Genomic DNA, 144,179 nt, shown 5'->3' with positions numbered 1-144,179 from the left:
TATCCCATAGGATTAGGCAGAGACTATGGATTTCTATTTTACACGATTCTGGCATACTTTTCTCGTTTTCTCCACTTTCATCAATCTTTTGATACACACCCGCTGGTTCAGGATATTTTTGACCTGGCCTTTACTAAGAATGTTATTGCTGTCTGTGTAAGTCTTACGTATTGCTGGTAGTGATGTGGTTTTCGTAAAGTATGCGTATTGATTTTATCATCGATTGCGTTGTCTAATACACGATTTATTGAATCAAAACATATATAAGTAGATGCAACTTCTCCCTACTCCCAAATGTTTACTGCAAATAGAATAATCTCAGGATGTAACCAATCATCGTCAATAATGGTGTAGTTGATCTACTTGCGAACTTGCGGCTTCTTTATCGTGTTAGCGATGATTATGTTCAATAATGTTCGTGTGAGAATGTTTGTATGCATTCTATAGTTCGCATGATAGGCAGGGTTATGAGGAAATTGATGCTTATTTTTATAGCAGTTAGAATTAAAATAATATTAAAATGTTTCATAGATTAATGCGAGTAAAGAAGCCGTTTATCTAATGCAAATGACTGCTGCTTTTGAACAGCTTTAGTGCTACACGAAGTAGTACAATTCTGACGACGAATTTAAATAATTATATTTATAATTCTAATAATTATGTAAAATAATAAGCTAAAAATCGTTTTGAGTAAATACTGAATGAATATTTCTAACCTCGCAAGTCATTTCAATATCACTATTATAATTAAAAAATGATTTCTAATATATCACCGCCTCTCTGCGTAATTACAATGTCCGTTTTCATTGAAATAAACTTGGACCCCACACATGACTTTGTTAATTATCATCATCAATTTGAAAAACTTCATCATTCGTAGAAAAAGAATTAGTCATTAACTTCACACACATCTTAAACAGTAGTGAAGAATTAGCAAATAGTTCCATTTGCAGTCCACTGAGTATAATAATAATATAATGCTACCCATGTGAATGTCTTGATGAACTGGAACTTTATGATTTAGATTATGTTATTTAGTCTTCGAATAATAATTTTAATTTATACTACTAGACATAAATGTTTTTTTCATTCCTATGTCACAATTTACATTTCACGAGCTAATAAAAATACCTCAGCTAAAAAGTAACTTAAATGCATTTTCAAAGGACTTATATTTTCGTTTATGACGTCACATACATTTATTGTCGAAGTCTAGACAGATAAAAACATTCCAAATCCAATTTAAATGTTTTATATTTTTTAAATATATCACTCTGGCGTACAGATTGCGCTGTGGATTTCTAACTTTTATCAAGTGGATAAGTACAGTTGGACGCTTATACCGGAAAAGACATTTACGCCTTTTTTATTTATAGTCTCCGAAAATTTAGGCAGATACTGAATATTTTGTTTTCCATCCCCCATATAGATCACAATCAAATTTGGAAAAAAAAATCCAAATGTATAAGGAATTCGGAATAGACAGCTTCTAAAACTGCGTGCTATGGGCGACACCGCAAGCACCAGCTAGTTCAACATACTTTACAACCATCTCCAATAACTTTAGACAACTAATCGAAAGTCTTTTACAATCTACTCCCATTTGACCTGACCAATCGATTCCTGAGTCCTGCGACTGTGGTTACATAAGCTTAGTAAATAACGATCCTTCCTCAGTTAGCAAACATCGTCTAGCCGTATTATTCTTCACGGGGCCGATGTCAATGGATTCGATAGGAGGCATGGCGTCTAGAGTAAACAGCTAGATATTACATCCATTGTAATACTTGGTAGCGGGTTTCTATTTGAAGTATACGTTGTTCACTACTTTAGTGTTGAACTTTAGTGTTGTTTGGATTCGAATGATGTTTATTTGTTTTAACGACCTGAAGTGAATTTAGTGGCTTTATGAAGAGGTTTTATAATTTTTCCGGTCAAATTCAATGGTTCTCACGCATTAGGTCGTTGATTAAATGTGATTTTACGGTGAGTTTTTTTAGTAAACATTATAATTTTAGTATTTATTATAAAACGTCACCTACCCATGTTTTTAAAAGATAATCAATATTTGAAATACGGTTGAAAAATATTGAAATTTATTTACCAAAGAATAATATTCAATAAAAAGATCCCCTGGAAAATCAAAGTTTTTATGTTAATGCTGGGGGATATCGAATTAATCATCCTTGCAATTTCCCTTCTGTAATACTTCACGAGATAGTAATTATATTTTTTTAAAGTCACTAAGTGGTTAGCAAAGTGCAGTCTAGATAGTGTTGACTGATAAGAGATGATGATGATGAAGACTGATGATTATACCTTTTCCCTGGCCAGCCGGGCACAATTATGCCGGCCAGTTTGGATCAGGCTATGCACAGATCAATCTTGGAGCGCGACACACTTACATGGGCCACAATGGTGATCACTATTTGAGCGGATAAAAATATCCCAATCATCAGCAAATAGCAACAGTAACTCTAACGTATTAAACATTTCATAAATTCATAATTATTTAAAGACCCGAATGTATAGTGATAAATTGTTACAAAGTTATTTAATCTGTGAGTACCTGTAATGATTCTAATATTCAGTTTTAATATATCGGTATTTGTTTCACATTCAAACGAATTACCCTTTAGAATATGAGCCATCAATTTCTAGCCTTCGCAGAAATTACAGAATACCATAGCTAAATTACTTGAAAATCAATAAACTTTACATATTTTCTGAGATACAGTCAAGATTATAACCATTAAGCTATTATAACCATTAATTTGGTTATAATATTCCCAAATTGGTACAAATCCTTACCATAAAGTTACAAGTTCATAAAACTATGACTAACATATAAAATCTGTTACAAGAAAGTGAAAGAAAATAGCTGTTAGTTACAAAGTTAAATTAATTATCGTTTTTTCATTTAATTCAACCGGGCAGCGGTCAGCGCAATAATTAAACATTACTGCCGATGTCAGATTTCATTTGACGCGCGGTTTCTTCTCTCTGTTTTATATTAATTAATGCCAACAATGACACGATCCGATTTTAATAAATGTGAATGCAATTAACTGTAAGCTGTTGGATGATTTATTGGCTTTGTAAGCCTGTTTCATACGAACCGTACAGGTGTTGCGAAATACGAGCTACGTAACAATTCGCCAACTTATTAAAAAAACTATTCAACATAACTTATTCCATTTCGTACTAGATTTGGCGTTAGGAACATTCAGTGTGTTAAATTGAACTGCAATCCATTCAAACTGACTTTAGTGTGGTCAATATTGACAGCTTGTGGTTGTGTACTTTGTAGCGCTCATGATATAAGAACTGGAGTCTAAGTGTAAACTTGCATTTGAATAAAACATTTTAGTCAAATAAGTAAAATTATTTGTTGTTCAAGTGAATAAATAGGTTATAACAGTCACGTTTTTGTTGCCATTGTAATTCAGATTTTGAACAAATACTTTATATGGACGTTCTAGTCTAGGTATAGAATATACGTCAATGACTTATTCTGACTATATACTATGTGTTTATAGTTATCCGCCCGGATATCGACATTAAACAAGGTATAAAACCCATCATAGTGACCCACGTAAGTTTTGCGTTCCGGGATCAGTCTGTGTTATCAGGTTTCAAACAGCATATTTGTATCGACTGGCTAGGAATAAACATATAAGTCAATACTATCTGAACTCCACTCCACTTACCATTAGAAGCTGTTTGGTCACTTTATCGTGCTTCTATAAAGATGTAGGGGATGCTTCACGTGTAATTTATTATTAAAATATGTCACTAGTGGAATTCAATTTTAATTCGATCAGCCACGTAGACATCTTTCGTTTTGTATTTGATCGTGATCACAGGTGGTTATATTATATTTTAGTAATTTAGAACTTCCTTACCATCTCTCTGGCTTTGGACAGGTTAATATTCGTCTGTTGTGAATTATCAAAATATATTTTAAAATATTTGATCAAGCGCCATTCTGGTTTGAAGGTTACATGCTATTTACACAAGCCAAAACAGGGTGAATGCGAGATGTCAGATAGCGTGTTTTTTTTTATAAATGATTTAAAAAGTAAAATATTTTAATAATTTATGTTCTATCAACATCACGCCGTTTATGCATCGGAAACCACTTGAGCGTAACATGAAAATAGTGACACAAAATATAACCAATTTGCAAAGTAGGTTTCCTCGTAATAAATGCAAGTTTCAGTTTATACCGCGACCTAGTTTGCGAACTGTTTGTTTAACCATGTACCGCGCCGAAGCCTACAAGATCTGTAAGCGATTTGTAGCTGCAAACCAGTATCGAAGCATTGTTGATTAATTTTTAAATGTTGGACGGAATTCAATTATTCAGGAGCTCGAGTTTAGAATATTGGCGCTGGATGACAATAAGTAATGCAATTTACGGTACACTCTTTGATCTCTTAAAGTATAAAAAAGTCGCCCAGGGCTTTGGGTAACAAATTAAAGAATCGGTGCAGACTCATTAGAAATTATTTAACATTTTTAGTACCCAGATATTGAAATAAAACATTAATTAATAAGTACTTAATTTATGAGTAATATATTAATATATGACTGCCGTAGTGGCCAAGTTGTATCACAATACGACTGCAGTGTCGATGTCTTAGATTTGGATATCCGAGTTGCAAAAATGATATAAGGTTTTTGTACTTAGTCTCAGCCTGGAGACTGGAATTTATGCCCGATATGCGATATCCCCCCCCCCCCCCCCACATAGGACGGAATAAACACGACTGAAAAACGAATGTAGATGAATCAGTTACGCCTCTGCCTAACCTTTAGCCTAGCCTTTCAATATATAAACCACCTTTATATGTACATAGTTAATTTATATGTTTATAGTATTAAAATCTCCATGTATTTGCAATTTTAGTTATCGAATAGTTTATTTTTTTCCGTAAGTACTGGTTTACGATATCAGTTCACGACGTCGGGTCACGAAATTCTATTTTCGTCCCATCAGAGTGCATCTTGCGTGCTTTCTGTTGTCTATATCTAGTCTAAACTGCGTTTTCGGCATGTTTATATAATCTCAATGTATTTGAAGGCTATAAATAGTTTTATAAGATTGGTTATGGCACGAAATATAAACCACCATTGGAGAATTGTCATTGTCTTTATTGCCACATATAAGTATATGCTTTTGTATTATAAACGACAAGATCAGCTTGAAAAGACTGTCTTGGTTCGATATTTAATATATTATATAAGTCTTATAATGTCTAAACTGTGTTGCCTGGTCACGGATATAGATAAAATGATATCTCTACCTAAAAAATAATACAAAGAATATGAATACCTAAATTCCGATATTAATTAAAACTAATTACGTATAATTTTGATAAATAAACGTTATTATTATTTATAAATTAATTAATCAGGCTAAGAATTCTTAGAATTTTTCTAAAGCATTTTGACTTTGTTACAATACTTCTTATTGCAGTGTGTTTATATCTAATCGCTCGGTGTTTCCTACGAGCGCATCTGTGACAGTTTCGTATTCTTGTTGCAGTTTTTCACACAAAAAGTAGTTTGATAAGTCAAGTAATCTTACCCTGGCGATATTACTTGATACTATTTTTTTTATTTTTTGTCTATAGTGTTTGAATTATTTATTAAATGTCTTAAAATTAGTATTTTATACTGGATGCAAACTCACGAACCGATAGATAAGACAGCCTTTTAATAAAAATAAACAAATGGGGAATTCCCACACTGAAAATTCAAGACGATAAAAAATATCTTTTTATTATTATTTTTAACTAGCGTTTGCTTGGGTTTTGCGCGCGTTAAAGAGTTTTTCCGGGATAAAAATTCGTCTTTATATTTTTTCGATATGAAATAGAGACTATATTTTAAGTTAGACTTCCAGTAATATACAATACAATTCCGTGGAGTGGTCCTTGCGTGTTGCGTGTACAAACATACCAACCAAACATCTAAATAATTTAATAAAACTGTTGTTTTAGATTTTGTTGCTCTAACAAAGACCCCATATTAGTTTATCTTCAATATCTATAATGTAGACATCGGCTTGTTATAATTTCATTATATGCAAAGATATACTTGCCATAATAATTTATTTGAAAAGCTTTAAAAATGGAATGGCGAAGAAAAGGTAATAATTTAATATAATTCCCTTACTTGTATACTATAATATTTATAGTTATAATGTGGCCCTGTCTTAGTACGGAACCCAATTTTATTTCCTAAACAATGTTTTAATAAATTGGTATAAATGACATATAAAAAAGATTTATTTCCAGGTTAGTGAAATCAACCTTTATACCTAGGGTGGCAAGTGCGAAGTGTCAAACTTAACCTACTTTGTCGTATTAAGGACAGTAATGTATTAGTGTCAGGGTAGTGAGTGCCTTGATTGTTCATATAATTACTATCAAAGTACGTATACGTGATGGTAAAAATCAAAAGAATATTCTCGAATAAAATATGCGATTTATTTTTTTCCTTACTTGTTTACCTTTTAGTTCCAATTTTGTATAATTCCAAAGAACTCTAAACGACCGACTATATCTCTTGCACTGTAATAACTGGCAAAAATATTCATATCGTAACAAAACTTTAAAATAAAACTATTTTGCAGATTTTGTTGTGGTTTTTATATTATAATTTTCTCTTAACAAACAAAACTTGCACACTGGTTGATAGTAGAAAAAATCGCTTGACGTCATATCTAGTTGATTTGACGTATATTTACGTTCTTCGATATAACCACGTACATGCAGATAGAATGACCGGCTCATTTAATTCTATTAGTTGTTGCATAAGAGCTGTTGAACGTGTATCTTTATGGCCCACTTCTGCTTATAAACAACGCACGTATTTTATGTCTCTGTTCTTTCCGTTTACCATATTAGGTAAACAGTTTGTAGAAGGTATTTACAGGCTTGAATACAGATTATAGTACATTATACCGCTTGTGTTCAGCAGTGGTGAATAGTCCATATGACCCAATTCCTGCCGGCTTACTTTTCATTATCATTTGAGTCGGGAAGCGTCCAATGCTGGACATATACTTCCCCCATTGAGCGTGATAGGGACTGGTTTCGGTCCCTTTTCATAATTTATGTAACATCTAATTATCTTTAGAACGATTTCCAATCCGCATTTATGCATGTAATTAGTACCTATAAGTTGTGTCGAGTTCCCTTTTGTAAAGTTTTATCCTTCGCCACTGGTGTTCAGGTATATTTTCAGATAGATAGATTAACAACCAGTCTGATTTGTTAATACAAGACAATTTGTCAGAATTGTAGTCTGAAATGGCCACTGGATTAGTTCTTAAGCAATTCTAAAGATAAGTTTATCTAGCGCTTCAAATATTCTTCTATACTTACAACTAAGTGCAAGATTTATTGTGACATACGTTTATTACTCATTGTTTCACGTAACTTGAATTGCTATCAACATTTCAAAAAAGTGACATGTTAATTTGAGTTAAATTTCTATGGTTACTTACTGCTTATGTCCATGAGCATGATTTATAGAGACAAAGGACAATGCCCAAAACCAGGCTATCTTTGCGTCAGTCATGCGTCTTAACCAAATATCCACGAAAAATAATCATTTTAATTATTACTTCATTTGTATTTATTTCAGTCGTAAGCGAATGGGGGTTTAAAAGATATGAAAAAAGTTGTTTAATTGTTGCAAATGAAACACCGGATAATTTACTGCCGATAAGGCGAAATGATACCAATTTATAACAAATTCCCATTTTAAATGTAATAAAAAAGCAAATAAGTACGATAAATGTGCTTGTACTTGAATCTGTAATATATATGTATATTATTTTATAACAATATATTTATTCATCTCAAATATATTGTTACAAAATAATACATTTTACTTAATAATTATGACCAAACTCCAAATAGCTGGTAAAAAGAGAAAATATTTATCGTTCCAAAAACAAACAAATGGCGACTTGTACTTGTATTGACAGAAATACTAAAGTCAGCTAAAACATATCTGGACTTTATTTTTTAATTATAAAAATATGGGTACAGATTATTATTACACTGGCAACTGAAATTAGTGACATTTTGACACTTCTGATTTGTTTGAATGTTAAATCATTATATATTATATTTTAATATTTTATCTTACTCAAAATCGGAGTGTTTTTTTTATGTATTTTAATGTTGAGTCGAGAAATCCTCTGTTAAAAAACAACGTGTATAGTGTGTGTTTCGAACTTTGAGACGGAAGGCTTTTAGTTAGCAACGCAATGTCGTCTAGAGCCTGGACCCAGGACAGCTTATCGAGACGACATAACCCGGCGGTGTATTGACTGCACCTTTGCGGTGCCAAAGCAATAAGTATATTTCTTGGACGAGCTGTCCGGTTTGTAAGTTATGTAGATTATTATTAACATACCCACAATGTGGGAAAAATCTTGCCAAAGTTAAAGAAAACAGTTTAACAATAATAATAATAGAAACATGTTTACTCAACTTCTACATTATATTTTAGGTTTCCAAGGCTGAAATGAGTTTGTGCTGCCTGCTGGAGATCAGCTAATAGAGAGGTTCACAGACAACAACATGACATGACCTGGCCAACGCTGCAAGAAGTCATTCACTCACTTCAGGAGTATATATAAACCTGCTGCAGCTATATCAAATTCTTTTTTTTTATTTTTGGGATGCCAAGAATATATACCTCTATTAAAAATGTGCATCTATATAAAAATATACATCGGATATCGTATTTCTCGTTTTATTGTTCTTTGTCGATGATTATTAACTATTAGCCTAATCAGGCTGTGAAGTGAGTTGCCTGGGATCGGAATCCTCTAAAGACGGTTGGCGTCAAGCATACAGCCGGTCATAAAAGTTAAGCTGAATCTATTCTACAAGTATTGACGATTGGAGTGAGATAATGGTGGGTGGGAAAAAAAGATTACGTAATCCATGTAATAGAATAAGTCGTTATTCAGAAAAATATATACACAAAAGGTTAGGTAACATATCCTCCGTGGAAAAACTAATATTCCGTCATACTGTCTTAGAAGTTTTATTGAAGTTTCGTCTTATCAGATATGTTAGTACCTATCAGTTTCTTATGAGGGCAATTAAAGCTAGGTGAAAAGAACATCCAATAATTGCTTATTGCAATAACAATACTGCCATATTGAACTTACTTAGGCACGTAAGTACTTTCTACCGTACATTATTGCAGTCCATACTTAACCTCAAAATAACCGCGTTATAAAAATCTGATTACTCCGAACTCCCATCGAATATCCAATTGTTTTAAATTTTTATAAAAACTAGGATATATTCCCTATAGTTTAGTGAAGGTTTTGTACAGACGCAAGCGTAGCCCAACTTTCATACAAAAATGGGCATTCTCCTTTAGAGTACAATTGGTGGTAGAGCTTATTTAGTGTTCACATGCCGTCATATTATTTTTAAGATTGTTTAGATACATTGCGAAGTATGAAAAAGTGTAAACTATATAGCAATATTAACCACATTAAATTATAAAAGACTCATATCTATTTATTTTGTAAAAAGTGACGTTCATTGACATATCAAAAGGTTGACACTAATATTTTCACTACTTATCATCAATGATTTTAGATACACAACGAACACATACACCCAGAAAATCGCAATAATTTCACTATCTATTATTTATCCAGAAATCCTAATAATCAGGCATTATTAACCGAACACCAGTTTATGATTACGAATTCTGTTTTCCACTAATGGATTGTGATTAGTGAGCTCACGAATGACGAACAATCAGCCCGTAGCCTTGCGATCAATTAGTCTACATGACGTTATGTCATCTAAGGCCGACTAACGGCATCATTAACCGACCTATCGATTTATGTTCGAGCACGGAATATACCATTGTTTGTACTGCCACTTCCACGGTGTAAGGACGTTTCGCAGAAAGTCCCCCGCCATTTTGAAATTCGTCAATATTTATCCAAGTTCATGCGTTTAATTATTGGTTATATGTATATAAGTTACTAAGTGGGTTTGGGTCTGAGTTATTGGATTTAATGTGGATTGATACCTAATGGATATAATATCATAGTAGCCATTTTATTCAAACCTTGTCTATTTCCATCGAAAAACAGTAGAATGCAAGCATTCTTACAATTTAGTTTGGATGAAATTGTAGCCACCGCAATTATCAGATATTATTTGACAACTTAAAATTACTAACCTTCCACAATCAGTCATAATACTACCACTAAATCAATAAGAGTGAAATTACTTTACACCCCATTTATATATTCACACTTACTCGCCTCATAATAAGGTTTAGAAACAAACTTAATTAAATCGGCTGGACATTTTTAGGTCACGCATTCATTCTAGCTGTGTAAATAAAAAGATAGTAGCTGGCAAGGTTACATTCACTTGCATTTGAAGCATTGCAAGTGTGTTGCGTGCTCTATAAATCTCGAATTACTCTTTTCACTGGTCCCCGCGTAGATCGATGTTGCGTCTAGGCATGAAGCCACATGTTGCAAAAAATGTCTGACGACCTACTTAGCTCTCGGTATAACAAGTCCTTGATTAAACTTCCAATCGGGGTGCACGTTGCTTTAAATTGTGGAGTTTTATTTACGGACTTTATTACTGCAATTTAGGGTCAACGCCACACTATTGAAAAATAATGAAACATGTGCGACATAAGTTTGGAGAAAGATGAGGGCACGTGGATGACGAAAGTTAATTACAATTACAGCATTTGCCACTTTTTTGCTTAAATAAAATAAAACACGCGACTTATAATAACTCCCTTTGTTTACGTGAATATTAGACAATGAAATTAATTTTATTTTATCGCGAATTTTTATATAATCGTGTTTTTGGACGTTTTGAAGTGTTCTTTGACCATGAAGGCTGCAAAGTCTTCAAAACATCGGGAGAAAAATATAATATAAAGAAATCACAATAAAATCTAAAAAATAGTTTTAATTCAATATACGTTTTATCTTTTGTTAATATTCGCGAAGACTAAGTAATAAAGATTTACGGAATCTATTTGCAAAAACCAATACTCAGCTAAATATGCTCAAATCTAGCAATCTTGCTTTTGGCAAGCTAGACTCTAGTTATCTAATAGTGACTTATCTAGACGGTTGTACTATTGTGCCCGGGTCAATTCTATTTACTGTTTTGAGTTTTCTGAAAAGGTTTCTTCAAATAGTTTCGCTTGCGGCTCGGCCCACGTGTGGCTTCCCGAAATAGCCATGGAACCTGTATGTTTACGGATATGGTTATTCCTGGCAAAATCCGTGAATTGTGGTCTATATGTACGCCAAATTTATCCAAATCTACACTTTTAAAGACACAAAGTAGTGACTGTGAGTTGTTTGCGGCTCCGTATATGTGAAGATTTAGATAAAAATGGAAAGATTATAGTATATAAGTAGGTTAACAAAAGTAATATTTCGAATCGCCTTTACACCTTTGTGTACTTCCCAACATTGAATTTTTCACACAAAAATAAAATAAAAGACATTCACTTAACTTCACAAAAAAAAACAATGTTTCAATTAAACTTAACGTGTATCGGCAATTTGATATATTGACTTTGTTCACCTACTTATGTGTCTGCCTACATTTTTCACACTGAAAGACTTTTTACAGAACTATATAGAGTATTTTATATCTAGAAACATCAGCTATGTACAGCCGTACTATTAGAAGTGTCAGCAATTGTAAATACAGATACAATTGTAACCAAGATGCATTTCTACAACCGCTAACGCTAAGGGAACGCAGAAAAAATGCATGGGAATAATATCTCGTCGATAAGTCCTTTGCTAGGATATGTCAGCCTCATACATAACGTTAGCATATACGATTGAAGGTAGGCGTCTCGGCTACGGCACTAGTTTTGTTTAATCAGTGATACAAAAACAACAATAGGTACTCTACTTTCGACAAATCTGACCTAGCTTTTACAAAGGAAGGGATATGGGTACTAATATATGATAACGTATATTTAATAGGAAACTATATCATTTTTGTATTTGCGTATCCGTTTATCGTTAAACGATTTATAGACGAGCGTACGAATATTAAAATATAATTTCTACGAGACTTGTTAGTTTCAACGAACTGCCCTCAATCACCGGTGTTGAATATTTTCTTATAATATTTATTGTGTTTTTACGTTCAATAAAGCCTATTATAATGAGGTGACTACGGCACCTCATTAAAAATATGATCAGTGTTTACACTTATTAACTGTGACTTTTTGTTTACATCAAATAATATTGAAGTTGTAGACAAAACAGTGAATAGGTCATTCATTAATGAATCAAAAGCCACAGTGAAGCTTGAATCCTTAATAACTGTATTATTTAAAACCAATGTAATTTAGCCTTTATTCTTGTAGAAAAGTAGTATCTTATGTTCATTATCTTATACGAAATATCGATTCTTTAAATCACTGGACCTTTCAGTTATAATTTATCCCAAATACTACATTTTCAAAAATAAATCGCCTCAAAATCACTACAAGAAACTATCCCAAGAAAATACGTAATATATCAGACATGCGCAATTGGTTAGTAGTTTGATGCGGAAAAACATAGATCGGGTTCACCGGCATCCCACGGGAGGGACGCGTCCGGCTCTCAACTAGTACATGATTTACGCATATTATAAACACTCACCTAATTTCAGTGAAAGCTTGCCCATTTGAGTCTCCTTTTCACACTTTAATGGTAACACGAAATGTACGCGTCTCTCAAGCGTAGCGCGTCAGTGGCGAATGGCGAAATTTTCCAAAAGGCAACCCGACACAATATATAAGTGCATACTAATAATATGCATAAATGCAGTCTGCAAATCGTTTGATGATAATAAGATTTTGCTTTAATTAAAAAAAAAGGAAGCCGGCGGGAATCGGACCTTTCGCCAGTGGCGCGTATATATTTCTGTATACCGGTATAGTGTGACGCGGCACTTGCACTATTATGTTGCTGAAACTTAAATTACATATCAGACGTATTTAGGTTTACATTTTGATGAGTGGTATGTATACGATCATGCTTACATACTGTGTGGGATGGCATGCAATAATCATCCTGTTTCTATTCTTTTGCACCACGTGACAGAGCAGCGAATCGTACTCTATATTAGTAACAAATTTCAATGAAATACGTGTATTTTCAAATTGAAAAGAAATACATTTTAGATTCTAAATTTAAGGGTTGAGGCTAGAAACACTGTTTTGATACTTTAACTAATGCTTCTCTTAACTATGGAGCTAATTTAGTAACATTTAAAAAGCTGTCATTACAAAAATTCCGTCCTCATTTTGAAACATGCATTTTATTCAGTTCAATTCAAATGTAAACAGAGCGGCAGATGGTCGGCATGCCCGGATCGGCGGGCAATTATCGAACCATATCCGGGATTACACTTCCGTTGGAACATGAAGTTAGCATGGCCGCTTCTATTTGCATAAATTGCTATTTCAATTAAAGTTAGATCCGCATGTGCCTGATGCATACCATGTGGAGCTTCACACCTTAAACAATATATAATAATAACGTTAATGTGTATTCCGAGACATAGCAACGCAGGGTGACAAATGCAGTGTCGTGCAGTGCTTGCTGTCAGTCTGAGGGTGACGAGCGAGCTTCGCAGTGTTTTGTATTAAATTTCTGGTTATTGTTGCTATTATGGAAAGTAGGGCTTATTCTCAAACGAGTGAATTGCTCGTCATATACTTATAAATAACTCTTTAGTTGTCATCGGTATATCTTACATTGACAACGATGCATTGACAAACTCATTAAACATGTTGATATTATAGGTATAAAGTATTTTTTTTTTACTAATACTATAAATGTCGATAAGTTTGGATGTTTCGATTTTTGTTAAAAATAAACGCAAAAGGCGCTGAATGGATTTGGATGAAATATGGCACATGTACCATGTCCTGGCTTAATATAGATTAAGTTTTATGTTCATAATTTGCTAACGTAAAAAATATTAGAATTGTTTAAATTGATTTTAAATAGCGCTGGCGTCATTCAGATGGTGCGTTGGATGGCTACAGTGATATAGAGACTTTTATATCGCGAAAGTCTTTCCACGCAGGCGAAACCGCGAGTAAAACCTAGTATTTTTATTATTTGTTTATGATAGATACAGTAATTTCATTATTACGTCAGTTCACGGCGGTCACTGCTCTACGCTCCAGGTCCGTATCGCAGAAGACCAAATAAGAATAAACAATACATATATTTTCATTAGGCGATCAAATTCGGTTCACATCTTTATTATTATTGGTAAAAAATATATATAAACTTCTTAAATATACTTATATGCAATGTGTGTGTGTTATTAAATAACATTATATTATTGTCTAATGTTAAATAATGAATAACCAGTATAGGTAGTTTAACAAGGGTATCATTCATTTCACAGCAAAAATAGAACATGTTGCGATCATAATTCAATTTACTATACAAATGACAAAAAGCTGCACGCGTGGCGTGCACTGACAACATCTTAATTGCTTCTAAGTAATTCACAGCGGACAATGCTTTGACACGCTAATTATCTATGCATTTGTATGGTCAGTTATACGGGTTCGTGCTGACTCGTTTTCCTATTGTTTATGTTCGTGGTAACCATCAGATTAAGTTTGTCGTTTCGTCTTTTAGTTGCAAAAGACTTCATAGACAGTATCGTTATTTGACTTGTTCGAAATTGTTAAAAGCACAAGATTTGTATTTATATCATGTTTCACATTCTTCGTTGTAGTATTTCCAATTATACAATTCAAGTATTTTTTATGAAAGAGCATATTTTTAAAAACTGAAGTCTAAGATGCCGCAGATATTATCGATGTTTATGACCGGATAAATCATACGTATAAAGCGCCATGAAACAGGAATTTGTAAAGATATTACACCACCACTATGTTTTGAAATCTTAGATCTAAAACTCCAAAATATAAATAATCTTAAAAAACAACCAATGCAAAGATATCAAACTTCCTAAATAAAAAATCGAAATTCGAATCGTCTCATCTCTATTCGGTTACGACGATGTTCATCACAGCGGATCTGGAATGTAACACAATTCCGGAATTGGCAGCGCAGGTATCGGGTTAAGGAGCTCGATAGGTTCCCTACCGGTGTCGAAGCAAAATAGATCGCGGCGAGAGCTGATTGGATAAAAAACGATAGCCTTTTATAAAATTATATTTCTCGGATTTTTCAAGTGGACGGTACGAGATATTGGCTTTCGTTTTAACCGCGGTTTTATAATGTATACGTGGACAGAGAACGAATTGCTATATATCTGTAAAATGAATACTGTGAAGTATGAGAGGGATAGAGCGACTCTACGGCTTCTAGTAGTCTTTTTCTAAAATTCTGATTAGTTCACGTTATAGGCATATAAATGCAAATAAGTTCTAAATTATTTGAATATCTGATAACATGATGTCTCCGTCGCACAATCGCTTTTTTAGGATTTTGTTTGATTTCTAATAGGCCGGCATAATCGTATCGACTGGCGAGGGATAATCATCTCTTGTCAGTCGACGTTCTATCCGGACCCCACACCGCTTACCATCACAGGTGTAAAACATTTGAATTTAGCACAGGAAACTAAACCTTAAGTTTTTAAACTGCCAGTTCTGCGCAAACGAAAGTTCTTTCCACGCTGCAGGTACGCGGCAGTAACGACTATAGAATCGCGTTGTTCATAGAATGCGTGTGTCGTGCCAGTGAATTTTTCAACATGCCCTTATATCCTTTGTAAAAGCTAAAACAAAACGTTAAGGTTTGTTCACACTGAGAACAATAATTGGACGCAGTTTAACAAAAAGGATGCAGTCTACTAGCTGTGCAAACCTGAGTTATAAACAAAAGATTAACTTCTATATTATTTGTATATTTCCCATTCAGCGGTTGCCTATGCGAATTCTTGTTTTTTTTTTTTTAAATACCGACCGTACTTTCGCATTGTTAGCGTCAATAATAGTAACAAATTCCGAAGCACTTTGTAGGACACCGTTTGTTCAACGGTTCATTAAAACGGGAATACAACAATGCTTATACAATATTTGCCGAGAGAACTATGCATTGCGGTATGACTGCCTCAGTGGCGTAGTTGTATTGGATACACGGTACTAGAACGACTATCGCGCTGAGGTCCCGAGTTTGAATCCCGAGTCGAGCTAAAAATTGTGACTGGGTTTTTCTGTCTTAAAAATCACTTAGTTACAGATAGGAGTCATTTTATGTGTACCCCTCTTCCTGGAAGTAAGCAAAGCAGATAGTTATGCGCCCGATCTTTCTTCGGTCATGTTGGGTTCCGTCTCACTGGACTATGAGAATTAAGGAACAGAAAGTGCACCTGTGTATTGCGCACACACTTGTGTATAATGCGTATCTGGCTGATCTCTGTCGATATTGGCCGCCGTGGCCAAAATTTGGCTAGGAAGGATTTATTATTTCACATTGCGATGTTCCTTACCCAGTTGAAACGGGTTGTCGCTCAATCGATTATATCACAATATAAATTCGTTGGCTATTTGTATCACATCGTTAGTTGCCAAGTGGATAGATCGTTAACCCTTTAATGTATGCGTAAAATAATCCGCTGGCTACCATTCAAAAATTGTGTATGAACTCGCAATGAACTGAAGCCGAGGGTTAATAGTATAATAAATGGTATTTTAGGAGAATAGTGAAGGAACGATTATTGTTAACCCTTAAGTTTGGGCCAAAAGGAGGAGTGTTATATTTTTCGCCTCTATAATGTTTACTAAATTTTGCTCGCAACTCCGCTCGCGTGATAAAAAGTAGTCTATTTTCGAGATAGAAAGTAGTCTATCCCTCCTTATGGCTTAAGTTTACTGTACACTAAATTTCAATGAAATCTTCAATTGTTTGGTCATAGAAGCGTAATAGATAGACGGACAGAGTTATTTTCGCATTTATAGTATATAATGAGTCTTAAGGACTAAAAGTCCCGCTATATATTTTCTGAGATCTAAGAGCAGCCAATGTCCTTCCTAGGATCTCAAACTATCTCCATATAGAATTTCATAGAAATCCGTTCGTTACTTTTTGAGTTCATAACGTTCAGATAGACGCGGCGGGGAGTGTCGGTCTTGTAAAACTGCATTAATTCCTATATTTTCTCATGTTATAAATCTCTGTATTTATTTTCTCTGTGTTTACATTAGAATATATTTTTGTGCATCGATTTTCCCCTTAGCTCTACGACTAAATATTCAAACAAAATTAATCGCACCACATAATGTTTTAACTGGTCTGTAATGTCCGTTTATTTTCATTCAACATTTCTGGTAATCTGGCATCCAATTGAAATAAATGAAACGCTTGAACAATATTTACATTGAAACTGCCAATTGTGTTTATGAACCATCCAGAACTTTATAAATCGATCTATCTACATGCACCGTATTGACAAATTAAACTGACGACTGATGAAAAGTATGGTAGAGCTGGATGGATGGTTTTGTGAAATTTCATTCTCTTTAGATCGACATGTCGAGTTTAAAAACAAAAAAAGCAAAGAAATCACGCCTTTATCGTTGAAGGGGTAAGCAGAGATGCAAATAAGGCACTCTGGGCTGATGCTGGGTAGATAAATCTAATATCACTTTACTGTACCTGCGATTCGAACCCTGGACCTCAAAGCATTGTCGTACTACGCAATACAATTACACCACTAAAGCAGTCTGCAATCAGTGGATATGCGGCAATTGAACTGAATAGTATTATCACCATAGCTTTCTATTTCTTAAGGCAATTTTTTCAATAGTCAGATAAAGTTTATCCACCAAATGAATTATAACCTGACTAAATATAAAAGTTAGACAAATTGACAACTTTATACATAAAATGGTCAATTTTGATTCGTATGTGTAGTACTTTAGGAATAAATTTTATTTCATAATTTATAAATTAGCCCTTAATCAAACGTTTCAATGAATAAGGATGCCAGATAGTCACCTAATTTCGTAAGATATGAAGAAACAAGAACAATAATACAGATACAAATACACTGTATATATAGGTTATTTTATTCATGAAAAGTCCTGGGAAAATTCAGTACATTTGTTCATTATCGCCCATTGGAGGCATACTTTACAAGAGTGTTATACAAACATGATAATAGTGGCATAATCATTAATATTGCCGGTAGCGTAATGAGGTGTACTTTATCACAACCTGATCCAAATATTCACGTAAACATTAATGTTTAACAAGAGTTAGTAATACATTGACGCGTGCATTTTGTTGTATACTACGAGTTTTAATTTATAGTCAGCTATTGCAATTCAGTTGTGTATATTATTGAGTTTGCGTATGTCCGAAAAGTATTTAGAATGGTATATTTAAATGATCATTCAAGAATGGCTGAAGAAATGCTACTGACCAAAACACACCAGTGAGTTTTATTGTTTTCTAATTATTGAGGTTACCTCCACACAAACAGTTCTAAGTTTTTATAGAGCGGACAATTGTCATTGGGAAGATTGTCATCCAAACATTTTGCACTCATGCAATGGTTACTCAATTTATCGTGGAATAACAAAACACCAATTTAAATACACAATATTATTCCCATATCGTGATTTCCACGTATTTAATGCGCATATAAGTATATTTCCTGTAAATATGTTATCCGACTAAGGATGTCGTGACATCTTGTCACACGGACATTTCAAATAAGACAGCGACTTATTACTAATGTGTAATAACTTTCAGAGCTCATATTTGGTCCTGATGTTCGGTCTATATCATCATCATCATCATCAGCCTATATCTTTGTCCACTGCTGGACATACGCCTCCTCCAATATACGCCATTTTACCCTGTCTTCGGCCTGTCGCATCCAGTTCTTACCAGCGACCTTTCGCAGATCGTCACTCCACCTAGCTGGAAGGCGTCCTACACTACGTTTCCCGAGCCGTGGTCTCCACTCAAGAACTCGTTTACCCCATCGGTTATCGGTTCTTCGACAGATATGCCCTGCCCACTGCCACTTCAGTTTGCTAATCCTTTCGGTCTATATCTATACTGTTAAATGTCTGCCTCCTCATAACGGTGGTAAAGGTGAAAAATGGAAACTCTTTACTTCACTGTTTTGTTTACGATTTATATACAGTAGCTAAGAGTAACTATTTGACAAATATGAAAAAGTTCACCAATGATAACATTGTTAGTATATTGTGCGCCCAGTTACACTTGATGTGTACTATAATATGGTCGCCAGTGTGAAGTGGTCTATAGATGGAACCATTCGCTCTTTTTCGCAAGACATAAGCGTAAATTATGACTTCACAGTAGGTATAATCAAATTATCTTTACAACGTCATAAAAGTGCTGTAATTGTTTATTAGGGATCAATTGACGCCAACCACCAGCTCCTACGTCACATGAGGACGTCAGTATCAATCAATTAATACTGTGGGTTATTGCGATGCATTATCACGTGTTGCGAACGTGCCACTTGTTGCCACTCCAACTTGAGCGGTTATCTTTTTTAAATTAATAACAATGACATAATTGGACGTACTTTGTAAAGGTCAATTGTGTTTGGTTGACGCAAAGTTTTGGCAGCCTGGCAAATAAAATATAGTCCATTTATTAATAGTATTAAATTATGAGCAAATAAATATGTAATAAATAAATTATTAACAAAAATATGGAGATAATAAAGTTAAGAAATACTTTAAAAATAATTGGCATATCTGTTTTGAGCATTATAATTAGTAATAATGTATCTTGTGTAATTCCATGTTAACGGTAAAATTGATAGTCAACCATGCATACTAAATATAATTTTCAATTTCAATAAAAGATTCTAATCGCTTTTTTTATCTATCAAAAAAAATTATCAATCAGAATCTTTGTTTTTGGACATACTTACATTTAATGAGCTATTTACTCAGTTCAATCTCGGAATCGGATTGAAGATTGAGATTGGAATCGTTTATTGAAAACGGCTGTTAGTCGTACAAAGTAATTGTTTGGAAAATAAAATACTTGTTTATATTTGCCAACATGAACTAGGCTATTGTATTAAGGCCTAACCCCCCTCAGTAGTAGAGGATACCCATGCCCAGTAGTAAGGCAATATAAAATACAGTGCTAATATTTTTATTACTATAATACACACATCAAACTGACTTAGTGCTATCTACATTAAACTACTTTGTCGTAGGTACCAACAAAGAGTATCTTTCGTCCAACAAAAAAAAATACTTAAGTGTTTTGTGCCAGTGCGGCTTCGAACTTGCATCCATACTCTTCTGAGCATACTCTCCACGTATACTCAACTCCTGTCACACAAGGGTAACTATATCATATAAAATTGTCACGGAGTCGCTCGCACTAGAAGTCATGTGTAGGACGTAGTACCTTCTGTCAATGGTCCCACGCAAATGTATTTTTAGCGCATTGTTTCTATGAAGTCAGCGTAACCGTGGAATCAGTTACTTTATACGTTGAGTTGTCTAGTAATTTTCTATGCACATTATCTCTATTACTTATTATATTTACATCGTAGGTTTGCATAATAACAAACTAATCACCACTTTCAATAAACGATACCAAACTCTTTTTTCGATCTATCTCAAAAATGGACAAATTAGAACAAATATTTTTTTGACACGCACAAATGGGTTATTTTGATTGGTTTAGTCTTGGAATCGGATTGAAGATTGAAATTAAGATAGTTTATTGTAAATGGCTGTAAAAATGTCTGAATTTATTTTAACCAACATGCTGTCACTGTCAACTTTTAATGGATGACAGTTTCGATACAATGTTTTAAATAGGTTTAGCGCTAAACCATTAACTATTTATCGTTAACGTACTGAGAAAGTCGTGCAAGGAAACTAGGCTAGACTGCCATAACATACAAATCCAGGAACTATTTTTTTTTATCTAATATACAATTTAGCCCACTCATATGCATTTGAATACAGAACAGAAATACATATACGTTACAAAATGCTCTCAATAAATGATGACTTAAAGTTCAATTATATTTAGTTAACACGCTGGTTGGTATTTTATAAATTAAATAAGTTCAAAAAATAAAAATATCCTACATTTTTCGTGCAAATTTTGTGGTTGCGTTTGCAGCTCGTCCCTATTTTCCTATTAATAAATGGATGCCCTGCATGTTTTATAAGTGATAATCACATCCTTAGGGAGTGTTTACTAGGAAAAATATTCGTCCTTGTTATACCATGACATAAACAATTTAGAAGGCCTTTGTATCGATTTGTTAATTGTTGGAAGGGTTAAACGATAACCCGCTAGTTTTGTTAGTTAATTCTGTAACAGAAACCATTGGCTATTTCATATCTAAAAGAAAACGTTTTGAAGTTCTCATAATTTAAATCATTTAGTGCCTGTTAATAAACAACAAAACTGTTTTACGTAAAAAAAAATATATCCCGACCAGTAAAATAAAAAAACCACGCCTTGTTATGGTAAAATATGAAACTAATTTCTTGTCTTGCTGAAGGTTATATTGGTAAAAGAAAATAACTTAACGTTAAATTTTAAACAAATAATCAACAGTATTTTCCCGGTCAAGCTATAAATATGCTATTTGTTACAGGCGGTATCTAACGCGCGAAAGACTTCTTGATATAAAAGTCCGACATTTTTGACATAATGTTAGCAGAGGTAAAGACGAATATGTGGTTTCATTCAGAAACGCAATGCAAAAATGTCCTATATATAGATATTAATGTTATAAAGATTGCTTTGTGAATACAATAAAATACAGTAGGTTTTATGTCTAATTAGTTTTACTAATCAAAAAAGCTTTACTCTTTGAGTTCATATTGCAGTCGTATTTCCCAGTTTACTAATATGGATTATGCATTTCCGATAAGTGAAATTGCTTTTAAAAGATAAGACTAAAAGGTTTCATTTTTCAAAATTAATATGATGTAAGACAATATCTGATACAAATGTGCATTTATCTCTGCTAAGAACTTTTTTACTTTAATGTATAAAAAACTTTAAATCCTTTTAATGCTATAAATCTTATAATAATTGCAATCATTGCTAATATATATTCTTTAGTTTGTATAGATTTTAATGACAAGTAAACAAATATACAGGTGAATTGATAAGACTAAAAGTTGGCACACAGATAAATCAAGTGACACACACAGTCACGCCTTTTCTCAAGGGATAAGCAGAGGTGCAACTAGTGCACTAACTTTTCGCCGTTTATATTCAGTACTATGATGAGATAGAGGGGAGCCTATTTAGAATTTGTTCCCATATATGGAACAAATTCCATAATCCTGGTTAATACTGAACAGAAAATCAATATCACTTTGCCCAACCCGGGATTCAAACCAGAGACCACAGAGCGGTAGACGTACCGCGCACGCCACACCTACGCCACCTTAAATCAAATTCTGGAATAGCATGAAATAGACTTGTATCTACCCGGAAAAGTGTACAGCGATTTATTTAAAAAAAAATCGCACAGCCGAAGTTCAGATGCGTGTCCAAATAAATAATTTATTTTATAATAAAATTCCAAAAGAATCTTGGTAATAAAAACGAATAAAATTATATTATGTTAGTATTTATAGCAACAACTAGGTATTTATAGACTACTTAATTGTACCTATATGTGGTCCTACCCAATTCTGTAAAAGGCAGCCATGACATTCCGCAATCATTTTAGAATACAGTTAGATCTACCATGAAGCTTGGATAAGATCGATTTACCAGTCATATAAACTCATTCATGTATAACTCGATCTGCCGACCCGTTGCAGCGCGGCATATATCTATTGTGTTAAAGTGGGCTTTGTATTGAAATCGATCCCATAGTCTGGCAAACTGTTTCTATAACACTACTGCATGTAGTTTGGTTACAGTAGAGTTTAATAATGAATATTATGTGACAAAACGTTAAACGAAATGGTTCTAATATTTTATTAGTCTACTTGATTTTGGTTTAGAATATTTAATATTTTTATTACGCTTCATGTATGTTGCGATAGCCTAGTTGGATGTAGAACGGACTGCCGAGACGAATGTCGCAGGTTCAAATATAAAAGCCACATACATACTCTTTTCTAAAATTATGTGTGTATTTTTTGTAAATTATTGCATGTTTTAATAATAAAGAAAAACATCGTGTGGAAATCTGGATAACTGAGAAGGTCTCTATAAGAATTTTGAGGGCGTTTGAAGTCTACAAATCTGCACTAGGTCAGCGTGATGGACTAAGGCCTAATCCCTCTAAGTAGTAGAGGAGACACGTACACAGCCGTGGGACAGTATATAATAGACGGCTGATATTATTATATTATGTTACATGTAGCCGAATAAATGCATACCAGGAACTCTTACTTAATAATAAATGCTTATAGTTTTCCTATCTATTGTCCTATCAGCATTTAAGTAATATTAGTATGATTGAGAAATCAACCTAATAAGTAGTGGGGGAACAATCAAAACGTTCCAATTCATCATCTGTTCTTTACACCTGACACAGAGCATTTAACTGTACCCTTATCTCGTAATATTTAATGCTCAAAGTAGCCTTCCGTCATGCGATTGCGTGTGCGTACACTTCCCTTATTCAATAAAAATGAGGAAATTTTTGTATAAACGTTGTAAGTTTTTAAAAATTTACCGATTTTGTTTGGGTTGGATTGAATGGAGGACCTGAATTTGATGTTTGAGCGATGGTATATGGTTATGCCTTTTTTATAATATTACGGAACTATGTATTTTTATACGTTTAACGTTACCAGATTGATTGTACTGTACGAAATTTTTAGTGGTACTTAACATCATGAGATGAAGGACGCAAAAGAGCATTCCTCGGGTATTTTTTTGAATAGCCTATATTCTTCCTTAATCTTTAAGCATATTTTGTATCAAATTTCATCAAATCCTTTAATTAGCTTCGCGCAAAAAACAGACAGATATAAATAATATTTTATATTTTATTTACTATAATTTGCAGGATGTCATTTCCCTAACAGAAAGTAAACAAATATCGTCTTGGTATTACGCAATTTTAACATTTATCTGCAACAACCCGGTCCAACATGAACGGAACGACATTAACACGTAATTATGAACGTTTTATTAGCTCGTCGCGTCAGTAAACCGCCATTACTCGAACTATTAAAGTACTACCGCACCGTATTCTAAACAATGTTGACGAAAGTAGTAGTTACATAACGTAAGCTTAAATTATCGCTGAATAATAACTTAAAAAAAACTTTTAGTGCAACTGTGAGCACTCTGTATGTTTGCAATCTTACTTCTTACAAATATTACAAATGCGAAAGTTTATGAAAGCGTTTCGATCTTAGAAATAAACTTAGAAACAACTAAAGGGATTTCGATAAACTTTAGCACACGGGTAGACTTTATCCTGGATTAACACATAGCCAACTTTTCCCCGTAATATTTATACATGGGAAATGATGGAATTTTAAATCTGAATTTTTAAATGATTTTTTTAAAAGAATTTTATGCGGGCGAAGCCATGAGTAACGCTAAGTATTACATAATATATTGAGATTTCTTTAGCTTAAAGTGCGTCACATAATGCAATAGGAGGCATATTTATTGATACATCGAACGTGAATCCTACTTCCGGGTAATCCAGTTGATTTTAAATAAAAATTACTCAGAAACGTGGTGAGTGGCATTTGTTCTCAATTTAAGTATTAAAATACCATTTCCCATTGATTACATTTTTTTTCGAATATGACATCTAACAACGAGCGAACTGATGTTACAAAAATGTAATACCTAATTACAATATAATCAATACGACGTAGTAATGATCACATAAAAATAGTCAAAGTAGATTTTAATTTCTGCAAAAATTAATATACAAATAGCATCCCGACGTCACTTAATGGCAATCGAATGACGCTTGTGGTCTTGACGCACTGTGTCTCAAGGCTATTTAATCAATGTATGTAATTGCTCTGTAGTCTGATAACTGATGAGGCACGGTACTCATGATCCAGATTATTTGAAAATGCGTTGCAGAACTAACACAGAAAGACTGGCAGTTTTTTATTGATACGAGTCTTCGTCAATCTCGCTGACCCCAGGAAAACAAACGTAACGTATTTCTTTAGTAAGGCAGGTATCATTCTAAACGTAACTTCTTGCGTTAATCGATGATATATATTTTGTTAACCTTGTTAAACAGTGTAGTATGGTAATTTCTTTGCCATAGGGAAAAACATCACATAGATTTTTGGTTAGTCACCTTTTCTGATCCGGTTGGATCTCCCATCATCTATTTCTTAAACTAAACTTTTTTATTTTCATTTCATTTTTTATACGAGTTACTTATCTACAATCCTCCTGCTTATTTCGAGAAATGTGCTTAGTTTCTGGTCCAAATTCCACATTGCACGTAAACCCATTTGTCATGCATATGAACTGAATCTCTCCATACCTCTCCATAAAATTACAAAATAACACCGTGTGTAATATTTATACGGGCCAATTAAAATGCGTGCGGGGCGGGCGGATCGTATTTTAAGGGTTTCAGAGCGCCGCTCCCGACCGGAGGCTTTTAAAAATTTAACTCACAACATAATGTCTATTATGACGGACGTTTTTCAAAAATAATGATTTATATAAGCTCTCTAGATACTACATCTACTTACAGATAAAATCATGAGATCCGTTAATACATTAGGCAATTAGGAAATTTAGGATATTGTTATTAATTTATTAAAATTTGCAAAGGAACTGTATATTATAATAATTAACCTACTTAACTAAAAATTGTCAAGTTGCAGTATAGAAAACTAATTATATAAAATGGACAGTTGGACATTTATGGGCCAAAAAAGGATATTTCCGCAACAATATACCGATTAACTACTCATTATATTAGTAATTTACACCAATAGATTTGAATTACTAAAAAATAAGAATGTAAATGAATAGAATGTCGTACACATTATAAACGTGTGGTCAGAATTTTTGTTCGTATGTAAATGACACAGTTATGCGTATAACTTTTCCTAAATCCTGCACAAAATTATGACCACAACACGTAGTGAAAAACGTATTATGTACATTACGTTTGAGATTGACATTCATGAATGAATACTGAATGTGCGTAAGACAATTATTTAATGCATGATAATAACTTAAAAAAAAACAAGTTGTATGACTAACGAGCGCTAGATAACCAAAATTACGAATCAATGTTATTTAAGTCATAAATTTACTTTTTAGGGATAATTTTATGACATTGTATTTTTGTTTCTTTTGTGTTAAATATGCGTTCAGTAACGGCAACAGATAAGTCCATTTTTATTTCTGGTAATTAAAAACAAGTGTCGTATATTATATACCAGTGGCGAAGGGCAGAATTTTGCGAAAGGGAAGCCGATACAAAATGTAGGGACTAATATTCATTATTATAATTCGAGTTTAGACCGTGTTATATGCTATAAATATTAATTATTTATTAGCTAATAATATTATTGATTTTAATAGTTTGCTTACATAATATAAAGGGAAGCCGGTAGGAATCCGCTTATATGGACCCTTCGCCACTTTTATATACTCACACTTTCAAATGATATAGATAAACCTTTTTACTCATCAATATTCTTTAAAGCGATAGTAAAAACGTCTATTACCGTGTAATTAACTACCATATTTATTAAATAAACGATTGTTACTATCTAAAAAAGCTAAAGAATATTTTTGTTGTCAAGACGGCGGACTAGTAATACATAACGTTTTACAGCAAATAAACCAATGGCATAATAATGTTCCTTAAATTGTTGTAAATAAATACACGATAAAACTAAGTCAACATGTACATAGCGGTGCTGATTACTATCTATATTTTATTGCATGAAAAAATACGTGAAGCCGCTACGCTGTAGATGGTAGAATGTAGCAGTGCTACGCGAGAATGTAGCACAGCTACGAATAAACAATACGCTCGTAGCGTGAATCTCAAACAGTGGATTATTTAATAACAAGCGTAAATTTTGGTATATTTTAATTTTAAATAATGTTATAAATATGTTCAGAATTGTTAGCTAGATACTATGATTCAATTTACGTATTACCTATATAGTTAAAAAGGATCCGCATTGTCAGATATTTGAGTATAATTAGATATATAATATTTATCAGCAAGATTAAAATCTGCTATTTTATTATATGATAATGTGATTTCATAATAGGACTGTATATTAAAGGATTTTTTGTGCCATCAACGCTACATAGAATTTTTTGTGCCATCAACGCTATTCTAAAGCTACAATATATATTTGAATATTCTCTGTTCGTAGCACAAAAACTATGAAACAGATCGTTTTTGCACACAGCATAGTCCCAGTAATTATTACGCCATTTTTACCGCGTGAACGTCTATTATAGTGAGCTACGCCGTAGTACCGTAGAGCTGCTACGAATTTTTAATGATCGATCTATTTTCCATTCTCTGCATTCACACCGTACAAATCGGAGTTTATTTTAGAACAAGGAGTAAAAATATCGTGATTTAATTATTTATATTGAATATAAACAATATGTATAACAGGAATACCGGTAAACAGTTTCATAGCATTTTTATGAAAGACCTGCTCGGCCCGGCGAATGTTAACAAGCCATAGAATGCCAAGATTGAGTTAATTTCCGATGTCGATTTACTACCTACTATTAACTAAACATTCCACTTCTGAGTAGCGTTCCATTTCCAAATTAGATTTAAATTGACGGACAGTTATTATTAGTTAATTGTCAAGTGTCAGTCCATAGTACTTCTACAAAAATATAGTGACAATTCCTTGAACAGAGTCATAGATGACGAGACAGGCGCGTGACGTCACTCGAGCGGCACTCTGCGGCTGCGGCTATCGATCGGAAAAACTCATGCTGTCCTTTTCGCACGCTCTGTTTGATCAGTGGACGTCCCTTTCGCACCCATAGGCTGGTTCCCTCACTGAAAGCTGCGTTCCGAAATACGCTACTAATATTTATTTTAACGCAGCCGCCCGGACCCGAGCACGTGGCGAGCTCTGAGAACACGCCGATTAGGCTTTTCGATTTTTTACACAGATATCAAAGGAGTCCAAGGCAAGCCCTAATGTAACTTGTCCTCAGTTAAATTGATGATTATACTATGTAAGATTATAAATGGCGGTATAGGTGTTAGCGGATAATATTAGGTTCTTTACCTTCGAATTATGAAACTGGCCTATACAAAATCTTTGACCGATTGTGAATTCCAACTTTAAATTCCTTCTAAAATAGACTTTGATAAGTAGGTGCTTTGTCTACATAATTATTATAAAATATACTAAAATTGAAAATGTTTTTATAAAAAGTAATAAGTTTGAATTAAACGTTTCGAAAATTTTAAATGGTTATGCAAAATACCTACGTTTTTCATCCCACAGAAATTTTCATCAAAATGTCAACTATTACGCCAACCTTTGACCTTACATATACCGATTCTTCTTTCACTTTTAAACTATGGTAAAACCATTATCATGTTACCTTTAATAAGCCTACGAGAATGTGTCTCCTTTTAAAAATGATAAAATACTATCATTAATTAAAATGATATATTTTGTAAGAGTTGATAAGTTAGGCACAATAATAAAACATAAAACTTAAGGCAACGACAGAAGATACAAACAAGACGATTTCACTTGCCTAGTAAGGTCTAACAGTTATAGTGTAATGTAATTTTTAAATATCCGCTTCATCTATTACCTCAAATCCCGATCTAATTATAATTAGCTATACAAATCCTATTGCTATATCTATTTACCGGTTAGAAAGAGAGAGATACAAAATAAACTATAACCCCATGCGGAAAACCAATGGCAACGAAATGAAAGTGAAGGCTATATGTGCGTGAGAGATGCATTTACAATCCGAGGGCGTACTACGGACCAGTGCAATACGTCAGAATTCCAGGAAGCGGTCAAGTGCAAGTGAACTTTGTAAATAGTGACGCACCGGGCAGTGACGTCATATGTCATTAATATTTATAAACATTTTTGACATTGGTCTTTGTAGTTGTATTGCAGTTTGCTTGTCATTTTAAGGGCTCGGGTTTGATTCTCGGGGCGGGTAATGTGGTATTGGGATTTTTTAAAATAATATAAACAATAATATCAGCCCTGTATTATATACTGTCCCACTGCGGTACACGAGTCTCCTGTACTACTGGGAGGGTTTAGGTTTTGATCCACCATCCTAACCTGTACAGGTTGGCAGATTTTACATGCTTTCGAAATTTATATAGAGAATTTCTCAGATATATTTTCGTTTCCTCGCGTAGGTTATGATCCTGCAGACATTCGTCTCGGCAGTCCGTTCTACTGCCAACTAGGCTATCGCCGCTTCTTGTCGGGTATGTATTGGCTCGAAATATGTGCCTAATATGTCAATAGGTTCGCCCTTATCATCATGGGACGGAATACACGAGGCGAAAAGTGGCAATTATGTAATATTTATTTTTATTACACAAATGGCCCCCATGAGAGACTGAACAAAATATATGTAAAAAATTAACTCAACTTATAATTCTAATGGAATTAGACTAATGGAAAACACATTTCAAGAATGATACAGGTTACTGTTTCAAGTCTGATATCATAGTAGGGACTTTCATGCTATGCGTCAGATTTCCAGGAAGCGGTGGCGCGTCGGGTCGGTAAAGGGCACGCTGTAAACTGCGGCTCAATAGCACTGACGTCATACTTCACAATGTTGATAAACAATAAACAAAATAAATATTTATTGTTTAATGATTTCTCATGTTTACGCGAATGTTAGATGTTGAAATAAAAATAGTTGCACGGTCACGGACCTGATCATAACGGCTGCAAAATCTTTGAGACGTCGGGAGTTAGTGATAATATAAATAAACGCAAGAACATCCGTAAATAGTTTTTCTTCAATATTTATAATGTTCAATATTTTAGATTTTTTACTCGTAATTAATGTTCAATATTACCTGGAAATTATTAATATCCGAAATCATACAAATAGTGCGATGTCTTTTATTGATAACTATTAAATTTAATGAATAGATGTAATGTTTAGTATCCAACTATTTTCGTCAAGACTGCCTGCAAACGTGCATTAAAATTGGCTTGGTATTTAGAAAATAAGCCTGACCAAATGAAAGCTGATTAATGAAATTGACGCGTATTTCGGTATCGATAGGGTATAAAATACTACAAGATTATAGAAATATTTCAGTTTTAAATTCCTACCAAATGGTAAAAACTTTGTATTTATACAAACGATATACGAATATATATAACATTCAAGAATACCTTACATCATTCCAAAAAACCCTTTATTTTCAATCGAATAAAAAACATTTCACTGACAACCCTAATTATAGGTAGTACACGGGTCAATAGGCCATATGATAAACAAATATGAAGTGAAAGCGAACGTACTCGTTAACGAGATGTGTTTTCAATTTAGCAGCGTAATTACGAGCTCGTGTACTGCGCGACAGAATTCCAGGAAATGTTACGGTCAACTACGTACAATGCATTTTTTTTATCCATGACGTATAACAGTTGACGTCGTATATTTTTTTATTATGTTGTTGTATACACAAATAGAGCGTAGCCATAGGGTTTTTTTTGAAAATTGTTAAAGTCAAATATTTGCAAAAAATTATCATGATTTTTATACCTGTCTCTTACAGTTTGTTTATCTAGACTAGTCTTCGAAGTGATTGCACTAACTTTGCCGAGGCTATTATTGACAATAGACATTACAGAGAGTAATTAAAAATGCATTTTATACCTGAAAAACTTTTACGTTAACGAAGTCACGACTCACCAGCGGTAGCTACTGGAATACCAATATATTTTACAATAACTATGCACATTACACCGACGATCAACAGGACTTTAGAAAAATAATCTTAGGCCTGATTAGTTTTAAACCTACCAGATGACTTATACAACATTAATTAATATAGATTTTTTAACCCTTCATTTTTAGGCACCGGTAAAAGTGGACATACGGAGCGACATAGTCGTGAAATAACGACCAAGGTCCTTAAGTAAAGATTTAAAAAAAAACCCTTCATTTTTGCCGTTACATATATAACTGATATGTTTACGAAACTATTCTTTACATAAGTAAAGAACATAAAAACTCGACACGTTCTCGACTCGTATAAAAGTAGTAAACACTACATTGATACTACATATTTAGCCTATAAAAACAGTTTAATTGCACCATCTGATAAAGTATCTTTGTAATGAAATACAACACTTATTTAGTAGATACAATGTTGTTATAAAGGCTTCTATTGAAAAAGTATATTGTTTTTGTACAAGTCACTCTGATTAACAGTGTAAGAGCGGCTTTAAATTAGCCGCGCGAATGCATAGCGGTAGCGGGCTGCGGTCGCGCGGCAAAGTAAAACCATACAAAAAAGACACGCGCGAATGCCACGCTGCAGACGCGCGGCTAATTTGACATTCTGAGAGTTTATATTTTTGTAAATATTTCATCGTTGTAAATATATTTAAAGTGCTAAATTGATTGAACATCTTTTCGTGTTATTCATTCAATTGCACCCATTCCTGGTCGTTTAACTATGGTGTTAATGATTAAATATGGAATTTCCGTTCATTTCTATGGCTATTTGAATCGAGGTATAATTAAATAAATAGGACAAGTATATTGTGCTGTTGTATGCGGATCACTGCATTTCCACTAGTACGTTTAATACTATAACAATTTGTAAGACTAACAGGTTCACTGCATTAACAGCTCAGTTCGCTTCTCGCGCCGGTTTCGCTGTCATATCTCTGGCGGTCATTTTTAGCGGGAAATTGGCCCATATCCGATCGCGGACGATACCTCGACGCCATTCGCTTCTGTCCATCAAATTTTGTGTTCGTAAAGTAAGTGAGAGACTGATTGTCGTTTTTGTGACTGTTTTTCGTAAATGAAGTTGAGTTAGAGATTTGTTTTTGTGTGTCTTTAACTGCAGTCTCCGTAGTATAGCAAGATATAAATACAAGAAAATGAGTTACTGGCCGTTATCCACGCACGAAAACAACATGTTTACTTGATTCATGAAACCCACCTTATATATGTAATATATGTTTCGAAATAGTTTCGAATCCACTGACGTGTTTGGTTTCTGTATTTCTTGATAACTCAAACGAGATCATATTGATAATCATCAATATCGAAAATGTAAAACTAATATTCCACTACCGTTACGAGGTTGCATTGCAGTTGTTATTTGCCGCGTGTTTACAACTGCTGGCGTGTTGTTAGGCAATAACTCGACAATGCTTGCGTCCATTCACTAATGGCAACTTAACGTAAACCTAACGATACTGGTACACGTTTATAAAACGCGCTGGCTTCGGTTACATGATTTGCTGTATTTTCAGAAAAAACGTGATATATTTGAACTTTTTTTTTTGATAGTTTTTAATTTTAATTTGCTTAATATAAGGACTTTGCTTGTTAAACAAATGAGATATATCCACTATCCACCTAAGGCAACATTGAATAATTTTAAGATTGAATTGATAAATTAACTTAAAATATTTACTGTATCTATACATACGTACTAAATTTTGGTATCATACTCAATGTTAAAAACTGAATCATTTATTGAAATCACCATGACCGATGCACGCAAACAACGCCAACAGTTTCTCGTTTACATCGCGAGCGTACTTATCTGAAAAAAGCCGATGGTCCGTAAAAAGCGCTGGCTCGACGTCGAGTGTACGAGTCTTACAACATAAAACAGGTCACAGTTGAATCGGTTAGCGAAATGGACTAAGAGCCGGAATGGCGCCGTGCGCGGATTGTTTTTGGTGCGACGTGTGTGAATTTTGTTTATTGCATATATAATATAATGACATCAGCCTTGTAACAATACATATAGTATACAAGTACTGTCCCATTGCTGAGCACGGGCCTCCTACTATTGAGATGGATTAGAACTTAGTTCACCATGCTGACCTAGTGCGGATTGATAAACTTCACACACCCTCTAAATTCCTATAGAGAACTTAGCAGGTATATAGATTTCCTCACGATGTTTTCCTTTACCGTTAAAGCAAACAATAATTTACATTGCAAATGTTTTGTTAATATTATGATTATATTATTTGTATCATTATATGTATATATACATCAAATTATTTTTGGGAGGATTATATAGCGTAAAGAGCTTCTAATTTTTCCTGACAATGACGATTGAATGTACGAGTATTTAATAGTGACAAACGGGCTTTTGTGTTTAGTGATATTTACTGAGTTGAGACTATATTTAACTTGTAATTGGGGTTTAACAATATATGCCCAATGTATATCTTCATAAGTCATGTTATTCCTTACAGTACAAAACAGGTCACAGTTAAATCGGTTAAGGAAATGGACTAACAGCCACTTTTAACGCAAAAACATTCTATTTAAAGTTCATTGACATTTCATATTAAAAATAAAATAAAATTTCCACTAACTTCCACAATTAATTCCGCCCAACAGGACCCCGTGCATTAAGCATTAACATATTAATATCGTTCCACAAACAATATCGACTGGTGTATAAAAAGATAGCCCCAGCTTTCACCTCTGTCTATTAATACGGGCCAGGCCCAGCTGAGCATGGTAACTCGGTTACTCACAGCCAACTGCGCGGGGGCCACAAATCCATCACACTGCGACTCCGTTCAATTGCGGTAAATATCGTGAACTATCGGATTAGCCGCTTTGTTCAACGCCGGCTCGAATTTATCGAAAACGGTATTCGAATTTTGAAAATGAGAGTAGGTTTTATTGCTTTCGATGGTATGCTGATGATGGCGACGGTCGCTTTAAAACTAATATGGAAGGAGCACGTCCAAATCACTATAGAGAATAACTCGTTTAGAAGTTGACGATTCAATTTGTAGTGTAAAAACCGCGTTAAAATTTTCCAAATATTTTAATTTTATTATCTAATCGCGTAAACCTAAGAAATTATTAGACTCAATTAATATAATTATAATAATTTATTAACAGTACCTTTGATGACTTTTTACCATCACAGTTACATAGATAAGTGCCGTATCGCTAAACAGATACGTTCAAAATATCTTGATTTCCACTTACGCTATCGGCGTCGAAAGGGGGCGATTAGTATTCGTAGGTCACTAAAGTGCACTCAAAACAGTTTCATTGGAAGGCGGACCTTAGTAAGCTTCAAACGAGTTGAATGTAAAATTGATTAGGAAGAGTTTGTAACAAAATTAGTTACACGTCGTTGGGTGTTGTAACAAGGATGTTGTTCAGCGAAAATATTTATTAAAAAATTTATCCATCAATGCGCATAATATTTTTTATTACCTAGTAAAGTTTAACTTCGTAAGTTATAGCGAAGTAATCAGTAAATATTTTGAAATATTACGTTTATTTTATTCCCTATTTTAATAAATAAAGAATAAAATATACGTTATGCTTATGCATAACTTTTATGTGCTCTAATTCATTAGGATATCTTTCCAATGACCCCTGTTTAAATTTCAGGTGTGATAATTATATTTTTAGTTTTTTATTCACAAAACATGTGTACTGGACTAGCAATAATGTATTCGCCTATAATTCATTTTGTACATTATTCTATACGTAACAGAAATCAATACGAAAATGTATATCTGCTGTGAAATCAGTATCAAAATTGGGTGAAAAATAAAACAATTATTCATATTGTTGTGTGCGAAAGTACAAGCGTAGTGAGGTTGTGGTGCTAACTCTTTCTCACGCACGTAGCTTTATGACCGGTGACAGTTGGTGACGTCACAGTTTGGTATTACTGTTATTTGACAGCTACCCCTAGACTGATTTCAAACTTTTATAAGTTATGTATTATTGCGTGGATTTAAACAAAAATCTTTTTTCGTTTTTTTTTGAATGGCAATTATTTTTGATAAATGTATTTTAAAAAAGTACCCTTTCAAGTTACCAAGTCCAACTACCCTATCGTATTTCATACAACGTCAAGCTTGTTATCATATTATAATTACTCAAATAAACTTTGCTTTAATTATAATAAACTAAAAACCCAAAAAACATCTAATTAACACGTCCATAGTTTTAAAAGCGAAGTAAATCTGCAGTTAGTTGTAGATTGCATATGGCGCTGCAGTGACCCAAATTATGATTCCACGTTTGGTGCGCTTGAAAAGAGTTATAAGTGGCGAGAGCTAAATTCATTAAATCACACATGTTTCTATGTAAAAAATGGCTGACATTTTTCATTAAAATATATTAAAGTAATCTGTCGCTTGCGTACATCTATGAAAGTCACGATCATGACTAATGATATAGTAATTGTCTCAAAATACTGTGGATACCTAGAATTAAGGTGGCTTTGGATAACAATCATTTACCAATTATTGAGTAAGATGACAGGATTGCACTTTGTAAATTATTACTTTTCATGTATAAGTAGTTAAAAAGCATATAAAAAAGTCAAAATATTTTTGATATTCCACATATTATATCTGAACAAGGATCCAGGCAGTACTTCTGACGTCAATATAAAACATTAAACAAAATCACATGCAGTCTCTGTAAAGAAAAACATGAATAAAACTAAGTAATCCGCAAGAAAGCTCCGCATACTATTTTTAGATGAATCACACACTAATTCCATGAAAAAAACGCCATAAAAGTATGAGTCAGAATGCGGGTGTTCAACCATTGTCTCGGGATCGTCCGCGGTGACCTCCAAACGGTTATAACTCCATGGATGTCTGTTCTGTGTAGTGGTGGCGCCGCTCTGTCGCCTCCGTGCTATCTCCCGTCGGAAGGACCCGAAGGACACGGTCCTGGCGCCAATCCAACTACAGAACTATTGCGTAATAACATACGTTCATTAACAACTTTGGAGGAACGTCGAAACAAAAATAGAACAATTTTATATATAACATAGCCGTTATATCAACTCAAAAATCGAAGTTTACGATTCAGTTGCGCGTTTTGGCTCGATAAAGCATTGTAGTCCGATTCAAAACATCCAGTCGGATCAGTATGCGTCACAATTTGTTTGCCAATTTCTTGGATAGCGGCATTAACTAAGTTTCTGCATGAAGATCGAGCCACAGATATAAAGCGGAGACGGAATGAGGATCAGTTAACTGTGACATCGATTGGTGAGTGGACGGTTTAAACTGTTTACATTTATTCGTATTTATTACATCTAAGTTTCATTCATTGATACATTGTTTTGCTTGTACGATTGCAATAACATAAATCCCAACCGTTAGAAACAAACACATCCCACACAACGAACAGTTGCATAAACGAGCCATTACTACATGCTAGGCGAGCGCACTGCGTTGGCTTAGTGCGTTCAGCCAAAACAAAGATTATTTAACTTTATAGTCACATTCAGTTGCCCTATATAGGTGCGCGGCGCCAGCGAGCCGACTCGGCGGGCGCCGTCGCGTCTGCCCAGCTTCTTCCAAAAGTCCCAGATAACCGGGCGCCTTGGAACGCACCCAGAGCACATTTTTTTGCTTATTGATGTAGGCATCGAGGTCAATTCAGCTGTTATGTTAATGGGACATCGGCTGGGAAACCCTATGCTGTACGTATTTTTATAATTTGTCAGTGTCGGGACGTGATAGGTCATTTTTTGTGCTTCACTGTGAATTGGGGCGCGTATGTTTGTTATACTCGGATATGTAAGATTTTGGTTTATTTAGCGGTAATGAGTTTGATACTCGTTGTTATTCTGATTTGTAATTACTATTTAAATTGTATTTTTTTATCGCTGTTAATTTTAATTCTTTTTCTTGGTGGTATACGTTTTTCCCAAAATAATTTAATATTTTGACATATGGTCTTTGGACCAATTAATACCTATCGAAACTATAAATACAAATTTATTGTATTTCCTGGGTAATATTAATACTTATTTGATGCAAGCAAATCTATATATTCTTCAAGCTACGTCTATCTAACAACAAAGTTCAGTGAGCAATCTCGATATAGTACAGTTCATTGAACTTGGCGTGAAATTTACCTAAAAGATTGATTGCTGCCACGTGGAATAGCGATACGTTTATGGACTAGCGACAGCGTGTCTACCACGCGTGACATTTAGACAGAAACAATAAAATCTTCTTCACACTTCATAGCAATATGCTTCTGATTTTAGTCGAATTTTTCTTGTCGAGATCGGCATAACTTCTATTCTCCCTGATGCTAAGGTATTAAGAACAAGTATTCAGAACTTAAATTGGTCAGGCAATTAGTAATCACTAATTGTAATAATAATTTATTACATTTAGGCTTGTTTATCTCAAACGAAAATGCAGGATACAAGTAGTATACGGAATAATCGTATAGTTTGCTAACAGGGTATTTTGCTGTATTGAGTAACAAATTGAAATCTCAGGCAATTCACATCTATTTTTCGACCTTTATTAGATCATAAGATCTATCAATTTATGGTTAATAACGTTGCCATTAGACACATACAAGTTGACTAATTCAAATATTGTACTTAGTGAATATCAGACTACCCATGGTATAATATTTAACTAGCATTTGGTCGCCGGTCGGCTCGCGTTAAATAAGTTTATCCGGGATAAAATGGAGTCTATATATTAAGTTAGAACTTTAGTAATACATCGGTAAAACTGTATTTAATTCAATAGATTTTCCTGACACATATTTTGTATATTTCATATATACAAAACAAAAAGACTTAAAAAATGTTGTTTTGGTTTCTGTTACTTTTATAACCAATATCAGCAAGTCTTCAATATCTATAATGTATATATATCGTCATGTTAAAATTTTATCATATATAGATTTGTCCCAATTACTTCTATACATGAAATCAGGACATTAGCTCCTAACATTTACTTTCTCTCGCAAAGATTAATTGATTTGACACACTTGGCCATCAACGGGTCGAAAACTAGTTTCGCAAAAATGGATACCGGCCAAATATGGTGGATTGTATCCTTAAATAAATGGAACTTGGCTGTACCGTGGCCGCATTGTATTTCATAACAATATTTTATATTTAACATCATTAAACGTTTGGCACGATAGCTCGAAACGTAAACAGTATACATCATATTGTTAGTATTAACGTCTTCTTTGAGCATATTAGCTATTTATTAGTGCAGTATTACTTCGAGTTATCGGCCTGACGTATTAGCTAATACAAATGTCTGATTAAGTACTTTGTTTAACAAGCGCTTTGATATTTTAGTTTAAACGGACATTATCGACGAATTGTAGACGTAAATGTAATTAATTATTTGGTTAAAAATAAATAATTACGAATACAATATGAAATTGCCAGAAATAATATATCTAATGCCAATAATATTGACGTGAAATTATACGCTAAATCACGAAAGTAATTCCTATTAATATTAACTAATACCGACATCGTATTCATACAACATTTATCCACACAACAACCATAGGCCAACACGTCCGTGTCCTAAATACGTTAAATATGTGAATAATAGTCAACGTTAATGTGGAACAATAGGAAAGTATTTGAAATCGTTAATACGACACGTCTTATGTAACAAACATTTGAAGTCAGTTTATTGAGCGATGTATTAGACGAAACAAATTCGAATCGCGGGTACACGAACAAGTTGACAAGTGACAGTTCAAATAGTAATCTGGGTGATTAAATAATTAACAACAAATAAATACTGTGAGTAAACAACGATACGCTCATGTCAGTGCAATGACCATTGTTTCGATAGTAACTGTGTGTTGTGTTCGTGTATGCAGAGATTGTTGTGAGTTATGATTCAATTTAATATAAATAAGATCCTTTATTGCTTATTAAATATTTTTTATATGTAATAAAGGCATTATTTAGAACATAAGCGCTTTTAATTTATTGTTTAATGATTATTTTTAATTACTTTTAGTTCAAAGATTTAAATCATATTTATTTATTACACGTCCTTAATATTATTTGTAACTTAAATAAAAAGTCATCCACAAACAGAATAAATAGTCATACGTTATATCTGTTCAATAGGATTATATTTAATGTACAGGTATATTGACAACCATTTATTGTTATTTGTAGTCAATAATGAAGCGTAAAATTAAAAGCATTATATTATTTATTAAAAAAAAATACTTTTGATGATAATTTATTTATTATAGCATAATATTGGTGTTATAGCTCAGTGGGATATTTATCACTACACATGGTTATTATAGAATATCGCGCATTAAATAGAAAAACTTTTACTTACAATTTTGAAAACTGTAATGCTACAATATTCATTTATAAATATTATTTCAGAACGTAACTTACACCATGTAAGACATTGAACAAACAATAAATTACGAAAATAAACACAATTAGGAAAGAAGTAAACAACTAAGTATCACGTTATATGTATCTTAGTATATTGTAGAATTAATATTCAAGCTATTGACATAACAAAAACTTCTAGAAACCTTGTTGAGTTTCAATAATTTTTACCTCAGTTTCTCTCAAGTACAGCCTAAATTAACAATGTAGGAGTTATGTTGTAAAGAAGACAATGAGTGGAGTGTCCGAGCTAATGAGCAAGGCGAAGGGGAATGTCCTTACCGGACCTCTTGAGAGCCTCCCTACGCCCTCTAAGCCCTCGCGATTCAACAGAATGACTTTAAAAATGATTACTCGTAGTATTTCAGGTTTAGTTAGAATAATTTAAAGATTTAATTCCGACTATAGGAGTGTTGTTTTGTTTAAGTTGACATGGTGATAATAATTGTTCGTTGTTTTAGTGATCAATATTTCGTGAACCATTTAAACTTTATTTATCTAGTTTTTAATTTTCTCGTACGTTTATGACTCTAACAAATCTAAATCACGTCATTGCAAAGTGTCAAGTGTCATTCCGAAAAAAATACAGATACATTGAGAATCTCCTCCTTTTTTGAAGTCGGTTAAAAGTACGATATCAGGGATTCGCGACTTGTAACAACCATTGCATAATGTTTGATTGTTAAGAGATATTATACTGAAAGTTAGTACAGTTACCTCGATAAATCACATTGCATGTGCATGTAGCGGTGTACATGGCTCGTAAGTCCTTGTCGACGCGGCCACTCCGCAGTTTGCGTTTACGCATTAATCGTGACTGCGTTGCTGGAAACTCATTATCTTCCTTGTTATACGTTACGTTGTTTTCTTCTTAACTTCAAATAATAAGAACATATTAAAGTATACGAACTAGTTTCTTTCAAGTTCTTTAAACACTTTCGTACTGGACTGTGTTTAACACACAAATCATTAACGTATTTGCCGTAAGCTAAGTACCAGCGGATAATATCATTTGAAAGTATACAGGATCCTTCTAGGTATTCTTATCAGCTCATAATTTCCTTAATATGTTGATAAAATGACTCATCTACAAGGTTTGACAAATTTTAACACCAGTCTTGCTTGACATACTAAACTTGATAATGAGTAAATTACCTTAGCGTACCTTACATGTATTATTACCTATAGTCCCTAACATTTTATGATAACTCTTAGATAGTTATTTTAACTGGGGATGTTTTGACAAAGGTATCAACCTTTAGCTATTACGGAATTTAAATTTATGTTTCGTACATTCGGTGAAAAAAAATCTATAAATTGATTGATGCGACCGAATACCAAATTGAATCGATGCGGCGACGCAAAATTCGTTGTCTTCGAGTCTACAAACATACAAAAAGTAAATCAACAACTCCCTATTTTGGCCGTGACTGACGTCATTGTCCTGCGATGCATTCATGCAAAACTAAAACAGCAGTGCGTCAACTCAACTATGTTAATGCTAATTGCTGCTAATTTTTCACCTAACATCTAGTTATCTTTAAAAACATTTTTAACATTACTAATTTACTAATAATGACAATATAACGTTTAAAAACCTACCGGCTATTTTAGATATAACCGGTCATCTGACCCATATGTATAAGTTCATCCGTAGGTTACATTAATTTTGTGAGCCAAAAGTGTATTGATATGACCCATTTTAAATCTGTGCTGTCTAAAATTACGTAATATTGATTATTAATGTAGTTTATTTAACCAAGCCTGTAAGAGCTGGAGTGGTGTGCCCTGTGTAGGATTAAAATTTTAGGTTATAAACAGCCAGTTTCATGTACAGCTAATTTCCAAGCTACAGGAATTGCTATAAGACAAATAATATAATCTAGACAATCTTAGGTGACAGTTAATTTGACTGTTACTATCAGTGACGAAACTGCTCTCAAATTGGAATTATTTACTAGAGAAACACTGATGTGTTAATGTCTTTACTGATAAAGTTTAACTGTAATTATTTTTAATAGAAACTAGACGCGTAAACGCGTTACGCATATAATGCATGAATTCAAACGTTATTGATTAGCAAACTTATGTAATTTAATTAAGCTTCGGTTTTCATCGTGCATTTCATTTTGCTTATTTCAAGTTTTGACCCAAATTATAAAAATACTATTTACATTTATATTTTACTTCCGTGTCGACGAGTCCGTCGAATAAAACATCACTATTTTGAAATCCCAATAGACAATGATAAAATGTGTATAAACTGTATATGTACCTATATGTTATGAATAATGTAACAGAGACGTACTCTGGTAAACTGATACCCCCTTATTCACAGACGTTTTTTATCTAAAGACGGAGCATTGGTGTGATGACAAGTCTGTTTCTCAGTGCTGAGGGCATGGCAGCCTTCGCAGTGCCTAGACATAGGGCCGTTGTGTTTGGCTAATATTGAGATACAACTTTAATCTAGTTGGCTGTCAGATAAACAAAGCTGAGAAAAAAACTTGTTATCACAGCAATGCTCCGACCGTAGATAAATAACGTCTAGTAATAAGGGGGTATACTTTAATACTCCGATATACTTAAATTAATAAACAAATCTTGCATTATTTCGAACAGTTCTCGAATATTCTTATCTTTCCTAATATAATGCAAGTGGATATAGTTTGTTTAGTTAATTATCATATTGCTTGTTTACGTTTAAGGGTGAAGTAAATATGAACAGTCTTTGGAAATCTTAACGTATGGTATAGAATAAAATTGTTAAATAATGGTTCCTTTTTTAAATAATCCATCCGATCGTTGTCCGATCAATTTATCTGATTGGGGCCGAAACCTGAATATCCTTTTAAAGGTAATTGAATTGTACCACTAGGGATACTTGATTAATAACTCAATATAGTCACAAAATACAGAAATCACCATCTTGACATAATATTACAGTATTTTTATGCAGTTATGTATGATTCTTGTACTTTATTTATTTATTTCATAGCTTTATTGAACACCAAAAACAAAAACACTCTGTTTATGACTAAAAATTTATTAATTGTAGTTTAGAAATATCTACTCAGCAGCGGTGCGAGGTGCTGGGCAGAGGTATAACTGTGTCGACTGCCGAGGGGTAATCATCGCTCGTCAGTCGATATTCCATTGGACCTTACCCCACTTACCATCAGGTACAGTCGGGTCACTTTGACTGCACTTTGATCGTAAAAAACGGTGCAAATGGCACTTTCCACCGCGAGTGTTCCGTCCCGTGATGTAATTAAGGGCGAGCCTTGCCAAATCGAGCACGGATTCCAGTGTTTAGTTATATTAACGTCTTTTTGTCAACGTTACCAACTAAATAATCAAAGACCCCCTCGGATAATACCCTGATTACGTTCCCGGTTCGTACCAACCGAAATGTCTGTATTAATTAATCTAATGCACTCGTTTCGTAGTTCCCCTTCTCGCAAGCGGCACACAGGCCGAGGCACTGACCTACATTTGCATTTCTATTAAATTTAATTTATAGACATGTTACAGAACAAAGCTTGTAAATCAACTATAGGTTTAGAACGTTTGGATTGATTTTCACCTGTTTTATTATTTATATGGTTAGTTGGTTATTGGTTTGAACACGTTTTTATAGTATGTGTTGGTTGAGAAATTACGTGATGGGATTTTTTTCGTACGAAAATAATTGTTGCATATTTATGTCGATGTGTCTAATTATTTTCTTCCCATGGACTTCAGTGCGATTGGGACTAAGTTTAGACTGTCATGTAGTTGTTATGTTTTGTTTTAATCTTCAACATTTTAAACAAATTTGTTTCTGATGCATCGAGAATGTTGCCTCAAGAACTTGTCGAACGCACGAGCATTACTCAAGTTTAATAAACTCAGTTGCTACATTTACCCTAGAAAACACTTCCTGTATAAAAAGTCGACAACTCGATGGCACGCTTAAGTTTAAAATTTCCTTCAAACTTACAAAATTGCGTGTTCGCGTATTGTTATACTGAAAACATTGTTGTTAAAATTTTGTGGCACGCATTAATCTAATATAAATGGTTGAATTCAATTATGGGTAATAAACATATTTAATTACGCACATAGTTTGAGTGCCTGTTTATTTTTATTTATATTATCATGTTTGCACATCGGACTTACAGGTAATATATATAGTTTCGGTCTTAAAACTCGGAACATGTTTTAAGTAATTAGTTCGAACGTAGAGTTTACGTTCGCCAAAATCTGTGTGGTTTACGTTGACAGAACTTTGTCATTGAATATTAACTTACGACTTAGTGGTACCTCCATAGCTCCGCAGCACGTCTATTTAAATTGTAACCGTGTTAAAATGTTGATATGTCTCATTTCAGGTTGGCGGCAGCGCAGGAGGCGGCGGGCGCGCAGGCTCGCGCGGCGCCAGCTGATACCATGGGCGGCGCGCACCAGCCCGCTACTCCAGGGCCCAGCTCACTCTTTATATTATCCAACGAAAATCCTATTCGGAGGTCAGTATTTACAACAAATTTCAACGTATTTATTTTTTTCTTGCTTTGATTTAATCTGTGAGTGTAAATAAGTATACTTGAGACCAACATAATTCTAACAATTGTCTAGGGACGAAAAGCCACATATTTTTCCACATATATTTTGTACTATATTGACTTAAACATCTACAAATTTTTTCGTGTCAGTACAAAAAACTGAGGGGCGATAGAGTAGTCGGGTGTGGTATGGACTGCCGAGACGAATGTCCGCAGGTAGAAATCCCAACGGCTCACACCTGAGACTTCTCTTAAATTATGCTTGTATTCTTTGCGAGTTATCGCATGCTTTAACGATGAAGGAAAACATCTAAAGGAAAACCGCATACCTAAAAAAGTTCTCTATAGGAATTTTGAGGGTGCATGAAATCTACTGACCTAATTCGACTAAGGTTTAATCCGTCTCAGTGGCAAATGAGGCCCGTGCCCAGCAGTGGGAGATTATATGAAGGGCTGATATATTATTATAAAAAATATTTAGACATCCAATACACGTGGAGTATACAATGTGTAGTGCATCCTTAGAGATTAGTGTTCCGTCGCGAAGTCATTTACAGGCGCGGCCCCCATTACCTTCGCTTGTAAATATTAAACGAACGACTTGTTTGCTCCCTTATGCATTTTGCAAACACGAGACGTGTGCTATAGTTTTACATAATATATCCCTATGGATTAAGACATAAGGTATGTTAAGATTATGGTGTATAGAAAGTATATACGTAATATAGATAATTTTGTGCACTTTAGTATTATGATACAATGAACTCATTTAAAATACCTACATATTCATAATAAAATATAAAAAATATAAGCCGATATTATAAATTCGCGATATCATTAAACGCTAATAACTGAATATAATACATATAATATAAAATAAACCAATAAGCACATACAGCACTAACTGTGTATGTACATATATCGGCGAATACATTTACTTGAAAAAAGCCCGAAATGATACAGTGAAAAGAATACTATTTTATTGTTTTATAACTAAAGGGTATAAATAAAAGTGATTTAAGATTATTTAGTAAATGGAATATGAAATGTTAAATGATTGAAAGAGCGGGGCCTGTTAACACAGGTATTGCCATACTTAAAAAGAGTGCTCTAATAGTTACAAACTGTTTACGTAGGTTAAGAAAATGCAAATAAAGGATATTTTATTTTATTTTTAATTGATATTAATTATCACATACAAAATCATAATCAATTTCGATAAAATTTATGATCGAAGACTTTATAAGTAGTAACTATATTATTTTCACGTAACAATAAATCCATAATAGGTCATTATTATGTACACTAAACACGTTAGGCAACAACTTAGGAGAGTAGTGCAAGAGTAGCATGCCATTTTCGACTAGAAACCTTTTAAGTTGTAAACTTTTTGCACATTTAAAGTTTCGGAAATAAACAACGTGTTTGCAGTAAAATCGCTAGAAGCTATGTATGTGAAAAAAAATGATGTGTATAGAGAATGATTTCTTATGATTACGCAAATGTAAGACATCGATATTAAAACTAGTTTTGGAATTTTAACGCGGTTTTTATATTATTATTTTCTCCCGATGTTCCGTGGACTTTGCAGCTTTCATTGCCATGGGATGTCAGGAGAAAAATATAAAAAAAGGTGAAAAAAAACGAAAATCATTGTTATTTCAATATATTATGTCTATATGTTTAATATATCTATTTCACGTGCTTTGTTTATAACTGATCGTTAGTATAAAAAAATCGTGTTTAATTTCTATTATTCTAAGAATTATATCACGAAAATCTCAATGTTTGAATGTTTGATACAACTAAATGCAGAAACTTCTAAACGAAAGTAAATGAAATTTTGCCAGCAGATAATATGTCATTGCCACCAACACTTCAAGTAATGACCACGACCGCTCTGTCAAAAGTGACACCCACAAAGAGAAGAAGAAAGGTCATGCCTACACATATAGACTACTTAATACGTATGGAACCCAAGCAACGCCTTTATAATAAGCCTGTCTCGTGTAATAGGCACGAAGTGTCTCATATAGTAAAAGCATAATTTGCCTTCAACTAAACGCGTTACGCTCCGATCGTCAGTTCGGAACTACAACGTGTTACCTTTTAATCGAAAGGTAACGCGATCATGGCGTGCATTATGACGGCAAATGAGAATTAGAATGCTGAGCCTGTCTTTAGATGAGCATCGTAACAAGCTGGAAATTACTTTCTGTCCATCTCCAATCTATACGTGTTTATTTTTGTGTTGATAGCTTGTTTATGTTGAAATGTACCTACGTCATACAGATTTTTATAAGAATTTCTATCTTTTCGATATTACAATGACAGCTATACCTAGTCTTGCCATAAATATTGTAATAAAGAAAAAAGAAAATTGTTAACTGCAAATAACATTTATTACTTTTACAGTGTGTCAGTTTAATACATAAATATAAAACAATTAAAAATATAAAAAGCTTATTCGAAGTGGTCTCCATTGGCTGCAATACAGTCCTTTAAACGATGAGGCCAGTTATCAATAGAAGCACGCACTCTTTCCATGGGAAAATTCTTCACTGCCAATCGTATAGATTGTTTTAGGGACTCCAAATTATCATGGCGTTTAGAGCAAGCTGTACTCTCTAAAACTGACCACAAATCATAATCCAGCGGATTAAGATCGGGACTAGACGACGGCCAGTCTTCAGCTCTGATGAAGTCCGAAACGTTCGATTCCAACCAAGACTGCGTGGACCGAGCTTTATGACCCGGCGCCGAGTCTTGCTGGAAGGACCATACTTGGTTATTGAACATGGTGATGTTAAGGGGCTTAACTACCTTCTCAAGAATGGTATCTTGATACACTTGTGCCGATGTTTTGATACCTTTTTCACAAAAATATGGCTCAGTCACTCCTTCATAGCTAACACCCCACCAAACCATCACTGAAGTCGGATAATGTCCACGTTGCACTCTGTCGACTAATTGGGAAGCTTCCTTAGAGCTTTGAGCATAAATACGGTCATTTTGTTTGTTAAAATGTTGCTCAATTGTAAAAATTTTCTCATCCGTAAACAAAATTTTTCTGTGACCTCCCTTTGCGTACCGCTTCAGTAGTTGTTTCGATTTTACCACCCTATTCTTCTTTAAATTATCAGTTAAGAAATGGCCAGTGCGTCTCTTATAGGCTGCAAGTCCTAAGTCATCTTTTAAAATACGCGACATGGTTCTAGGTGCTATCTTCATTTCCCGAGATAAAATCTTTTGCTTTCGGACAGGATTTCTTCGAATTCTTTCCCTTACTGCTTTGACCACCTTTTTCGTACGAACACTACGTGGACGGCCAGATCTTTTTCTGTCACAAACAGAGGAGGTCTCATTGTACCTATTAATAGCCCGGTACACAAACATTTTACTAATACCAAGTGTATGGAGAGTTTTAAAAATTGCATTTGGCTCCATACCTACTTTGTGTAATGCTATCACAGCGATTCGGTTCTCTTTATCACCCCACACCATTTTAATATCGCAAAATATTTTACAATGTATTGGCGCCAAAATGAGAAAACACAATGAACAATCGTATAAAAATGACAGATTCGAAATTCAAATGTAATATTTTTTTATAATTAAGTGTAACAGTATTTATGGCCAGACTAAGTATACTGCGTTATTGAATAATTCATTTATATTTTATAGGGATCTCTATAAGATTCTAAATTCAAAAAGTTGACTGTCGATAGAATGAGTTGGAAGAACAATATTTCTGTTGAAATAAACACACAAATAAACTCAAATTACAACGACGTATGTACTCTATTTGATTAATAAATAAATTGGTTTAATTTTATTTTCAATTAATTCAATTAAGCTTTCAATAACAATTCGTTTGGTTCTTGTGTAGTAATCATAAGGAAAATGTTCCCCATTTTATCTTGTGTAAACAGAAAAACCAAAATGCATTAAAAACAATTGAAAAATCATAATATCGCATGTATTTTCAGGTATACAAAGTTCATCATCGAGTGGCCGCCCTTTGAGTACGCGGTGCTGCTTACCATCATCGCCAACTGCGTGGTGCTGGCGCTGGAGGAGCATCTGCCCAACGGCGATAAGACCATCTTAGCACAAAATTTGGTAAGATATAACTTTGCATCATAAAATGAAATAACTATTTCCAAAACCACCATTAGAACATACATACATACATACATACCATCACGCATTTTATCCCCGAAGGGGTATGCAGAGGCGCAACTAGGGCACCCACTTTTCGCCAAGTATGTTCCGTCCCATGATGTGATAGGGGGCGAGCCTATCGCCATATCGGGCACAAATTCCAGACTCCGGGCTCATACTGAGCAGAAAAACCCAAATATCACTTTGCCCGACCCGGGATTCGAACCCAGGACCTCAGAGCGCTATTGTACCTGACGTGCAATACAACTACGCCACCGAGGCAGTCTCAACCATTAGAACATAATTGCAGTTAATATGTTAACAACTATTAATCAAACAAAATATGTAATGGTAGAAACAAATACTACCAATGTGAAAATTTGGAAAGACGTTTGTTACAATAAGGGCCTGATTAACAATTTTTGAGTAAACACTTCTCGTCACATAGATTGTCGACTAAATAAACGGTAATAAAATTAGTGCTATGTAAAATAGCTGTTTAATGCGATAAATGACCAATAAAATTAACCTCAAGATTGTAAAACAGGCCCCTAATGTAATAAATGAATATATAAATTAGGTGGCTAAGTGCACAGCAATTGTTTAATTTGGTAGGCACCGCTATATGGCAGAAGCTGCAAGCTAAGACTAGTAAAATATTACAATAAGAAAATGCTTACTTGCAATAGGTTCTCCGGAAAATTTTGCGCAACGAAAAACAAATAATTGCATAATTTTTATATTTCATGATTATATTACATTTAAGGTGAATTTTTCAGTCATCAGATAAAGGTTATCCCAATATAGGTATTATTATCAGATTAAAGGTCAATCGACCAATATTGAATAGAACAACCTTAATCTAACCCTTGAAGAAATAATTTATATAATATAATACCAGCCCTATAATATACTGCTCACTGGTGAACACAGGTCTACTCTATTACTGAAAGAGTCTTAGTCCACCACGCTGGCCTAGTGCGGATTGGCAGACTTCACACACCCTTAAAATTCTTATAAAGAATTCTCGCAACTCTCACAACCTTTTTCTTTACCGTTAACGCGAGTGATAATTGACAATCAATACACAAGAAACTTCGAAAAGAAATGTGCGACTTGGCTTTTGAGCCTGTGGACATTCGTCTCGCTAGTCCGTTCCATTCCCAACTAGGCTATCATAGAAAGTATTTTATCAAATTAATAATACCTATTAATTAACCTGTAATTTCTGTTTGTTACAGGAAAACACCGAGGTGTACTTTTTAGGAATATTTTGCGTAGAAGCCTCATTAAAAATATTAGCATTAGGTTTTGTTTTACACAGGGGATCATACCTTAGGAACGTTTGGAACATAATGGATTTTTTCGTTGTAATAACTGGGTAAGTGGTTTTTATTATGTTTGTATGTATTGTGATGTGTAGAAGTATATTTTTCATTAAATTTGAATGGTTGTGCGAAGAATATGTGTACATTTTGTACCAAACAAAACATAGTTGTCATACGTATAGTCAAATGCTATAAGAAGTTGGTAGCACTATATAATATGGCGCTATCTTCGCATAAACATTCAAATGTAACATGTTACAAAATTGCAATATTGGGTTATTGGTCTACAACCTGTGTAGGTACTATAGAAAGCAGCAATTACTGAAATTGTCAAAATCATACACCATGGCGCCTACCTGGTAATCAAAATTAGGTATTTACTATTTATATACAATTTATCTCAAAATTATTAAACAAAATACATTGTGAAAAGGCACATATTAACTAAAAGTGCACTTTTGGCTGTAAATTGGGTTCTAAAACATTTGACATAAGTCTTGAATCAATTGGTCGAGAGTAATCAAAAAGTTAGGTGTTCGTAGGTGTAAAGGCTTAATTCAATACAGTATTGAATAAGAAATAACAAAAACTAGGTCGATGACGATATTCGCCGAATACAACGTGGACGTTGACCTGCGGATGCTGCGCTCGTTCAGAGTGCTCCGACCGCTCAAGCTCGTCTCGCGGATACCAAGTAATTCACAGTAATTGGCGAAACAGTTCACATAATACCTACCTTATTTGTAATAGAACGTTCTCGCTAGATGTTTTGGATTTTTGAATTTCGAACTTTTTGAATGTAGATAAAATAACACTAGCTATGGCAAATAGATTTTTTAAACTCATTAGTAAAGGAAATTGTAGAATTGTATTCTCGATATTTTTAATGACACGTTTCGTAATACAGTTTAGAATATGTGTGATTTAATTATTATTGAAGACGTTAAACGTAATTTTGATTAAGGCTACGTGTTGCATAATAGTTATTGCTATGATATTACGTTTTTGTGTATTGTGTAGGTACTTCCCAAATAAAAGCTAATACGTAAGAACTTAGTTAAAGAAGTGACTGTAGGTGTGACTAAATGATGGTGTATTTAGATTAAAATGCGCAAAGTTTAACATGATGATAATTAGATACACGATATTTAGAATGTAGCACTTTCATATCTCCATAATAATGAGACCTGTGCTTTAACAAAATTTTCTGTAGCACTTAAAACGAGTGCAGTATGTTTATAATCATGTTGGCCGAGAAGTGAATGAAGCACAGGTGTCAGTAGATGTTTTATTACTAAGCTAGTTGCTAGTTCAAGCTATAGTATTGAGTGATATGTGTTTGGCAGTATCATCACGCTGCTGCCATCACGCATCGCGCCCGCCGTCGACTTCAGGACCTTGCGTGCCATTAGGGTGCTGAGGCCCCTTAAATTAGTATCGGGCGTTCCTAGTGAGTTTTAGAACATTTATAGTGTAGTTACTGATAGTGTCATTAGTTACTGCTGTTGCATTTATCTTTACTTCTACTAGTGTTGGAGTAAATATTCCGACTTATTTACTCTTGCCGGCTATACTCTTGGTGCTTTTAGCCGATCACTTATAGAGCTACTATAAATGATTGTAAATGAATGTGACAGCATTAGCGTCTTCATGTTTCTGCACGAATGATTTTGTATTTCATTTTATAATCACTGTGTCAAGTTAATCTCATGTTTCTTGTTAGCATTATTTTCAGTCTTACATCAACTTTACTTCGTACAGTTACCTCCCAAATAATACAGTAGGTATTATATACTTATATTTTCCAACATACATTCTTACGAATTATTTTGTCATAATTTTAAAATATTGGTTCTATTGGCTATCAGCATTGGTCAGTTTTAAAGTTTATTTCAAAACGCTTATCATAAATTTAATTCAGTTCCAAAATTCATGTTTTTCCAAACTTTTTCATTCAAATCAAACATTTTATTTTTCATGCATTCCCTTTACTTGTAAACTTTATCTTATGTATTTTCAATAATATCATATCTAGATACTAAATATTTTTATTATTTATTGTAAATTGGGCAACTAAAGCCCCAACATATAACACAAAAATTAAATAAATTAACTTTTAAAATATAACTTAAGAATGAGTAAATTGCAGTTTATATGTTTATAATTAAAATATATCAAAAAATTATCTGTTGTTATTTAATTTAAGAATTATAATAAACAGTAGATACTTGATACATCTTTTCGGGTAAAAATCGTAATTGGTAAATAATTAAAATTTGCAAAATCAACTGTCAAAGTTTATAAGTAAAGGGATAAAACACATTATCGGCTCTCAATTGACAAATTAAATTTGTGCATAGGTCTACAAGTTGTGTTGAAGTCCATCATCAAGGCGATGGCGCCGTTGCTGCAGATTGGCCTGTTGGTGCTTTTCGCGATAGTTATCTTCGCCATCATCGGCCTCGAGTTCTACTCGGGGGCGCTGCATAAGACTTGTTATAATTTAGAAGATATTAGTAAGTCTTTTTTTTTATTATTTGTGTGTGGGACAGATTTGCCTGTTAATGAATTATTAAGGATTAGTAAATTGTATCCCAAAAAAATAAAACAAGGACTAATAGATAAAAACTGTCATATTCTATGGCTGTAACTTTTGCATAACATGATGACGTAGAGCCTAGGCACTACTACATAGAAAGTTAAAAATGTATACGAATCTAGATTTATATTTACGACATTATTCTTCTATACACATTTAAACACCAACACCATTGCCAGTTTGTCTTTTAATAAGTGGATAAATTATCAATTGAATTTATCGATTTAGAAACATTTGACAGTATTTAGCAGGTGTTTTTGAATTGCCATATTATAACTATTTTTTCTTCACCAGGTGAAATAGTATATGAAGGCGAGAATGCGCCGCCGTGTAACGCCGACAATGAGTCAGTGGCTCCGTACGGGGCGAACGTGTGCAAGTACGAGATCAGCACATGTTTAGAGAAGTGGGAGGGGCCGAACAGGGGGATCACGTCGTTTGACAACATCGGCTTCGCTATGCTCACCGTCTTCCAGTGCATCACCATGGAGGGGTGGACGGCCATCCTCTATTGGGTATTTAAATTTGACATTTTGCTGGCTGGTTGAAATTCTTTTTTTAAAAACCTGCTGTTCTTTTTTGATATCGAATTTAAACATTTAGAAATTATGTTCCACGTTTGAAATAAGGTTATAAAGTCATACTAACTTCTCAAACGATTCTCCACTAACCTCCCCTTTTTCCATAAATGAATTGTACTAAAATAATATCAGAACCTTTTGAACTCTGATTAATTTTTGATATCCCATAATGTAGGTTCTGGTCTAGTCTGGTTGATCTGCTTTTAATAATTATTCATATCAATGATCAAAGGTCTTTATACGTAATGAAGGATTACACAACATAGTTTCAATGTTCAGTGCTTAAATTATTTAACATTTATTTAACGAACTCACATTTGCAAAGTGTGAATGACTTATTTAAAAGAAATTGTAGTTAAATACATTTGTAAAGATATAAACGACGGCTACTACCCATCTTTTATTCTCGCAAGTAATTCAACTGGTTTTTTTCTTTTAAAGCCTTTCATAGAACGCTAAAATGCTATTCATCTTTTTCTTTCAGACGAATGACGCGCTAGGCAGTGCGTTCAACTGGATTTACTTTGTGCCTCTCATAGTATTGGGTTCATTCTTTATGCTCAACTTAGTTCTCGGTGTCCTTAGCGGGTAAGTTTTCGCAAATTCAATGTACTCATATTATACCAATTTCACCATATACTTACTGTTCGTAATTTGAACAATAAAAGGCCATTTCTCATCGTTTTCTTTTTTTAAAATGTCTTGTTTTTTCTTTTCGTTTTTAATTGTTTATTGCTATCTCTCTTATTTTTAATTTATTTTGAACCATATCATGCATGCAGTGAGTTCTCTAACGAAAGAGGTCGAGTCGAGCGTCGCGCTCAGTTCGTTAAAGAAAGAGCTCGACAGCTGTTCAATCAAGATTTTACTGCCTACCTCAACTGGATAACAGAAGCAGGTCAATAAATGTTCTAATCGTCAGAAATGTAAATGCTAAGGTGTATCGCTAGGTGTAGATTATCAAATCTTCTGTATCTGTAAAGAAGATTATTGGGTATTAGTAGATTACTCTACGTATCTTCATTCTACTTCCATTATATTGAATCATGTGCGTTAACATTCTATATATCATTCATTTTCAGAATATTCAATCACATTTCATTCAGAAAGTAGATGTGCTAGATGGATTATCATTTTCATGCTATTTTTACAGTGAGTTCGCTAAAGAAAGAGAGAAAGTAGAAAATAGACAAGAATTTCTTAAGATAAGGCGACAGCAGCAACTTGAGAGAGAGCTCAATGGTTATGTTGAGTGGATATGTAAAGCCGGTAGGTAATAATACAATAAAATAAGAAAATATTGAGGAAGAAGATAATACTAATAGTAATTATTTTACAGAGGAAGTAATATTAGCAGAAGAAAGAACAACAGAGGAAGAGAAAATGCATATTATTGAAGGTAATAATTCAGTTTATATATCAACACTCTTCTTTCCTTATAAAATAGTATATTTATATTTTACTTGAGAAACTGTATATATATCGTCATTACTCAAATAATAATGCATACTTCATTTATATTTTATGAGTTTTCACTGTAATAATATTATGCATGGGCCTTTCCTTTGTCGTGCATAATCATATAACCTATTGAAAAGGATTAATGATTTTATTAGTACTACATATTGTTAAAAATTATAAAATCGTATCTCATTTTCTAGCACGGAGAAGAGCAGCGGCCAAAAAGAAGTTAAAAAACTTAGGGAAGAGTAAAAGCACTGACACAGAAGAGGAAGAACAGGACGAAGACTGCGGGGACGACGGTCAGTACACTCCCTCATTTGTAACGAATGATCACGTCTGTGTTGTATTGTGTGTCATTTACGTTCACCTACGTTTCCAACAATAATTTCTTTTACCTTCGTTTAAACGTTACTTTGATTATTTCTTGGATCCTTCATTTATAAATTAAATGCATGTTTATTAGTTGTGAGTCTTATTTTACCCAAATTTTATTGAATTATTAACAAATATTAATTTCGTTTAGTTCTAAAACAGTTAATGTAGTAACACCGTTGCAAAAACTTCTGCAATGTACCATAAAAAATTTCATGATTGTTGCATGATACAACTCTTTACTCATTCTCATCCATTAAGTATTCGTACTCTATTTGTGTGTTGGTTGTTTACAGTTCCAAAGAAAAAGCAAGGTATGGGATCAAGCGTGATTCTGGTAGAATATTCCTTTCCATCTTCTTTGTAGTCGAAATAGACTAGATTTAGTTTTAGGGTAGTACCCTTCTCTGAACCAACCTTCGCACGTCTCTACGTAAACAAACTTCAGAATAGCCACCTATTTTGAGGTTTACAGTGCTTTCCAAACTAATGTTTATTTACTTATTGTTATCAATTAAAAAAATATTTTATTTGGAACGTACAGACGTTGTTAAACCAATCAGGCATCCTTTGCTTTTCTTCTGTCTATCTGTTTATGTTTATCTGTCCTTTCTAAAGCTTTTATTTTGGATTTCTTACGTACTTTAAAGTTACCTTAAAACGTGGCTCTGTGTATTACTAAGGATAACAATAGTCTCAAAAAAGAACTGATATAAGAATGCAACACTGATGACATGTCGATGCAATTTTGTCATACTTGAGATTGAGTTTAATGTTTTGAGTGAAATGTGATAGCGCTAATGTAACCCGTGTCGTTGCGTAGGTGCGCTACCCCTGTAAAGGCTAGATATGATACGATTAGTTGTATGGTATTACCATCCTTTAGCATCTATTAAAATAAATAGCTGTTCTCAATAATTTATACAAGAAATTTGACTTATTTTGGTTTGCAACAGGTTTTTTGAAAAGCAAGTCGCGATCAGCGGGCAAGTGTGCAAACTTTTGGCGCGCCGAGAAGAGGTTTCGGTTTTGGATCAGACATACGGTGAAGACTCAGTGGTTTTACTGGTTCGTCATCGTATTGGTGTTCTTCAACACGATATGCGTTGCCGTCGAGCATTATGACCAACCTATGTTTCTTACTTCGTTTTTATGTAAGTTTATTAAATATTATCCCCAAACATCGTTTTATATTTCTAGCTAACCGTCCGTACACCCTAATGGACATGTTAGGGTGTAGGGACGCAAAAGTCTTGTTCAAGCATGTCATGGAAAGAATTTGGGCGACTTTTTACTGCAGATCGTATGCTTGACGCCAATTCCCTTTGGGAGTTCTATTCCTGGACAAATTGCGTAAATAAAAGTGAAAGCTAACCTACGATTTCAAACTCCCGGTCAACGACTTATACACTTTGCTACAAGACCAAGGAAATAGTAATAACACTTTGTAATATATCAAAAAATATTTTTTTTTGTATTTGTAAGAAACTAATATGTATTTGTTTTTCCCAGATTATGCCGAATTTGTGTTCCTTGGTTTATTTATGATGGAAATGTGGGTGAAGATGTACGCGCTAGGTCCACGAATTTACTTCGAATCTTCATTTAACCGTTTCGACTGTGTTGTCATATCCGGCTCCATCTTCGAGGTCGTCTGGTCGGAGGTCAAGGGCGGTTCCTTCGGTCTTTCTGTTCTAAGAGCGCTGAGATTGTTGAGGATATTTAAGGTCAGCATAACTCTACAATATGATATTTGTCAAATGTCAATATAACAAGATAATTACTCAACCTTTTTTTTCCAGGTCACAAAATATTGGAAGTCGCTAAGGAACCTAGTGATATCTCTCCTGAATTCAATGAGATCCATCATCTCTCTGCTGTTTCTTCTCTTCTTGTTCATTCTTATATTTGCTCTACTTGGCATGCAGCTGTTTGGAGGACAGTTTAATTTCGAAGATGGTACTCCAGCTACGAATTTCAACACCTTTCCGATCGCGTTACTAACTGTCTTCCAGGTAAGAATGATATATTCTTACTAAATTGTTATACCGCAACATCTAGCTTCACGTTAAATATCCGTATCAATGGATGGAGAGATACCGTTGCTTGTTCTTCTTTAAGTTATAAACTCACAGTATCTTTCGTGCGCTTAGCTTAAAATATTTTTTGATAAAACGTTTTTTTATTTTTTTTTTCGACTAGCAGCTACCAAGATTACCAAATGGGTATCTATTGATAATTCTTTTAAAATAGACCATTAAAACTTGGACTTTATTGCTTAAAATCACGTTGTAAGTAACCATTAATGATTACAGATCCTCACGGGTGAAGATTGGAATGAAGTGATGTATGACGGTATCCAATCTCAGGGCGGCATCAAGAAGGGAATGATCTACTCGTTGTATTTCGTCATTCTTGTATTGTTTGGCAACTACACGTTACTGAACGTGTTTCTTGCCATCGCTGTCGACAATTTGGCAAATGCTCAGGTGTGTAAACCTCCTTATTAATATTTTGTTGTAGTTGATTTATAATAATTGTGACGCATTTTACCATTTATATATTGAGAATGTTAAAATGTTCGTAATAATTTAAATAATCGACTACAGCAAATCATTGATGTTTGTGAAAGCTAAACGGGTGTTTTGTGCCAATAACGCGATGTTCACTTGTAAATCTGACGCCGCTTGTCGTGTAAATGTTGCATTTCTGTACTTCCAGGAGTTGACAGCGGCTGAGGAAGAGCAAGTAGAAGAGGACAAAGAAAAACAACAGCAAGTAAGTACACGCTCTGAATACAGCTCCAAAGTATTCATCCTCTGATGCTTTAAAGTTTATTTGATAGATTCACATTTTCAAAGTCATAGCATGTTCCACTCAAACACGAGCACTTCCTATGGAAATCTATGATGATACGATATTGTATATCAATCTGTTCCGGATAATTAGGAGCTGGAGAAAGAGATGGGTGCATTACACGCAGTTGATGGGACTCCACCGCGTGTAGACTTAAGTCCCACTTCGTCAACGAGTAGGAAGGTAAAACGAAGCTAGGCAATGGCGGCTTAGCTATGCTTACGTATGCGATGGTGTCGACTATATAATATTGTTGATATATCACATCATTTATCGCAATTGTAACTAAAAAAATTTCAGCGATTGCAAACTTTTACTCATGCTTGCAGAACTTCTTTGATTCTATTCCTTTTCTAGAAACATCTCACTCACGATAAAATATCGACAATATTACTGTCGCAACTGGGTCGATGTTGCTTGTGTGAAAGCAAACCGTTAGGTGTATATGTAAATCTCTTATTTTTTATGATCTCTAGATGGCTAATTCGTTTGTGGGTACCTTATTCCTTAGTTTCATTTACGTTAGGCACCACACATATTGTGATTCACTAGTACGGATCATGTATTTGTGATTTTTTATCATTTGCTTTTACTTTTCCTTCTTTTAGATTTAGATGCACATGTTATACATATATTTTTTACTTGTTACTAAATAATAAATTACACGACCATTCCTTTCGCTTCCTAACCAGAATTTTATTATAATAGAGGTACTTACTGCTTCCATATTCATGATTTACAAATATGATTAACGTGTAAATAGTTTTTTTTATGTGATTTTAGTAACCAATTAACTATCTAATATTTTAATAAGGGAACCGTATGAAACATGAGCATGTATTTGTTATTTATTTTAACAGTATAATTAAAACTCTTTTTGTAGTTTATTTATGTATTAATTTTAAAGATATTAATATTATTAGGCAACGTTAAACCTTAATGAAAAACAATTACTTAGAAAAGTACTTACGTCAATAATTTTTTAGTGCTTTCTTTAGCTTATTATAAAATCTTCAGTTGATAAATGATTATAATCGATGAACTCATTATTTACAATTTAACAAGTTGTTTGTATTGCGGCTTATTGTAATTCTAAACGTAGGAGTCATATCTATACAAAATTTTGTAGAATTTTATCCATTTGAGTTTCACGTTGTGTAAAATATCATCTTGGAATTACAGAACAAAAAGAAAGAAGAGGCCAAAAAGGAAGATGAAGAAGAGATACCAGATGGACCAAAACCAATGCTGCCATATTCGTCCATGTTTATTTTGACACCTACTAATCCGTAAGTAACAACATAAGTAAATCACTAAATATATTGTACGTGCCAAAACTCAAATACCGATTGTTAATGTGTAAAATAACTTGATAATTATTGAATAAAAAAGTTGCATGTAAAACCCACCACTAAAACCAAAGTTATTCTTGTTGATCTAATGATGAGTTCCTATATCTCACTTTGAAAAAATTACTTTGTTCACAGAATTAGGCGAGGCGCACACTGGGTTGTAAATTTAAGATATTTTGATTTTTTTATTATGGTAGTTATATGCATGAGTTCGGCGGCTTTAGCAGCTGAAGATCCCGTAGATGAAGATAGTGGCAGGTGAGTGATTTTACTATTTACATTATTATGATTTCGTGTTACTCGATTCTTTTTCATATCAGATGTTATATGTACATTTATTGAGCAACAAACCTTTCAAATAGTTACATGAAGTTTCCTCACATCTCTTCTGTCATATCTTTCTGTCTCGGATAACTGAACACAGACTTATTACCTCTGTTTTAAGACTTGAATGTGCTTTCAGATACCCGTTGTAGCTCTATATTGCTATTTCAGTTTTGTTACACCTAAATTATTCTATTTTCCACTAATAAGTACTTCATTAATCCATAGAAATAAAATCCTGAACTACTTCGACTACGCGTTCACGGGCGTGTTCACCGTGGAGATGCTGTTGAAGATTGTCGACTTGGGCATCCTGTTCCACCCGGGCGCGTACTTACGCGACCTGTGGAACATCATGGATGCCGCTGTCGTTATATGCGCCCTGGTCAGCTTCGGTTTTGAAATCGGGTCAGTTGTTGCATTCATTTACGAAACAATAAAAGTCTTTACTATTTAGAAGCTCTGTCGGATAAAATTACAATAATAATATTTATATAATGTGGTATTTTTTTTATTTGTTTTGTTACTGTTTATCGTCTACTGGTAATCCGAAATGATAAGTAAAATAAACAATGCTTCTATAAATTTTCTTTCTATTTTGCCCAATATACAGATGTCTAAATCGCGCTGTTCGTTCTGCATAATTAGGCCTCATACTAAAATCAATATTTTTAATTGTTTCAGAGGCGTGAGGGCGGGACAGAATTTGTCCACAATAAAATCGTTAAGAGTGTTACGTGTGTTAAGACCGTTAAAAACTATAAAACGGGTTCCAAAGTTAAAAGCAGTGTTTGACTGTGTCGTGAACTCTCTAAAGAACGTCATCAACATTCTCATTGTGTACATATTGTTTCAATTCATATTTGCTGTAATCGCAGTTCAACTTTTTAATGGTAAATTTTTTTACTGCAATGATATCAGTAAGAACACGAAAGAAGACTGCCAGTGAGTATAATTTTGATTTTTCATATCGCAACAGCATTTCAAGCAAAAGCGTCTTTGTATCAAAAATTCTATAGTGATGTAATTAATCTTTATGCGTTGTAAACTCTATTGTTTATAACATTAATGTTATTCATTGATTTACATTAAACATTATTAATAATTTTTGGAATTCTAAAATTCAAAGTAAAAACGCATTATTGTTACATTATCGCTAAACAAAACACTTCACTCCGTCAATGCTACATTAAAACAAAACAAAATGTTCTGTCCCATTGAGACTATTAAATCCAAATTCTAACAAACGTACTATAATGTTTCAGAGGGACGTATTTCATGTACGAATCGAACAGCCTGCTGCCGAAACTACAGAAGCGTACGTGGACGACGCAATCCTTCCATTACGATAACGTCGCTTCGGCGATGCTCACGCTGTTCGCGGTGCAGACGGGGGAGGGGTGGCCACAGTAAGTAGCTAACGTGGTGGTCGGCGTAAGCGACGAACGTAACGTGACAAACACAATCAAAACAACGGAATACCTGGTTGACTCTTGGAGTCTGTGACGGGGCGCGATGTAATTTTGCGTCGAATACCGTCTCTTTTTGTTATGTCTCGTTCGTTTTTCACGTTGGATACCTCGTAAGGTTGGAGTGTTACAAGAGATTGAAATGGATAGTAAATGATTTTGATATCTATAGATGATGATAACGAGGTTATTTTTTTTCAATTCTATCATTGTTGTATTTGACCGATATTAAGAAGTAGGATCTGTGAAAGATGGATGACAAAGAAGATTTGTTGTGTGGTTCAATATGTTAATGAACATATTTAAACAATATTATTCAGTCAATGTTATTCAATAAATCTCTTTGTTTCCAGAGTTTTACAAAATTCAATGGCCGCCACGTACGAAGAACGGGGACCCATACAAAATTTTCGAATAGAAATGTCCATATTTTATATCGTTTACTTTGTGGTATTTCCATTCTTCTTTGTTAACATATTCGTAGCTCTGATAATTATCACATTTCAAGAGCAGGGTGAAGCGGAGTTGCAAGATGGTGAAATTGATAAGAATCAGGTAATTAACAAAATATAACAATAATCTACCGCAACCAGTGGCAAGACAAAAACATTGATAGAAAATTTTAAAAAAAAATGCCAATGCTGCCAATGTTTTCCTCTGAAGTCTATTCCTAAACATAATTATAACATGAAAACTTCCTGGTACTAGCACCAAAGCTATATAATGAATGCAATGTTTATTTTCAGAAATCATGTATAGACTTTACGATAGAAGCACGACCTCTGGAGAGGTATATGCCAAGCAAAAGGGCAAGTTTTAAGTACAAAGTGTGGAGAATAGTAGTCTCTACGCCCTTCGAGTACTTCATCATGACTCTCATTGTCCTCAACACACTGTTGCTCATGATGAAGGTACGTATCCATCGACGCTTCTCTGTGTTAGATTTATTGTACCAAATAAGATAACTACGACAATAAGTTAAGGAATTAAAACTGATAAACACTTGCTCGAAAGTGATCAATCAAATACATACAAAACTAAAGCACCATCAATGTGGAAAGTAGAATATGATCACTTAATCAAGGTAGTTGTTGATTAAGATTAGTCGAATCACGAGGCACACACGATGATGGAAATAGATTAGTAACAAGTCCTTGTTCACTGAAGCTTGCACTCAACACATCAAACATTTTTACATACGAGTAATTCAATCCTCAGTATAGTTTGGATTATTATATGTATGTGTAATTTTGATATGATGTTTAAGATGTAATACGTGTTGGCACCAATTGTCCAGATTAGCTATATATGTATAATTATTTCATGTACACATATTGTCATTATATTCTAACATTATCACATCAGATTTGGCACACATCTAGTACTGCCTAAACGAAACTAAATTTACTGACGCTACACACACACAACACACACAAACATTCAGTATGTACGTGATTATCTAAACCAGTATATACTGCATCGGAATGCGACGTATCTAAAACAACATCAGAGCCTATCCCTAATGTATCGCCGATATGTTGTTTATTTTAATCCTACTTTTATTTTTCTGTTGAGTGATCCTCTCGTGACTCCTTGCTTGCTGTTCATGATATATGTATGTATCAATGTTACTGCACGGTATACCTTTCCTTTCGGCACATTTATGGCATACACACACAAAAACATATTGTTGACTGGTGCTTGTGAATGCACATCTCTGAAATCGGTCAGGAAGTGGCATGAGCCATATTATGTGTTGTTTGTGTTGCATGGTTCTTATCTAACATCTTTTCTAAATTTCTTTATGTGGAAATTTTGCATGCTTGGTGGAATGGCCGACTGCCAGGCGTGATTTCGTGGCTATGGGCTGCTTCATATATGATTTATATTGGATAAAACTAATACCAAAGTAATAAAAACATTTAAATAAACGCAATAGCTACTAACCAAATTATCTTCATTAATAATTGTCATATTACTAATTGAACATTTTCAAATTGCACTTACATGGAATCAAGGCTTTCATTTCACCGTGTCCCTGTCAATTTTGTTCCCTTCGCTGACATTACAAGAGGTGTCCGCACATGTCATTGAGTCAGTGGTCACATTCCTTACAATTTATCATCCTTATGACATCAGCTGTTTAATGTGAATTCCTACCAAAGAATAACAGTAGTATATACGTGTGAACCTACATCATTTCTATACAATTTCCATTATGTACCTACATGACAATGTGATACCTACCTATACTTGCTTTAAATTGTTATCTGAAATAACAAAATATGTATTTTCATTGCCTTGGGTTTATCCCTTACGCCCGGCACTTCATCACAATACGGCAGTACTATAATCAAAATGACCTCTACGCGGATATCCTCAAGTATTCGAATATGGGGTTTACTGGAATGTTTTCTGTGGAAACGGTGTTGAAAATCATCGCTTACGGTGTCAAAGTAAGTACACAAACACGCAGTTTAATGACACGTTAGGTCACTTTATGAACATCGAATATAGAACAGGTACAAATGTACTCTTTCTGTTACTAACATTGTTGCTTTGTCTACTTACATGACTGTATGGGAATATTTCCAGCCGAGTAAACATCCTTTCCTAAGTACCCAATTCTAGTTTCTCTCTAATGGTGATAATTGTACGAATATTATTTGCAATTGTGTAGCATGGCTTTGTACTCCTGCTGCATGCGGCACTAGTGTGTATACACGGCTTAATGATGCTCTAATGTGATTTTCCACTGTTAAGATTTCCTCTTCGCTGTGATTGGAGGTAAGTTGTTATAGATTAAGCGGGAACCTTCCAGCGTTCTTCTGTGATGACGGTACGTATGACATTATTGATTTTATAATTAATTCTAAACAAAAAAATAAATGCAGCGTTTCTCACGTTTGCCTGTCGCATGATTGTCAGTACGGCATGTCTGCATGTGAATTGTAATCCACTTATGTAACACCATAACGGTCAACTGTTAGCTCATGAGGACAACAACCAAACCTAACACACACACACACAAAAACAAATGATGAAATCACCTTAACATATAATACGATAATAAAAATAAAAGTTTTTATAGATGAAGATCGATAGAACAATCATTTTAGATAAACCAAGTCAAATGCTCGAATGTAATATGAAATTGAAATTTATTATCTGAAATATTATAACCTATCACGAAATAGATCGGCAAATATTGATTTGAAATATGTCTTGCATTTGACTTTGAAAATGTTTGCTAATATTTTTGCGTTGAGGTTAAATATTATTGGTATTGGTTTTGTGGTAGTTTCACGAGGCCCCACCAGTACTCATGGACATATTAACATTCATGAATCTCGTCTTTACGATCTTCTTCCTTCTCGAGACTGTCCTGAAGCTGATCGCCTTCGGGTGTACGGTAAGAATTTGACACCGTTTGAACATTTTTTTTTAGTTTTTAAAAATACATTTTCTTTATCCGCGTTTCACGGTTTTTGATTTTTACAATGAATTTGTTTTTGATAACTCGCTGGACCGTGAATTTTGTGTGTAAGTGCAAATATTAAACGGAAATGTACCCATCAATTAACTTATACTAACAAAGTTAAATATTTGCGCCTACACTTTCATTATTTATAAATAATATTTAGATTAGAATTTAATATTCAATATTGACTTGAATATATTTGAATCTAGACTCATTTTTTAGAGTTAATGAGATTATGCTTAATTTGGTAACAAAAAATATAGGATCTAAGTGCATTACATTTTTTAGAATGATACGCAATAAATTTTTAAACTTTTAATAGTTAAAACAAATTGAAGAGAGACATTCCTAATCCCATCCTTAATCGATTTCATCGAATATTCCCACTAATAGAAAGTGTACATTTGTATGACCTTGTCTTTTTAATGATTAAAACTTCGAATATTCTTATATTATTTTATGATATTTTTATTGAATTTCATATAGTTGTGAATGGGGTGTTAATCTGTTTTCCTGTTTGCAGAATTTTTTCAAAGATCCGTGGAATACGTTTGATTTCATTACGGTCATTGGAAGTATTATTGACGCTCTCATCATGGAGTTTGGCGTGAGTATAAACTATTTATCATTGAACCTCTCCATCTTGTTGACTCTTAAATGATTTTATCTTTGCCTTCACTCACACCCCATTTGTGGCAATGCGTTTTATTTTTATAAGAATGTAAAGGGTATATCCTGATTGCAGACTGACCTTGCCGAAAACTGTGCTGACATATCGTGTCAGCAGGTAACGAAAACAAAAGTTTGATTGCTAGGAAATATTAGATTTTTTGTACCGGACTGTTCATTGGTTTAGACAGTGTGTACATACGTACTGTTGGAAAATGATTTAATATTATGTAGTGCTAGAACTATTAGCATATCATTAGGAAGTCTAGAAGTTTCGTAGTTCATAACCGTACAATTTGTTTGGTAGGGAACATAATTGTTGTTGGGGTTTGTTTTAGATATTATGACAAGAGTAAACAATATTTGTCATGATTCCCTAGAAAATATTTACATTGCCTTGATAATTATACTTAGATTTATTATAATTGTGTGACAAATGTTAAATAGTCAATGTTGGTTTCAATTATAGAATTATAAAGTAGATAAGTCGAAGAGATTTTCATTTTGTCCGTTCCACATACTTGTTTTTTTGTGTTATTTTTCCAATTCTCCTGTACTAGACTTTACTTACTAGCTATACTTATTTTTGTATTATCGCTAGAAAGATACATATTATTTTACATATATAAAATATATATTGTGCCTGAAAGAACTGCTTAATAAAATCATTACGATACGCAGCGTGCTAAATTAAACATCATAAAATTTTGTAACTGATTAAAACATTTTTTAAATGAAAGTCAAATATTACATTTCGTAGTCTTCTTGAGCAATTGAAAGATTTTGCTTACTATCCATAACTTATATTTGAATATCAATAAATGTATAATTTAGCACCTGTATGAAACATAAATACATACATAGTCCCGCATGTTTGTCACACCATTGCCGATTTGTAGGAGAACACTTTCAACGTCGGATTCCTCCGCCTGTTCCGGGCCGCGCGACTGATCAAGCTGCTCAGACAGGGATACACCATTCGGATACTGCTCTGGACATTCGTGCAGAGTTTCAAAGCCTTACCCTACGTGTGCCTTCTCATCGCGATGCTATTCTTCATCTACGCCATCATCGGGATGCAGGTCAGTTTCATACTTAAAAGTATAAGCATATGTAGTATATTATTATAAAGAGAATGATAATGAGGTAATTCTTCAAATTGTTTACAGGTGTTTGGCAATATAGAATTAACGTCCGAAACAGATATTAACAGACATAACAACTTTCAAACATTCATCCAAGCACTCATGCTTTTGTTCAGGTAATGAAACGATACTGATACTTCAGAAGTATTAATTATGGTTCTTAAATCATTATACCTTTTGCTAATTATTTTATGTTCAGGTGTGCCACGGGTGAATCGTGGCCGAATATAATGTTAGCGTGTCTGAAGCCAGCGAAGTGCGATAAAGCGGCGGGCAAGTCACCATCAGAAATTTGCGGGAGCACCCTTGCCTACGCCTACTTCGTCTCCTTCATATTCTTCTGTTCTTTTCTTGTAAGTATTCTGGATAATCATAATATATTAAATTGTTGACGTATTTTAATACAATATAACTCTTTGCCAGATGTTGAATTTGTTCGTTGCCGTCATTATGGATAATTTTGACTACTTAACGAGGGATTCGTCCATCCTCGGCGCGCATCATCTTGATGAATTTGTTAGGATATGGGCAGAATATGATCCAAACGCCACGTAAGCTTGCATTCTATGTAATGAGCATTGTACGTATATACTTAAACTGTAATATGTAATCAATGTGTATTTCAGGGGTAAGATCCATTACACAGAAATGTATGATATGTTAAAAAATATGGATCCACCACTGGGGTTTGGTAACAAATGTCCAAATAGACTAGCGTATAAAAAGCTTATTAGAATGAATATGCCCTTAGATGATGAAGGAAAAGTTAATTTTACGACAACACTTTTTGCCTTAATACGAGAAAATTTAAACATCAAGATGAGATCAGGTAAGTAATAATACTCTTTTATTAATATTCTATGACCAAACTAAGAAGCTAAATTATAAAACGTTGCAATAGCCGAAGAGATGGATCAGGCGGACGAAGAATTAAGAGAAACTATAACGCACATATGGCCACTACAATCGAAGAAGATGCTTGATTTGCTGGTGCCTCGAAACGATGTACTCAATGCTGGGAAATTGACTGTAGGGAAGATCTATGCAGGCCTTTTGATACTAGAGAGCTGGAAATCGACGAGGTTTGGTCAAACAGAGAAGCAGGGTGTTCCGGTAAGTAGTTTAGCGCTTACCTACGCACGAACACTTTTGTTGATTATGTATTGTTTTGTATTAATACTTATGTGTATCTTAATAAATTATCTATATAAACAAACAGCAGGAACAGTAGAACCAAATGAAGCCAGAGTATATTCGTGTGGCTTTTGCCCATTGTGTATACATTTTGAAAACTTTTTTGTAATTTTGAGCCAAATGTAAGCATTACGTGGGTAGGTAATAATACTACACATTTACAAGTAGTGTTTGTTGATGGCCCCTTATAATTCCCCACATTAGATTACAATTCGAAATATTCTAGTTAGTTAAATAGTGTTGGTTGTGTTGTCTATATGTGGATGTATTGTTGTGTGCAATATAAAACTTTACAAACAGAATGTTGTACGATGGATCTGATTTGTGAATGCAAAATTCGTGGAATCAATAATTGGCCCCTTTCAAAACTTTGAACACAGTACAACAATACAAAATCACGTTAGTTGAAATCGACTCTAACGAGTCGACTACATTGGTGGTTTACTTTTCAGGCATACAACGAGAATAGCCCTACGGCCATTCAGCCGGTAGTATTAAAATATTTTACGGAACGAAATTTTGAATACTTATTTCTTGCACTGTTCTAGATTATTTTTATTTATCATAAATTTATTCTCGCATCGTGTTTGACAAATGATTCATTCACTCTTAATGCAACATTATAAAATAAAATGCGTGTGGACAAAATGACTTGGTCAACTAAAAGAATCCTCTTAAATTGGTCAAATAAATGTAGTTTAGAATAAATCTAAGAATTGATTAGAATTAGTGAATATAGTGACGCACTTGATCATGTTAGTGTAGGCAAAGATGTGCTTCGAGCACATGTTCGCCTATCAAGTGACCGTCAGGGCTTCGTAAACCACAAAATAGTAACCTGTCCTATAGTTGCAAAATTTGTAGAATCCGGATGTGTGTTGAAGTTAGTTGATACATTGTCTCGTAGTTATACCTAGATAGTCCTTGTAGTAACGTAAGTCGTCCTCGTGTGTGTAAAAGCATTACCCGACTGTGTGTCGCTCGCTACTACCTAGACGATTATTTGAATTTTCATATAGAATTTTTCTTTATAAATACACATGTTTGTATTTCTGTCAAAATTTTGCATGATTTAACATTGACTTGACAAAAATTTGTTGTCTTTTGTGATTGTGATAACAAATTTGTTTAATTACATTTTGGCTCAATTAATAAGTTCCATCTAGAAAAGCTTTAAGACTAAATTAAAAACATGCTTTCTTGCTACGATCTTATTTGCGTCCTGATGTAATGTTGTATTATAGCCCAAGAATGTTTGAAGGTCAGGAATCATGATTCTCAAGTCTGCGCATGCTGGAGAAAACATTCGTACATTTCTCGAAAATTTCTGCAAAATTTTATCTATGATCAACATCTGCCTCTGGCTTCAATGTTTTACACGTTGTAAATAATATTTTATATTAGCACCGATTTAATAAATCATGCTTTATAATTTACAGCTCTAATGCCTCATACTAATGCGATCACGACATACCGAACAAACCTTATCACTCGGACACGATCCGACTAACCTTTATTAGTTATTTTCCCAGATGTATGTAGCCGCATTTATCTTCACTTGCTCCATGTACACATATCCTTTTGATTTAATTATGTCCAATCGGTTTTGGGTTTCCGTTACACTTTACAAAAGACATTTCACATGACGTCATGTTTGGCGATGATAACTCCAGCATGGACATGATGGGGATGTTCGCGCAAACTCATGTAGGCTTTAGCCATTAGTTGCCATCGCATCCGATATGGATGGTGTGTGACATGAGCGTGCGCAAGTCGCGTGCTAGTGGTACGTGACGAGGGTGCGTGGTGCAGAAGCCGTCCATCTTTCACTGCCTGCTCGACGTGGCTGCGGGTCTGGGGCCGGGTTCGCGCGCCGGCTCGCTCACGCACGAGGGGCCCGTGCTCACCGAACATCTGGACGACCCGCACTCCCTAGCCAACCTCGCGCGACGCACCAACAGAAAGTCTCTCAAGTAAGTTCAGTTGCCTTTACGGATATTGTATTGTAACTGCAATGACATATTTTCTTCCTAATACCATTACTTTACTATAAATCAGATAAGTTACTGCAAATCGACTTATTCTGAATAATTGAATTAGGATCAGCGCTGAGTCGCGTTAATACCTCATTATCTCATTAATTGATGCGTAAAAGTATACAAGCCATAACTATAGATTAATGAACGAGAACCTAACACCCTGTTTCTTTTGTTTCAGGAATAATAAAAAGGTGATTACCTGCCGTGAATCGGTTGACATAATATTGATCCGATCGTTATTGTTGTAAATCCAATAAACAATCGCCTCGTGATAGCTAATGTCTGTGCAATAGTTGTACTCACCAATATCATTGCAACCAAAATTGATGAAATTAACCCATTTGATATGATATAGTAAACAAACAATTGGACAGTAATTGAAAATGAAATACGTGATGTTGGTTGAAAGTGTGATGTTACCAGTGTCTCCGCTACATGGGTGTTCCCCTAGTGACTGATCACATTAACATTATGTTATAGATAGTCGATGTTGTATACAATTTGTGTTGAAAGCTTTTTGGGTGTTTACTAACAGAATTTTCAGGAATATTATTAATGTGTTTGTTGTATTCATAGACGTCAATAATATTATAATTATTTTAGGTGATATTGTCGTAAACTATTGTAACCTAGGGCCTTAGGCTCAATATAGATTTATCGAATTATATTGTGTTGTTTATATAAAAGAGTATATTAATCGTAAACGTTTTTAAAGTTTACAGATGGTTGTTGATGTTTAGGTAAACATTTTCAGTATTAGATAGACGTTTTTGACAATTTTGTAGATATGTTTGTATTCGTCCTCTTTTCTAATGATTAATAAGGAATGTCTTTTTGTAATATAACGGGGTTGGGTCTTTTAATTCTCTTTCCTACTTTAGATATAGTTTCTTCCACAACCGATACATTAACATACATTACAATCATGATATCTGAACATGACACCGAAACATTTGTCATATATCTTGCTTCGAACATGCATGATATCAGCACAGATTGTAGCATGCAACACATTTTAGGTATTTGCAATTAGCTGTGACGAATGGGTAAGTACCGACACAGCACGTCCGCATGATACGCATGCCTTGCAATTCGTATAGAAGTTGTGTGTGCATGGACACAATTTTGTAAATATGGGACAGCAAGGTTTTCGACTGAATCTTAATAATTAAAATAAAATTTTAGCTTAGCGTCTTAAGCCAAAGAGATATTATATGTTAATGTTGTATTTAGGTATTGGAACTGCAAGGTTCTCATCATGCCTCCATGGAGTCGTTAGATGAAGGGAGATTGCAACCGCCACACGCGTATCAAAATGGCCATCACGGCAGATCTTCTAGTTTAAGGTACGCACCAATCCTCGCAATTCATACAACTTTTTGTTTATTTTACAATTGAGTTTGTGTTATTTCCTTTTTTATTTTATAGTGTCATCGCAGAAGAGATTGATCTCAAAGTTATCGTAGTGAAAAATGGTACGTCCACCATGCACGTGGTAATAGTAAACTAACAAAATGTGTTTTCTTCTATTAAGGACTAACTCACTTCCCGGCAGCTCGGTGTACCCTTTTATTGTCGCATGTGTTGTAATCGCATGGTGAACTGTAGATTGTACGTTTGTGACTGATGTTTACATTTGACTCGTTGGCGTCTGCAGAAGAACACCAAGTCCAAGAAGAAGAGGCCATTACGGAGGTTATCACCACGACATCGGATTCTCCGACACCGTCAGCAACGTTGTCGAGATAGTAAAACACGAGCATCAGAGACACGGGCGAGCGCATCGAGCGCCTCATCATTACTACCCGCATGGTAAGTGCACGTCCATTAAGCTAAATTGAATCTGATGAATATCCTGATAAGATATCTATTACATTGTAATCTTCATGTGAATCTGCTGACGTCTTGTAAATCCTCTGTAGATGAATTAGTCTCACCTTAGATTTTCATATTTCCAACTGTTTGATATAAATCAGCAGATTTGCTGCAGACCATGGCTTAGTGCTATTTTGGTAAAAATGTAGCGTTTATTACATTACAATTTTACCTACCTGTAATATATTAAGTACATATAATGGACTAGTATATTATCGAGCTATATGCCTTTTTATTATTGTTATTTTATTCCTGTAGTTTATTTATTATTGTACAATTACCATTAATATAATATGAACCCGATTTATTTTTAATTTAGCTTAAATTAACTGATCCAGAACAGTTTTGCAAACATTTTTCTTCTCATAAAGGTACTCTGAAAGTTTTGTGAGAAGATAGGAAGATTAGCTTAAACGTAGTCGTAGATAATCATGTTTTGTAGAAGTAGTTACTTATAAGAATTTCAGCAAGCGACGCAGTTACGCTAAACTAAGCTAGTCAATTTAGATTTTAGACTGTAAAACTCTAGCTATTAATATAATCCTTATGAAGCTAGTTATGTAACTTTTAAACGTAGTGGGTAGCTATGACTATATAGCTGCTCTTCGATGCTCATATCTCCGTTGTAAACTGTACTTTTACTTCAACTATTAGGCCACACATTTTAGATATAAGTACTGTATTTTGCCCTTACCAACATAATAAATATGCAATGTAAACTTGGTAAATATTGCCTATACATTATCATCAATATAAGTGAATACTATTTGCCTGCTGCATGCTACGGAGCCCAGTTAAAACTATGCTGAATTATTTGCACTTACTTCGATTGCTTCACTCATGGGCCCTCGACTTACCAGAGGTGCTTCAATGCATGCACTTAAATTATTTTCAACCATGCAGCATGCAAAAGCTTCAAGATTATGCTTAAAATTTTTGGTCTGATCTGCAATAAACCGTTCTATAGGCGAATAAATTGTATTTAATGAAAGTTTTCGAATCTATTGTATATTCTGCTTAAAGCAGATCAACATACGTAATGTTAACTTGGAACACACAATCCAAATTGAATATCCACTCGTCAATATTTCCTCTGACCAATACAGACACCCAAAACTTAAGAGTCACCTTTGTGAGTAAAGAAATAAAGTCGGTTATCCGACAAGTGTAGGGTAAAGCGTGGTGGAAGGTACATGAAGGTATTCCTGACAGCAGGGAAGGAGTGGAGGGCGCCGTACCCTACAACCAGCCTGAGCCAGCCCTCGCGGTCGCCCAGCCCGCCACACCACACCTACGGTGAGATCCACTCGCCACACATAGGGTCCCACACACAAGACATTAACATCGTGCAATGCTTACTCACCAGAATTTCCATACAATCGCAACACGTTAAGTCTACGTCATTCACAATATTACGAATTCGAATTATTTTAATCTGATAGACTATACGCAAAAAATCTTCATGTTCAAGAGATATTTCAGGAAATTCAATGCGTTTAGCATGATATTTTTGTCATTTTCTTTGTGACTTGCGATCGGTAATTGAATTCAAAATTCTAGTTATTTGATTATATTATTGTAAAGCAAAGGGTCTGCATCCAATAATTGGCAAAGAAAATCATTCAAAATATAATATTTAATAATACCACAGGGGCCCTTTGCTGCCGCCGATGTATTTGTCTAAAAGTATCATTATTGTTGACTAAATTCCGTGTTAGCGCGAATGTGGCTTACAATCTTTACGGATGTGAAAGGAGATCTACAACTACTTACTATTTATAAGAAAATTGTTTGCACATCTGTTATGATAGTTTTATTATACTTTCATTACCCCTGTTATGTTTTCTTACTTTTATTAGATCGATTATTTAATTAGACTATCCTTTCTGAATCATAAGTTACTATTGATTTAAATTGTACCAATCGGTGCATTCTTCGACTACATTATACAAAACGATAAAGAAGAGCGTCCAAATTATTCAAAGTTCAGTTTGGGCACCCATAGGTGGTGATCGGGACCGCGAGCGGGACCGCGAGTGGCGCGAGTGGCGAGACCGGTCATGGGAGCGCGAGGGAGCCCGGCGCGGCCGCGGCCGGCAGCTGCCGCCCACGCCCACCAAGCCGTCCACGCTGCAAGTCAAACAACAACCACCCTTCACGAGAATCAGCCATAGCCCCTCGCACGTAAGTCGCCTTGTATGCAAAGAAATTACCATCATTGACCATTTGTTTTAGAATAAAAATAATTCTTGGAATATAATTCTAATGTGAACAATATTTTAGTTATCGTTGAGGCACACGGTACGTGAGCCCGTGGAGCCCGTGCACGACGAGTACGAGTACGGCAGAGAAGTTGAAAGACTGATACACCGAGACTATAGATCTAGAGAGAGGTACGGAGATACAAGTTGATGTCGAAACAACAGCTCTTTTGAAATTGACGCTACAGTGAACAATGTTGATGTGACAGACGCGGGCGAGGATACGAGTCTGAAGCGGCCGCTCGTACGTACGAGGCGCCGCTGAGCTATGAGGCGGCGCTGGCGCTGGGGCGCGGCGGGGGCGCGCGCGCTCTGCCGTCGCCGGCGCCGGCGCCGCGCCTGCCCAACGGGTACAAGCCGCGCGCACGGCACTCCGACTCGGACGAGGACGACTGGTGCTAGCGGCGCGGGCGCGCGCGCTCGCAGCGGGACGTGCGACCGCACGCGCACACCTTCTGATGCCCCGCGCGCCCCTCCCCGCGCCGCCGGCCCGCCCGGCCGGTCGGCCCGCGCCCGGACGATCTCGTTTTATACTCGCCGCCCGCGTGTAAATAGCCGACTGTCGTTGCTCAGGAGTCTGGACACGTCCCCTGTCTCCCCCCTGCCCAAACTCCCGCCGGCCGGCGCCCGCGCCCGCAGCCGCCCGCCCGCAGCGAGCCGCATCCCATGTTTAGTGTTTACAAAGTTTTGAAACGTTTAATTTTTAATTCGCTAAAATTTTACTCTTTGATTTGTATTACGAATAAGGTGATCGAGGTGTTGAAACGGTGCCAGACGACTCGTTTGCGCTAGAATTTTTACGTAAAATGAAATTATTAGTCTGTATTGTAAAAGTAAACTTTCTATATTAAATTTGCACTACGTAAAATCTACATTATACATGTATCGCCTGGTGAGACGGCGCGGGCCGACAGGCGTCGGGCGGCGGCGCCCGAGCCCGACTGAGCCCGACTGAGCCCGCCGCCGGCCGACCTCGCTCGACGCCGTCTCTGTTGAAGTTAGACGTTGGGAGAACACTAGCAATTCATCGTCGGACAAAATTAATACTAGTATTGTAAAAAATATTTACATAGCAAATAATTTTTACTTAGTTAATATTATAATAAATAAAAATTAAACATTTTTTATTGAATTTGCTGTCCTTCCCCCAAGTGCTTTATATCTACGTTATTTAAATTTAAATACGATTAAAAATAAATAATGGTGAATTGTATGTAATCTTTGAAAATACTTATATTTCTGCATTTAATGGCTACCCAAATTGTTAACTCGTGTACTGAAATTGTTTAAAGGTTTTGTCGCCCGGTCCGCGAAGGCTCTAACTAGAGTCGCACGCGACGCGTTGTAAGCTGTAGGAGTATCGTGTTTTAGTATTATTATAGTTATAAACTTATACCTCAAAACGAACGCTTACAAATTTCATCAACGATGCCGTATATACGCGAATCACATACATTCGTACACGAATGCTCCTACCAGAATAAATAATTATACAGACCCTTGGAAATTTATTTAATACTGACATTCTTGAAATATATTTTATATATTCAGCTCTCAGAACAAGAACAAGCATTTAGCTGCACATCAGTTTTCATAATTGACGTGTAGTCTAACCGAACTTCACTTAACATAATATCGAACAATCGTGAGAACTATATTTTTCTTAATTACGTTTTTGTATTTTTTAAAATGCAAATATTGTTTATCTCCAATATTGTAACAGTCTTCAGTAGATTATTAAACACCCAATGTCAGAATTAAAAAAAAAACAAATATATAACTTATTTTATGTAACACGAGTGTCGTCAAACTTAATTTAAACAGCGTCATTATATACATAAATACTATGGACGTGACTTGTAACTTTGTTACCGAAATTCTACAGAGTTCTTGCAGTCCACCCGCTGGCGGGTCGGTATCAAATTGACGAAAAGTATTTCAACGCCAGATTAATTATTTTTGATGACACATTCGTAAGAAGTTGCGGTGTACAAATGGTACCGGGGGCAAAATCTTTTATTATTTGTACGTAAGCAACAGAATTGGTTTACAATTTCAATGTAAACCTGCCTCTTATAGAGTACCAATAAATTAATTTCAAATAATATTTGAGTGGAAACCAATTCTGTTTGCGTTTGTACCGATTGAATATAATAGTAATAATTGTCCTTACCCATTTGATATAACGCCATTATCATATTAGTCACTTGTTAGTTGACGTCCCGTGACCGACCAATGTGATGTTTACTTTACAAATATCTTTCAACTAAAACAATTCCAGGGTATAATCTTAAAAGTAAATTGAAACCCTGCGTTATATTTCATAGTATAGTAAATAGTCTTTTATGTAAATAAAAGTTATTTCTCGTTAAATATGCACTTGCAGATATCTATCACGTTCACAATAGCTTTATACTTAGCTAAGTAGGTATATTATTAAATTATTTGCTTTGAAATGCTAAATTGTGACGAATAGCTATTTCTTAATGATAGTTGTCGCCAGAAATGCAATATTACGTATGTTCATTATAATTTGATTGCTTTGAGTTTGTTTGACTAATATGTTTATGTTTGACAGCATTATCACGGTACAATTTTCTTATTTACGATGCAATGCTGTACAAACTATGTTTATAGGACGAATTAACAAAAAGTTTAGAAAATATCTACATCGCAACCAAGGCATTGTTAGTCTTAGTATAAGAAATATAGAGTAACTATAAAATCTCTGATATAACTGACAGCAAATATGCTTAACCATAAATAATAACTATATAAAACAATATATTGTTGAACATTAATAATTCTAGTAGATTTATACGAAATGTTGAGTTGTGAACGGCGCATTGGTCGTGAGCGGGATGAATTCGTTCAACACCATCAAATCATTCGTTGCAACGCATGGTGTAGGTTTACGTACATCACATTAGTACGACAAAATTGTAAATACATGATTTTCTGTGATAACATGTGGAGAAAAATGAGAATATTATTATTAGAACTGTGTGATTGCATAGGGAAGTTGTTCATTTCTATAAACGGCGCCGCGTTTTTGGGAAAAGCATTTATTACTAAAACTACAGTTTTTTTTATTGCTATCGGTTTGTTATTGTTTAAGTTTTAATTACTTATTTCATGCCATAACCATTTCTATTTATTATTAACACTAAATTATAGGCTATGAAACAAATGACAATTCTTTAACATGTATGACTTTATACGATAACAATGTTTCTTACATATAACATTTAGTTTTCTAACGAAATATTTTTATTACTAATACTAAACCAAGTAAAGAACTATAGTGTTCTCTAGCTGTTGTACTTTTCATGAATAGAGTTATTATTTACATCTCTGTTCTCGGCTGTCCCAGAGACGCGGAGCGCCGCTACAGTAGATATTTTAGTGGAATCGAATATTACTCCCTCATATAATTCGATCGTTGTTGTTCGTTGCGAAGGACAGATACGGGTAATATGATAGCTTTTATATTTTACCTCTGTTAAATATAGTGATTAGTACAAATGGTGTACGCGGTGATTCGTGCTCGCCCGTGTGCATATTTCGTGTTCGTGCATTGGTATTGTCCATTAAAGCAGACCTTAAAGTTACGCCGTCTTGATGTTCCGTTTGTAACACCTTTCTACGTGTATCGTTCGTTTTAAATAATTGATATTATTAATGTTACAATTACAATGCTAATCTAGACGTATATGATAAATTGTTTTTTAAAGTGTTCGCAATGGAAAGCGTGTCCCACGAAATAATAAACTTGTTGATTCTCGATCTCAGAGTATTAGATTTCTTCTGCGTAGATTTTATTATTTATCAATATTGACTCGTGAAGAATATTTATATTGTTACTGTATAGTATGAATACATTCGTTGTTTGGGTTCAGTCATTTATTCGGGGTGTTGGGATACATAGCCGATGGACTTTCCATGACTGAGTGGTACGTCGTAACTGAGTGCGTCCGACTTTAGTGTTTGTGACTCCCTCGTGACGATTGCGATAATGTTTCACCGACATACGTGTGTAAGATGTGTAAATATTGTAAAATAAGTAAAACGCGGCCGTTGTGTAGAGGTCGCCTGTGAAAATGTCTAGTGATATGTTACTAGTTAATATTAGCTAGGTAATCTCGTCCCCAACTGTCCTTGAGTTTAAGTTGGGTGTTTCACTGCCTTAAAATAATAAATGAAAAATTCGGAGTAATAGTTACTGTAACTAATACATATAAGTGCCGTTGACAGCTATACGTTTATCATTCGGCAATCACATCGCGATGATTACAAATGCGTTGTTTTACATTAATTTCGATGTCATTTTTAATAATAATGAAAATAAAAAAAAAATTGAATAAATTGTTTATAACAGCAGCAAACTATAGCATTGTGACGAAAGTTAAAAATTAATTATTATTAAATAACTCTCTTAGCTCACTTCCTTGTTTTAGGACGTTGCAGACGAGCCACTTTACCTAATTGCGCCATAATATATACACGCGTTAGCTATTCATTATTATAACAATTGTTAGTAGGGACTACGCCAATTACGTACGTGCGTTAAGACTCAAAGCGGATCAAGGAGGCATTACAGACTAAATTCCAAATAGAGAATTCAATGTAAACATCTTCAAATTTATTATAGTATTGATGTTGCTCTTTATCGGCTTGCTATTCTAAACTAAAATTATATTAATGCAATTAACATTTATAATCGCTCTTTATGGGCGCTGTTTACAATCATTCTCAGTTGATGTATTTCCTTCATTGCCATATGTAAATCGTCTATAAATCTTTGAGCAATGTATTTAAAACAAATTACAAAATAAATAAGTGGCGAATGAACTTTAACTTTAAAGCTGAATAGAGATGACTTTAGAAATATTAATTGAATAGAAAAATAATTAACAAATCAAAATGGAAACTGTTACCATATAATAGAAAATTATAGTACATAAAAAAACATATTTTTCGCGTATACTTACAACGGTTTCATAAATTTTAATATATTATAGTGTTTGCAAGCACAGTGATTAAAAGCGCAATTATAATAAAATTTCCTTTAAATAAATAAATATAAATGGACATTCAACGCATTTTCACGGCGCGCGGACTCTATTTTTTTATAAGAACGTGCGGTGGTTGCTTGCATTGTGCGTTGTCAAAAGAATTGTAGAAAATGTAGCACCTTAAATAGCGCTTAATGCCCTTATATATAAATAGGGGACGAATTATCACACCTATAGTTAGGCTCAGTTAATGTATGTACCTGTTAAATGTGTCCTTAGAAGAGCTCCTCATAATATTATTTTCTTATAATGGTATAGCATTAATGCGTACGTACGCACCACCATAAAATCCAACCATTCAATGACATGTACGATTTTTAGGTCAAATATAACACTCAAATAGTCTGTCATGCCGTCCTTGAGTTTGCACGGGATAACGTACTTACAATCGTAGGATTTTAATATATATACGCTTGCACGGAGCTATTAACAGCTGTTTCTTGTTCGGTAATAGTTAAAGCTACAATTTTTTTGGATCCCCAGTTAGATTTGGATCCGGCATAAGTCTGCTTTTGGTAATGTTTGCGTGCTTAAACGCATAATTGAGCCATGAACTGAAATTCATGCTTGCAATGATCGCTTCATACATTAGTAAGTTATGCTACTGCCGACGATACTTAGAAGCAAACATGAATTTCGTGCGCTCGTTGCTTACGCTGTCGACTGTACACTAAGCATTGAACAATTGAAGTGAGATGAGAAAGTCTGAGCCCATTCGCCGGTCATGCTTGCCGGTAACTGTAAACGCTTCACCACGAACCATATTTTATATTTAAAATTGTAATTGTAATTAGCATAGAAAGTTCATCGGCGTCGAGAGAGCACCATAGTATGTTTTCGGTATGTTCCAATACATTTACAGAATAGTGCAACCTATTGATATTGTATTAATAAAGAACCAAACTTAAAATTAGAATTTAAGTAATTTATTATCCTAAAACTAAAAACTATACGCATGTTTTCACTATACTGGTAAAATGGTTATGTACAATACGAAGAGCTACTGTTTTATATATGAATTCTTGCTCGCCTGTAAAATTTTGCAGAATGAATCATATTATAAGATTGTACAATATGAATAAATGCAAAAAAGACATTTCCTCGATTATGTGTGTTTATTTTCGTTAACGTTTTTATAAAATGCTTTGTACTGACTAAAATGTATCATAGAATAGAAGACTATTAATACTCAATACCCTGCTGGTGATCACAAAAATAGGTTTTATTTCGAGCCTGTTAAAGTCACTCTCAAAGGGGTGCCCGCTCTCACCAGTTAACAGACAATTGATGAGAGTGTGGATTATCGAATTGCTTTAAACAAAAATTTACTTTATTTCATGCACATTAAAGTCGCCCTCAAAGGGCTGCCTGCAGCTGCTTATCTGTTGACAGTTGAGTGATAAGTTTAATCAATAACAGTCATAAATTATAAATCATTCTAATAGTATTTTTATAACTTATATTTATATAATCACCTTTAGTTGTCTTCTTTCTACTAATCTCAATTTTTTTTATTTCCTCTTTGACTTACTATCTTATTTAAAACAAGTTCGTTTCAAGTTCTAACACATTTTGAAATAACAAAACGTGCTTCTATTTGCCTTTTTTACTTCAACAAAGTAATTAAACCAATAAAAAACATTATAACAAAACGAATAATTTATTAACAATTTCAAAGTTAAGCAATATGTAGACAGTTCACGAAAATTTTATCAGAGAAAAGTTTGATTGCATGCAAATGAAATATTTCAATTGTCTGAGGAATCTGGCACGTCTGTATCTAAGGAGCTGACGTCCGCGTCACCGTCACTCGCCACCATCTGAACTCCAGCGGGACCTTCGGTGGGTACTCTTAGTGTGATGACTTCGTTTTCTGGAACTATAAAAGAGATCATTTTAATATCATGATAAGATAGCAATAGGGGTACGAATTGAGCATTAAAAATAGCATAAAAAATTAAATGCTTAGAAAGTTAATTGCTGTTGGATTTTATGTCTACAGTAAAATGTAGATAATAAATATTAAGAATTTAAATATCTTACAATAAAATAATATACAACAAATGTTGTACCTTCGTCAACTCTCATTAAATTTTCCAATTGTCCAGTTGCGGGATTCAAAATGGGATTTGCCATAGAACCACTGCTTAAAGGTTCTCCCAGAAATTCAAATTGTGTCGTAAATGCTGATGGATCGATTATAATAGCCTGTATATATACAAAGAAATAACTTATCAAGATTCAATAATACATAGAGAAAAAAATATATGATTAGGATTTGTATGAGCAAATAATAATATTGTATTGATTAAATTTATTCACGACTAGCTTTTGCCCGCGGCTCCGCCCGCCTTATAAAGTTTTTCGGGCTAAAGTTTTCCGTTATCAAAGTCACGCTATATATTTTCCCGGGAGCCTATGTTCTTCCCAGGGTCTCAAACTGTTTCCATACCAAATTTTATCCTAATACGTTGGGTAGTTTTTGAGTTTAACACGTTCGGGCAGACCGATGCAGCGGGGGACTTTGTTTTATGATATAATTTTGTAGAACTTTTTAAGAGGAACAATCCCGTCATACATTATTGTTGCATAACTTTAACCGTTTACGCAGCGCACGCAACAGAAGCTCTCAAAACTAATAAATTGTCCCCGTTTTTGCATCATGTTTCATTACTGCTCCGCTCCTATTGGTCATAGCGTGACGATATATAACATATAGCACTCCAGGAACAAAGGGCTATCCAACACAAAAATATTTTTTTCAGTTCGAACCGGTAGTTCCTGAGATTAGCGATTACTGCTCCGCTCCTATTGGGCATAGCGTGATGATATATATAGCCTATAGCATTCCAGGAACAAAGGGCTATCCAACACAAAAAGAATTATTCAGTTCAAACTCCTAGTTTCTGAGATTAGCCATTACTGCTCTGCTCCTATTGGTCATAGCGTGATGATATATAGCCTATAGCACTTCACGAACAAAGGGCTATCCAATACAAAATGATTTTTTTGGTTCGAACCGGTAGTTCCTGAGATTAGCCATTACTGCTCTGCTCCTATTGGGTATAGCGTGATGATATATAGCCTATAACACTCCACGAACAAAGGGCTATCCAACGCAAAAAGAATTTTTCAGTTCGGATCGGTAGTTCCTGAGATTAGGCATTACTGCTCCGCTCCTATTGGGTATAGCGTGATGATATATAGCCTATAGCACTCCACGAACAAAGGGCTATCCAACGCAAAAAGAATTTTTCAGTTCGGACCGGTAGTTCCTGAGATTAGGCATTACTGCTCCGTTCTTATTGGGTATAGCGTGATGATATATAGCCTATAGCACTCCACGAACATAGGGCTATCCAACGCAAAAATAATTTTTCAGTTTGGACCGGTAGTTCCTGAGATTAACCATTACTGCTCCGCTCCTATTGGGTATAGCGTGATGATATATAGCCTATAGCACTCCACGAACAAAGGGCTATCCAACGCAAAAAGAATTTTTCAATTCGGACCGGTAGTTCCTGAGATTAGGCATTACTGCTCCGCTCCTATTGGGTATAGCGTGATGATATATAGCCTATAGCACTCCACGAACATAGGGCTATCCAACGCAAAAAGAATTTTTCAGTTTGGACCGGTAGTTCCTGAGATTAGCGCGTTCAAACAAACAAACAAACAAACTCTTCAGCTTTATATAATAGTATAGATTCAAACTAACGTTTGTCCTGACTAAATTCACGTAATTTTTCCACGTAGAACAGTGTAAAATTACGAGAAAACTAGGTTAAATTGAGTAAAACGTGTAAATAACTACTAGTTACTAGGCCTGACTAAAATAATTGAACATTATTTTTGAGATAAATCCAAAGCCATAATAAAAACATAACAATCTTATGGGATATTAGGAGGGGCAGGGGGTCGAGCTAAATCTAAAAGCATCTCAGTAGCGCATGATGGGGTCAAAAACCACCAAAATTTCCTCATGTATTTCATAGAGAACTCCTTAAAGGCGAGTTTAAGTTATATGTTACGAGATAAAACATTACTTCAAAAACAAACCTCGCTTCGTGGTTCCGAAGAGGTATTACTAGAACTGAGCGAGGATCCCCTGCCAGAGCTGTCCTGTGATTGGTCGCTGTGGATCCCACGACCGTCCCCCGCACCCGCGCCTGCACCCACTCCTGGCTCCACTAGATTTCCATTAGCATCGTACAAAGGCTCGGCCAGTGGCTCCGACATATCAAGTGGCAGGGGATCAATTAATTCCATTTGTTCAGGTTGTTCATTTGCCTATAGACAATTTCGACGTGATATTTTTTTTTATTTAATACATTGCTAGAGATACAACAGGCGTATTCTTAGGTGTAAAAGAATCTGTTATCGTTATGTTATTATTATGGAAAAAAGATGGTAATTATTCAAGTTAAAATAATGATTTTGGAAAACCTACAGATTGTTGTTGACTAATAATTTGGAACAACCAATTTGGGACAACCGCATCTTCATCGATGAGGCAAGATTCGTAACTATCTGACGACCGTCCCGACACAAACAACTCTTCCGAAGTCTGAGAAAGAAAAGATGATTTATGTATAAGTCTTGGATTTGAAATTGTATCCATTTGCATAATAAAATAATTTTCCAAAATCTTTTAGATACCTTTTGACGGTAAATACATATGTTAATGCATGGTAGGAGATGTTCGAACAGCAAGTAACAGCAAAGTAAAGTAATTCTAATGTTTATTACTTACAGCCTGTCTGTTAAATTCCAATGTAAGGCTTGCGGTCTCTGAATCTATAAAATTCACATGATCTGGTTGGTCGCCAGCGACGGGTTCAACATTGATAGAAAATCCACTAAATGCTTGGATAGCCAGAACACCGCCTAATTTCTATAAAAAAATACAGATTAGGTGAATGTAAGTTTATTAATTATCTATAACATACATAAACATACCACCTGATTCATTTGCAAATCTTTCCTCTCAAATAACTCACGGAAAGTATTATTATCGGTCGTATCAATCTTGAATTCGTTATTATTTAGAAAATACTCTGAGAGCTTCGAGACAGAAGGTACTGATTTGAATGATAGTAAATCAACATCGGTCAATGTGAAACTTGTTTCAGCCAAATTTATGACAGATTCCTCGCCTATTGTAGAATCTAATGTACGATTTAAAGCATTCTCCAAATCACTTTCAATTATGGACTCGAAATAGTCATCGTTTGTATCAATAGTCTTAAAACTTGCTAGAGAGGCACAATCATCATAACTTGGATTTACATCATCGAGGCTTAATACTACTGTTGCGGAATCAAATGAGCTGTCATCATAAAAAGGTTTGTCGATGAAGTCTAAGGAGTCCTCAATAATCTCTTTAATTGTTTTAGTAATGTTACTGTTAGAATAGTCACATGTGCCTCTATTCGTAATATCAATTGCAGTATCAGTGTTCATTTCATCCGTAGATTTAGGTGGTTTCGATGTAGATCCAAGATTTTTGGAATAATATTTTTTGCCTTTATTCCCGTTATCTTTGCTTAAATTAGTGGTATTATTTTGCATCGATTTTTTTACGGCAATAGCTTTAGTGAGACTTATTTTGGAACTTTCAATAATAGATTTGCTTGTAGTCATATCACCTTCAAAAATAGCTGTACGATTTTCTACATTATTTTTAACAACTTTGTCTTTGATAACTTTTTCTTTAATCTCTATATTGTTGATCTCAAGATTTCGAGTGACAACACTTGATTTTGATATTAAAATTTGATTTTCTGAGTAACCTACTTGGCTATAAATAACATCATTCTGCGGTTTTTGTATAATAGATGAACTCGAAGATTTTTGCTTGTCGTTCCATGCTTCAGATTTTGGTATTTTGATGTTAGATTTATTTGAATGAGTCCTAGACTTTGAACTAGTATTTACAGAAGATTTGTTATCAGTTGTTAATTGTGCTATGTAAACACTTTTATGGCTACCCAAAAATACAGTCTTTCCAGTTTTATCGACTTCCTTATTTAGATTGCACTTTCTAGCGGACTCTGGAATGTTTTCTTTGTTATTAATCACGTAATCATCAACTTTTTTAGCACTTTTACATCTTTTAGTAAATTTCTTAGGTCGAGTAGGCGAAGGTGTCCCTGAACCACTTGCACTGTTACATTTATTTGAGGATGTAGAATTCCTCCTACTTGATAAGTTTTTAATTTTTTTCGTAGTTATTCTCACGGTCGCGACGCTACTGGGAGATGAACATGTTGAACTATTTTGTGACTGAGGACTTTGTGGTTTTTTCTCTGAATTATCCCTTCTATTATAATTTTTAGTAATTGCTATTGGTTGATTACTCGACGTGCCGCTTTTATTATCGATTTCATTGTGGAAAACCATGTACTCAACTTTTCCTCGTGGTGGCAAATTAAACTTTAATAAATTTCTCTTAATTTCTTCGGTTTTAGACCTTATTAAAGGCGGTGCGTTGGAAAGCGATAATATTTCATTTTCTTTTATAGTCGTTTTTACTGTATCAATGCTTGAATTCAAACATTGTTTATTACACAAAGGTAATGTATTATCTTTTTTTCTTAAATAACCAGGTATATAATTTTTCTTTAAAATTGTTGGTTTCTTATCATTGTCTTTTTTGACAGGAGCAGAAGACACAGCGACAATCTTTTTTGCAAATGTTACTTTGGGTATTTTCATAGCGTTTGAACTGAAATAAATACACTTTAAACTACTAAAAAGATTCATGTGGTGAAACGTATCTATTGAAGGAAGATTGTACAGACCTCACATTTAATTTAGAAGCGACCTGCGAAAGTAACAATTGCTTATTAATAACGGCGACAAGATTGTAATCTGAAAAAATATAAAACAAATATTACCTTAATGGGTCTAACTGTTTTAGAAGAAGTATTACGTACGATCACTTTTTCTTCCTTCTTCTTCTCCTGTTTTGGCTTAGTATTATTGACAGCAAACAGGTAAACTGGTTTTTTGAAATCTGGTTTAATGTGTATTGTAACTGTATTAGAGATTTTCTCCTTAGAGTTAACTTTTCTTCTCTTTATTCCCGGTTCGATTCCTTTTTTAACTACGAAGGAATTTAATGGTTTTCTTTTAACGTGGGTTTTAGGTCTATATTTTTGCCAATCGCCTTGAAAAACAACATCTTCGGAAACTTGTTTATCTCTATAAGCATGAATGTGAACGCCACCACAACTTAATTTAGGTCTAACATACTTTGTGACTGATAAAACTTCTGATACATCTACTTCTTTGGTGAGTGATGTTTTGATCTGAACTTCACTTGTGTTGATTGAGTTTGGATAAATACACAGACTCTTCGGGAAGCTATACACACTTCCACAAAATTCAGAACTGGAATCTTCGTTTTTCATATTACTCGCAACTGACTTTAAGCACTTGGTTTCATTTGGTCCGTAGTTTGGTGTGACTTCATTTACTGGAATAGGTACTGCTTGAGTCATTGTAGAGCACTCAGTTTTTTCGGCAATACATTTATCTGAATCTTGGATACGAATACCTGGCGACGGCCTCCTTAAAGTAAGAGTGCCATACACATCACATTCATATGTGCATGTACCAAATTCTGTGCTGGTAACTTGGACATTAGTGATTGAATCACCAATTTTAATGCCGTTGTTACATGTTTTAGGTAATCTCGAGAATGATGTTGTCGCTGATAATGTGGGAAATGGTGCAGAAATATCGGTACCACACTGGACATCGGTGTTAACACCATGGCGAATTCCTTTTGATGTACTAGGCTCATTTATATCTGAAGTAAATGTATTGCATATCATTAAACTTATAAAACGAAAATAAAATTTATAAATAATTAAAAATAGCTTTACCATTTAAGAATATGGTTTGGGATTGAACATTTTCCGTTGATACTTCGGGTCTGATGTAAAAACCTTTTAAATCGTTATCAATATCGTGAATTAAAGTTTCATTCTCCATGTCCATTATGTCTACCTCCGCATCGGTTCCTATAGTTCGATGAAGAGCTATAGTTTCCTCAACGCCGTCCATAACTATACCGATAAAACAACTTTCTTCAGTTGCAGATATGTTATAATCGACTTGTGAGGAAACATAATCTCCCTTGTAGTCGTTCATTGCAGATGTTTCTAAATAATATTTTTTGTTGCCGATTGTTTCATCTTCATGACAGCTTATATTTGAATCTGTACGATTCTGCAATGAAATATTATATATTTTAATACTATTATAATATGTATTACTTTAATATTATATATTTTAATAACTACCTATAAGTAAATCTATGCTTACATAGTTTATTTGAGACACTTCTTTATATTTCTTCGGTTTTACCTTTCGGCTGCTAATTTTAATCGTCAAATATCTACTACTTGAACTTTTTAGTAAACTACTATAGCTAGATTTCTTTTGTGTCAACTTCTTTATCACTTTAACACTTTTGATTTTCTCTTTATTATTCTTTCCATTTTGACTTTTCTTTTGTTGGAGTACTTTCTTATAAGGTACAACGCCAAAGTCAGCATTCTTATTACAGCCTCTATACCTTTTGCTTGTATTCTTATATTTATTCCCAAATGTTTTGTCAATAATATTATTGCTATCATCAGATGTATTGCCATAATCATGATTTGGATATGGGACAACTTCAATATTCTCTTCTTCTATCCACGCTTGCGTTCTCTCTAGTGTTATGTCGAATTCAACAGGTTGTAGTTCATCGTTACTTTCCTTTATTCTATCATCCGAATAAACAAGATCAGGCGATGGTCTATTGATATATTCAAAATCTGAGTAAAAGAAAGTATTGAGATGATAAAGTGTCAATAATTTGTAATAAATATACAAATTTCCATTAGCAGTAGAAATATTATTGTTTCACTCTTATTCATATAATAGTATGTTTATTAGCATCACTAGACGTTCTAGTCCTATAATTTAAAATTTTGTACCAAAAAGGGAGTAAAAATATCTAAAATCTAATTCTTTCTACAAACTCCTTTCCTATAATCAGTAACCGGCGTATTAGTTATAAAAGAAGTTTAAACTTTTACTCATCACGTCATCCGTATACTTCTTGGTAGATCCATACACCTTTATGATGCAGCTCAAAACTATTATACGTGCGGTATTTTGCCTCGCCCTTAACTAAGTGACAGCGAATTCGTATATTGTGTAATCAAAAAGGAAAAGTGCAAGCACTGAGGCATGTAGTCTTTATCTCGGCAGTACGTTACATTTTATAAACTTACCGCTAATTTCACTCAATTCGTCTTCTAGCTCTAAATCTATATTACCGTATTTGGGACTAGAATGTCCTTCGTATTTGGCAGGCTCGTCTTAAATAGAAATAAATAAATGAAAACTGCAAGTTGGTTATAACACAAAAAAAAAAATACAAAAATATACCAAAAAAATATACCTAAAGCATGAACTAAATGACGATATTTATTTACAATTTCTTTTCTGAAAACAAAAAGTTATATGGTAAAACCTCTTTAAAAAAATGTTACCAACATGTTATTAGTAAGCATTACTTACGCCGTGTGATCCTCTTTAATCTTGTCAAACTCTATTTCCTCTTTCTTTAATTCTGAATCTAAAATCCCAGCAACAATATAAAATTTCTTTTAATGTTATTATACCTAATACTTATCAATACGTATTATTGCATACACCCGGATTCCAGACACCATTTGATGCATAATGATTTCTTAAGTCTACGCGAATGTTGACATTGAAATAAAATTTATTTTCGGGTTTTATCGCGGTTTTTTATATTATAATTTTCTCCTGACGATTCGAAGACTGCAGCCTTCGTGGTCACGGGAGACTAAATAATTCATTTATTAAATAGGCCCTAAAGCAGTGACCATCCTAGCTCCTTCCCTAAAAATTTACTCTATACTAATAACCATAAATACTAACCAAATTCAACCTCTTTCAGCGGGTAGGTCTCAATAAAATGCCTCTTTCTTCTATCGATAGACTTCTCAGTCAACGTTAGCAAGTCAAGCAGTTTGGTCTGCATCCACCTTGTGGGTGGTGCGGTGTCGCGTCCCTTGCTCGTGCGGAGGGCGAGCTTCATGAGCCTGCAGACCACTCGGTCCAGCTCCGAGCTAATGTCCTCGTCGGCCGTGAGCATCGAGCGGAGTCTGCGCAGCTTGTGGTCGAGAGCGCGACGGAGACAGCGACCTAGTGAACATGTTACTGTCGAAATGGTATCGCGCGGTTCCTTAATAAAAACTTTGAATCTTTGATCGTTAATGCTATTAGAAATTTGCCTCAGTCTACTTGAATTCTTTTGTGTTGGTGGAAATCTGAGATATACGTTACTCAAAACCAACGACTTAAGCTTAGTACCAAAATACGCTTTTGTATGTATATTAAAATTATATAAATTGCATGAGTTGTTACTAATACTACTATACGTTAAATATCTACTCTTAAGGGAAATGGCAACACCGAACACCTAAATGAGTATTTAACTGGCAATGATTAATGTCAAACTTCAAACCGTGATAATCCGGCATGACGGTACTTCCGTCAGACATAGTAGTGGAATGGAAATCGGTTGTATCGCACTGAAAAACCAAATTAAAATGTATTATCAACTAAAGTAAAAATACAATTTCAATACAGCAAATATATTGGTAATTAAAATATATATCTGCTTAATTAAAAACAAAAAGCTTTATTTTTTAAATACAAATTTATACTTATTAGCTAACATACAAACTTTGGCAAGTTACATAAAATATGATCATATTTTGAATACATTAGTTACTCAAGTTACTCATATTACTCAAATACAATGTACAATAATGCAGTACAGTCTAACATATTGCTTCATAAGAAATTACAGGTACAATAAATGATTGAGTAATTACATGAATGTAAGAACTTTTGTAATTTTAAACAACAGCACCTACTAAAAATAAACACTAGTAATTTTCCTCACAGAGACAATTTTGTTTATTTTCGCACTCCGCCACACATTCCAACATCGGCTCAAAACAGTAACAAATAAGAATGAGGATATAAACAGGAAAATTCTGACGAAAAACGAACTTGGCATATGTTTATAAAAACCGATTTTTTAATTATCTGTTTTTAGCCGATAGGCAATTTGACCAAACGTGACGTTTGAATATTTGTCAAAGTACGTGTAGGTACATAACGAAATATTTTTTTACAAAAATTAATATTATAAAAAAATCATTTTTTTTGTCTTAATACATACATTCTATATATTATCTAATAAAACGAATCTATTAAGACAATGTAAAAAAAAGGTGAGACTGCAAAATTCGTAAAAACCATTTCGACACGTCCATTTCTTTTAGGCAAGTCTCATATACACCTCGACTGTCTACTACTGAACTAGTAAGTACAGGGCACATTATTTTTGTTTCTTTACATCAGATAGTGTGTCGTCCTGCCATTCTTCTTCGTAGGTGGCGACGGACGCGGTGTCCACCAGCCTCGTGTGGATCACCATTTCATCCACGATCTCATATCCGTTCCACTCTAAAAGATCCCTGTAATGAACACACCGATAATTTGTTATAATGTTTATAAATTGCAGTCAGTGTACGTGTACAGTCAACTACAAAAATAGCTGAACAAATTCAACATCTTTTTTTTTCTTCACTAAAATAAACTTCAGAGGGTTTAAAACAGCACGCTATGGCCAGTAGGAACACACATATCACGCACTTATCCCCGAAGAGGTACCTATGCAGAGGCGCAACCAGGGCACCCGCTTTTCGCCAAATGTGTTCCGTCCCATGGTGTGATACGGGGTGAGCCTGTCGTTACATCAGGCACAAATTCCAGACTCCGGGCTGATACTGAGCAGAAAAACTCAAATACCACTTTGCCCGGCCCGGGATTCGAGCCCAGGACTTCAGAGCGCTGCCGTACCGCGCATACAGTACAACTACGCCTTTGGCAGACCAATAGGAGTGAAGGATTGACGAAAAATATTGCAAAAGACGGGGTAAAAATATTCCTCCTCTGAGTTTCCATTGCGTGCACTGCATAAAAGGTTAAAGTTACGCAATAAGAAATAAAATACTAACTTGACCCTGTCGACGTCATCGGTGATGTGTGAAACCACTTTCATGAGGTACTGCAGCGGTATCTCCAGTTTGTTCATATCCGAAGAATACTCATCATCATACTGAGTGTCTACGAGACTGTTTATCTCCTCTGATATCAGATCCAGCATGCGAGAGTCGTCGGATTTTACCTGAAGTATTAACATTAAACTTAGACGTGGTATCTTGCTTTGAATGACGAGACGAGCTTGCCGTTTGACTGATGGTAAGCGATACGATCGCCCATAAACAGTAGAAACACCATCCAACACCTTGAATTACAAAGAATTGTTTGGTGTTCCACTGCGCTCGCCATACCGAGACATGAGATGTTGTCTCATTATTTCCAGTAGTTACACTGGCTACAATGTCCTTTAAACCGGAACACAACAGTGACTACACACTGCTGCTTGGCGGCAGAAATAGACATTGCGGTGGTACCTACCCAGGAAGACACATATGAGAGACCTACCACCAGTAAGAATACCTATGTAGAGTAGCTAATGGTTATTTTTTTTTCATGATAAACATCATTTTTTTGTATGGTCTAGAGAGCAATATCATGATTGGTAAGCATCATCCTTTTTTGATTTCAGTTTTAACTCTCTTGCCATTAATTAAAGATACTGTAAAATGCACTCATGGACTTTATTCACCACAATATAATATTTAAAAATATTAATATAGAAAAATCTGTGTTTTACAAATATATTTCGTAATATCCGAAAATTTATTATATACCTCAAAAGGATAATTGTATTCTCTGACTATTTTATAATATTGGTTCCAATACGGCGCATTCTCGCCCCAATTTATATTGCACCAAGGGTGAGATTCATCTGCTTCTCGATTCGGACTATCCTTATTAAAATTGAGCATTTTAGTCAAATTGCGAATCTCATTCACAACTTCCCGAGTATGAAGTAAAGAGTCCGATTTGTTTCTTGCCATTAAATTTTGGGTCGCTTTTGAGAATTTCTTAACTTGTAGTGTTGTGCAATTAAGTCTGAGAAAAAAAAAATTACCTCATTGAATAAATAGAGCCGTAATGTATATCTATTTCTATATTTACTCGAATGTTAGACATTGAAATAAAAATATTTTTCGGATTTTATCGTGGTTTTTATATTATAACTAGCTTTTGCCCGCGGCTCCGCTCGCGTTATAAAGTTTTTCAGGCTAAAGTTTACCGTTATAAAAGTAGTAGTTTCCCGGTAGCCTATGTTCTTCCCAGGGTCCCAAACTGTCTCCATACCAAATTTCCTCTTAATACGTTGGGTAGTTTTTGAGTATAACACGTTCAGGCAGACAGATGCAGCGGGGGACTTTTGTTTTTATAATATATTTTTTAGAACTTTTTAAGAGGAACAATCCCGTCATACATCGTTGTTGCATAACTCTAACCGTTTACGCAGCGCACGCAACGGAAGCTCTCATAACTAATAAATTGTCCCCGTTTTTGCAACATGTTTCATTACTGCTCCGCTCCTATTGGTCATAGCGTGATGATATATAGCCTCTATCACTCCACAAATAAAGGGCTATCCAACACAAAACAAATTTTTCAGTTCAAACTGGTAGTTCCTGAGATTAGCCATTACTGCTCCGCTCCTATTGGTCATAGCGTGATGATATATAACTTAGAGCACTCCACAAACGAAGGGCTATTCAACACAAAAAGAATTTTTCAGATCGAATCGGTAGTTCCTGAGATTAGCCATTACTGCTCCGCTTCTATTGGGTATAGCGTGATGATATATAGCCTATAGCACTCCACGAATAAAGGGCTATCCAATGCAAAAAGATTTTTCAGTTTGGCCCGGTAGTTCCTGAGATTAGCCATTACTGCTCCGCTCCTATTGGGTATAGCGTGATGATATATAGCCTATAGCACTCCACGAACAAAGGGCTATCCAACGCAAAAATAATTTTTCAGTTTGGCCCGGTAGTTCCTGAGATTAGCCATTACTGCTCCGCTCCTATTGGGTATAGCGTGATGATATATAGCCTATAGCACTCCACGAACAAAGGGCTATCCAACGCAAAAAGAATTTTTCAGTTTGGACCGGTAGTTCCTGAGATTAGCCATTACTGCTCCGCTCCTATTGGGTATAGCGTGATGATATATAGTCTATAGCACTCCACGAACAAAGGGCTATCCAAAGCAAAAAGAATTTTTCAGTTTGGACCGGTAGTTCCTGAGATTAGCGCGTTCAATCAAACAAACAAACAAACAAACTCTTCAGCTTTATATAATAGTATAGATTTCTCCCGACGTTTCGAAAACTTTGCTGCCTTCGTAGTCACGGCGGTAGACATTATTTTTGAAAAAAGGGATAAAATCCGAAAATTTATTTTATTTCAATATATAATGTAGTTAATTACTAAACATAATGCAGTGAGACAATTATATATTCTATCTACATCAAGTTTATTTCTTGGTACACTATAAGCGCAATATTAATTCTGTCTTTACTTTCAACAAGTATAAAACTAACTGGAATAAAGAAAACTTTACAATTATTCAATTTTTCCTGTGGAATGTCGACTATGAAAATAACACATAGATTACTAATGTATAGATTGATATACTGTGCAAAATATCACAACCAAGAACTAAACTAAACCTGCTTGCAACATCTTCTATCTCATAAACTCTGTTATCAAACTTTCTTCTAGGCACCAACACATTGAAACACATTTGCTCATCATCAAACATAAGGTAACTTCTCCCAAGCTCTGTATCTAAGTTACACTGTGATGTTTTGTCTTGATAACCGATTGATTCAATGGAATAATCAGGAGTTGTTATCATTATTGTAATTCGTGACTGTTTGTTGGACAAAAGCAGTTCTGTGTAGGATTCCATGCTGGAAGGAATTAGTTAAGGAAATAGGTTGCTTTACAGTCCAAGGTAATGTAAAAGGTTTTTATGTTTATTAAAAACCTATTTTACATAAATCACAAATTTAAACTGCATTTCTATTATGTAACCTATTATCCAAGTGATGTGAAACATAAATATGTAGTGAAAACATAAAAATGCATGGAACTTGGAAGTTTTATTTGGTAATTTGAAATTAGAATGCAAGTGTAAACTTGTTTGCAAGTACTCTCAAAATGAAAACTCGACTTTCAATTTCTCCTCATGGATATAGCTTGTTAAAATAAGTAGATAAAACACTTACTTGCTTGGCGGACAAATCATATTGTTTTCTGTGATAAGTTCTGCTAAATCCCAGTTGTTGATTTCATCACTTATATTATTTTGACTTGGAGGATCTGAAGCAAATTATCTATTGTTACTTGTTGTACAATTTGATTAATTTTCTCTAATAGGAGGATTTGTTTTTGCTTAATTAATCTACAAAATGCCTCCAACAAGTAATTATATTTCCAAATGAAGAAAAATATGTTATTGAAGTATAAAAACTTCTCATGCTATATTAATTTACTCATTAGTGTCTGTATATGACTAACTTTAAACACATACATAGACAAATTACACTTCACTTACTCGCAACCAAAGCCAGGCTGTTAATGGTCAAGTCTTGTTGTTTCTGATAGTCCTTACTTATGAACAAAGCCATTTGCGTACAACAGCCTATATGTTCTGTGCCTGGTGGACCTGGGCCTATGCCTTTACAAGTCACTGTATACTGCGGATATCTCACTACTATGTTACTGCACCTGAAGTAATTTTAAAGAAATGTTTTTGAACCATAATATGTAATTTAGATTATTGAGCCTTTATAGTACTGTGAAAATTGTAGATAAACTGTTTATTCTCACAATCAAATATCAATATAAGTATAGGATGTCACGAAACATATTTGTAAAACACAGATTTTTCTATATTCATATTTCTAAATATTATATTGTAGTGAATAAAGTCCATGAGTGCGTTTTACAGTGTCCTTAAGTAATGGAAATAGAGTTAAAACTGAAATCAAAAAAGGATGATGCTTACCAATCATGATATTGCTCTCTAGACCATTCAAAAAAATGATCCAGCCTCCTCAACCCATTTTTTTCTAAGGACTTAAAGAGTACATTGAAATCACCATTCGGTGTGGTGAAAATCACAACCCACGGTTTTATGAAACCAAATACAGTGTGAACTAGTCTGTCTAAGTCATGAGGTAGCATGTGTTCAATCATCTCAATTGCAATCACTGCATCACAACCAATCAGTCTATAGTCAGGGTCTGCTGCATTGCCTTGGTACAGCTGGAAAAATTACATCAAATTTAATTACAACTTTTCAGTCTTGACTTCATTATATACTGGAGGTAATTTAAAATATATTGTTAGTAATACAGTACAATACCGCATAGCTAGCACTGGTTAATACTGCGTAAGTGACAAAAGGAAACAAGTTGAGATTGATGCGTAACATACAAAGTAGGTAATACACCAAATTATACATACTGCATTAACTATCTCTAGAGAAAAATTGACTACACTTTTCCTAGTATTTACTAATGCTAATTATGCAGTATTAAAAGATGCTCATGGCTTTGCTTGGGCGAAGAATCTTTGCCTCTACAAAAGTCCCTAAAACACTTGTACAACAATTGTTAATAAAAAAATGAAATTAAGACATTCTAATTCTTCTCTGGAATAAAATTACTGTGATAAATAATTATACTGTGATAACCTATGTGTTAATCTATATATATAAAAATGAATCCCTATTTCCCTTGGTCACACCATCACATGTGAACGTCTGGACCGATTTCACAGATTTTTGTTGTGTTTGTTATTGTCAGTTGAAATTTCTTATGGAAGAAAAATTTCATAAAATTGTACGGAAAGTTAGAAAATTTAAGAAAACTTAACAACAATATTAATTTTATATAACCATCAGTGGTTTGAAATAACTGTCAGTGATCGATAGAATGCGCGCATGCATACATAGTTAAGACAGGACAAAGTATGTTGGGTCAGCTAGTCCAGTATATAATCTAGCCATGTCCTAAATATCATGAACTGTCTATTCAGCAATGTCTTTATTTACTTTACACAAACATCCAAATTCTACATTTATAATATTACTAAGATAAAATTTAATGATTGTACAATCCGCAATTAGATTTATAATGTATTAGACTTGTCTAGATTTATTACAATCACTAAATAAGAATAATATGGTAAGACTATAAACTTTATCATTTAGTTGGACAGTTTCAGAAATATTTCTTTAAAAATATTAATGTTTAATAATTTAATTACATACTCACAGTAACATTCAATGGATTCTCTCTCCTTGGAACATAGTTATCACATGCAAGCAAGTCTGAGGAACATCTCAATGGTATAGTCTCTATATCCACGCCCAAGATACGTCTTATCCCAGGGACATCTTTAAGATACTTGATGAAACTCATGTCATGGTGTCCTAGGTCAGCCACCTGGAATCGAAAACTTGCATCTTAATTATGAAGAATTTGTGTCCTATTTAGTCAGTATATTTATAAAATACATTGCATAAGTTTTCCTTAGATTGCCTTTCCTTATATAAAAATACAGCCAATACCTTTCTACAATATATTATTATGAATAATGTATTAAGTAACTAACAAAAAAAAAATCATCAAAGACAGAGAATAAAATAAAATGTCAAAAGAATCATGAAAAGAATTTACTACCCTTGTGCTAATTACTTGTTTGCTCTATCTCATTGCTTTTTATGTATGAATATGACTTTAAGTATGATCCATATTCCCTTCATACTTCAAACTTGGCTTAGGAAGCAAAAATTTGTAGGTGCCAAAATTCCCATTCAAATATAATTTCTTATTTTCGGGACCAGAATCGAGCACTGAATAGGCTCTTTAAATAGGTTTCTCGACTTACTTTACATATTGTATATAAGCTCAAGTTAGAAAGATATTTATAAACAATTTGAATTTGTAATTAGTGTGACTATTCCTACCTTACGTGGGTAAATTTTGCTTTAGATCTGTAGGAAAAAATGGGAATAATTTATTTATTAAAGCAATTACCTTTTCCAATTTTCCGACCCACCGTTCATCCAGGAGACAGTCACTGACTGCCGCATAACGCTGGGCATACATGGGTGGATAGAAAACAACACCTTTTTCATCATCATAATCAGCGAACACTTGCTCATCCGACTCGTCATCGTCAGAATCATTGCCATTCCTATTGAAGGTCAATGAAAACCTGTTGTAATACGGCCGAAGTAGCCGGTCCAGCGCGGTAAGTAAAGATTCACGAAAGAAGATCAATGTTTGCAGAGCAATGATCATGATTCCAGACACGGACTGGAGATTTTAACGCTACTTTACTTTTATTATCGCCCAATGTTAGCTACGATACCATGATGTCGATGTTCACATGTTTTGATTTGTTTATTTTCTTTTTTTCAGGTTTTGTTGACAGTTGTTTGTCAAAGTCCAAAAAATCCCTCTTGCACAGTTTAAATATATAAATCAATTTATAATCTGTAGTCACTCAAATTTTCAACTGACACTATCGATAGTAATAATGAATTGTCTATGAATAACTAAATATCAAATAGCCGCTAATGATGAACGCAATAGTTAAGGCCGGACTTATACATCCGGAATCGCACCTGGCGACTCATGAGTTGATTTAATTTTATTTAATTTTATATTATTTTAAAATTCCTGAAATGTTGCTACTTTTCAATTTAAAGTCATAAAGATAGCTTTTACGAAAATGGTAATTTTTTTATTTAATTTATTTCGCTTTTAACTAATTTCAGGGATTGTATTGAGCACAGAACAGAGAACAAATATTTCGTTGGTATAGAGTACCTTCTGGTTTATCGGTAATGTATAAAATAAATAGAATTTGGCCTATGTTAAGTTATGGAAAGTATCAATGAGAGACACAAAACTTAAATTATGATTATGTTGTTTTTTACGACGTCCGCAATTTACTCTTCGGGCTTTAAAAAGTTATATCATAGAAATCCTTAAGTTAGATTAAGTTGAAACTATGTAAAGGAAACGAAGCACTATTGCGCACTTTTTACAAATTTAGCTTAATGTTTTTGTGTTTTCAACATGTGTTATGTGTAAATACAAGAAATGCTAGAGTTTTGTAATGTGTTAAAAAGAAAAACGGAAATTAATATGTTATTTACCGGACAGAATGTTTTACAATTTTATTCCAGGAAAGAGGATCATGCGGGAGGAGCCGTAAATACAAGTTAGCTAGATAGGCGTGTGGTTACCTTTACCTAGTGAGTTTCTCAAATGTCATTTGTCAATTGTCATGCCAATATAGCTATGCTTGTCAAACCAAATCATGTTGAAAAATAGGTGAAATAAACTTTTCCAAGCTACTATTTTCGTGGCAAAATAATGTCTTTCAATTTATCAGAAAAAGAAAGCAAAATGGGCTTCATTGATTATTTTAATCAAGATCATTGTTACTTGGAAGACCGTCAAGATACAAATCCGGAACAAATCCAATCTAATATGGAAATAACGAAAAGTTACGACCAAATGGAAACATGCAATTCCAGGTGAAGCATTAATCTATGTACCTGCAATGTAAATTATTATTGTTATGCCTAATAAAGTTCGTTAGTAATTTTTTTTTCCTTGATTACATTGTCAATGCCTCTAATATGAATAAACCTACGTTAAACGCACTATTTTTAAGAAAATCAAAAGGAATTTCTATTTCACCAGTAATCGTCTCGCATGTTATGTGAAAAACTTATAACTATTTAAGGTGTTTCTAAGAAAGTTAGGAGTTGTTGAAAACCAGCATTGTTTAGCACTAGTGTTCAGGTCAGCCTGAGATGAGTCTCCTTTTGCCTTTTTCGTACTAGAATATTGTTATGTTGAATGTGTTAGGTAGTAAATTTATTTATTTATTATTTCATAGTACTAAAATCCAGAAAAAATGTATTTCCTAGAGTGATTTTGGTCCAACAATGCAGGTTCCAGGTCCAACAATTGACTAAATTGCTGTTTATGCTATACATACCACCATTCTTAATATAGGTACTTTGATATAACTCAATAATAAAATACAAAATTTGCTTACAGTTCCACGAAGCAAGGAAATGAGAATGCTCACATTATTATGAAATGTCAAGAAAAGGATCAAAGAAGCACAAAAACTGGTTAGTTTATAGATATTAAAATAAAGAATATATCATTCTTGTCAATGATATATATTTTTACATAAATAAAATATCATGTCATAAATTTAACAAGTTGTAAATTTCCAATGTTAATTTCTCATATCTTTAAGTTGTTTATCATATACAATTATTTGCATCTATGATTAGATAATATTCTAAATTGTATAATTTATATATCCATACACAATCGAGGCATACAGACCTTGTTTATAATATTTTAGAAACATAATTTCAAATAGCTATTTTAGTTTCTTTCATGACATCAAGATACAACCTTATCCATACAATATTTTAATTTAATGACAAGAATGATTTAACAAAATTGAACAGTTATCCATTTTTGAGTATGTCAAATGGCAAGACAATAACTTTTCTAGGTAGTCAACAAATAATATATCTACCACCTGTGGGATATTGTACTGAACATGAAGATTTGTTACTGCATGAGGACCAGAGACTCGTAAAACCTGGGGATAAATTTAAAACGCACAATGATTTTGTGCAATATTTAAATGAGAATGCAAAGAGATGGTTCTATTATTACAAATGTTCAGATTCTAGAAAACCTAATACAGACCAAGAGATGTATTTATATAATTGCGTTTACTTGAGGAATAAAGAGAAGTATGTGAAGAAAGGCCTGAGAAAGCGGTAAATAGAATATTTGTGTTAACATTTGAAGGGCATATCTAAGCTACCATCAGTAAACTTTTTAGTAATGGTTTAAAGTTTTAATTTTACTCTGAAAATTCATAATAATGTAGTTTAATAATACAAAAATTGTCCTAAATTTACAAACCTAGATAAACCATGTAGATTTGTTGCTGAGATAGAGAGCCTTTAAAGCGTTAATATGTTATTAATTATTCTATATTCTTGTTTTTCTGGACAAAGTTTTACAATCTAAAACCTTACTTTTCTTAATTTACTTTATAGTTAATCTACTTCACTTTTACCACACCCATGCCTCAGCCAGGTTATAGAGAGGAAATTGATTCAAAGTTCTTAATTATTAATTATCACTTAACATTAAAAATTATGCATTTAAATTATTTGGCTCAAGTCTTTGGTCATGGTGTGTATGTTAATGATTATATTTATTTTTACTTTATTATATTTAAAAAAAAAATCTGTCTCTACCACACATGATGTGGTAACATGTTTGATAGAATCTATTTATTTATAAATTTTTGTATTATTTTTTTTAGAAATAATAGTTTAAAAACCAACTGTCCATGCAAGATTAAACTAAGGCACCTTCCATATGAAAATGAATTGACTGTAATATTTGTTTGTAATCATCATGACCACCCATTGTCAGAGGAAGCATTTTACAAACTCCAACATGGGAGACGTTTACCACCTTATGTTAAAGAAGAGGTATGTTAAATTCTATACATCAATAATTATATTGTTTTGGTAACTTTTTTTCTGTATTTTGTTATACTTTGTGAAAATCTTTGCAGCCAATTTTAATAAACAACCATATGAAGTAGAAAAAGTAATGTAGGTTTAACTGCTTATGCATATCATAATGTCATTACAGATTTATATCAGTTGATTAATTATATTTTGTCATTTGCAGATAATGGATTTACTTACGTTGCAAGTGGACATAGGTAAAATAAGAAAATATGTACAAAATGCGACAGGATTTAATATGAGTCGAGCTTTTTTCTATACAATGGAAAGAACAATGAAGTCAAGAAATGTGGATAGGCAGATATCTGATGAGAGGTTTAGGACATTATCTAAAAGACTAAGTGGTAATGTGAATTGCTATTAAATGGATAATAATAAAATAAATAACTTTTGACAATAATTAGTATTTTTGGAGGTACCCAGAGAGAGGGGTGTAACAAAAAGTTGCTACTTTTGAAACTTTGTTAATAATCATAGTTTTTACTTTCTTCGTTCTAATAGTATCTATTTTTTGCTTACAGAAAATAATATTATACTTGATTCAATGGATAGCAAAAGATTGAAGACTAACAATTTTGAAGATAATGTAAACAATGAGACTGACACTTTACAAAGTATGAATAATTTACAGGAATATACCAAATGTGAAACACAACACAATCCTTGGGTAACTGATCAGTGCGTTCCAGTTCTTCCTAATGGGTAAATAAATTAAAAAATTATAAAAACATATGTTTACTTAATGCAGGAAACAAAAACATTGTAGTTAAATCTTTTAAGACTTTTTTGTGACATCTATAATTTTTTTACAGAGATTTAACAATTACCAACAAAAACGACGATATAATGTCTGGAGTAGAATCGCATAACAGTGATATTAAGGATAATATTGAAATTATTGTCAATGACAGAGCTGAATATAATCATAAAATAGAATGTGATGTAAATAAAACATTTGAAACTGATGAAGACTGTAGTGTGGCTTACGAAACTTTTGTTTCGGAAACTGATATTGAATACGATGAGAATGTCATTAGTGAATACATTTACGATGATGCTGAATATTGCAATGATTCGATTGAAAAAACTAACAGCGAAAATACAGTCAAAGATACTAATGAAGCAATCAATTGTAAATATGAAAATGATGCTGAAATTGTAGAATATTTTACGTACAATGAGAATGAAAACATTCATAATTGTAAAGAAGATTATAAAAATAATACTAATAGAAGTTATTGTGATGAGGAAATAGTTGAGTACGAAGTTGATTTTGATAATCATTATATTGAAGCTAAAGATGCGGAAGTGCAAACCTGTGATATTAATATTAATAAATTAAACCCACTAATATCTGTATTCGATGTTTGTATGAAAGGCGGGAACGTGACTGGTTTTGTAGTCAATAATGAAGTGATGAAACAATTAAAAAACGATCGTGTTGAAAAAGGTGTACAAACGGAAGAAATAAATAACAGGTAATTAAATTATTTCCCGTTGTGGATAATTTTTAACAGAATAGCGGGATTTTTAGAAATCGACACCTAAGTAAGAAGGAACTGCATTGTAAGGATTTGTAAATTTTAGTAATTTTATTGCCTAATAGAAATCTTGTTTGGTTTATCCTTTTTTTTTAAACACTCACTCTACGTGTTATGTCGGTAATTGAAATTGCTACAAAAATATATGTTTTACTTCCAATTCCTTCTCCTGAATGTCGATAATGAAACCACGTTTATTATGACGACTGTTTTGGTCGTTTTCCATGCTTCTGCTATAAAATAATAAAGCGACAAAATCAGCTCTATTAAAAAGTAATTAGATTGATTGATAAGTTTTTCCTTTTTTACGCCAAGCAACAGTGCGCACTGTGCATGCATCGTTGGGATCCGGTTTGAAGGACCAAGAACGTAATTATTGGTCATTATGAGATTTAAAATCTTATGTCTCAGGGTGACGAGGGTAACGAAACGCCACACTGTATTTGTAATTTAATGTTCTTTATAGTGCAGTTACAGTAGCAAACTGTTTACGGATGGTCATATAGCTTACCATCAGGCGACCGGCAGGCTCGTCTCGCCATTCAACTTCAATAACAATAAAAACTCTAACTTTAAAATTTAATTAATAGTGATTTACAAAAGCAATTGTTTTAAGAATTTTCCTGTGTCTGGAATTGTTTAGATATCTAATACGATTCCTATCAGCCTAGCATGTCCATTTGTGAATGTCGATTCAGTGATCATAGAACCAAAGCATGTTCTATTTGACCCAGGAGTTAGTTTCTAGTTAGGAATTTAAAGTATCGAACTCTTGAATAATTCATTTTATATTAGAATAAATGGTTGAGGTTTGGCACTTAGACAAGTTCTATCAAAATTTATTGCAATGATAATTTTTTACTGTCCTGGAGTTCTGAAGGATTTCTTTAAAATGGTCAATCCAATCACCGATGTAGTCGACGGCTCGTACATTTTGTCGCAATTTATTTCCAAAAACTTAACTAAGTTTTACAAGGAAATATAAAATTCACGAAAATGACGTTAATGATTTGTTACTTTCTTTCTGAAATCGTATCATTTGGCAGTGATGACAAATTATTGGTAAACAAATCATCGAATCTATCTTCGGATCGATTACTGATACAAGCCAATCAGAATAAAACATCTGTAAACGTGTTACATAAACTATTCTGACTCGTCTATTTTCGTGATCTTAAGATAGCGATTTCGATACGAAAAAAGATAGATCGTTTATTCAAAATTGGCATTTAGTGAATGCGCGCTGATGATCAGTCAATGCAATAAAAAAATACTAAATATCAAACTATAAAATATATAGTTAACATGTTATTTTGTTTTAGTGACATGACCCAGGCTGAAGACGCAATTGACGAAGCCAAAGACTACGCAGAAATGACTTCCGATGGGAAATACATTAAACACGAATACATACACACGTACAACATAGATAAGTACATGTGTCGGCCGTGTTTTCCGAAATATATAGAAGTATTATCGAAAAAAACTGGTATTGACGTTCTAGAAATGTTTACGAATGTCTACAACGAACGGGCAATGTTCAAAATGACGACAACACAGAGTGACAAAGAAGGAAATACTAGGATTTTATATGTCAAAAATCCAGATAAAATAACACTGAATTTGGAAATGAAAAAAAGGAGGGAACTAGACAATTGTTTAAAAGAAATATTGGTTTTGAAAGAGAAAGTAAAAGAATTGGAAATGAAGAATTTGAAATTAGAGACAATTAATAAGCAGTTAATGACATCGTTAAGATAGAACTGTAATAAGTTCACGCTTATTTTATGTAATGTATAGGCAGAGGTGCTATTGGGGTTATATCCGTCCTCATAAGAGACGAACCTATTTAACAGGGCACAAATTCCATTTGGATATTACATGTAAAGGTTATATAGTTAATAAATATAAAATGGATCGTAATTACACGTGTTATCTTTATTTTATGTAATGTATAGGCAGAGGTGCTATTGGGGTTATATCCGTCCTCATAAGAGACGAACCTATTTAACAGGGCACAAATTCCATTTGGATATTACATGTAAAGGTTATATAGTTAATAAATATAAAATGGATCGTAATTACACGTGTTTTATTTATTTTTTAAAGCGTTCGTTTACACTAGTACAACGGTTTGAATAAAATCAGTTAGGTTTTTATAAGCGCGTAGGTAGCAATAGGCTTAACTCTGACCAATAGTCACAAAATGTAGGTTAATAATATCAGCCCTGTATTATATACTGTCCCACTGTTGGGCACGGGCATCTACTACTGAGAGGGATTGGGCCTTAGTCCACCACGCTGACCTAGTGCGGATTGGTAGACTTCACACACCCTCGAAAATTCTTAATAGAGAATTTCTCAGGTATGCAGGTTTCCTCACGATGTTTTTTTTTTCACCTTTAAAGCAAGCGATAATTCACAAAGAATACACACATAATTTTTTAGAAAAGTCAGAGGTCTGTGCCCTTGGGATTTGAACCTGCGGACATTCGCCTCGGCAGTCCGTTTCACAACCAACTAGGCTATCGCCGCTTAGGATGTAATGAAATGTAGGTTTTCAGAAGCTAATCTCTTATTCTCTCTCTATTGCACTTTGATTTATCGTATATGTCAAAACATGATACTACAACCTTTTACTACTAGGTACCGGAAAGTCGCTATGTATTCCAGGGCCGGCGTTGGGTCGACACAGTGGGAACAACTGGTACATACACGAGTCAATAAAATCCAATAATAAATTACCAATCACGTGCCGTTTTGTCAAAGCAATTTATTTATTTACATTTAGTAATGCGAAAGCTTTAATTACTCGATTGCGTAACATTTTGTAATGCAATGTAAACGCCTAATTGCATCATTTTTTTTTCTTATTCCAAAATATATCCTGAACATTTAAAAGCAAATAGCTTATTTAACAATCTATTACGAGTTGTCAAGGCTACAAATTGCAAACATGCAACTATTAAAGTCTGCGTGACAAATTTATAAAGATTGCATTTGAATAAACTTTTGTATGTTATAATATTCTCGTCCTTATCATTTGAGTATACTGTTTTTTTGTATATGTCTTAAGTTTGTAAGCCTGACGAGGGCCGGCTTATACAAACACACCGGGCTTTAGGCGCTCGCAACCCTTGAAAATTAAGCGACCATGCTGAGAGCAACCCACATATCAGTCAACTAGCAACACGGCATCAGTGATTAGGGTTGAGCGTACTAAACAATCTATCTATTACCGTATTCTTCGGAACGCGGGCAGGAACTTTTAGAAGGGCACGGGGACGGGGACCGCGAAGACAGAACTGCGGTCTTGTAGAGTGTAAGATTTTCAGGAACTTATTTTCCGACGAATAGCCAGAGTGATCGAGGGTATATAATAATAATAATAATGTCGCGAAAGAATTTCCATTAATGTTTTGTCAGAATATCCGACTAAACTAAAAAAAAATATTCTGATCAGATCTAATAAAACACCCTATATAATTTAGCCATAGATGATACATTGGGCTCAAAGGTGAAAGTATCTATTGTACGACACTAGTTCATTGTTCTAAACGTACGAGCACAAACCAGTTTATGTAAATAATGTAACTATGATGAAATTATTGATCTATGCGTTATATCAACGATTTCATTTACTGGAAATGACATATCGAGAGTAGATATGTATTGAGGCTACGTTGTGCAAATTATGAGACCTAAAAAGTAGTAAAATTGAATCGCTAATACATTTATTTAATTAGTTTCACCGATTGTCCCATGTACGTTTATAATTCATGAATTCATGATATCCTAATGATATAACAAATAGGTATAACGATTTATGAATAAATGCAACAAAAAATTGTGGGGTTATTAAAGACCATATTCGTTAGTAAGTAGTCTGTAAGATATTGGACATAGAATTCTTTATGCTTTAAATGTGTCCTTTATTGTTTAGTGACAACACATCAACTGTGAACCGTGTTGTGCTGTATGTAATTATCAGGCTGGGCAATCAACATATTTTTTATGAAAGTTTGTCATTAAAAATCCCAATATTTTGGTAAAAAATAGGTGTTTTTATTGTACTTCTTCGATTTTCTTGGGGGATAAAAGGCGTATACATAAATTGAAATATGCGAAACCTTACAAAAATACTTCAAGGTCACAGGGCTGTGTCGTACAACATTCTCCGTAGATCGGAATTGAAGTTCGATGACTGTCGCCTGTCGAGGTCACGATCCTCACCAATAAGGGAATGAAGGAGACTGTACGAAAGTACGTAGTGCTTATTCTCTGTGGCGCATGTTCAGGACAGTGAGCGAATGCGGCTTGGAAAATAAAGGTGCGTTTGAATGGCGAAAAAATATATATTTTGGGCCACTGATAATTAAAAAGTTTATAAAAATGTTGCCATAGTATATTTAATGTATACCATATTATAACGTAATTATATAGTTTAGAACTAAGTTCAAACGATGTATCTATTTCTTCTCCAGTAAATTTAATTAAACATAATTGAAAATTGGTATCTTTGAATATAATCGTTGAAGCCCACGGCATTTCTCAGTTACATACGTTGTATATTCGATAACCAAACATTTGATATTCATGTACATTATGTAACGCGTTTTACGTGTTCAAATGTGTTCCGGATAGTTGTGCCAAAAAACCAAACGAAGTGATGAAGTTCGGATACAATATGAATATGTACTTCTAGTATGTTTGCGTGCCAAATGCATAAATACTATTTTTAGTACTTATATTTACTGAGACAAAGCCGCAGCTAGAACTTATATAAGTACAAATTCGACAAGGTTTTTGGTAATGTATTAAGGTACCTAACAGAGCTTAGTTAAAAACTAATATCAAAAATTCTAAATATATTAGGTACACTTAAATGTACCTAATATATTTTGTACGTTCTACATACTTTTTATAAAGGCAACCTGTAACTCGTCTTTTAAGCAGAAATTGATATTAATATTTCCTTAGGATGGATCGTCAATTTTATAAATCATCTACGACTTTGGATTTTATTGCATTGTTTCAATTTCGAGTACCTAGTGACGCCCTATTCGCGAACCGAGGAACCGCCTGGGGCCTCGAGCTTATAAGAGGGGTGATGTGCGATGCCTTCTGAGGACCTGTTTTCACGTCACCAACCTGTCAAACAAAGCATTTTTAACTTCTTAAGAAATTGTTAAAATCAGAGAGCGTCTTTTATATAAAGTTGAGTCAAGCAAGATTTTCTACTATGATAATTTTGGATAAATATAATTTTATATCTTCCGACTTCTTGCAAATACTATTTTTCAATAACATGTACAAATGTTTATGAAATTAAAGTCCATAAATGCACATAAGCTTGCAAAGTAAAAACTTATTGTGTTAGCTTAAATAAATGAATAAAGTGTGAGAAATTCTGGTTCACATTGGCTAGGTTACTGGCGTTACATAGTACAGATTCCATTAAGGCAACCTGTTCAACGTAACTAATTAATATCTTTTGTAACCAAGCATGGATACGATAAATTTCTTCTACTGGAATTCTATCGAAGTACCCATTAAATACTTATTTAAACCGTATTTTATTGTAGGTTTACACTACATCGTTATTAAAGTTCCTTTTTTACATTATTATACATATCTTTAAAAAAACAATGAATATCAAAAAAATATAAAAATATAACAATCACCATCTTATGGCGAAGCTCAAGACCCAAGTCACCGGCGGTTAGGGATTCAAAGTGAGGAATCTTCTCACTATGCTTGCCTTGTCCAGCAATACGGCCTTATGCATCTGGCCTCTGATATAACCGTCAATTGAGAGCTTAAAAATTAAATTAATTTAAAGATATTTATTACACAGTTAGATATTATTATAATTTGTTAAATAGTTTGTGAAATGAAAAAGTGAGTCACTATATCCACCCTATATATACAATATTAGAAGAACATAGTTGCACTGCCGGCACTAAAAGCATGGAATAAGCTAAAAATGGAACTGTTAAAGTCCTAGGAAATACTTACTGTCATCATAATTATCGTAACGATAAAAAGTTAAAAACTATATTTTAATTATATTTTACTTACATCATCCTACAGTATAAGCATACACAACAAGTAAGTTCATTTTCATGTGAAATATCTTAGCCGCCATCAGGTCCCAGTTGAGCGATACATATTGCTCTAAGGAGCAATGCGCTAATCATTCTGCTGGTACCTGATACAGAATTCTTACTAATAACAGTAAGGTATTGCCTGACGTTGTTGAGACATTGGTACTAGCCCGGTCTCCTCGGTCCATTCAAACATATCTACAGTGACTCTACCTTTTCAAAAATTCAAAGAAATTCACATTACGTAGAGTTAACGTAAGAACTTTCTCGTTTGTTACACAATAACTATTTATATTTGAAATGTCACGCGGCATCCTAAGGTAATAAACAGATTCCCACAACAGCCTCGTGCGAGCTTACAAAAACGAACGGACGTACGAAATGTCAGAAGTACGTAACCATTTACAGATTTTGCGTGAATTGATGAGTCAAGTAATTTATAGCCATATTTCCGATAGATTTTAACAATGAACATACTTTAGTTTTCCCTTTAGTTCTCTGCGAGAAATCGTTGGTAGTCCTTACGTCTTTGTTAAACAAATTTTTGTTTAACATAAACTAACAAGAAAGGAACATTAGTTTCCTCAATTTTTTAAAGCAAATGTTAGAATACATACGTATAAAGTTCCTCAAGGTGAGAAACATTACTCATTAAATGATGTTTTATAATTTTGTCTTCGTATACAGAGGTACGGTACTTCAAACAATACATTCAAATTAGGTGGTTATTGATATGCACGATGCATAATTCGGTTTTAGGATGGACCGTTAACTAAACTAGAGTATGGCGATCTGGTTTCAATTTGTAGTTTTTGTATTTTGTAAACGCTAAATGTGTTTATCTAACATCGTAAAGTTTAGAAGGAAGAAGAAACAAAAAATCATAAAATACCTGTTCCTTTGGTATTAATAAATCCATTCATAGAAATACATAATATTGTAGATTATGGAAAGCTACAAACCGCACACCTTTTTCCATTTTTGACAACAAACAAAAGGATTAACGACTAATAAGAAACATTTTAACAATGAAATACTCTGGACCTTAAAGAATATCACTGAGGATCTGTTTCACAAATTTCAAGTAAATTTTATTTGACGGTTATCGTAAACAGCTAACGTTAATAGTATTAATTTTATTACCATTTATTTGTGAGCATAGATTAGAGTCGGACTTTTGTATTTGGTCGGCTTATAAATGTATGTTACGAATAGCATTCACTCAGAACATGTGAAACAGATATTGTAATGTGTTACCCATTAATAAAATAATGGTGTACCTACAAAATGGCAAATATTCGCATAAATTCTACTACCCACGAGATCATTTATAAATTAGTAAAAATAACTAATTTATAAATGCAACATTATTATATGAATATTAAAATGATGATTGGTCAATCATGCTATAAATCTACAAAATTACCATAAAATTAAATTTAATATTAATAAAACGGAATCAAAGGACTGTATAATTTATAATGCATAATATTATTTTGCAGTCATTCTAAAATTCAATTCGGAGAGGTTTTATAATTTGCTTGTAGTATAAATTTAAACAATGATTAGTCTTGCTCAATTCCTTCAAATAGTAAGAAGATAATATGTTTTCATTAAAAAACTAGCTATTGCTCGCGGCTCCCCTGCAAAAATATCTTTTCCGAGATAAAAAGGAGCTTATATTTTCAGTTATACCTCTTACAATACTTCGGTGATATCTGCATTTCATTCCATGCAGTCGTTTTTTTCAAATTGCATGTACAAACATACAGATAGACAAAAATTCTAAAAATTGGCTACCCAGTTATAGTTTTATATATATAGTTAATAATATATGTTTTATTACCCGACTTACAATAGGAACTTACAGGCAATATGCGTCTATTGTCATGCTTTGTAATAGAAAACCGTTTTCAATGACTGAGACGTCGATTGGCGTATTAAGAATGCATCACTATATAATATCTTCATAGTATGGTGCCTGCGAATAAAAATGAAGAGAAATTAAAACATATTACATATCTGTTTTAACTGGTTTGGATCATACATATTCGGTAAGCGAGATATCAATTCAATAGATTGATAGTTGCCAAAATTCCTTTATTTTTCCTGTCACCGTCCTTTGAGTATTTTTTTTAATATTAGTTATCAGGCAGTTTGAATCTCGAAAATGATAATAGAACTACTCATATTCATTAAAAACAATATTTCGTTGCCCCTTTGCAGTAGATATAGGTATCTAATAGATGATGATTCTACGAAAACAATATTTCCAAATAACTTCGCCACTAAGTTTGACTTCATAAATTCTTTCGTGCAAAATACATTGAAATTGTTGAAGATTGCACGCTATGTATGTCGTCTGATAGAATCAAGTTTGAAGATAAAGCTGTAACTCATACGTCTGAAAGTCGATGGTTTAGTGAATGTGCAATGCAGGTAAATTTAGCAACCGGTTTTGGGTTGTTCGTTTTCGTCCTGTTATATATGGTTGGCTCGAATATTTATTTTTAAGCATATTTAATGTGTTAATGAATAAATTCGTTTACAACTTTTTATTAATTACATAAATTTTTAATGATAAATTCAAATAATTTCAATGTGATCATTTGTATTCTATTTTACGGTAACGTGTGTAAAGTCTGATTTGTATTATTTTGGATGTTTGTATATTTGTAAGATATAAATGCATAAACCACTGAACGAATTTAGATAAAATTTATCACACGGGTAGACCATATCCTGGATTAACACACAGCGTACTTTTGATCCATACAATTTGCTTTCATGGAAAATGATGGAATTTTCAAACAGAAAGCGCAGGGGGTCACGACCCACGACACACAAAAATTTACCTCTCCTATTATTAATATCTCCTGAGAAGACGCGCGCACGCGCAGCCTTGGAGATAAGATAGTTAAAAATGTAATATATTTTTAGTATCCTTATACGTTAAAAAAAATCTCACAATGTTAGGATTGTACGCAATTAAATCTTAAAGGTCACATAGACAGCCGTGCTAGCGTCTTCGTGTCATAATCCGCAACATTCGTAGGTGTCCGCTTTGATTGATGCATTCACTATTCGCATTGCATCTAGTATGAAATGAGTCATGTGTCATAGATATTCAATATAGCCTGACCAGGAAAATAAAATACCTCGCCATGTTGAACATGGAATTAATTTCTAGTACTGACAACGTTAATCTTAAAATATAAAAGCAAAATTGGCAAATCCAAAGCAGGGTTTTTATTTTCTTTGTCAGGCTATATATAGAATATTTATGACACATGAATTATTCCATATATAACTCTTGTATGCAACTGTATGACAATATAAAGACGATACTTCTTTCATAAATACCATCCAGAATTTTTTAATTATGGAATTTATTACTAAGTGATATCACGATTAACGCAACATACGCTCACGCCTTTATCCCACAAAGATGATACAGAGGAGCAACTTGTGCACCCACATTTCGCCGAGCTCATGCATTCTATAGATTCCTTATTACTCTGTATCACTACACTTTTACTTTTATCCTACTCATATATAGGCTCGATACAATACTTCTTTACGTATGTGACACGTTATGGCGTAGATTTTATTTGTCTCTGAGGTCAATTCTTTCTCTGGTCTCCCCTGAGGCAATTCTTGTGCGCTCGGTCCTTACACTAAATGGACACCCATGGACAGAGGGACATATACCGCGGCCCTAGCCACAGTGTCCAGTGTGTATACCTCATGCTTCTAACTACACATTGAGGCCTCTGAGGGCTCGCTAACATTTTCTGGTCTTTTCCCCTCCGCCTATCCTAAGAAGGTTCCTTTCCTTCCCCCAGATATGACCTCTCGACTTTGCTCCAAGCCCAATTAGAGTCGCTAAGCGTGGGGATTTCAGTATCCCATTCGCAGATTTCCCTCGGTGAAGACTGCGGTGTCCAAGACACAAAAAACCCTTTCTCTGAGAATTTAAAGCAACTACTTTTAGAAAAATCTATTTAAAATATTGCCCGACGTTGCAATAGAATTCGGTTATTCAAAATCTACAGCATATTGTGGAAATTCATATTTTTAACACAGTTCCGAACTCAACAATTCCGATTTAGAAATCAAACTACTAAATGTTACATAAAATTAACCCACTTATCTCGTGCTGTCTAATGATATAATAAATTATTATGATGTAGGTCGTGTGAAAATGCAAAATATTAATAACAAGACGAGTTTGATGTATTTATTACTTTAAGTCTTAAGAAAAAATATTTTAAATGTCAGCTATCATCCAAGAAAACTCTCTGTAATTACATGAAAATTTGTTGATATCATTTTTAATAATTTAATAAAACGTGTTTTGTTTCTGTGAATCTAAAACCAAATGACTCGATATAATATAATATAACTGTTAAGAATCTTGCTAATAAATATTATTAATTTATATTTCCCTCTTTAGGTAGCAAGTAGTAGTCTACTTAAGATAAAGAAAAATATTAATATTCTTAGACGGTCAATAGATCGAACATTTTAATTTTTTATAAATAAGGGAATATATTAAAGATAAATACCGCAGTATTTGTATAGATATCGAATGCGATCACAAGTTCAATTCACGGATCAAACAATCTTATACCCACAGAGCTAAGGGTCATAATGAATAGAAGTGCCAAAGCTGGTTAACTAACAAATATATTATTATATTTTTACATAAAGACGGATGTCAGGGACCGCGAGCCGATGGCCTGTTGATAAGCACCACGATCACCAATATCCATTGGCAACACTTCCAACACTTTGAATAATAAAGCACTGCCTAACTTTAGTCTGCGTTCCTAATCATAAAATAAAAATGTACGTAGACTCAACAAATACAAATATTATTTACCCATACTGAATGTTGACCCTAAATATTCACCAGCTTCACAGTACGTTGCTAGTATATAAATTATAATGTAATAGGAAATCTTTATACGAAAACTAAATTTTCTTAGAATCCATGAACACTCAGACTGTATTTAGCAATAGCATCGTCTATATTTTCAATAACCCGTAATTTGACAAAATTTACTAAATAAATAAATGTGTCTCATTTATCGTATCATAAAATATATTCTTATAACTAACTCTAATACCATATCTCAAAGTGTAAGACGTTGACTTACTTCTGACAATAATTGAAACGTCTACAACCAATATTGGCACGAAGCAGTGGAAAAATTCAAGACAGCGGGACGTCATTCTGACTACATTCTCTCTAGAACATGTCATGATGGCATGTCACCTAATGATATAATTCCAAAAAACCGCATAATACGAAATTAGTATTGTTTTACTAATAGAAGAATTTGTTAAATCACGCCTAAGTCCTACCGGTTTCATGCGCGTACGCAGGTCAGGCGAAGAAAAGGCGCGCGCAGCCGCTGCGTTCGTCAGTCGAGCCAGGGTCGCTAGAGGGGTCGGACCGCAATCTAGTCATTAAAAAAAATAATAATTATTATTTCTTTTACATATAATTTTGTAATCAAAAGGTCATCATGAAAGTGTTCATCGTTTTAACGGCAGTCACCGCTCTGGCGAGTAAGTATTTTTATCTATTATTTTTTTAAGTGTATTATAAGTATTAGTATTCCAATAAAATATTTTTAATACAAATATTCCATATAAAGTAGTTTCAAATATAGCTTAAGAATGATAATGGAATTCTTTTTGGCCCGTTCTATGCGCCGATATCAGGTTAATTTTATTCGTTAGTTGCTACACAATATCAATATACCTTTATATTATATAAGTATATACCTGTATAATTTCAACCAATCACTTTTTAACGTGACACGTAGCTACTTGACGTTCACATATTCGCCAATACAAAAGACTTCAACGAGTTCCCCTATGTATAGTTGCTTAACAATAAATTATAATTGCTTTCGTAGACTTACCAATAACAAGTTTAAAAAGTATTAAAATGTCACATTAATTTAACATCACAGCTATACAATATGAACAAGTATTATGTTATTAAATTTAAGTGTCATTGTCCACTAATAAAGTCGCTGTCATCCTAACAAAAAGTAAATCATACAAAATGTTAACATAACGAATCGTTTCGTATCTCATAACTGAGAAAGCTATGTAACGAATTACGAAAACATTATACAATTCAACGTGTTAGCTCGTCTAATTACGCGATTAATTGTTACGGACAACCTTTTATTAACTCATGGTTGTGTCACTTTACTAAGAAAAGTGTTATGAGAACTATCATAATGACCTGCTTTATTAAACATTTTAATGGATTATACAAGCAAATTAATATTTTATGCAAAATTGCTAATCAGAAATGTATGATGTATTTTTGCTGTGTAGTGAACTGTAATCACCAAAGATCAACATCTTAGTAAATACTTACGTGGCACATTCTCAGGAGTTAAACATATTTGCATAAAATACTTTTCTAACAGTAGCTCAAACCATACAGATTTATTAATTAAATGGGATTTTTTATTAATACCTAAATAATTATTGTTGGATATAGAATAATCATTTTAATAAATAATAATATTTTTGGTAGAGTCTGGTTATAATGTCACATTATTATATAACATCTGAGATAAACATTTATAGCAGACCAACTCTACCTACGCTACATACAAAGTATACTAACAGTGGTATCCTGTTACACTCTACGTACGTAAGTAGGCACTAAGTAGGTTACAGTCAGTAGGTAAATGAAACTTATATTACCTAACTCACTTAGTCATGCTTTGTGTGTATTTGTAACACTATCACAATCTGTTTTGTTCAATGATTTAGTTTGAACTCTATTTTTTTTGTCTCTACCATAACGAAGTGATAAGGGCCCCGTAAATTTTTGGTTTTTGTTGCGTAAAGTACACAGTATAGCAAAAAAAAAAAAGTTTAAATATAGAGTTTACGATTCCAAATGCTAACTAAAAATCTAACCCAAATAGACGTATGTGTATGTTATAGCCCTTCCCCCCTTTTAAGCATGGGTCAATGTCCGACGGAAGGCTTGTATCTTTGTCATTGGTTCTGTTTGCAAGTCTAGGTTTTCTATATGAGGCTTAAGAATTATTGAATTAAATAAAAATGATTCCTTTTTTAATAAATAACGGTATCTAAAAAGATAATGTTTGCAAGATATTTTATTACAATAAAACAAAATTTTAGATAAAAAAACAAGTACAAAACTTGCAAAGGATATTGATTAGAGCTTCCATTAGAAAGGCACATTTTTATTCTGGTCATGAGTTTTTGTCTTAGTTTCCGTTAGTATGGCTCTTATTCAGTAAACGTTGTGAACAATTCGTACGCAAGTTAGTTATTCATTAGGTGGCGTCTGTTTCTATGCATTTGCGATTACATTAGTTTTTTAGACGTCTGGCATTTTAGTAACCACGGAGATAAACTCAAAAACTTGGAGAATACTTGATAGATTTCACAACATAACTTTTAATTCAATTTGCAAATCTTCAATAAATTAAAACATATTTTTCATTGTCTATTACTTTTTATGATCTTACGTATTGATAAACTGCTCTAATCACAACAATTATTTACATAACTGAGTAATAGTGATAAAATAAAATTTACGAGAAAGCTGATTTCTCTTTACAATAAAACAAATGAAAACAAGACAAGGCGAGACCGCCGGCTTCACTCCACCGATTTCTTAAATGACATTGACATTAGTGTTTTACAAAGTATAATGCATAAATTCCAGTAGTATTGCATCGGTGTGTTGACACCAACAAGATTTACGCAAATGATCAGTATTGCAATATTGCGGGAAAATAAAGCCTTTTTCAAAAGCAATTTCGCTGGAAATCGTTCGGGTCACGGACCACGCGTTGCACGTATATAAATCACACTGTCGTGTCTGTGTGCTTTATTTAATGTAAATATATTTCGTAAACATTGGCATTTAAGCGATTTTATTAGAGCTATTAATTTCAAATACAAGGATAGTTTACGTAAATATTAAAGTCTATATTTATGTTAATTTTGCTGGCAATGACATTCATGATCGTAACTGGAAAATTAGATTCCATATAAGTTACGTTAGAAATGTAGAATAATTTAATACTTTACTAGAATAAATATATTTATAGCCTATGTTAATATACTTAGTGTAGAAAATGCATTTAAAGCGTAGCCAAAATTTTATACGAAACTATAAATACAGCATAACTTTAATAGTTTTGTTTTAACCCCCTGAATATATTTATCCTGGTGAGTATTAAGAGGTATAAGAATACTGCTGTATGTCAAAGATATTTAATAAGGTTTACACAAATAGAAGCCACAAAAAATATTTGAATAAAGGCTACGTGATAGAATTTTTTTTTTCTATCCACAGCACTTTTATTACCTGAACCTATCACTCATTTAGGCAAAGCCTCTTCTAATATTTCTATTTTATAAGGCTTGGAATCGTAATCCACCTTGTTGTATGCGGCTAGGAGGCAGTTAATTTGGTCACTATGTTATATTGCATTAATAGTTCTGGACTAATTAATTAACGTGTCTTAAGCAACCATGCATTTTATTCTTAGTCACGCATTTCTCAGTCATAAACACATAATGAGCCTATAAGTTGGTAACATCAATTACCCAAATTGGCTTTAATTTGCTGTAATGGTTACCCAAATTATTTATTTTTCCGGTGACTGATTTTCCAGCCAATTTGAAGCATAACGATTTAATCTTTTTTCCAATAATATATTTAAGTATCATTATAGAGTGCTTACATAGTTATAACTGTAGACTTATTATTAGATTCTTATATGTTTATGTTGATGATATTTATATCCTAGGTATTTATACTGTGTATAAATTATTCATAAATACCTCCTTTGATTAGCATTTTATTTTACTAACTTGACAACATAGCATAGTTAAAATTTAATTTACAAAATCTTTGTCTGTGTTACATACAAAAGGCTATCATTATACCTAACTAGTTTTTTAGAAAGATTTGCCATATACATAGTGTAATCTAATACGATCAAACATTATAGAACTTCTGTTACAAAAATATATGGCATTTTGCGGCGGTTCAAAGCACTTTACAAATTTATCACGATTTATTTTTATACGCTGCCTGACAAGGGTTTGGACATGATTCATACGCATGTCTGCGTTCTAATACAAATTACGCTTTGTGACGAAAATAACTTTAGTTGAGAGATATATTAAAATATTTGTTAACCAGTGCGACAAAAGATTATTAAATGTTAGGGTCCTCACGATACAGACAGCTTATTGTGAGGACCACTAGTCATCATCATCATCATCAGAACCAATGTTCAGCAGTGGACATCCTGGGGATCCTGGGGAGGCCAATGGCCTCCCCCAAAGATATCCAGGACCACTAGTAATGTACTTCTTATGTCTTTAATGTTCTTGTATTAATAATAAGACTTGTACACATTAAGTAACAATGGTGCTGTAAAAAATAAATAAAAACATCTATACATAGAAAACATAAAAAAATATTATGTTAAGAGTAACGATTCCGGTGTTGTTAGCTGACCTTTAACTTAATATAATTCAAAGGAATTATGCCAAATCATATTGCGCACAAAAGTTTTAACATAATGATCGGGTCATTCGGTGATGCGGACCCTTGATGCATCAGGCGGCAATGCAGCGGTGTCGCAAGCCAAGCCACTTTCACTTGCGTTGCGTCAGCCCGCGCGCCTCTTGCGATACCTCCACTGTCGATAATCATGTGTTACTTTGTTATGATCCCACGTGTCAATTGAGATTACGTGAACATTTTTGTATTAATTTGGTAACTGGTTTTTGAAATGTATGTCATATTAAATTTTATGAAGATTTTGTAAAAAAGGAAAAAATATTGGCGTATAAATAAGCTCCGTTTTTACTTGCTTTATTAATTATTTTAGTTAGATAGATGAAAGAGCAAAAACTACCAAAATCATTCTTAGCAAATGTAGTTCTGAACGGTAGGTATCAAATTCATTTTATTACCCATTTGCCAGTTATAAACCCTATCAAATACATTAACTATAGTTAAAGGAGTTCAAATCAACGCCCAATGTATAAATTTATGCAAAAAGTATACGCTACGCGAATCATATGCTAGCTATTCTATTTTAGCAGATAAGACTAAAAATACCTATAAGGAAATCCTCGGGTGTGGCAAAACTTTAGGCAATAGTCCTTAGAAACAAATATTAGATCAAAAGGTCACATTAAAAGTCTGTTACTTCCAAGAAGTCTGTTTTATAATATAATTTATTGATATTCATAAGGCAAATACTTTTATTCATCATGGCCTTGACACTCAAACATAATTTAAATTGTAAAAATACCCTATCTTTTCCAAATGTCACACAACATCCATAACTGGTTGGAGCTCATCAACTCGTTTTTACTGTAAAAGACCGGTCGAAATACTCGTTTACCATTAAATAAAATGTCGCCTCGTTAAGGAATCTTAATGAAGTAATCATTCTTGAGAAGACATTTGTTTGAATATATTTTATGAATATATCTAATAATAACTCATCAGTCCAATAATATAAAGAATAAAATATGGAAGTCTAAATAATTTGGTTTTAGTTCAAATTCGAAAAATAAAAAAGACGAGGAAGTAGGAAAATATGATCCAAGACATTTTAGAACTATGGCGCAACAAAATAAAAACCTTTTTTTATTTTAATTTATTCCATTTTCAAAATAACATTACACACTTAATGGTGAATTAGCAAATATGATTGCGCCGAGCGCGCATGCAATAACAGCTTAACGTGATAATGGTTTGCACTGCACAAAAAACCAAGTGTGTCAATAGGTTTCGACACGTTCGTAGTTATATAATTTCATATCATTATGTAATCAAACACGATCTTTAACAGAGCAACGAAATAGAAAAGACAAGTGGTTCAATCAACTGAAACTGCTTTCACTGATCTCTTTTTTTTGCGTCGGAACTATGGTATCTTTGTTGTATTACATTGTTTACCCTTTGATTAAATTTCACGGAGAAATAACTATAATTTTGAAAAAAAAATATTTATGACAACTCTGCGCTAGGGTTGCCATCAAGATTTACGTGAAAAACAGTTATAAACATGAAGACATGTGAATTGAAAAATAATTAAAATAAATATTTCAGTCGATAATTAAACACTTATTAAAGATGTCTCGTAACTCATAGTCATAGTAATAGTCAACTCATAATCACACCATCTCATATTATTGTCAAAATCAGTATCTTATAACAAAAATATCTAGTATCATTGGCCGAACCTAACAAAATAAATTTGAATATCAGACTTCATATTTTCGTCTCTTCTTCCCCAGGTGCGCAATTCAAATGCCCCGGTAAAGATGGCCAATACGAAGACGATAGACAGTGCGACAAGTTCTACGAGTGCGTGGACGGCGTCGCCACCACCAAGCTGTGCCCCGACGGGCTCGTGTTCGACCCTACCATCAGGAAGATCAACAAGTGCGACCAGCCCTTCAACGTAGACTGCGGTGACAGGACTGAACTTCGTAAGTATGAGCTACGTGGGAATAAGGTTTTAGAATGTTAAGAGCCATTTGAGAATATAGGGTTGTCGAATGGGAAGACCCAGCTGAGAAAATAAGGTTGTCGAATGGGAAGAGCCAGTTGAGAAAATAAGGTTGTTCTATGCTATATTACGATGTTCTTTGAGGTTCTTTTCAGTGATGATGGGGCTAGTTGATAAGTTGGAATTGCGGGATGAGAAAAAGCTAGTTGGAGAATAGGGTTTACTGCAACTGTGGTCGTTGTTGAAGGTTTTAAGAGATGATTTCCGTGTAAATAATAGTGTGGTTAGTCGAGGACAATTAGTCGTACTCTAAACGACTGTCTATTGATAAAGATATGTACGACTTGTTTCTTAATTTTATACCTGTCTTTATGTCGATTGATGATTTAGTCGTAATACATAAAATGTGACTTCAAAAGATGGGCTCAGTTTATTTATCTTTGTCAAAACCGAGCAATCGCCTGTCAAATCCCACGCGAATTAATACACCTTGGTATTCTAAAGGCTTATTGGTTTTACCGTGTTTTAGTTTCACATAAAACCGAGTAAATATTTACCAATTTAAAAAAACGTTTAATATTTAACACACGTAATTGTCTATCGCCAATAATAGTGGCAAGGCGTTTTACGCTGGTTGCAGACCAAAAACTAAGATTAGCTTGCACAGCTGAGAACATAGATTACTTTAAATAGTTTGAGCTTTGCACACAAATATGCAAAAAATATCTCAGCTATGCGACCTTAGCTTGTTTTCGTCTGCAACCAGCATTAGTCTTAAAAATTACAGTTGCTTTATTGAAATAAATATGTTTCCAGATTACCTATAATCTACTATCAGCTACTATGACATTTTTGCCTCGAACGATATAAGTCTATAAAAATATAAAATTCCTGCCTTTCCAATAAAACTAAATAAGTGGAACAGATAATAGACAGAGGTCGTTTGCCAGTTCCTATGAAGTGAAGGTGGCTAGTCCAGACTACCTTTGACCGACGGTCAGACACCGCTGCCTTTCTAGGCCAACTGGTCCGCTTAGATACATGTATGCGATGGTATACACGAGCATAAAAAGTAGTGCACGCTTTGTAGTTGTTGTACAGGGTGTGTTGTTTATATAAAATGGAATAGACAATAGACTAAACAAAGTTCCTTACAAGTTTGAAGTAGAGGATGAAATTTATATTTTTATAAACGTACTGTGTAATATATATTTGAAGCTTGTTAATAATGTACTGTTCATGTTTTAGATAAAATTTGTAATATAAGACGTTTGTTGAAGAAATTAAATATAAATTCTTTAGTTTTATTTGCATTAATGTTAAAATAAGCAATTCTCTCACAATGTACAATATATACAAAGCTTAATTTGCATTGACATCTAAAATGTGTAAATCCTTTCTAATAATTTTTAATAACTGCACTTTGTCCTCCACTGTACATTTGTTTAGTTTTTGTCACAATGCGGTAGAGTGTGGGCATTCACTTCAAGTCAGGTATTACACGTGTATACATATGTACTAAATGTTCTGTATGGGCGTCGGTACATGGAATGCACAGGGTATGACTTCGTGCTCTGAATTTAGAGTAGGCACTTGTATGCTTGATATTTTTCTAACAATATACCTTTAGCTTAATGTTCGTGTGGTTTCTTCCGAGAAAACTTTGGTCAATTGCATGCTCGAATGAGTTTTTCGTAACGATGTGTGCTAAATGTTAGTTCGACATGTTCATTTGCTGTAGCATGGAGTTGTAATAGACCATTTATTTATTTGGTAATCAGATAGAGGCATGAATTGATTCATAGTAATATAAGTTAATTTCTCATTTTTTACCAGACTTTATTAAAGATATAATTTTTAATACAAATACCCATTCGTTTTCATTATTAATTGCTGGAAAGTAATGTTCATAAAACACATAATATTTAATGATAAAATCATTTCATACATTACAGGATAAAAACTAATTGATTGTAATATATGATGTAATGTCTCGCTGTAATACTTTCTATAAAAAATCTTAAATCATAAAATCAAGCTGTTTTGAAATCTTGATATCAAGGTGATTGGGATTCAGGTTTGTTAAAAAAGCGGCGCCACCTACCTACAAAGTGAAAGAGAGCGTGGCCAATCAAGTTCCTTCTCGTTTCCAGAAGATAATTATTATTTCCTACATCGCGTGACCTCGACTGGCCGCCACATCACCAAGGCCGCACATTGTATTCCCACTTTTCTAGTTTGAAAGCGACATGTCAAGTTTGCGACTCGATTTTCGTGAATAATTTTAAAAGTGGTTTGCATTGAAACAGTTTTTTGCAATCGCTTTCGTTTTCCTTGATATCGAAGATGCATTCTAATTGCATATATATTTATACATTTATATGACAAGGTTTTAATACGTGTGACGTGGGATAAAACATAATTGGTTAATGAATTTGAATAGTTAAGTATATGCTTGCATTATTCATATCTTGTTTATTTAAACGGAGGAGGCGGTACATCCATCATTCTACAAGATTTGAATGGCAGATGTATTATACTCGAGATTTTGCTGCAATATTTTGCAATAGATCCCTTCAAATTACTTTAACACGAGTCGTGTTATTACCAACCGAAGCTAGTTATTGTTGTTTCAAGTTATTTGAGTTTAGTTTGATCGCGTTATTTGTAAAATATTATTCTGGACTTTGAACATTAATTGAATCCAATAAATTTGCCTCGAATACATAATTGTGTCTTATGTAGGATTTCGTGCTCATTTTAAGTGTTACTACCTTGATTATATTGTCATTGAATTATTCAAGTTCTGCAGCTACATTTGCTGCTTTATGCTATTCATTAATATCGCAACTACAGCTGGAATCAGTCTAGCCTCTTCTACCAACTAGACTTTACCATCAATCTCACTAAAATCTGCATAATACATATACAATATACATCGACACCCCCTTTTCCCTTTTCAAAGGTGTAACTCACTCACATTTTACCAGCTGTGTGAGGTCTCATGCAATGAGAGGGGATCCTAATCATTGAAATCTTCTTTTTTACTGACCATGTTTTTACATCCACAGAACCCCCCAAGCCCAACGCGCAGTGCCCCCGCCGTAACGGTTTCTTCGCTCACCCCGACGCCTCCGTTTGCAACATCTTCTTCAACTGCATTGAGGGAGAAGCCACCGAAGTCAAGTGTACCGCTGGACTCCACTTCGACGAGTACTCCGGTACCTGCGTCTGGCCTGAGGCTGCTGGCAGACAAGGCTGCAACAACCAAGAGAGTGAGTTATTCTTTAGTTAACTACGTTTTTGGGAGAATGTAGTATTATTAATAATTTTATTATTTTAAATATTATAAAGGTAAAATATAGATGTATTTATTAGCTTTCATCATTTGAGTCATAATTTTTAAAGCCAATCCAGATAAAAAGCGGAATAAGAATTATAGGTATTTAGCAAAATCTATATACCGATCAGCAATAACACTAATTTCTGAACTTCCAGAAAAAACCAAGGATGGCTTTGAGTGCCCCAAGGAGCAGCAAGTAGATGCCCAAGGCCTGCCAGTTGCCCACCCCAAGTTCCCCCACCCCAACGACTGCCAGAGGTTCTACGTGTGCCTGAACGGTATTGAGCCCCGTGACCTCGGCTGCCAAGTCGGAGAGGTTTACAACGAAGAGAGCCAGAAGTGTGACGCGCCCGAGAACGTGCGCGGATGGTGAGTTTTCGCATAACACTTTTATTTATTACACTGAAGTACACAATTTTTAATTATACTTCAATATTACATTTATTTAGTATAACTTTTCTATAAATTCATATAAATGGAAAATTGTAAAATACTTCGCTACAGATATATATATTTTAATCCTTACTTAATGAGTTTTGTCGTATGTTACGACTATGTTGCTTCATATGTACATTCCCTTTCCTACTCAGACAATCCTTTTATGTAATTATTTAATATTTTTTTCTCGCAATAAACAATAGGTAATAACGCGCAGCTTTTGGATCTTACATAATATTCCTAATGATATTCTTCTTAAATCGTTGGATTCGTGATAATATTCTATGAAATGATTATTACTAAATGAATTATTATTATTTACAGCGAGGACTGGTACAAGGACTCAGAGGAGGCCGCGCCAGGACCCAAGGCGAGGTCCTAAGCCTCTTTAGTGATACTGATACTCTAACTACCTATTAAGACTAATTAAGTTAAATAAAATTTAAGTTAATTAATGTGAGTCTTTTATTAATTCAAAATTAAAATAAATTTAGTAAATTCAAAATAAGACGGTAATATTAACAAAAATATATTCCGCACCTTTAGAATTACAATTACAATAACTCAAGTGCAAAAAAAATACATTAAATTGTCTAATCCACAACATTGGACAAAGTGACAAACTATCGAATCGAATGTCATGTAAAGCAGGAAAGCAGATATTCAAAAATTGCCTTAAGATATTTGAAAAGAAGGAGAATAATCTCTTTACTTGATTATTTATTTTATATCCAAAGTCCAATGCCTCATGACTAATGATTTGACCACATCCGAGTACGTTGTGACATTTTTTGTCCTGCAATTTGTAATGCATTCTCATATTCGATAGAATAGTAAACCAGGAAATAATTATAAACCAATTACATGTTTTACGTCATTGGTCATGCAGGATATGATTCTAGAGACGAATTTACAACATATTTATAGAATGAGTAAAGGTTCTAAGAAAGACCTTCACTATTTGCATATTTGTACGATAACGCATGATACAGCGTGACTAGGAAGTGAGTCGTAGTAAAATATGGAACTAATTTCATGAACTCACACGTTTAAAACGAAAAGCGAAAGTGGCGCCTCCAGGTGTTTTATTTTCCTGGTCAGGCTATACCTATGTTACACAGATTTTTATTAATTACTATTAAATGACTCTGATTACAAAATTATTAACTCTGATTACAAAAACGTATACAGTAATTAATGTATATATCAGGTTTTTTGCATTTAAGAATCAATATAAACTAAGTAACTGAATTTTTCACCCTGAGATGTAAGGTATTAATTCCCAAGAAGACACATATTTCATGTTTTGATTTCGTAAAGGTGATATGCTAAGAGTAAAGTCTTTTTCTAAGTTTAATACGAAACATTTCGACACTAACAATAGTAAAATTAGTCACGATGAGACGCGAAGCTTTTGTCTATCTGAATATAAACTGTAAGTATGTCAAAGACAATACGCTTTCAAAAATACGTTCCCTTATTTACGCGATGTGTTTAGGGTTGTCAATTATTTATGGTTAATATAAACAATAAATTTTTAAATGAGGTTATCGGAGAATTTAATTACTCAAAAAAATTAAAAAAAGCATATGATCAATAGTCAATAATACCAATGATTTTGACCTAAAATTAATTACTATTCGTATCTATCTGAAATAATCAATTCCATCAAATTAATTAAACCACAAATTGTAAGTAATTTCTATTTTGTTCTAGGTTCTGAGATTCTAGATTACAATGACCTAGAAAGAATGTAAACAAAATAAATCAAGTCGCGTCCTTTTGTGACAACCCTGTACGCACTGTACAAGAAGTTTTGTTCAACGGTTGACATTTACTTGACCTTTATCTGCACCTCGTCAATGTTCTAATACCTGCATTCCTATAAGTGCTTCTTCATTTATATGCAAAGAGATGTGAAATGGATATTCATGTAGGTGTAATTTCATTTTACAATATAAGGCAAAAGTAGTCATAATGGCGACAATTTTATTGAAAATGAATAAAAGTGTAATAATAATGACGTTAAGACGAAATATTTATATTAACTGACTATTACCTGAGTTTTTTGCTATACGGCATTTTACAGATAAATAATAACAACTATCAAAATTAATTTAAATACTTTGAGTAACTACCTACTTTAATTAATACCTATAAAAATTGCATACCGTTGAAACGGGAAAACATGTAGCATAATATATTTAAATCATAATTCATTGGTATGAATTATGATTTAACTATACCTATTATGTTTTTTTGTCCGCAAATGTTGCTTGAAATTGTTGACATATTCCTTAATTATTTTAACTGTAATTGATCAGTTTCCATAATGTTCCATGGTCGAGTTTATTTGTTTTTTCCATACGTGACATGATTTTTTACTGTACCTTTTGCTTTAAATTCCATATCGGGTGACCGTATGCGTCATATGGGAAACATGACCCAACAACGCATCCATGTGGTTAATTACTGGAAAATACCCACTCATGTAGGATGGTATTGCGCCTTTCACGATGATTTATTTTTAACTGTTTGCTAGGTACTTATCGATAAATTAGTAGATAACGTGTAAAAAATAATCGGCGATAGCCTAGTTGGTAGTAGAACGAAGAGCCAAGACGAATGTCTGTAGGTTCAAATCCCAAAGGCACTCACTCTGACTCTTCTTAAAATATGTATTATCGCTTGCTTTAACGGTGATGGAAAACATCGTGAGGAAACCTGCATACATGAGAAGCTTTCTATAGAAATTTTAATGGTGTGTGAAGTCTACAAATCCGCAGTAGACCAGCATGATGAAGCCTATTTTCTCTTAGTAGTAAAGGTGACCTGTCACAGCAATGAGACTGTAAGTATATAATACAGGGCTGATATCACATTATTATGTAAAAAATCTGAACTTTCTATTTACGGCTTATCAATAAACCATAATACAACTATTTATAGAGACAATAAAACCACGTTCTAGTTTATCTAAAACATGAATGATAAATAATTTACGTAGCCTATAAACTCCCTCAACACCAGAAGAATCATAAATGTGTTGCCATGCGACAGGACAGGTATAAGGAAAGAAGGGAGCGTAGGCTTTAGGCCTCCAAAAATATCAACTGTGCGTATGCTTATAAAAAATATTCCCACAATATTTATGTCAATTACCATAGCTATTTGGTCAATGCAGCTGTAGGTAGGAATTAGATTATTGTTGAATCGGTGGACTGGTTTCGCCGCACCCTTTGCTTGATCGAATTCTGTTTTATTACCTTGACACGATTCGTCCCTTTAGAATAAGTCCAGCCTATTATAATGAAAAAACCCTATTATAATGAATGAGATAGAGTTCAGATTCGTGGACTAATGCGCATGAGTTGCTTAGTAGCATATCAACCCGTCTTACTTCGACCATTGGTTTTATATCTAGCATGCTATTTTTTAACCATTTACTTAGCATGGAACTCTCGTAACCCTACCCAAGTAATGATTTAAAGTACAAGTTATGGAAATTTCAAAGCATTAGTAAGTGTTGACGGTCATTGACTTATGGCTGCCCAGCCTAACCTCGGTGATAAATTTTAGGATTCCACTACCTACAACACTGAGATTTTTCACTTTAAATTAAAAGGAAGGAAATTCTCTAATTAGATTTTTTTTGTAAATTTTAAGTTGCCTTATTTCCCTTACAAAATGTATATTCAGATCACGATAAATTCAAGAATATCTGTATGTAAATTAGTAAAAAAAAAGTTATTTATTACAATAATATTTTTTCAGAATGTGGTATTGTATACATATTTATATTTATGTGTGTATCTGGCATAATATTACAAAAGAAAAAACAAAAACTTACAAACTCTCCTTGAAATACGGAACCCTACTTAATAAAGTTCTTCTTTTACAAATATTTTTTTTATCTCTTTTGGCCTCTAAATGCATTCACCTTGCAAAGTGGTAGACCTCTGTTTTTTTATACTTTTGTAACGAGAAAGGAATTCAACTACACGATGAGATTTCGCGATAATACCAAATTTTTTGGGTTGAGTCCAAACAACAATTAGTGTTGTGTCTATATTGAATTTAGATAAAAATCGATTATCGATTTGTATCTATCGATTTTGTAATCGAGTAAGTAACTATATGGGACAATATTAAATTACACTCACTTTATCAAACGTCGTAGATTTGTTATGAGATTAGTTTAGGCAATGTAATTGCGAACAATTTAATTAGGCCATTGTCTTGTGGTCTTGCGTGTTAAATATACATTGGGGATTTGTAGTATTTGCCTCCACAAAGGATATGGCGGGGCAATGTTTGATGAAAATTGAAGGTAGCTAAGGCTTCCTATTTAAGCAATATATAATATTATTGGAATGTAAACAATACTTTTTGCCGAATTTTGATCAAGACAATTGCGTTTTTTATTTGTTAGTTTTCTGTTTGAATACCTCAAAGTGATGATTGACCCTCAAAAAAGTGTTTAGCCATTTAGAGTAAAGCTATAATTTAATTAAACACTTACAGTATACATTGGGCAGAATTTATTCACAGAAAGTGCATTAATTTTAATAATTCAAATAACAGCAATAACTTTGAATTTCTTATTATTTAAAATGTAAATCTGCGCATGCGAACTGGAAAGACCACAAAAAGAATCAAACATTATTCTTTAAAGGGATAACATCTGGCAATATCCCTTGCTTACTGCAAGAAAAACAAATAAAACCTCTGCAACAGTTATTGATTGCGAGCTTTGAAACAGGATTTTTATAAATATGTGTTTATTTTTCGCAACATAAAATATGTTTATCGCTATTAAGTCAACATTGTTGGAATTTCGTAAATTTAAAAGTTGATTTAATTAGCCAATACATACTGAGACCATTTTGGCCATTCCAGTACCACGGATACTGAAATTGGCAGTTCATTTTGTCGGTTACTGATTAAAACGTACAAATTCCTACAATATTCTTTAGAGATTGCAATGAGCCCGCTTTGAAACCTGATGACGTGCGTTCGATCCTAACACAAAAAAAATATGTTAACACATAATATTTCGTCTGCATATTGTTTAAAAAGAAAGTGAAGTATACGTTTCAATTAGTTGTCAAGTAATTAAGACAAAATAATCCATTTTTATTTATAATAGTTATATTGAAATATTTCGAACATTCATTATGACTAATCCATTAAATCGTGACCGCGTGCGTTATTAGAATAATGAATGAGTAATGTCCTATATTACAGTTGTTGCTAATTACAAAGTAATACTATGACTTGGTGACAGTCAAAGATCGAATTCGGGTTTCGGTGCGAATAATGACTGTATTGCACCTTAATATATGCAGGATATATTTGAATAAATAAAATCGTGCACAAAAAATTAAAAAATATATAAATAACTAGCTTCCGCCCGCAGCTTCGCCCGCGTGGATTTCGGGTTTAAAAAATGGAGAAGGTGCTCAATTTGTCGGGATGTTTTTTTAATTTATGGTGGTAAGCAGGTGGTCCGATTGTCCGGTCAGGGTCTGATGATGGAATCCTGGTGAAATCGAAGGAACTTTTAACCATTAAGGTTGCACCCGAAATGACGGAAGCTTAAAAAATGGAGTAACTTCTCCCGTTTTCCCAACATTTTCCATCACTGCTATGCTCCTATTAATTGTAGCGTGATGAAAAGTATACTATAACCCGCTCAGGAGTATGAAAAATAATTGTACCAAGTTAAGCTAAAATCCGTCGAGTAGTTTTTGTTTCTATAACGGTTATACAGACAGACAGACAAAAATTTTACTGATTGCATTTTTGGCATCAGTATCGATCCCTAATCACCCCCAGCTATTTTGGAAATATATTTCATGTAGAGAATTGACCTCTCTACAGATTTATTATAAGTATAGATATGCAAAAGTAGCTCAAAAATTGTCCATAACGAAAACATGCATTTTAAAGTAAAACAAAAGAAATAATATCGTGAAGCCAACCAAATAACTAATGATATATTAAATTTTGTGACTGTTCAATTTAGTCGGGTCCGCGATATCACTTTTGTTGAGTTTCAGAACGCGACATTACATTATTATATTCTGTGCTCCAACGCACACTGCTTTGATGTTAGGAACACACCTACATTGCTTAGACAACAGTGGACTTTATACAATAGCAATAAAGCTCAAATTGACTCTACGTATTAGTTAGAAAACGTTTGTATGGTAAATAGAAAAATGCTGTTTTGAGGATTTTCCCGGCAATTATTCGAATTTTTCTCACCTTTTAAACCTTCCCTAGACCTCCACGAATAATTCAAGACCAAGATAAGATAAATCCGTACAGCCGTTCTCGAGTTTTAGCGAGACTAACGAACAGCAATTCATTTTTATATATATAGATTATTTTGGTATATTCTAGTTGGTATTACTTCGCGCCAAAAACTATCCTAAGAAGCCGCTGTTTTAAAAAAATAACAAATCAAATAAAATTTGAAATTAGAAATTGAAGCTGAGATAATGTTTCTAATAAAAAAATATGTATATTAAAAAATCTATTCCCATTAATTAAATTGCAAAACATTTCAACAAAAGATAGTTCCACACGCATGAAATAAGAATTAACGTCGGCTTTACCGACAGCCGGTAACGAAAGTCGATGTAACAGTGAAAGGCTGAATGCTGAAATTTGAATCTAATCAAGCGATATGTCAGAGGTGCCTATTATGCGTTTCGAAACACATTGTCATTTGATTTTTTAAGCGTGAACTATGCGATGACAGCTTTTGTGCGAATCAATAGGTATTATTACAGTGCTCCTTGTAATGTGTAGAGGATTAAGCAAAAAGGAGAAGTGTTTCTATATTTCGTCAACGATATTGCCATTGGTAGACGTATTAGGAAGTGTTAACAAGACTTTTATAAAAACCTTTAAACGGTCTGTCGTATTTTTAATGGATTTATGCTAATGCCATGTTTATAAGAAACTAATAAGTAAGAAAACAGAAAATACTGGATAGTAAGTTACGGAAATACTTTGAAGTCCGTGCGGTTTTCCGGAATTCAAATGTCCTCCAATTTACCTGTATACGTAAATTTAACTGGCTACACTTTTACTCCGTAACTAGATTTGCAATTTTACAATGCGTTATGGTTTTAAGACTCCAATGTATTATGTTATATATTGTGGTGCGATGCTTCGATAAGAAGTGGCTGTAGGATTTGTTTTTATATATTCTTTACAATATTTACATTTGCCTCCTCCTCGCATCGTATTCCTCATTGCTGAGGGTTGTCATCCTCTGAACATGGAGTAATCTTTCTTTTGTTTAAGTTGCTCCACTTATTCCTATCTTTGGCATTCTGGAGCGCAATACAAAGGTTGGTGCCAAGCGTGAAGTGGATTTGATCTGACCATCTGATGGGAACACGATCTCTCGGACATTTGCCCTAGACTTTGCCAGTAACCATCAGTTTTCGAGGTTATGTCCGTTCTTTCTGACTATGTGGCCGAGAAACTCCAACTCACGGCGTAAACAGATGGTGGAAAAACTTGATTTCATTCACATTTTATCATTAGATTAAATCAATATTGTGGTTCAAAGCGCTTGAAAAAAGGGTTAAGCATGTTTTCTTTGACCAAGCCTTGAATGCTGGTAGACCTTCCCGAGTACCCGAATGCACGCTGCACTTGCAGTACAATTGACACGTCCTTTTTTATAACTCTATTTCCTGATATATTACTGTGAAACGTGCCTTAGTTTTTAAATAGAAAATGCACTGCGTACAGTAGTGTCAATGAATTCCTTATAGTCTTTTATGCATTATGTGACGACCAGCACAAATAAAACAATATTTTTTTTAATAAATTTTCTTTAACAAGTACATATTGCTTTATGAAAAGATCTCTATATTTTAATGAAAAATACATTCAAATCGGTTTAATCGACACGTAGATTATTCTGTTATTCCAAACAAACAGAAAGATAGAAAGAAGCAAAAAAAATTAACTTGTATTTGAGTTTCATAAACCGTTTTAAGAAAGAATCAATTATGTTTAATAAGACACAAACAAATGAATTTTATTTATAGAATGAATTTGAGAATTTAGTGAATAGAGACTATATTGTTTTATAATAACTTAATTGTTCATTAACTTTATCTAACTTCTAACTAATATTATAAATGCTTTGTGAGATTGTTTAGATGTTTGTTACAATTAAAATAATTAATCGCAGAAACAGCTGAACGGATTTGGATGAAATTTGGCACATGGATAGATACTACCCTTGATTAATATATAGGCTACTTTTAGCCCTGTAATTTACTCCTATTAAAAATAATCGAAGTTTAACCAGATTTTCCAATAGATGGCTCTATAAAACTCTACTGTGTTTTAGGGATTATTGTAGCGGGCAAGACAGGCGAGCGAAGACGAGAGTGGAACCTAGTATTAAATAAAAATATTAAAAAACACAGTTGTCTAATTGTTATTCTTCATAAGTTCGATGACGGCAAAACAAAGGAAGCACCGATAAGGAGTTCTATAGAATCATTTGATTTATTCCGTTTATTACTCTTTCACTTGGAGTGTAGACCTTTAACTACTGTATGTATAACAATACTTACATAACGTATGGCAAATATATTAGTAATTTATTGTATTTATTTATCGCGTAATACTTCTTTGGTCTAATAAGAACATGTTATTATTGCATGGACAATAGTGTGGTTGTTTCTAACAACATTGTTCGGGTTAAGATTCGTTAATGCCGAAAATGTTTTATTTATTTTTTAAATGACATTCTTGATTATCCGACGTATTCTATAAATAATGATTGTTTTTTTTTTTGCAAAAGCAAGTATTTGATTATTTTAAAAGAAACTGGCGCATAAAGTAAGTACGAGCTTTCAGAAATTATAAATATTCAACACAGGCGTCACTGTATACCATTTTTATATTTCTAAGTAATATCATAATGTCTGAAATATATTCTTGAATGAAGCATTCATAATGATTGTTCTTAGAAAACAATTTTCGAATATTTTATACCCAACTTTAAAATTATATTCTGAGATTGAGATTTTGTGAAAATATTCGGATATTTGGTAGGAATAAACCCAGAAACAAATGCTGAATTTTGATGAAATTTGGCATAGGGGCAGGCCGTATCCTGGATTAACATTAATTTGTTTTTTTTTTTTTTTAAATACATAGCGCTGGCGTTTTACAGTGTTTTAGGGAATTTCATACCGGGAATGTGAAGCCGCGAACAATACCTAATATTAGTGATTTTTCCCTATCACCATTTTTTTCAATTACGTTTATCGATCATTTAGGTTCAATCCAAGCTGCTCATTTTATTAAACAAATATTTTCAGAATTTTTAGGAAACCATTCTTACAACGTTTTCACGTATCCATGGCGACATCCCCCATTTACTAATCATCCGCATGATCCTTGTCTTTTCACTTATGCAACTGAACAATGAACCACGTAGGTCTGGCTTAACACGCAACTCCTTCCCAGACCAGTTTAGATATTACTCAACTGTTACTAATGTTGCTTAAATTAGCCTTTATTAGCTGGCATCTGTACCCGTGCCTTTGTACTTTTATCTTATGAATCTAATTGACATTGCTTTTGTGAATGTAAAGAAAGTTGATTTAAAGAACGCTATTAAATAGTTTTGAGTATATTTTATTCATCTAATGGAATTTTTGAGTATGCATTAAACAAAAATAATATTTAATCATTGTTTTTTTATAGTTTGTTTCGACTTTTATAATGAATTAATTAATTATTATTTAATTATTTGAAATCGAATATAAGCTCACAGTGAAGGTACAATACAAAATTCTTAATTGATATATTTTATTAACGAATATATTTTAGCTTTTTGAATAACTTCTACAGCTCCTTATAAATGCGTGAAAGTTCGATCATGATATTTTAGGGCTAGAAATTGAGATATATATTATATTAGTGAATGAAATTTTATAATTACTGAAATGTTTCCAAAGATTAGAGATATAATAAACAAAAGCTTTTTTTTTAAATTATTGGAACAGATTGTTGTCGCATACTTCAGACCTAACACAATGGAAATATATTGCGTTCATACATCTGAAGAACGTCGAGAGATATAACATTTCTTGTTGCTCGATATTATCATAGGACTGTGTAATTCTTCGTAGTTTCCATCTATGTAGTATCAACACTTTAATAAGAAAAATAATTTTTTCTACTATAATAAACGAGGTCTCATTTTTCATGTCGAATATTTTTCGATACAGCTACATAATATAAATGATACCAATGTTTTAAAAAACAACCAGTCATGCATAAAAAGCAATATTATCAGTCATGACCAAACCATGAAGGGTTTATACAAATACCATTATCATCAAAAAAGCGATAATAAAACCTTTATTGGAAAGAATTTACGACTTCTGAAATATTCATTACACTTAAGTACCGATATTGGACTATTAAAAATGTTAATGTGGTGCCATGAAATTGACCATGACGGGTGTACCAAGGTGGTTGTCTCTGGACCTCGGCATGTGAAATGTATGTCTACGTACATACGTGTATATGCATCGCTTTTTCGTAGCACAGTATATTTAAAGTCGGTTCGATTTTTTACTGTGCGGGATATTAAAATAAATTATAATTAGGAACCCGTCAGGAAGAATCAGGTGTCAGAAGATTGAAATACTTTATTTTTATATCTTTGGTGGAAATATTCAAAATCATCGCTTACTAATATAGGGTCATTACCATAAGGCATTCTGAATGGTAAACACCAGCTTTACTCACACATATGCTTTTGAACAATAATCCCTCTGAACACGAAAATAAGCTGCTTCTAAAAAGGACTCATATCATATTCACGTTTTGCATTAAGAGAGTGTTGATCAATTTGAATGATATGTTAACGCAGTTTTTCTTAACCTCTTTTGTTTTACGATTTTGCTAAATAAAACTAAAGGAATAAAAATACATTTATTATCTTCACAAGTAGTACAATATAAAATTAAGAACTAAAATATATCCGCTTAATAGTTTTAACAATACATAAATTCAATTTCTATAAATTTTTGTGAAAGTGTCTCCACTAAATACTTACCTAAAATGATTTTACCATCTCCAATCACATTTAACAACGAACAATGGTAAATTACACCTATCATTAAACACTTTCTTCAATTACCGTTAATTAAGATTTACGACGCATTGAGTTTAATAAATCGCACTGTTGTTCACCGTACGGGGTTTAGTAAGCTGCGCGCGCGCCGCACAATAGGCAAGCACGGGCAATACCGAGCAACCTTTGGAAGGAAACGCACGTGTTCCAAACATAAAATATTTAATTTTTAAATTCTACCTCTACAAAATGAAAAGTTTACTCTTTGTCGTCGGCCTGGCTGTCTGCGGACTCGGTGAGTTTATAAATTATTTTGTGAGTCATATCGAAGTTAGGAAATCGTGACTAAAAGGACCTGAATACCGGAACAATTTGAAACTATCTGTTCAAATTGATTTCTAGTTCGCTTTTGAAGGCAAAATTCTGTATTAGTCGTTTCTAATTTATTATTGCTATTATATTATAGCTGTAACGAGAAATATGATTTAATTGTCCATTAATGTTATTTAAGTAGTTCATGTAATATTTTCTGTTACTTTGTATCGTAAATTCGTACATCATTTATGTCAATGATGGAATTTCTGATCTTGCTAATGATAGTCATTACTTATATTACTTTATATCTTGTCATCTTTTTATTAAAGGTTACTTAAGCCAGTTAACGAGTTACTCCGAAGTTTATTAAGATTAGGGAAATTAACAGGCTAATGTACCTTACAACATTCGTACTTCTCTATGAATGAAATAGCTCACGAAGTCTTTAAAAATATGATTAACGTAAATATATCTTATTATGAATGCATGTTTAAAAAACTATTTCTCGGATTATAATTATTAATTTCTTTCATACATCCGTGTCAATCAATTTACGAAAAAAAAATTGCTGGAGAATTAATGGAACTAACATTGACCTTTGGAAATTGATCGTACATTCAACGCATTTACGCCATACTTTCCAAAGATACAATACTGCAGATAAGTTAACAATAATTGTTTCGATATCTGCGTATTCGATGCAGGCTAACTGCCCTCCTTTCACTCAATCGTCCTAACTAGTATTGCTCCAGTAAATTCGCTAACATGATGCAAGGGCGCTAAACGCCAAACACGTAACATGACAATATGCTATAAAAATATTCATAATCTCGTTAAATTTAATTCGCTTTAGTATGTATGGCGGTTAATATTAACGTTATTTCTTTTCTATTCGACATTATAACAGTTAATTTTTATTGTTATTTTCGCACATTACCAATATTATAATAAGATTTATGAGTTTGTTTGTTTAAAGTAGTCTTAGAATTTAATAGACCGATTACAAACATTATACCGACTATAATTGACAAGTTAGATTGTCTCTCTATTTGTAGTTATTTTAATTTTGTTATTTTTATTCCGGTATAATATAACTGTTAGTCGATGTCATATAATCAAGTTCGTCGAATGCGGAATGTACCTATATATTATAATAGATTATAGTGGTCGTGAAAAGGTATCTCGTACTTATAACCTCTATGCTTCCAATCCAGTCCTTCAAGGTTAATACCTTCACTCGGGATGCAAAACGGATTAAATAACACGAGCCAGAGCTCAAAAAATCTTGAAATGGCTACAAAACAACAAAACCATAAAGACATTTTACTTTTTACTCGTTAGTTATTTCCATTATATTAATGTACCTCGTTAGATAGTTATTTGCTTTCTCGTTCATTATTTAATATCAGGAAGACTTTTACATTTCTAATAACTTAGTTGTATAATGTCCCCTGAGGTGCCATAACTCTCATTATTTATTAAATACGAGGCTCGCTTCATCAGCATTATAAAGATATCCCAAACAAACGTGCCACTATGTAATATGATAAAAAGTAGATAAAAATGTCAGTACATTATAATTATGGTCTATTTATATGCCAAAATTCATCTAAATTTGTTCACCGGTCTTTATATTTATTGGTACTTGGTAACAAACATGACAAGCTTTTGCATAAAGAAATTATGTATTAGGATAAAAAGTATCTAAAAATGTTAGTACATGATAAATGATAATTATGGTCTATTTATATGCCAAAATTCATCTAAATTCTTTCACTGGTCTTTACGTTTACTGGTACTTGGAAAACATGAAGCTTTTGTATAAAGGAAGTAGGGTAGTGGTGGTCGTGTGAATTAATGTTTGAGTGTTATTTCATAGTAGTCCTTAAAGTTCATTCGAGGCTAAATTTCACCACTAACTTTAATAGCCAGTTGCTGGTTATTAAACGGCGAGTAAAACAGGATTTTTGGTTTTGCAACCTATTGGTTGACAATTATTGCAATAGTGGGTTTACCGTCGCTTCATTATCATAGCATTTGAGAGTGTGTTGTTTTTATGCTGACATCATTCATAAGTAAAGTAAGACATGTTGTAATGAAATTTTAATAAAAACTAAACTCACAGGTATAAGTGATAATTCATCATCATCCACTAACTGTAGAGTTCCACTGCTGGGCATAGGTTTCTGCCGTATCGTGTCCCTTTTTTCGGTCTCGAGCCAATCGCATTTAGGTCATAGGTAGATCGAGCCGCGATCCTTACAATATCGTCGACCCATCTTACCGCTAGATCTATGAAAAATTACAAAATCAGTCAAAATATATTATCATAATATACTCATATAAGTAATTAATATCGTAATAAGATCTTAAATTTAACTTTGTAGTCAATGCCTACTCAAAACGTAACGATATCATGCAATCTTTCAGAATTCTTAGTAACTATTTGAATTAGTCACTTCTTTGAAGCATGCAGGAAGTGAAGGGAACGTGTATGTCGAAAAAATACTCTTGATATAATTTTATGACATTCATTTAAATCACTGAAACGTAATAATTGAATCTTGAATTATATCAGAGAACTTTTTGGGTAAGACATTGTAAGTAATGTCGAGGATCTTTTCAGGGAAAATGAACTTTGTGTTTGTTTCTTTTGAAAAAAAAAAACTTATATTTCTGTTTTATGTCATACATTTTTGCTGCGAATATCTTTCATATTGAATCAGCATTCAAACTCATGAGAAGTACAAAAATATTTTGATTGGCAATAATTATTTATTTTGCGTAACTTATCTAAGCCGTTTACATAAAGCTCAGTCAACTCTAAGCAATTAATTAGTAACATAGATTTTAATAATACAATTCTGAGTCCAATTTTTGGCTACATATGAATTTGTACCACATGTCGCAACTTTACTTAACCTAAGGTTACAATTTTGACATCATTATATCACTAGGTAGCCTGTGTTATAATAAATTAAATTAATAATGTCCTTCGTTGAAATTTGAAATATATTCTATAATTACACAGTTTGTATTGCTTGGCCTGTAAATTAATTTTCTTTTGTTATTCTTCCTCAAAATTCTTACAGATATGAACTAATTTATCTTTAATCGCAAAATGAATTGATTTGTATTCATTTATTAAATATCCTCTTAATTACAATGAATAAATACTACAAAATAATTTTAACAAAACTTAGATTGTTTTAACTATTTCGAATTGTATTTATGTGAAGGTACTAAAATATAAAGCTATAGAATCAACTCAAGGTTCAAGCTGACATATCCGAGATCGTTTCCATTGTGTTCAAGATTGGTATATGATTCAACTTCATCTAAATAAAGACAATACATATTGTTAATAATGTTGTTTTCGTCAATGACTTGCTTTTGGAAATGAAATTTTACGATTTAAACAGATAATTATTAATAAATAAATTTGCACATATTAAATCGCTTATAGAAAAAGATATGGAAGATGTGAATTTTTTTTGATCCGCATTAGGTCACCAGAAATACACAGTTAAGAAAAGTCTGTGTTAAGTGTCCTTCCTGATTATAATATACATACTATAATGTCGGTTCAAACTACAGATATTAACCACCAGAGCATAGACCTACAATTGAATACTCGAATTTGTCCAAGACCAAGAGTTTGTCCAAGACCAATTGACCTCAGCAAATGCTTTCATTTCGAAATCACAGACACTTTAATTTTATTCCGTGTATAGATTTTATATGTACTTACATTAGCACTTGAATAAGTAGAATAATTGGTTTGAAGTCAGGTCCGGTTATTGGGGAATGGAAGCTTTTAGTGGTGTGTATAATTTATATCTTTAATGACCTTCGATGAAATTGCGATTCGTTTCTGATGCATTTACGACTGACGCACTCGCTATAAGTAAACAAAATTTGCTTGATATTTGCTCTTTTTTAATATATAAAAAGATAGGTTAATTGCGCATTTAGTATTTATTGCTCTATACGATATAAATCTTGTCTTACGTACGTCTTTATCCCATAAGACTAGGCAGAGACTATGGATTGTTACTTTGCTCGCTTCTGCCATACTTCTCTCGTTTCGTCTACTTTCATCAATCTTTTTATGCATTCCTGGCGGTTCAGGGTACTCCCATTTACTAAGGATGTTAGATATCTGACATTTGAAGGTTCAGTGCGGTTGACCCCTACCAGCGCGTCCCTCCACATTCGCCTTATATCCTTTTTGTTAGTCTTCTATCATCCATCTTTTTCAAATGCCCATACGACCATAACCAAATCTTCTCTTGTGGGTACGAAAATCGAGAGTATTCACAATTTTACAGTCAATGTAATTCCAGTAAATATTCTCACACTGTTATAGTAATTTTAGCTGAATGCATTAGTATATCCAAGTAATATGGACAAAATTATGTATGCAACTATTCATTTGCAGTTCAGATTTCGTGTGCCAAACGCTTGGTAAATGTGTTTTGATTATCTGAACGATTGCGTTTACCAAAACGTGAGCACGTAATAAACTTCGTGTAATTAATTTCTACCAAAAAACGTGTTGCCAAATTACAAATGAAAGTGTCGTAAGTGTCTAAATGTTTGACAGATTATGTATTAAACCTAATAACAAGTTAGAAACTTTCGTAGGCATTTTAAAATGTATTTAATGTGTGACTAATTTTGCCTTCGGGTCTATGTGCAAATGAATGTTCCAGTTTAAAATCAAGACATAGAATACGATATCGGTTAATTAGTCTTTAAATAGATTCATTAGCAAGTAATGTTCATAAAACATATTTTTATAGTTTTCAGAAACAGAAATACCTTACTAACCTTAGAAATTATATGTAAATGATGAGTGGAATTATCTTTAATTTGAAAATAAATATTTCATAACAAATTAATTTAAAATAACTTAGCAGTATAAATTTCATAATGACAATATACACATCTTACAGGCCAGGCTTCTTATAAATAAATTAAGCATTTAAAACGTACTAAACAGATTTATTTGTTCATATATGTAAAATGTATACAGAACTATAGTTGTAATGTGACTGCATACTAAATATAATTGGTTCAAAGACTTTATAGCCTTGGCGTACATACTTTCCTGTGTCGGTTAGTTGTAAATTGGTAGGTAAGAAAATTAGGACGCAAGATCCGAATAGCATTTTATGCTGTTATTATTTTTGTACAAGATTTACATACATATTTTTAACTAACTTTGTTTTGTCGCTCTGTCCGCGTAAAAAGATAATTCGAGACAAATACTTTCTCAGGATAAAAAGTAATCTATAGTGCTCGCGAGCAAAGCGGTAAAAAAATTGAAATGTAAAATAAATATTGCTTTCTTTTTTTTATTGCAAATTCTCAAATTTAGTAGCCTCAGAGATTAGCGCGTTCAAACAAACAAACTCTTCAGTTTTATATATTTGTATAAATCAATTGAATCCCTTCAAAGTCATCGGAATATACCGTAATAACTAATCAAAGCAGATTAGTTTACATAGAAACGAAGAAATTTTGTTACCCACAGAGTATAAAGAGTCATAAGTAATTAATAAATATTATCACAAAATCAAAATTTTATCACGATTATAAATTACTAGGTGTTGCTCTCGATTTAACCTGCATCAACGCCTTTCTCATAACAAAAGTTCCTACACAAACCAGCGCAATCTATTTTAAAAAGCAGATTAAATACTTTAATACTTCCTTCGGAAGCAAATGGCCAGAATAACAAGTAGCGTATTAAGAAATGGTCTAACTTTAGCAAAAATAACCTTTATTTCCACACATTTAGCCATATTCTATACGAATAAACAAAAAAATTATTTAAAACTTAATACAACTGTCTTAAATTTACGTTAAAGTAATAATTTTATCCAAATAAATAGCATATTTCGCATTCAGGAAGCGATCTGCAAAAATCCTTGACGCAACAGAATGTTAACAAAATATGTTTTCAGTTTCAGGCCAAGAATTTGACTGCCCAGAGAAGAGTGGATTCTACCCGGACCCTTACCAGTGTGACCTTTATTACAAGTGCAGTAAAGGTCAGTACTTTGAAAGGTCGACGAGATATCGCATGCATTTACGTAACACACATGTAGATAATTTTCATGTACACAATATGTAAAGAAAAAGCGTTATTAGTTATCAATGTCGCATTCATAGATAATTTCAATTTAAAAGATTCTTCCTAGTATGTTAGGGAATCTATAATTTAAGAATTATCCAACAATTTATATAGACAAATATTTTAACTGATTGAGTGCTTCAAGACCTATATCGTATGAATTCGAATGAAATGAATGTAAACTATTATTTAAAAAATCTCAAGAATTATTCTAAATTAGACCTGAATGTATGAAACATTCAACATCCATGGATAGATAAGATAGCGTTCGTGACCCCGAGAGGCAATGCTGAAGTGAAACAAATTCACACTGCAAATAAAATTTATCAAGATTTTTTCTATCATGAAATAATTTGTGAGTATGAGAGTACGGGAATTCAGCAATTTCAGTCTTTATACGATTATACGAAGTTTAGGTAACAACGCACTTAACTAATGATTATATCTTAAATAAAATTGTAACAGGCTGATGTCCGTACATTATAGATATTATAGAAAACCGAATACGGAGTCTTTGTTAGTACAACAGAAATCAAAACAGTTTTTAGAATTTTTGTCTGTATGTTTGTACAAGCATCACGCAAATAACTACTCCATGGAGTTGAATGTAGTCTTCAACAATGTATTGCTAGAGGTGTAACTTAAAATAAAGGGTCCATTTTATCTCAGGAAAATATAAAGAGTTGTATTATCTACCTAATTTATATTATCCACTATAAATTTTTCATATTTCCCTGAATTTATTCCAAAAATATGTAAGAAAAATTACATCACGCTCTTAGTGATCTAAATACGTCACAAATATTTTTGAAACACGATAAACACGCACGAATTATTCAATTACGCTTTCGCGTTCTTTTATCATGTCCATCAATCATAAATGACAAAGTTTTTAGCCTTTCACGAATAGCAATTAATGTTGTATAATAGTTGTTTCTTGTTGGCGTTTGATTGATGATTTTAATGACGTTACCCAATGTTATTATAATTAATTAACTGGATATTGTTATATTAGGTCATGTGAGGTTTTTGTCGATACAAGATTACTGGCCGATTAAGGTTACTCAGATTTTATCGTACTGCAGTGTTCTTGTTAGCGGGTTTATTGATATTGGTTATTGTAGTAAAAATAATGAAAATACGAATAAATTTAGAGAATGTATTTTATATAGTACTTGTTTTTGAATAGACATGTCCATTTATATTTTAATTTTTTGAATTATAATAGATCTACAGAGGTTCTACAACAGTTATAATATTTTTAGACATTTGGTAAAATTACATAATATATAACTGAATAGACACTTTTATATATATATTGTAGAAAAGTATCTATTAACTCAACTATTGTAAATATAATGATTTCTTATATTTACGCGAATGACATTGAAATTAAACTAATTTTTCGGATTCTATCGCGGTTTTTTGTTTATTATTTTTCTCCCGACGTTTCGAAGACCGTTTCGTGACCTTCATGGTCACGGGGGGGACTCAGTCCCCCCCGTGACCATGAAGGCTGCAAAGTCTTCGAAACGTCGGGAGAAAAATAAAAAACAAAAAACCGCGATAGAATCCGAAAAATTAGTTTAATTTCAATATTGTAAATATATACTTAGTCTGGCCATAAATACTGTTACACTTAATTATAAAAAAATATTACATTTGAATTTCGAATCTGTCATTTTTATACGATTGTTCATTGTGTTTTCTCATTTTGGCGCCAATACATTGTAAAATATTTTGCGATATTAAAATGGTGTGGGGTGATAAAGAGAACCGAATCGCTGTGATAGCATTACACAAAGTAGGTATGGAGCCAAATGCAATTTTTAAAACTCTCCATACACTTGGTATTAGTAAAATGTTTGTGTACCGGGCTATTAATAGGTACAATGAGACCTCCTCTGTTTGTGACAGAAAAAGATCTGGCCGTCCACGTAGTGTTCGTACGAAAAAGGTGGTCAAAGCAGTAAGGGAAAGAATTCGAAGAAATCCTGTCCGAAAGCAAAAGATTTTATCTCGGGAAATGAAGATAGCACCTAGAACCATGTCGCGTATTTTAAAAGATGACTTAGGACTTGCAGCCTATAAGAGACGCACTGGCCATTTCTTAACTGATAATTTAAAGAAGAATAGGGTGGTAAAATCGAAACAACTACTGAAGCGGTACGCAAAGGGAGGTCACAGAAAAATTTTGTTTACGGATGAGAAAATTTTTACAATTGAGCAACATTTTAACAAACAAAATGACCGTATTTATGCTCAAAGCTCTAAGGAAGCTTCCCAATTAGTCGACAGAGTGCAACGTGGACATTATCCGACTTCAGTGATGGTTTGGTGGGGTGTTAGCTATGAAGGAGTGACTGAGCCATATTTTTTGTGAAAAAAGGTATCAAAACATCGGCACAAGTGTATCAAGATACCATTCTTGAGAAGGTAGTTAAGCCCCTTAACATCACCATGTTCAATAACCAAGTATGGTCCTTCCAGCAAGACTCGGCGCCGGGTCATAAAGCTCGGTCCACGCAGTCTTGGTTGGAATCGAACGTTTCGGACTTCATCAGAGCTGAAGACTGGCCGTCGTCTAGTCCCGATCTTAATCCGCTGGATTATGATTTGTGGTCAGTTTTAGAGAGTACAGCTTGCTCTAAACGCCATGATAATTTGGAGTCCCTAAAACAATCTATACGATTGGCAGTGAAGAATTTTCCCATGGAAAGAGTGCGTGCTTCTATTGATAACTGGCCTCATCGTTTAAAGGACTGTATTGCAGCCAATGGAGACCACTTCGAATAAGCTTTTTATATTTTTAATTGTTTTATATTTATGTATTAAACTGACACACTGTAAAAGTAATAAATGTTATTTGCAGTTAACAATTTTCTTTTTTCTTTATTACAATATTTATGGCAAGACTAGGTATATATATATATATATATATATATATATATATATATATATATATATATATATATATATTTACAATAGTTGATTTTAATAGTAAACTTATAACAGTAAACTCATTTCAGAACAACAATGGTGCCCTAAAGTATGTGAAACACATTTCCAATATCATAAAAATGAATTTAACAATTTCACCATATTTACGTTACCATTTCGTACAATAATGTCGACATTGGCCCCGTCGTTATCATGACAAATAGAGTGTGAACATTCTTTACATTTCTTCAGTGTGAATACCAAAATGTTGCCTAAAGTGCAACTTACGTTATGTTGATAGTTAATGCCTGATTACGAACCTATTTCCTTTTTTTACTAGCTTCGTGATCGTATGAAATTTCATTGTATTTTTTATGTTACTGGCCGTATCAAAAATCGTTTTGCTGGCCTAGTGGAAGCTTTACTAGCCTGTAAAACTTGTGGCTGTGGGTTCGAATCTTCAATCAAATAACAAAAATTGTGGGAGTATCAATACCAATTGAGTTGTTTAGAATGGCGGTAGGTTTGCCAGACAGATGTAAGTGAAGTTTGGATATAGATTTTTATGAGGGGATATATGTCAGTCAAAATATAACAATTTCTTCTATAGATTCTCTTTCGGAGACACATTCATTGGTATTTGCATACATTTTATCTAGTAAACTAATGAACAGCTGCAATAAGACTTCCCACGATCGCAATTCACTAT

General features: G+C 33.6%; 5 protein-coding genes and 1 long non-coding RNA gene across 10 annotated transcripts in view; 4 read left to right on the top strand and 2 right to left on the bottom strand.

The window, feature by feature from the left end:
- The first annotated feature begins 38,697 nt into the window (after positions 1 to 38,697).
- On the top strand, positions 38,698 to 79,329 carry LOC115447928 (voltage-dependent calcium channel type A subunit alpha-1). The gene is given in 39 exon segments (XM_037444492.1): positions 38,698 to 38,898; positions 43,805 to 43,939; positions 47,965 to 48,097; positions 49,381 to 49,520; positions 50,814 to 50,917; positions 51,828 to 51,983; positions 52,361 to 52,581; positions 53,132 to 53,235; positions 53,801 to 53,916; positions 53,987 to 54,046; positions 54,309 to 54,410; positions 55,440 to 55,637; positions 55,996 to 56,210; positions 56,286 to 56,498; positions 56,799 to 56,972; positions 57,205 to 57,261; positions 57,433 to 57,522; positions 58,522 to 58,628; positions 58,827 to 58,949; positions 59,244 to 59,423; positions 59,700 to 59,960; positions 60,281 to 60,424; positions 60,838 to 61,039; positions 61,231 to 61,395; positions 62,830 to 62,940; positions 64,489 to 64,572; positions 65,534 to 65,716; positions 65,804 to 65,895; positions 65,979 to 66,132; positions 66,203 to 66,330; positions 66,406 to 66,608; positions 66,681 to 66,892; positions 70,246 to 70,358; positions 70,670 to 70,824; positions 72,100 to 72,183; positions 72,878 to 73,071; positions 73,171 to 73,280; positions 73,358 to 73,481; positions 73,483 to 79,329. Coding segments are annotated over 39 exon segments (5,718 nt in total). The 5' UTR covers positions 38,698 to 38,884; the 3' UTR covers positions 73,840 to 79,329.
- A 604-nt stretch (positions 79,330 to 79,933) lies between these two features.
- Positions 79,934 to 96,808, bottom strand: LOC115447932. Of its 4 annotated transcripts, none has more exons than XM_030175235.2 (24): positions 96,375 to 96,808; positions 95,610 to 95,780; positions 94,337 to 94,596; positions 93,884 to 94,056; positions 93,555 to 93,648; positions 92,994 to 93,236; positions 91,108 to 91,372; positions 90,349 to 90,518; positions 89,685 to 89,805; positions 88,782 to 88,848; positions 88,193 to 88,459; positions 87,806 to 87,863; positions 87,687 to 87,730; positions 87,517 to 87,603; positions 86,558 to 87,054; positions 86,116 to 86,461; positions 85,123 to 86,039; positions 85,027 to 85,049; positions 83,183 to 84,950; positions 82,977 to 83,117; positions 82,674 to 82,790; positions 82,283 to 82,513; positions 80,296 to 80,431; positions 79,934 to 80,102 (listed from the first exon to the last, which is right to left on the bottom strand). In XM_030175235.2, exons 1-24 carry the CDS (start codon positions 96,639 to 96,641, stop codon positions 79,972 to 79,974), a joined length of 6,594 nt encoding a protein of 2,197 aa, XP_030031095.2. In that variant the 5' UTR covers positions 96,642 to 96,808; the 3' UTR covers positions 79,934 to 79,971. The 4 variants fall into 4 exon arrangements, with proteins under 4 accessions (XP_030031095.2, XP_030031096.2, XP_030031097.2 ...); XM_030175236.2 differs by having other exon boundaries at positions 83,186 to 84,950; XM_030175237.2 differs by having other exon boundaries at positions 85,162 to 86,039.
- Positions 96,809 to 97,613: 805 nt separating this feature from the next.
- Positions 97,614 to 103,565, top strand: LOC115447935. Of its 2 annotated transcripts, none has more exons than XR_005113282.1 (9): positions 97,614 to 97,888; positions 98,421 to 98,497; positions 98,896 to 99,169; positions 99,727 to 99,898; positions 100,104 to 100,284; positions 100,462 to 100,642; positions 100,753 to 101,418; positions 102,804 to 103,298; positions 103,457 to 103,565. XR_005113282.1 is itself a non-coding variant. In XM_037444385.1 (9 exons), exons 1-8 carry the CDS (start codon positions 97,725 to 97,727, stop codon positions 103,240 to 103,242), a joined length of 2,154 nt encoding a protein of 717 aa, XP_037300282.1. In that variant the 5' UTR covers positions 97,614 to 97,724; the 3' UTR covers positions 103,243 to 103,270; positions 103,429 to 103,565. The 2 variants fall into 2 exon arrangements, 1 of the variants encoding a protein (XP_037300282.1); XM_037444385.1 differs by having other exon boundaries at positions 102,804 to 103,270; positions 103,429 to 103,565.
- A 391-nt stretch (positions 103,566 to 103,956) lies between these two features.
- LOC119190929 lies at positions 103,957 to 108,720 on the bottom strand. The gene is made up of 3 exons (XR_005113283.1): positions 108,481 to 108,720; positions 107,166 to 107,299; positions 103,957 to 106,632 (listed from the first exon to the last, which is right to left on the bottom strand). It is a non-coding gene; the product is annotated as an uncharacterized LOC119190929 (long non-coding RNA).
- A 4,273-nt stretch (positions 108,721 to 112,993) lies between these two features.
- LOC115447941 (protein obstructor-E) lies at positions 112,994 to 123,391 on the top strand. The gene is made up of 5 exons (XM_030175247.2): positions 112,994 to 113,165; positions 118,941 to 119,135; positions 122,227 to 122,430; positions 122,654 to 122,867; positions 123,261 to 123,391. Exons 1-5 carry the CDS (start codon positions 113,123 to 113,125, stop codon positions 123,316 to 123,318), a joined length of 714 nt encoding a protein of 237 aa, XP_030031107.1. The 5' UTR covers positions 112,994 to 113,122; the 3' UTR covers positions 123,319 to 123,391.
- Positions 123,392 to 134,150: 10,759 nt separating this feature from the next.
- LOC115447940 (protein obstructor-E) overlaps positions 134,151 to 144,179 on the top strand; it is a 16,830-nt gene continuing 6,801 nt past the window's right edge. Inside the window, exons 1-2 of the mRNA XM_030175246.2 lie at positions 134,151 to 134,368; positions 140,361 to 140,447. Coding sequence (XP_030031106.1) covers positions 134,323 to 134,368; positions 140,361 to 140,447 — 133 coding nt within the window. The 5' untranslated portion in view covers positions 134,151 to 134,322. The remainder of the gene's footprint in view (positions 134,369 to 140,360; positions 140,448 to 144,179) is intronic.

Source organism: Manduca sexta, chromosome 28, assembly GCF_014839805.1.
Source record: "Manduca sexta isolate Smith_Timp_Sample1 chromosome 28, JHU_Msex_v1.0, whole genome shotgun sequence".
Lineage (NCBI taxonomy): Eukaryota > Metazoa > Arthropoda > Insecta > Lepidoptera > Sphingidae > Manduca > Manduca sexta.
This window is presented reverse-complemented; position numbering and strand designations above follow the sequence as displayed.

Coding starts and splice junctions, on each gene's coding strand:
- LOC115447935 (XM_037444385.1), top strand. CDS start 97,725: ATGTCTTTCAATTTATCAGAAAAAGAAAGCAAAATGGGCTTCATTGAT. Junction 99,170..99,726: donor AAGAAAGGCCTGAGAAAGCG/GTAAATAGAATA, acceptor TATTTTTTTTAG/AAATAATAGTTTAAAAACCA. Junction 100,285..100,461: donor ATTATCTAAAAGACTAAGTG/GTAATGTGAATT, acceptor TTTTGCTTACAG/AAAATAATATTATACTTGAT.
- LOC115447941 (XM_030175247.2), top strand. CDS start 113,123: ATGAAAGTGTTCATCGTTTTAACGGCAGTCACCGCTCTGGCGA. Junction 113,166..118,940: donor GGCAGTCACCGCTCTGGCGA/GTAAGTATTTTT, acceptor CTTCTTCCCCAG/GTGCGCAATTCAAATGCCCC. Junction 119,136..122,226: donor CGGTGACAGGACTGAACTTC/GTAAGTATGAGC, acceptor TTACATCCACAG/AACCCCCCAAGCCCAACGCG.
- LOC115447932 (XM_030175235.2), bottom strand. CDS start 96,641: ATGATCATTGCTCTGCAAACATTGATCTTCTTTCGTGAATCTTTACTT. Junction 94,057..94,336: donor AGAGAGCAATATCATGATTG/GTAAGCATCATC, acceptor AAATTACTTCAG/GTGCAGTAACATAGTAGTGA. Junction 86,040..86,115: donor CCAAACCATATTCTTAAATG/GTAAAGCTATTT, acceptor CATTTACTTCAG/ATATAAATGAGCCTAGTACA.